The sequence below is a fragment of the Lithobates pipiens genome, unplaced genomic scaffold, assembly GCF_037356315.1.
Source record: "Lithobates pipiens isolate NorthernLeopardFrog02 unplaced genomic scaffold, aLitPip1_a1.2 Scaffold_10, whole genome shotgun sequence".
Lineage (NCBI taxonomy): Eukaryota > Metazoa > Chordata > Amphibia > Anura > Ranidae > Lithobates > Lithobates pipiens.
The window spans coordinates 60,486,879-60,631,057 of NW_027507686.1; the positions used below are offsets into that span (position 1 = coordinate 60,486,879).

A 144,179-nucleotide genomic window follows, 5' to 3' on the forward strand; every position below is an offset into this window, starting at 1 on the left:
TTATATCGGGTCCCCAGAGAGCCCCTTCCTTACATTAGGGTCCACAGAGAGCCCCCCTTACATAACGATCCCCAGAAAGCCCCCCCTCATCACATCAGGGTCCCTAGAGAGCCCCCCTTACATTGGGGTTCCCAGAGAGCTCCCCCTTAGATCGGGGTCCCCAGAGAGCTCCTCCTTACATCAGGGTCCCCAGAGAGCCCCTCCTTACATCAGGTTCCCCAGAGGGCCCCCCTTACTTCAGGGTCCCCAGAGGGCTCCCTTCAGAGAACCCAGAGGGCCCCCTCTTACATCAGGGTCCCCAGACAGCCGCAACCCCCCCTCCACCTTGCAGAGGTTCCCTTGTCCCTAGCTGGTCTCCACTGTTTGTGCACCTCCAACCCCCAGCACATCTCTGTACCTCCCACCTGGGGGGAGGTGGGAGGTGGCGATCGGCAGCTCTATTGCGTCCACGGGTGGTGGGATCTCCCTGGAGCTTGTAGTTCTCTCTCCGATTGTATACAGTAGAGAGGGGAGGGGCGTCTGACCTGGGCATGTATCGGCAAGAGTGTAGAAGCAGAGCGACACGCTGAAGAGTGAGGCCCCTCCCCTCTCCACTGTATACATTCGAAGAGAGAACTACAAGCCCCAGGGAGATCCCGCGGGCACCATACAACTTCTGATCGCCGCCTCTCACCTCCCCCCACTGCATACTAAAAACAGACAGCCAGAGGTGCAGGGGAGATGCCGGGTCTTGGGGCCCCCCACAGTGGCAGAACGGCAGGGCCTGCTGCGTGACTGCTGCGACCCTGAAAGTTTCACCACTGCTTAGGATTTACAGTACATCTGGAAAGTATTCACAGCACTTCGCTTTTTCCACATTTTGTTATGTATTTCCCTCAAAATTCTACAAACAATAACCCGTAATGAGAACGTGAAAGAAGTTTGTTTATAAATGTATTAAAAATAAAAAACAAAAAAATCCCATGGATTCATAGCTTTGTCATGACACTCAAAATTGAGTTCAGGTGCATCCTGTTTCCACTGATCATCCTTGAGATGTTTCTACAAAGTGATTGAAGTCCACCTGTGGTAAATTCAGTTCATTGGACATGATTTGGAAAGGCACACACCTGTCTATAGAAGGTCCCACAGGTAAAAGTGCATGTCAGAGCACAAACCAAGCCATGAGCTGCAAGAAATTGTCTGTAGACCTCCGAGACAGGATTGTATTGAGGCACAGATCTGGGGAAGGGTACAGAAAAATGTGTGCAGCATTAATATCCCAACGAGCACAGTGGCCTTCATCATCCATAAATGGAAGAAGTTTGGAACCACCAGGATGCTTCCTAAAGCGGGCAAAACTGAGAGGTCGGGGAAGAAGGGCCTTAGTCAGGGAGGTGACCAAGAACCCGATGGTCACTCTGACAGAGCCCAAGCATTCCTCTGTGGAGAGAGGAGAACCTTCCAGAAGAACACCCATCTCTGCACTCCACCAATCAGGCCTGTATGGTAGAGTGGCCAGATAGAAGCCACTCCTCAGTAAAAGGCACATGACAGCCCACCTGGAGTTTTCCAAAAGGCACCTGAAGGACTCTCAGACCATGAGAAACAAAACTCTCTGGTCTGATAAAACAAAGATTTAACTCTTTGACCTGAATGGCAAGTGTCATGTCAGAGAAAACCAGGCACCGCTCATCATCTGGCCAATACCATCCCTACAGTGAAGCATGGTGGTGGCAGCCTCATCAGCCAACCTGATGGAGCTTCAGAGGTCTTGCAAAGAAGAATGGGAAAAACTGCACAAAAATAGGTGTGCCAAGCTTGTAGCATCATACTCAAAAGGACTCGAGGCTGTAATTGGTGCCAAAGGTGCTTCAACAAAGTATTGAGCAAAGGCTATGAATACTTACAGTATGTACATGGCATTTCTTTTTTCGTTTTTTATTTTTACAAAATTTGCAAAAATTTCGAACAAACTTTTTTCACGTTGTCATTATGGGGTATTGTTTGTAGAATTTTGAGGAAAGTATTGAATTTAATTCATTTTGGAATAAGGCTATAACATAACAATATGTGGGAAAAGTGAAGCGATGTGAATACTTTACGGATGCACTATATGTAGGCGTTCCTTTCCTTATTGGATTTTTTATTTATCTTACAATATAAACAAAAGTTACAGCAGGGCTGCAATGGAGTCAGATTGTGTATCTTTAATCCCCGAGAAGCATAAGGAGCCAGTGAAAGATTAAAAATAAAACAAAAAAAAACTCCGCCCAAAAGTAAAATAGCAGTTTTGAGCAGATTGGACCTTTAATATAATAGGGTACTCTTTAATAAAGCACCCTTGGTAGACCTGGAGCCAAAAATATATTTTTATTTTATTCTGAAAATGATGGTGGCCGGTGGCTTGTGCTATATATTATTTTTAGATCTTTATTTACACTGACTGCTTAAGGTCCGGTTCACACCGCTGCAGGTGAGAGATCCGGATGTGATTCGCACCGCACTGCAGTGCAAATCACATCCGATCTCCGTAGCGATGCGAGTTCAGCCATACAGATAGTATGGCTGAATTTGCATCGCTCCCGCCGCAAACTCGCACGGGACCCTTTTTTTGGTCCGCAGCAGAATCGGATCGCATGGGTGTTCACACCATGCAATCCGATTCCTGTGCGAGTGTGCAGATCGCACTGCGATATGCGGACGGATCTGGGGGTGTCATTAACATTTCATTGACACTCCCAGCAGTCCGCATAGGGCAGTGTGAACTGCCGGTGGGAGGCATGCGATGCGGGAAAACGCCGTGGATTCGCGGCGTTCCCGCATCGCTATGGTGTGAACCCAGCCTAATGTAGAACTAAAGGCAAAACATTTTTTTCATTTTGTATAGAGTAAAGGAGGGTTATAACCCGTTGGGTATTGTTTTGCAATCTGTGTCCCACTGGGAAGATATCACTTAACTTCTTGTCCAATAGCCAAAACAGGAAGTGAGAGGAAATCCCTGGTTGTCAAAGAAAAAATACCCTGGGACAGACCCCTAATGGAAAAAGAGGTTGATCCTTCCCCATGCGGCTTGTACTGGTAAAAATGCATATAAAGAAATACAATCGCTGGTTGTTGTCAGAACTAGTGTTTCCATTTAAAGTGGTTGTAAACCCTTACAAACCACTTTGACCTACAGGTAAACCTAGATTAACCACTTAAGGACCGCCGTATTGCCATTGTACGTCATCACAATGGCACAGGCAGGCACAAGCACGTAGATGTACGTGCCTGCCTTCCAGCGAGTGGGGGGTCCGATCGGACCCCCTCCCGCTGGATACGGCGGTCTGGTTTGCTCCAGGAGCGATCCGTGATGAGGGGATGGCCGTTGGTTCCTGGCCACCCCCTCTGGATCGCTCCTGGCCAATGACAAGCTTCCTCCCACTGTGTATTGTTTACACAGGAAGGAGGAAGTGATGTCATTCTCCTCGGGCGGTCTTTTTGACCGGACTACGAGGAGAAGACTAAAAGTAAGTGCACCAAAACACTACACTGACACATAGGTACACATAGGTACACAACCCCCCCCCCCCCCGCTAGTGTTGCTAGGTAGCTAGTTTTTTTTTTTAGGTTCACCGCCAGGTTTTTATAGCGCTAGGTACCCTGATATACTACCCAATAATGGTTTTAACCCCCTGATTGCCCCTAGTTAACCCTTTCACCCCCTTTTGCCAGTGTCACTAAGCGATCATTTTTCTGATCGCTGCATTAGTGTCACTAGTGTTGTTAGGTAGCTAGTTATTTTTTTAGGTTCACCGCCAGGTTTTTATAGCGTTAGGTACCCCCATATACTACCCAATAATGGTTTTAACCCCCTGATTGCCCCTAATTAACCCTTTCACCAGCGATCACAGTATAAGTGTCACTGGTGACGCTGGTTAGCCAGTTAGTTATTTAGGTTCCCCGTCAGGTTTTTATATAGCGCCAGGGACCCCCATATACTACCTAATAAACATTTGAACCCCCTGATTGCCCCTAGTTAACCCTTTCACCACTGATCACCGTATAAGTGTTACGGGTGACTCTGGTTAGTTTGCTTTTTATAGCATCGGGGCACCCACCATTTATTACCCAATAAAGGTTTAACCCCCTGATCACCCGTCGGGTGATATCAATTAGGTTTTAGGGTCAGGGTCTGCGTCGCCCCAGGCAGCGCTAGGTTAGTGCCAGTACCGCTAACACCCACACGCAAAGCATAAACCTCCTGTAGTGGTATAGAATCTGAACAGATCAATATCAGATCTATACTAGCGTCCCCAGCAGTTCAGGGTTCCAAAAAAATGCATTGTTAGCGGGATCCGCCCAGATACCTGCTAGCACCTGCGTTTTGCCCCTCTGCCCAGCCCACCCAAGTGCAGTATCGATCGATCACTGTCACTTACAAAACACTAAACACATAACTGCAGCGATCGCAGAGTCAGGCCTGATCCCTGCGATCGCTAACAGTTTTTTTGGTAGCATATTATATGTAAATCCGGAAGGCAGTGCTTGGTTTTCGGGGTCCCGTACGTGACTAGGCTCCCAAAAAGTCCCCCACATGTGGTATCCCCGTACTCGGGAGAAGCAGCAGAATTTATTTTGGGGTGTAATTTGACTTATGCCCATAGCATGTGTGAGCAATATATCATTTAGTGACAACTTTGTGCAAAAAAAAAAAGTTTGTAATATTCCCGCAACTTGTGGCAAAATATAAAAAATTCCATGGACTCAACATGCCTCTTAGTAAATAGCTTGGCGTGTCTACTTTCCAAAATGGGGTCATTTTGGGGGGTTTTGTGCTATTTTGGCATTTTATGGCCTTCGAAACTGTGATAGGTAGTGAGAAGTGAAATCAAAAATTTGCACCCTTAGAAATCCTGAAGGTGGTGATTGGTTTTCAGGGTGCCGTGCGCGACTAGACTCCCAAAAAGTCCCACACATGTGGTATCCCCATACTCGGGAGAAGTAGCGGAATATATTTTGGGGTATAATTCCACATATAACCATGGCATGTGTGAGCAATATATAATTTAGTGACAACTTTTTGTAAAAAAAAAAAAAATTTTTATTTTTTGTCAATATTCAATCCCTTGGGACAAAAAAAAAATATTCAATGGTCTCAACATGGCCCTCAGCAAATAGCTTGGGGTGTCTACTTTCCAAAATGGGGTCATTTGGGGGGGGTTTGTGCCATCTTGGCATTTTATGGCCTTCAAAACTGTGATAGGTAGTGATAGGTAGTGAGGAGTAAAATAAAAAATGTATGCCCTTAGAAATCCTGAAGGCGGTGCTTGGATTTCGGGGTCCCGTACGCGGCTAGGCTCCCAAAAAGTCCCACACATGTGGTATCCCTGTACTCAGGAGAAGCAGCAGAATGTATTTTGGGGTGTCATTTCACATATGCCCATAGCATGTGTGAGCAATATATCATTTAGTGACAACTTTGTGCAAAAAAAAAAGTTTGTAATATTCCCGCAACTTGTGGCAAAATATAAAATATTCCATGGACTCAACATGCCTCTCAGTAAATAGCTTGGGGTGTCTACTTTCCAAAATGGGGTCATTTTGGGGGGTTTTGTGCTATTTTGGCATTTTATGGCCTTCGAAACTGTGATAGGTAGTGAGGAGTGAAATCAAAAATTTGCACCCTTAGAAATCCTGAAGGTGGTGATTGGTTTTCGGGGTGCCGTGCGCGACTAGACTCCCAAAAAGTCCCACACATGTGGTATCCCCATACTCGGGAGAAGTAGCGGAATATATTTTGGGGTGCAATTCCACATATAACCATGGCATGTGTGAGCAATATATCATTTAGTGACAACTTTTTGTAAAAAAAATTTTTTTTTGTCATTATTCAATCCCTTAGGACAAAAAAAATAAATATTCAATGGGCTCAACATACCCATCAGCAATTTCCTTGGGGTGTCTACTTTCCAAAATGGGGTCATTTGGGGGGGTTTGTACTGCCCTGCCATTTTAGCACCTCAAGAAATGAGATAGGCAGTCATAAATTAAAAGCTGTGTAAATTCCAGAAAATGTACTCTAGTTTGTAGACGCTATAACTTTTGCGCAAACCAAAAAATATTCGCTTATTGACATTTTTTTTACTAAAGACATGTGGCTGAATAAATTTTGCCCTCAATGTATGATTAAAATTTAGTTTATTCGATTTTTCTTATAACAAAAAGAAGAAAATATATATTTTTTTCAAAATTTTCACTCTTTTTCCATTTATATCACAAAAAATAAAAATCTCAGAGGCAATCAAATACCATCAAAAGAAAGCTCTATTTGTGGGAAGAAAAGGACGCAAATTTCGTTTGGGTGCAATATTGCATGACCGCGCAATTACCAGTTAAAGCAGCGCAGTGCGAAATTGTAAAAAGACCTCTGGTCCTTAAGGTGTTTATTGGTCCGGGGCTGTAGTGGTTAAGGCTTACCTGTAGGTCCAAGAAATATCTCCTAAATCTACACGGTTTAGGAGATATTTGCCGAAAGACAGGCACCGCTGTCTACAGAGCATGCGCCGTAGACAGCGGCGCGCAGGCACACTGAGCACGCCGCAGTTAACGGCGATATGCCACGAGTGGCGGCTCCCGTGCGCATACGTGAGAGTGACGTCATCACGGCTCCGACGAATGACAGCGCCGGAGCAGCGAGACCCACCAAGAAGATGGAGGCTCCGGACTACAGGGGACAGCGGTGACTTCGCTGGCTCCTGTGTCAGGTATGTGACACATAATGAACTACTATGCGATGCATAGTAGTCCATTATGCTTTACCTTTGCAGGGAATCAAAGAGGAAGTAAACCCATCAGGGTTTACTTCCTCTTTAAACATTTCCCCTCTATTACTATTCTGATGACAGCCCAACATTTTAGATTTTAATTAATTTTCAGTGATAACTGTAAACATGACAAATACAACAGGTGAATCTCCCCAATAGGGGGAAAGGAAGCAGTAAAAACCTGACAGATGTTCTAATCGCTCTCCACTCCATCAATTACTAAAATTTGCCTTTAGTTACACTACTGCATAGCAGAACTGCAGTCTGCAATTCTACCAGCAGAGGGCAGGGCTGTATAAGTTTTACTCTGTTAGTATTGCAAGTTAAAGTGGTTGTAAACCCTTACAAACCACTTTGACCTACAGGTAAGCCTAGATTAAGGCTTACCTGTAGGTCCAAGAAATATCTCCTAAACCTATACAGTTTAGGAGATATTTGCCTGAAGACAGGCACCGCTGTCTACGGCGCATGCGCCGTAGACAGCAAAGCACAGGCGCACTGAGCGCGGCATTTCCAACAGCTGCGAGCTGCGAGACGCCACCAGCAACATGGATGCGGCGGACTACAGGGGACAGCGGCGACTTCGCTGGCTCCTGTGTCAGGTAAGTGACACATAATGGGCTACTATGCGATGCATAGTAGTTCATTATGCTTTGCCTTTGCAGGGAATGAAAGAGGAAGTAAACTCATCAGGGTTTACTTCCTCTTTAAAGGATCTCAAGATTACAAAATAATGTTTAAGTGCTGGTTCACACTACCGCAATACCAGACATTGCATGTAATTCGCAGCGCACTGCTGTTCATGTTACATGCGATGTCTGTGCGGGTGCGATGTCAGCCATACAGATAGTATGGCTGATATCGTACTGCTTTCGGTGCAAACACGCACAGGACCCTTTTTTCTGTTCGGACCAGAATCGGATCGCATATGTGTGAACACATATGCGATCCGATTCATGTCCGAACTGTCAGTTTGCAGTGCGATATGAAAGCTGAAATGGGGGTGTCGTTAACATATAATGACACCCCCCAGCAGTTCGCATATGGCAGTGTGAACTGCCGTGTGTGTCGAGTGCGATGCGGGAACCCGCAGTTGATTCGCAGGGTTCTCGCATCGCACTAGTCTGGACCGGCACTTAGGCTCGTTTCACTCTACTGCGATACGGGAACCCTGCGAATCCACTGCGGGTTCCCACATCGCATGTCTCCCGGCGGCAGTTCACACTGCCCTATGTGAACTGCTGGGAGTGTCAGTTAAAAGTTAATGATACCCCCAAATCAAATTCGGACAGGAATCGGATCGCATTGGCGGTCCTGTGCGAGTTTGGTCCAAATGCGATGCAAATTCAGCCATACTATCTGTGTTGCTGTAATCGCATCGTACAGAGATTGCATGTGATTTGCACTGCAGTGCGAATCACAACCGATCTCGGACATCGCAGCGGTGGGACCCGCCCCTCATTGCTTTACAGGTCGTCTCTTTCCAGAGAACCTTTGGAAGACCATAATTCTTAGTTTAGCCCAAATTCCATTAAATGTCATATTTTACCAACAGATTTCCCATCCATTCAAATAAAATGTCATCTTTTTATGACTTTCTAGGAGAGGAAACTGGAGGCTCCGAATGTGACAAGAGGCTTTTTTTGGCATTGCCCAGAATCCCTTTCCGTTTTGTAGAGGGTTCCTTGTACATTATTGCCTTTTATTTTAATTATATTTTATTTAAAAAATGTTAGTTATTTTAAAATTATTTCAGTTTAATTTTGATGACACAAGCCTTTGTTTCTGGTACAAAACCTGCTGAATATACATTTTAAATTAAAGTGGAACTAAAGCCCTGTAATAATAATGAAAAGTACGCGGGGCGTAGAAAGTTTTTGGCAGAAGAGACTTGCAAAGTTTATTCCTGACCCCGGGTTTTTTATTTACTAAAAGTATGTATTTATGCACCAACAATTAATGCAGCACTTAGGATATTTTTGTACATTCACATCAGCCCCTGTCCTCAGGAGCTTACAATCTAAGATTCATATCTCAGATGTACACTATATTACAAAAAGTATTGGGACGCCTGCCTTTACATGCAAATGAACTTTAATGGCATCTCTGTCTTAGTCTGTAAGGTTCAATATTGAGTTGGCCCACCTTTGCAGCTATAACAGCTCCAACTCTTCTGTGGGCTGTCCACAAGGTTTAGGAGTGTGTCTATGGGAATGTTGAACCTCTCTTCCAGAAGCACATTTGTGAGCACAGGCACTGATGTGGACGAGAAGGCCTGGCTCGCAGTCTTTGCTCTAAGTCATCCCCAAGGAGTTCTATCGGGTTGAGGAAAGGACTCTGTGCAGGCCAGTCAAGTTCCTCCACCCCAAACTCACTCACCTCCAAATCATTTGGTGGAGTGGATATTAGGGTGTAGGGTTGTTTTTCAGGGGTTGGGCCTGGTCCCTTAGTTCCAGTGAAGGGAACTCTTAATGCGTCAGCATACCAAGACATTTTGTACAATTTCATGCTCCCAACTTTGTGGGAACAGTTTGGGGATGACCCCTTCCTGCTCCAACATGACTGCGCACCAGTGTACAAAGCAAGGTCCATAAAGATATGGATGAGTGAGTTTGGGGTGGAGGAACTTGACTGGCCTGCACAGAGTCTTGACCTCAACCGATAGAACACCTTTGGGGTGAATTAGAGTGGAGACTGTGAGCCAGGCCTTCCCATCCAACATCAGTGCCTGACATCACAAATGCGCTTCTGGAAGACTGGTCAAAGATTCCCATAGACACCCCTAAACCTTGTGGCAGCCTTCCCAGAAGAGTGGAAGCTACAAAGGGTGGGCCAGCTCAATATTGAACCCTACGGACTAAGACTGGGATGCCATTAAAGTTCATGGGTGTGTCCCAATACTTTTGGTAATATAGTGAATATACAAGTATACATACTTGTGCCAGTTAACCTACCATATGATCTTGAAGCTCACACAAGCATAGGGAGAACATACAAACTCCATGAAGGTAGAGCCATGAACCACTGTGCTGTCCTGTATGTCTTATATGTCTTCATAGTGGGCTACCCTGTAAGGCCCCTTTCACACGGGACGGATCCGTAATGATCCGCCCCGTGAACATCCGCTTGCTCAGCGGAGATCGCTCCGTTTATCCCCGCTGAGCCGGCGGATGACAGGGCGGTCCCTGCACAGTGTGCAGGGAGTGCCCTGTCAGATCTCCGCTCTCCTCTATGGGAGATCGGATGAACATGGGCAGTCTGTCCGCGTTCATCCGATCCGCTCTGCAGAAGGATAGAAAATTAGGATTTTCCTCCGTCTGCAGAATCAGACCATAGCGGAGAGGGATGATATCGGGTCATAGGGATGCATATATGTCCGTATTTCATCCAAAATTGTCCGCATGTGTGAAAGGGGCCTAAGTGGCATGTGGAAGACCCATGTTTTTTATACTTCTTTTTAGACATGACTCAAAAACAAATAAACATTATATAGTCTGTTATGAGAGCTAACTAAAGCTGGTCATACATGGCTCCAATGTTGGCCGATTTGGCTGAGCTCATCTCTGTCTCTCTTCTTTCTCCTCCTATCAATAGGCTTCTTGTCAGTACATGAATTGTGAAGCCCTCTTTTCAGGGGGGTTATGAGAAATGACCCTCCCCAAATAGGATATTGCAATACACCTGTGGGGAAAAACCAGAACCTTCGCTAAGGCTAGATTCACATCTATGCAGGTTGTGGTTGATGTGCTTTTCCAGCACGTTTTGTGGTGTGTGTTTTATATGTTCTTTGCTTTCTTTTTTGTGTAACTTTGATTCCCTCATTACATCAGGTTCCCTAGCCAGCGGAGTCCCCCTATACATCAGGTGCCCCCAGCCAGCGGAGTCCCCCTATACATCAGTTGTCCCAAGCCAGCGGAGTCCCCCTATACACCAGTTGTCCCGAACCAGCGGAGTCCCCCTATACAACAGTTGTCCAGAGCCAGCGGAGTCCCCCTATACACCAGTTGTCCCGAGCCAGCGGAGTCCCCCTATACATCAGTTGTCCCGAGCCGGCGGAGTCCCCCTATACATCAGTTGTCCCAAGCCAGCGGAGTACCCCTATACATTAGGTGTCCCCAGTCAGCGGAGTCCCCCTATACATCAGTTGTCCCCAGCCAGCGGAGTGCCCCTATACATCAGTTGTCCCCAGCCAGCGGAGTGCCCCTATACATCAGTTGTCCCCAGCCAGCGGAGTGCCCCTTTGCATCAGGTGTCCCCAGCCAGCGGAGTGTCCCTATACATCAGTTGTCCCCAGCCAGCGGAGTGCCCCTATACATCAGGTGTCCCCAGCCAGTGGAGTCCCTCCTTACATTAAGTGTCCCCTCAGGTGTGGGCCGCAGGTGATTTGGTCTCCGCCCAATTACAGCTGACCAGCTGAAGGGAAGAACCAAAAGGCAGAGCCTGGGTTCCGCCTCTTCTTTCTTCCTCACGATAGCTGGTCTTCAGTAAAATGGCAGCCGGCAGAGACATTTTATTAGTGCCGGTGTTCTGTCCAAAAATGTCCACCTATGGAACAGTCTCCGCTGTGTACTGCGCAGGCGCAGCGCTTGCACAGTATGGAGCACAAGGAGATTCGGAAAATTTCCAAGGATGAACGGCTCCTGCGCCATGAGTCCAGGTGTGATCCCCACCATCCAAGTGGACATAGGGCTGCACATAGTTAGAGGGACCCTTGCGGGCTTGTGTCGCTCGCCACGCTTCGGGCACGGCCTCGCTTTGCTCGGCTCTTTTTTATTCTAACTATGTCCACTTGGATGGTGGGGCTAGAACCTGGACTCACGACGCAGGCGCCGTTCATCTTCGGATCTTTTCAGAATCTGCTTGTCATGTGTACTGCGAATGCGGACACTATCTGACAGGACACCGCCGCAGCCTCTAGTGGGAAAAAAGATTTAGACCGGGACATTTCCCAGGAAACTGTAAGACCGGGACAAAGGTCTAAATCCTGAGAATTTCCCAGGACAGTTGGCGAGTATGCTCTTCTGGCTTGTAGCATGGATGGGACATTTGGCTGAGACTTTCTCTCTCTCTCTCTCAATTTCCAGGGTTTCGAAGCCAACAACTCCAGGGCAGGAAGTGCATACATAATATATTACACATGCATAAAGAGAGCATTCCCTAAGACACAAAGTTCAATAGGACTTTAATGGTACCACACCAAGAAAAAATCTCCAAGTAAAAAACAACTTTTATTGTCTATGTTCAGTAAAAACATCCTAAATAAGGCACCAAGTTAAACACATAATACAAAACTGTACACTTTAAATCAAGGTGAGGACAATTATACAACATGTTATATAAATGCCGTCATACATTTTTAAAGATTCCACTCATAGCGTCTTGAATATGTTCTCGACACGTTTCGCAGGGCAGAGTCTGTTTCTTCAGGAAGACAAACTGATGAAGTAGAACTGTCTAAAGACATAAAATATGGACATTAACTTCTTGCAAAACAATTATGAAGGAAGTATACAGTGCATGTATAAATACAAAATAATATGATTGTCACAGTGGTAACAAAAATGTGAAGGACGACCTGCTGTATAAGGACTGCAAGATGCTGATATAAATATCTAATGCTCAACAAACACTCCTATAGAGTTTGTATGGCATTAGTGTGGGCGTCAGACCGGCATCAATGAACTTTAGTCTGGGCATTTGACAGGCATTTTACAAGCATTAATGAGGAGTTAAAAATGCTCCCCAAACACCCTATGGGCAGTTTTGAAGCATTTGATGAACGTTAAAACTGCTCCACAAATGCCTATTCCATTACAGTAAATGAACAAATCTTAATGCCCTGCAACCGCCTACCAGAGCATTTACCATAGACTTGAATGGGGGGCGTTGAAAAGGCTTCAAACACCTCCTGACTCGACATGAGGCTTCAATTTTGAAGCAACAGGATGCTAACGCTTAGTGTGAACAGCACTATATATCTATTGTATCTTGTGCATAGGCATTTGGGGGGCTTTTTAAAACGCCTCTCAAACACCTGCTCTTAATGCCAGTGTGAACTCAGCCTAAGGCAAATTCAGGTAAGTACACAGCTTAAAAAAAAAGAAAACATATATGGGCTGGCCCAAGACATTGTGCTGCCTGGGTCCAGGAATGAAATGCTGCCCAGCCCACCTACCCCCCCCCCAAAAAAAAATCACACCCACCAAAAGCCCCCACAACCATTATTTTATATCATGGCAATGAAAATTAAAATGTAATTTATCAGGAAGTAAGATTTACATGCAACAGTGGTGGGGGAGTTCAATCAAATGCAATGGTGGTTGGGGGGTTTAGACACAGGCAGGGGAGGCGGGGGGGTTTAGGCACAGGCAGGGGCAGCGGGGGGGGGTTTAGACACAGGCAGGGGAGGCGGGGGGGTTTAGGCACAGGCAGGGGCAGCGGGGGGGGGGGGGGTTTAGGCACAGGCAGGGGCAGCGGGGGGGGGTTTAGACACAGGCAGGGGCAGCGAGGGGGGGGGGTTAGACACAGGCAGGGGTAGCGGGGGGGTTTAGACACAGGCGGGGGGGTTTAGACACAGGCGGGGTGGCAGGGGGTTTAGACACAGGCAGGGGTGTTTAGACACAGGTAGGGGGGAGGTTAGACACAGGCAGGTGTGGGGGGGGGGGTGTTTAGACACAGGCAGGTGTGGGGGGGGGTGGTTTAGACACAGGCAAGGGTGGCAGAGGGGATAGACACAGGCAGGGGTGGCAGAGGGGATAGACACAGGCAGAGGTGGCAGAGGGGATAGACACAGGCAGAGGTGGCAGAGGGGATAGACACAGGCAGAGGTGGCAGAGGGGATAGACACAGGCAGAGGTGGCAGAGGGGTTAAGACACAGGCAGGGGTGGCAGAGGGGTTAAAACACAGGCAGGGGTGGCAGAGGGGTTAAGACACAGGCAGGGGTGGCAGAGGGGTTAAGACACAGGCAGGGGTGGCAGAGGGGTTATACACAGGCAGGGGTGGCAGAGGGTAAGAATCAGGCAAGCACCCTGACTGCCATTTGGTATCAGGATGAAATCAGAAATCATTATCAGACCCTACGCTGGTGCAGTGGGTTCTGGGTTCCTCCTGGTGTATGACAATGCCCGGCCTCATGTGACAAGAGTATGCAGCCAGTTCCTGGAGGATGAAGGCATTGATACCATTGAATGGCCCCCACAATCGCCTGACCTAAATCCAATAGAACACCTCTGGGACATTATGTTTCGATCCATCCAACACCGCCAGGTTGCACCTCAGTCTGTTCAGGAGCTCAGTGATGCCCTGCTCCAGATCTGGGAGGAAATACCCCAGGACACCCCAAGACACCATCTGTCGTCTCATTAGGAGCATCCCCAATGTTATCAGGCATGCATACAAGCATGTGGGGGCCATACAAAGCAATGTAAGGGGTGTGATGGGAGATCAATTCACTTTGGTGAGATTTCCTGTTGCCTCTCCCAGACAAAATATGAAGGGAACATTTTCTTAGTAGCAAACTTTTAGAAAAAATACCAGATATGGGTTAAGTACCCATTCACATCGTTGTCACTTGTCATACGAATTTGACAGATCCAAAATCGCATGACAAGTCGCACCTTGTTGACAATGGAACTGATCGAATGGGTGCGTCTTCGACTTTGAGGTGCCTCGCCGATTTGAAATAGAAGTTCCTGCACTATTTTTTGCGATTTCAGTTTTGCACTTGAAGTTGTGATGACCTGCAGCTTTGAAATCTATTTCAAAGTTGGATTCGGTGTGTGAACGGGGGCTTAACCCTTTCCTACTCCATAAAAAATAAATAAAAAAAACGACCTTTTACTTTTGCAAACACTATGGGTTGATTTACTAAAGGTAAATAGTCTGATCACTGTGTCACTCCTTAGCTTACTGAATGTGGTGAAGCTCTGTTGACCTCCATAATCCAATCATGTGAAAGTATAAATACTGATTTTTCAATCTTCTTTGCACAGATTTTCACCACATTCACTAAGCTAAGGACAATTTCCCCTGTAAAGTCACACACAGTAAACTCAATTTCTGGGGATGTTTTGTACTCGAATGGTGTACTGAACTCCTCCAACATTCCATCCTGCAGGGGAAGAGGTCTGACTGGCAATTTTAGGGGAAAAAAGAGAGAAGACAGGCGCTAATCACTAGAAAGGGTTTCGGCGCTGATTGTGTGTTGAATCGCGGGAGCCACCACTAAAGGCACAATCGCCGCTAGAAATGGCACACTCAGTATACCTGCGTGCCGTTGTCTACAGTGCGAGCGCCGTAGACAGCGTGACTGTCTTTTCCACACGGTTTAGGAGATATTTCTTGCACCTACAGGTGAGCCTTAATCTAGGCTTATCTGTAGGTAAAAGTGGTTTGTAAGGGTTTACAACCACTTTCCACCAAATCCCGTACCTGTACATCATTTGGCTTCAAGTGGTTATATTGGGGTGATATGCAACTGCAGACATCACCCCGGTACCGTTTTTTAGAGCCAACCGTCCCTTCCTTGTAATAACAACCGATGCGGCTAAGCAGCGGAGAGAACGTTCCCCCTCCCCCGCCTTCCGCAGCTCGCCCGTCCCACGAGGAGGCCCAAGCGACCAGCCGCCACGTCTGCCGGCAACCCGGACAAAGCTGGAATCGTCTTTGATCGGGTCTCGTATCTAGTAACCTGGAAGTGATGGCATGACATTACTTCCACTTTACTGGAGTCTTAACCACTTGCCGACTGACTCACGCACATATATGTCGGAAAAGTGGTTCGTTACCGCAAAATCCCGTACCCGTACGTCGGCTCCTTTAAGAGGCCGCATGCTGCACCACTGGGGACCCGATGCACGTGGCCGGTGGGCACAATCGCTGCCACCCACGCATGTTCACAGGCACGAGTGCCAGAACAAGGATTTGTGTGTGTAAACACACAAATCCCCATTTTGTCAGAAGAGAGACAGATCGTCTGTTCCTACTAAGGCGGAACAGCCATATGTCTCCTCCTCTAGTAATTCCCATCCCCCAAAGGCCGCGTACACACGCGGGGACTGTTCGCCCAACTTTGTCCGTCAAACAGTTTCGGCAAACAGTCCGCTCAAAATTAGCATGGACGGACATGGCCACACACGACGAACGAACAGTTTGCTGAAACCGTGCGCGATGACGTGAACGGCACGTACGACGGGACGAAAAATACGACGTCCTATACACTGCATTATAACTTTCGGCGTGTAAATCCTTTCTGAGCATGCGCGGAACTTAGTTTGACGAACAAGCCTACACATGAGGGGACTGTTCGCTGAAACAAAGTTTCAGCGGACAGTTTTTCGGAATTTCCGAAAAACCTTGTTCAGCGGACTGTTCGCTGAAACTGTCCGCTGAAAGCCCACACACGGGCGGACTGTCCGCCGAAACACTGTTCAGCGGACAAAGTTGGGCGAACAGTCCCCGCATGTGTACGCGGCCATACAGTTAGAAACCCACACAAAGAACACAGTAATCAGTGTTTTTTTATAACATTGATCGCTGTATAAATGCCAATGGTCCCATAAATGTGTCAAAAGTGTCCAATCTGCCCACCGCAATGTCACAGTCCCATAAAAAATAAAAATAAATAAAAATCGCAGAGCACAGCTATTACTAATAAAAATAAAACATAAAAATAATACAAGCATTTAAAACCACTGTTGTTGACATTTGGAATGCTTTTAAGTGCAAAGGAGGACCCCAGATCCCCCCATAATAATACCTGACACATGCCTATTGGTGTCATAAAGGATGTTTACATTCATTGTGACGGCAACATAAGTGATTTAAAAAAATAATTTAATTAAAGCGACGGTGTCAAAATAAAATAGTATAAATAATTAGAAAAAAAAGCGTACGTTGGTCCTGAACACACACAAAACAATCATCCCACACGTGGGGAATCGCTGCGAACGTCAGATCATGGGCAGGAATTCTAGCACTAGACCTCCTCTGTACATCTAAAGTGGTAACCTGTAAAGGCTTTTAAAGCATTGCCTATGAATAGTAAAATGTATGTTGTTTGTCGCCGTTGTGCGGGCGTGTGCAATTTTAAAACGTGACATGTTTGGTATCTATCCAATCAACGTGACATCATCTTTTATATTTAAAAAAAATTGGGTTATGTATTGTGTTTTTTCACAATAAAATGTAAAAAGGTGTAGTCTCTAACCCCCCCCCCCAAAAAAAAGCTGCGTTTGAAAAAACGCTGCACAAAAACCATGTGACATAAACAATGGCAAAACCCACCAACCTCACTGTACAGAGACGGACCCCTCAGAGTCCCACTCTCCTCTATGGGGAGATTGGATGAAAACGGACCACCTCTCCGCCAGATGGATGGTGGTCCTGGATTTGGTGGACAGGATCAGATTGGATATCGGAGGATGTCAGCAGACGTGTGTCCACTAACATCCACCATTCCATAGAGGTGAATGGATGGTCTGATCAGATCCACCTGAATAACAGACAGGCCGACCTGATCGCACAGCCTGTGTGAAAGGGGGCTTAAAGTCACAACAATATCCTCCTTATTCAACAAATTGAATCCATACATATCCCCCATTTAATCACTTCAGTCCCGGAAGGATTTACCCCCTTAATGACCAGCCCACTTTTTGCGATACGGCACTGCGTTATTTTAACTAACAATTGTGCGGTTGTGCGACATTGTACCTAAACAAAATGTATGCCCCTTTTTTCCCCCACACATAGAGCTTTCTTTTGGTGGTATTTGATCACCTCTGCGGTTTTTATTTTTTTCTCTAGAAACAAAAAAAGACAAACAATTTTGAAAAAAAAAATATTTTTTACTTTCTGCTATAAACATATCTAATCAAAAAAACAACATTCATCAATTTAGGCCAATATGTATCCTGTTACATATTTTTGGTAAAACAATCCCAATTAGTATATATTGATGGTTTGCGCAAAAGTTATCACGTCTACAAACTAGGGGATAGATTTAGGGACTTTTTTCTTTTTTACTAGTAATGGCGGCGATCAGCGATTTTTAGCAGGATTACGACATTGCGCTGGACAAATCTGACACTAAGGCTGCTTTCACACTGGGGCGGTATTCAGTGCTAAAAATAGCGCCTGTGTAACGCCTGAAAAAAACCGGCCCCTTTAACTCCAGTGTGAAAGCCGGAGGGCTTTCACACTGGAGCGATACGCTGGCAGGACGGTGAAAAAAGTCCTGCTAGCCGCATCTTTGCAGCGGTGAAGGAGCGGTGTATTCACCGCTCCTACCCATTGAAATCAATGGGACACCGCGGCAATACCGCCGGCAAAGCGCCGCTGCAGCGGCGTTTTGCGGGCGGGTTTAACCCCTTTTCGGCCGCTAGCGCGATCGTGGACACGCTGATTAGGTCCTGCTGTGTCCAATCACAGTGGGAGCGGGTTGCACGCACGTGCCCCAGACCAGGAAGTGCAAACAAAGTACAGGTATGTTGTTTTTGTGCAGCCGGGCCGCCCTGCGGCAGTAAATGTGTGGTGGGCCATTAAGTAGTTAATGGTCCTGGGAAATTTTTCATGAAATTATTTCTCATTGTGTGTTTCTCTGCCTCCTTACCATCGTCATCCTCCTTGAGCTCCTCAACCTCTCCTTTCCCCCTCACACCCATTTCTTTTAAACAAGCAGTGCATATTATATTAGTTGCAATCATGTGTGAGCAAAAAATAAAAGAAAAGAATTTGGAGGGGGCTAAGAGCCACAGAGGATATTTTTTGAGTTAAGAATACATATTTGAAAAGATGGTTTTAAAATCAGAGTTTAGTGTCACTTCTAAGTAGGACTGGGGAAAAAATCTATTTAAATCTTGAATCGAGTTGAGAGGTCAAATCGATTCAAAATTTAAAACAAATTGATTGTTTTATATTTTTTTTTCACCAACCTGCCAGTCCTGAGGTGCTCCGGACAGGAGTTTTTAGGCGAGGCCATGGCTTCGGCCTAGTCCACAAGGCCGGAAGCCAAGGACTAGGCCGGAGCCTCGGCCTCGCCTAAAAACTCCTGCCCACAGCTCCTCAGGACTGTCCATCAAAAAAAAACAAAAAAAACAAACTTGATTTGAATCGTGAATCGAGTTTTTTTTTTTTTAAATCGCCCAGCTCTACTTCTAAGCCTCGTACACAATAATCGTTTTTTTTGTTCTACGCAGCGGGCTAAACAAAGAAAAAAAGAAAACTGACAATTCAGGGGGAGCCTCTGTACTATCAATGCAATGTTAGTACGGCGATCTCTCCTGCTGTGTGATTCTGTTGTGCCAGGGGAACAGCCCACCCACCAGAACACTCCGGTCAGCACTGAATGGGAGTCGCTCAGCAGACCTCTTTCAGTCATAACCCTTCCAGAGAAGCTGGCTAAAAGAACGGCTTGTCGGATTGGCTGCAGTACACACGGGCCGAACGAGCCCGACATTCACCCGTGTGTACGAGGCCTAAGAGTCCCCTTCCCATCCAAGTATGAAATCATTTGGCTACAACACAAGCAGTAATACAATCATTGCATTTTTTTATTCAAAATTATTATTAATATTAAACATTTGAGAGTCTATTGTTATTCTCTCTATTGTTAATAAGAGAATCCATTTATAGTAGAATAAAATCCACCAGAAAAACTGAATCTGAGCTTTTATACAATCGACCCGTGATAATGCGATTCTATTACCCTACTGTGCAAATGAAGACAATTAGAGAGAATAGAGCATTGTGCAGCACATGTCAGAAGAAACATGCAATAATAATTCTGCCCATACGGCTTCAGTTCTCAGATAGGACAATTAGGGCCGTTCACACCACAAAAACACATTCCAGATCTGTTCCGGATGTGTTTCTGCATGTGTGTCTTTAGTGCATTTTTGGATACATTCCAGATGCTTTTTTTTTCTTTTTTTCAGTGTAATGGGATCCGGTGCGTTTTTGATGCACTACAGTGCATTTTTCATGCATTTTACCGCGTTCCAGTACAGGAAAAATGCAATACTTACATTTTTTTTTCTGGAACTGGAAAGCCCCGGAACTGACCGCACTGGTGTGAAATATGCCATAGAAAACCATATAAACTACTTTCCATGCGTTTTTGATGCAGAAAAAAATGCACTGGACTGCATGTGGTGTGAACAACCAGCTATGAGTGACTCCTGTATTGTACAGCCGCTCAGTACTTGGGAAGGGAGACAAGCACTATTGCCCGTTGTCAGCTGACATGGCAGAGCAGCTATAGGATCTGGAAGGATCCCGACCATATTGTTGGGATCCACCCAGCTGCCTGAATCTCAATCCACGAGTAAGGCCTGGTTCACACCTGTGCATTTTTTAGTGCGTTTTTAGTTTTTCAGAAACACACTACAGTATGGCTATAGTTCACATCCGTGCGTTTTATGTTACATGTCCTTATTTAGGGCCACATGCAGTCCAGTGCATTTTTTTTCTGGAATCAAAAACGCATGTAAAGTAGGTTATATAGTTTTTAACCCTTTCATGACTAAGTCTATTTTTGGCATCTTGTGATTACAAGTTAAAATCCATACTTTTTGTTAGAAAATAACTTGGAACCCCCAAACATTATATATATTTTTTTAGCAGAGACTCTAGAGAATAAAACGGCGATTGTTGCAATATTTTATGTCACATGGTATTTGCGCAGCAGTGTTTTAAACGCAACTTTTTGGCAAAAGGGACACTTTCATGAATTTAAAAAAAAAAACGAAACAGTAAAATTAGCCCAGTTTTTTTGCACAATGTGAAAGATAATGTTACGCCGAGTAAATAGACACCAAACATGTCACACTTTATAATCGCACGCACTCGTGGAATGACGACAAACTACGGTACCTAAAAATCTCAATAGGCGACAATTTAAACATTTTTTTACGATTACCAGGTTAGAGTTACAGAGGAGATCTAGTGCTAGAATTATTGCTCTCGCTCTGACGATCGCGGCGATACCTCACATGTGTGATTTGAACACCGTTTACATATGTGGGCACGACTTACGTATGCGTATCGCGGGGACGGAGGGCGCTTTAAAAAAAATGTTTATTTTTTTATTTATTTTAAAATTAATAAATTGTTTTTTTTTAAAAATAAAAATTTTGATCACTTTTATTGCTGTCACAAGGAATGTAAACATCCCTTGTGACAGTAATAGGTGGTGACAGGTACTCTTTATGGAGGGATGGGGGGTCTAAAAGACCCCCCATCCCTCCTTTACACGTCAATGTATTCAGATCGCCGAAAACGAAGATTCTGAATACTGTATATTTTTTTTTAAAACCGGCGCCATTGGCAGCCGAGTAAACGGGAAGTGACGTCATGATGTCGCTTCCGTGTTCATTCCAGTCCCTCCCCAGCTGCTGGAAGCGGCGGATGTGAGATCGGTGCTCCTGATTGAACGGGAGCACCGGTAAGAGCGGCGGGAGGGGGGGGACGTCCCCTCCCAATCCTCCGGCATAACAGCCGAGCGGCTTTTAGCCGCATCGTTTGTTATGGTTGGATAGCCGATCGCCCGCTCTGCAAAACGGTACCGGAATGATGCCTGCAGGTGCGGGCATCATCCCGGTATAACCCCCGGAAGCCGAGTACGCATATCTGTGTACGCTCGGCGGGAAGGGGTTAAGAAGAACACGCTGCATTTTTCCTGCACTGGAACACTGTAAAAAGAAACAAAAAAACACTGGAATGCACCTAAATGCACTAAAACACACATATCCGTATTTAGGGCCAGTTCATATCATAGAAACGCAGTCCGGATGCGTTCCAGATCCTTTTCGGCATGCGTGTTTTTGATGCAATCCAGGTCATTTTTTCTACCTCTTTTTTCTTAACCTTAAATGTGTGTTTCAGTGCGTTTTTGTGCATTTAGTTGCATTCCAGTGCGTTTTTGGCATGTTTTACAGTGTTCCAATATAGTCAAGTGCAGGAAAAGTTTTTTCTGGAACTGGAACACTGTAAAATGCACCAAAAACGCACTGAAACACATATGTTCTTATTTAGGGCCAGTTCACACCACATGCAGTCCTGTGCGATTTTTCCTACATCAAAAACGCATGGAAAGTAGGTTATATGGTTTCCTATGGCATAGTTCACACCAGTGCGGTCAGTTTCAGGGCTTTCCAGTTCCAGAAAAAAAAAAGTAGAACACGCTGCATTTTTCCTGCACTGATCTGTATTGGAATGCTGTAAAAAGCATCAAAAACGCACTGGAACATACATGTCCTTATTTAGGGTTAAGAAAAAATGGGAGGGAAATGCACTGGACTGCATTAAAAATGCACCAAAAACGTGCATGCAGAAAAGCATCTGGAACGCATCCGGACTGCGTTTCTATGGTGTGAACTGGCCGTAAGGACCTGTGTGTTCCAGTGCATTTTTGATGCGTTTTACAGCATTGCAGCACAGTCCAATGAAGGAAAAATGCAGCATGTTCTATTTTTTTTCTGGAACGCACTGGAAATGCAAGCACTGGTGTGAACGATGTCATTGAAAAGCATATAACCTACTATCCATGCGTTTTTTAGGCAGAAAAAAATGCACCGGACTGCATGTGGTGTGAACTGGCCCTTTACCATTGGTCATTGGATCCGACTACAACTGAGAGCAGTGAAGAATTGGGGTGAAGGGTGCGATGCCCCCGAGCATCCATTGGGTGAGGAGGGGGCATCCAGGGACAGAACAGACACAGACTGCCGAAGCAGCTCCGTCTGTCTGGAAACTCCCCAGGGGGTGGTAGGTCTGCCCACAGCTCCCCGGGCACCTCGGGCACACACTACTTGTTTGGTATATTGCACTCCGCTTCTCTGCTAAGACAGGAATACAGAGGGGGGCGGTAATATCACTCCGCCTGACACTGCCGCACTATAGAAGCCGCATCGGCTGATGCGCCGGCTGTTCTCTGTGCGGCCGGCGTTTCCGCTGCCAATAAACAGTCCCACATCTGATAGTCGGCTCGGCAAGCCGAGGTGTCGATCAACCAGTCACTGTGTGGCGATCGACGGGTTGCCAACCCCAGCTATAGAGGGATATGCATTCTTCATATTTCATGTCTGAGGTTTACAAACACTTTTACCCCCCCCATCATTAGTGGTCATGGAAGTGTCATGTGACCATCCCTGTATTAGGGGTCTGGGGCAGTGAATGTCCCCTCCCCCTCCTATTTCTAGTCATAGCAGCCCCCTCTATGTATATGGGATGGAGGACAGGAAGTGTTACTGAATGATCACCATAGTGACCAGGAAATATAATGCAGATCTGAGGGCTGCTACTCTGCAATATATTACATTTGTTTTATATCATCAGAGGGGGGAGGGGGGTCAGCTTACACATTATAGGGGCCTCAAGTCCGCCCTCCCCTCCCCCACACCCCCTCTTATCCAGCAATGATGAGGGGGATTAGGAGGCACAGACTGGGGGGGGGGGGGGGGCAGATGAGGGGTGATGGGGGGCTCCAGCTATGTCTGCCCCCCCTCCCCCGGATATTATCACCTCTACAGCCGGCTATATACTCCCCATTACACCTCAGAGCTCACCTCACACCACAGAGCACACAGTACATTCTGTCAGACCTACCCCCACCTACTTACCTCCCCCCCACCGCCTTCTCCTACCTACCCCTGGCTCTCCTCCCCTCTGTACTCCTCACCTGTAAAGCTCTGCTCTCCTCACTCACCAAAATTCCCGGATTGGGTGATTTCTTCAGCTTTCCCAGCAAATATAAACTCATATCAATTTCTCATACACAACCATTAGCCAAGATGGCGCCCAACTCCCACCCTCCTCACTGCACAGCCTTCAGCTGATTGGACAGGGACATAGTGGTATGCAAATTAGCTATGGGAAAACGGAGACTGCCACCTAGTGACAATTTTAAAGAATTAAACCCTTAAAAAACCCATTAGAATGTAATGAAATGTGAAATGAATGTAATGATATAAGATGTAGATGTGTACAGTGTTGTATGATGACATATGGGCAACAAATACGATGCTGTGAGGTCACCATAAGATGAATGATAGGCGCTTACTAGAGGGGGATGAGGCTGAGCCTGTCTCAGGTCACTTCTCATTACGAGTTGCTGAGTGCGGTTGCTCTGAGCTGTTGCTCTGCGATCTCACAGCGTTTTACTGCTTTTCCTTGTGACTGACTGCGATTTTATCGATTTTAATTGATAGTTATCGCTATTTCTACCATCTTATTGCTAATTATAATATTATTATTAATATTATAATTTTTTAGCCTTTTTCAGGTATAAAAGGCACCCTATACCATCGGGATGCCTCGTCCTTCTCGTCCCGGATCCCGGCAGAGGCGTTCTTGTCAGGACGGCGGAGAGTCACCCATCGCCCATCGGACGAGGTCTAGAGCCTGTCGGAGGAGACAGGAGGACCATAGGAGCCGTTCTCCTAGAGACCGCGGCAGAGCTCCTCAACAACCCCCATCACCACCGCCACCCATCCAGCCGGGTGGTGAGGACCAGCTGACATGTTCCATTTGTTTAATAGATTTTCAAAATGGAGAAGACATTACGACTCTGCCCTGCAGTCACCAATTCCACCTGGAATGCATCCAGCAATGGGCGCAGCAGAGCAGGACCTGTCCTCTGTGCCGGGCTGCTGTTCCCCGACTGCCCCGCAGACTGCCCGCTGATGCCCCAATCACCTTGGAAGAAATGCTCAACTACTGGTTTGACATTCGTGTTGATCCCAATGGTGCTCCATATCTGTTTCTAATCCCCATTGTGTGACACATTTTCTTTTTATATACATTACATGAAGTGGTGTAGTACTAGTTCAGGGGTCTCCAAACCTTCTAAGGAAAGGATCAGTTTACTGCGGGAGGAATAGTGCCCCATTATTGGAGTCAGTGGGAGGAATAGTGCCCCGTTATTGGAGTCTGTGGGAGGAATAGTGCCTAATTATTGGAGTCAGTGGGGGGAATAGTGCCCCATTATTGGAGTCAGTGGGGAAATAGTGTCCAATTATTGGAGTCAGTGGGGAGGAATAGTGCCCCATCATTGGAGTCAGTGGGGGAAATACTGCCCCATTATTGGAGTCAGTGGGAGGAATAGTGCCCCATTATTGGAGTCAGTGGGGGGAGTGGTACCCCATTATTGGAGGCAGTGGCAGGAATAGTGCCCCATCATTGGAGTCAGTGGGGGAAATAGTGCCCAATTATTGGAGTCAGGAGGGGAATAGTGCCCCATTATTGGAGTCAGTGGGAGGAATAGTGCCCCATTATTGGATTCAGTGGGGGAAATAATGTCCAATTATTGGAGTCAGTGGGGGAATAGGGCCCCGTCATTGGAGTCAGTGGGGGGAATAGTGCCCCATTATTTGAGTCAGTGGGGGGAATAGTGCCCCATTATTGGAGTCAGTGGGGGGAATAGGGCCCCATTATTGGAGTCAGTGGGAGGAATAGTGCCCCGTCATTGGAGTCAGTGGGAGAATACTGCCCCGTCATTGGAGTCAGTGGGGGAATAGTGCCCTATCATTGGAGTCAGTGGGGGAATAGTGCCCCATTATTGGAGTCAGTGGGGGGAATAGTGCCCCATTATTGGAGTCAGTGGGAGGAATAGTGCCCCATTATTGGAGTCAGTGGGGGAATAGTGCCCCATCATTGGAGTCAGTTCGGGAATAGTGCTCCATTATTGGAGTCAGTGGGGGGAATAGTGCCCCATTATTGGAGTCAGTGGCAGGAATAGTGCCCCATCATTGGAGTCATTGGGGGAAATAGTGCCCAATTATTGGAGTCAGTGGGGGAATAGTGCCCCATTATTGGAGTCAGTGGGAGTAATAGTGCCCCATTATTGGAGTCAGTGGGGGAAATAGTGCCCCATTATTGGAGTCAGTGAGGGGAATAGTGCCCCATTATTGGAGTCAGTGAGGGGAATAGTGCCCCATTACTGGAGTCAGTGGGGAATAGTGCCCCATCATTTGAGTCAGTGGGGGAATAGTGCCCCATCATTGGAGTCAATGGGAGGAATAGTGTCCCATCATTGGTGTCAGTGGGAGGAATAGTGCCCCATGATTGGAGTCAGTGGGGGGAATAGTGCCCCATCACTGGAGTCAGTGGGAGGAATAGTGCCCCATCACTGGAGTCAGTGGGAGGAATAGTGCCCCATCATTGGAGTCAGTGGGAGGAAGTGATCCATCATTGGAGTCAGTGGGGAATAGTGCCCAATCATTGGTGTCAGTGGGGGGGAATAGTGGCCCATTATTGGAGTCAGTGGTGGGAATATTGCCCCATCATTGGTGTCAGTGGGAGGAATAGTGCCCCATCATTGGAGTCAGTGGGAGGAAGTGATCCATCATTGGTGCCAGTGGGGAATAGTGCCCAATCATTGGTGTCAGTGGGGGGGAATAGTGGCCCATTATTGGAGTCAGTGGTGGGAATATTGCCCCATCATTGGTGTCAGTGGGAGGAATAGCGCCCCATCGTTGGAGTTGGTGGGAGGAATAATGCTTCAAGGGCAGGATAAAAGCAAGCAAAGGGCCACATCTGGCCCCAGGGCTGCAGTTTGGTGACAACTGTAAGGCCCCTTTTACACGACTGACCCGCTTGGATCCATTTTCAGTCAGATCTGAGCCGGCCACTCATTGACTCATATGGGCAGGCGGATGTCAGTGAAGATGTGTCCGCTGACACCCACCTGCCATCCGATCCGACAAGATCTGCTCAAAACAGACAGATGGCGATACGTTTGCCATCCGTCCAGCGGATCAGATGGGATCGGATGAGAACGGTCACGCAGTCCATTTTCATCCGATCTGCCCATAGAGAACAGCGGGGCTCTGATAGGTCCATCCCTGCACAGGGAGCGGAGACAGACCTGTCATCTGCCGGCTCAGCGAGGATCAACGGAGCGATCCCCCACTGAGCTAGCGGAGCCCATCCATCCGATTCGTCCCGTGTGAAGGGGGCCTAATAGTTAAGGGTTTGAAAAAAATGTATAGAAAATGTATACATGTAAATGTATAAATATTTAACATCTTTCCTCTATACAGCATACTTCTAGCAGTTTTATAGTAATTGATGTTTTGAGAAAAAAAACAAAAAAAACAAAAAAAAAATTGTATGAATGTATAAGTATAGTGATAACAGATATTTTCTTTTTAGACTGGGTATTTTTATAAAAAAAAAAAAAAATACAAAACATGCCTATACTTACCTGCTCTATGCAATGGTTTTGCACAGAGCAGCCCCTCTGGGTACCCCCCACTGGCACTCCAGGACCCTCCTCTTCATCAGGTGCCCCCACGGAAAGCCGCTTTCCCTGGGGGCACCTGTGCGTGCTCACTCCCGAGACTCGCTGCTGCATCTATTGACACAGAAAGCGGGACTCTGGCCACCGCGCACCCCCATGTCATCGGATTTGATTGACAGCAGCTGTAGCCAATCGCTCCCACTGCTATCAGTCTGTCCAATGAGGAGAGAGACAGCGATGGAAGCTGGATCGGATGGGCTCAGGTAAGGAAAAGAGGGGTTGGGTGGGCGGCTTCAGCAGAGAAGGTCCTTCTCCTTAGTACATAGAGTGCATTAAGGTGATAAAACTTAGGGCTTTAGAAGCACATTTAGATAGCCATACACTGTAAGATTTGGAGAGGTTGAAGGAAAGAAAACGACTGATTAGGAGAGAGCAGATCGCACACACAGATTATAGGACGAGGCCTACTACAAACATACATCCAACATTAGAAAAACGATGACTAGCATCCAGTAGGGTAGCTTAGTGTAGTTTAGTGTAGGTCCTGCCCTAGAAGAGTCTACCTTGTCGTGGTGGGCAGGCTTGGAATCTATTGGTCAAAAGTTTGTTAGCGAATGGGAGAGAGGATCACTAGATCGTCACTTCTGACCAATCGATTTCACCAAAGGACTCTTGGTTTAATCAGAACACATGAAAAAAGTTCATGAATCCGGTTTACATCCACTTTACGATGAAAGGAGGCTCCAGGCCTCAAGACAACCTTGTCCATACAAGTTTTATACAAGACAATATTGCTAGCACTCACCTCGCAGACATGATGGCAATAAGGAAGGCCACCTTGTGAAAGTTGGCTGGGGATACACTTTAAAGTGGAGCCTACAATCCTAAAATGACCCCCCCTACATGCACTCACAGCCCCCACCCCCCTCTGTATAGTAAAATGCTATTCTTCAGTTAACTTTTTCATACCACTCTCCTGGGATACCACATCATGTATCCTAGGAGGCTACAGGAGAAGGGATCCGCAGCATCTGATAGGCAGACGTGGCGTGCATCATCTGGAGGGGTGGGGGCGGGGCTTGTGCCTGAACCCAGAAGAGGCAGCCAACTCTCAATGACCAGGATGGCAGCATGGGACCCAGGATGTGACAACTGAGTAGCGGATCGCAGCAAGACAACACTGGATTGTCTGGGCAGAGACAACCCAGCATAAGAGGGACTTAAAACAATGTTATATATATAACCATATTATCTATAGCAGCTTTTATCAGCCAGGATGTCCAGGCACCCTGGGGCACCGTGAGGTTTCTTCAGAGGTGCCTTGGCAAAATGCCTGAAAATTGCCCCAAAATTGCATACAAGCCAGCATGTGGATAAAGCTGCCTTTCAGCCACAGGTTTCCATTGTGCACCATTACAACCTTCTTGAGGGCACTTTAGCTGAGTGATGGAGAAAATTTGAGGGAAAAGAGAAACCTTGGAATCCTAGTCAATACCAGTTTATAAAAGATGATTTGCTTTGGAAGAATAAATCCCCCCTAATGTTGGGGGTCCTACATGTGTGGATGCTGCTGTGTTATGCAAAACTATTAGAATAGTTTTTACCTTTTGAAATGGGGAGCCCCCAGACTGACCATATTTTTTAAAGGGTGCCTTGACTGATAAAAGTTTGAAAAATAATGATCTATACAATTAAAAGACTGAAAAGATTGTTCAATGTGCCATATATTTAATTGCCATTAACAATCAGGCCGCCTTCACACCTGGCCGACACATTGTTTTGTTTTGGTGCATTTGTTGTGTGACAGCATAGGGCAGCCAGCGCCAAAGTAGCTCCTGTACTTTTTTTTCAGCGGAGAGCCAAGCATATTTTGTCACAAGACTGCTACCCGGGTTTGGGGTGACATTGAGGTTCTGTTCACACAGGAAAGGGGCGTTCTGTGCACATTTCCTGCATGGGAGGGGAACAGGTTTCACCTGCGGTCTCTTTTTATTTGTTTGATTTTTAGTTGATGATATTGATTAGGAGGTGATCATGGATTTTGTAAAGGGTGCTGCCTTTCAAGACGAATACGAATTGTATAGATTGATGTGTCATTATAAAACTTGACCACTAGATGGAGATGGATTATCCACTCTGAATTAAAGTGATAGTAAAGTCTTTTATGACATTTTTACCTATAGGTAAGTTTATAATAAAGCTTACATGTAGGTAATAGGAATATATAATAAATGTGCACTGTTTAGGAGATATTCCAGTGAGCAGCAGCCAGTGATGTCACCAGCGCATGTACTTTGAAGAAACTGAACATTGGTGCCATTCCTTCAGAGCTCTGTGCTGAGGCTCCCGCACGAATGCGCTGGACTGACATTTTTGCAGCTACCGCATCCAAATTGCAATAGTGTGAACCCAGCCGTAGCCTCCCTGGTGGTATGATTATGTCAGATCTTTGCGTCTCAAAGCAGTACAATTATTTTGCATAGAAATTTGGCGATTTGTGTTAGGAATAACACACTTAAATCTGTCCAAACAAGAGTCTAGTAGACATCCCAGGTATGATGAAGTTTGAAACACAAACTTATATTATAATAAATATAAATAATTCTAAAAAATAATAATATGATAGTAATAAAATTAATTTCCACATAATTAACTATCACTCAATTTTGCAAGTGTTCTAATTTACTATTGCCGTTTTCTAGCTGGTCTAAAACCACTTTTGACATAAAGGCACACTTTTTGGTTGCTATGGACAATTTCCAGTTTCCAGGCAGTATTTATAATACAAAAAGAATCACTAAAAAAGAGTGTATATCCTCTGATGGGAAATTAAATAGGGTTACTGGCAATAGGTAATAGTACAAGAGTAGAAGAGATTAGAGTCTTTCTACTATTACCTATTGCCAGTAAACTATTTAAAATCCCATCAGAGGATATACACTCTTTTTCAGGGATTATTTTTCTATTATACTAGAGATGTGGGTTCACTGACAATCAAGTCTCATACAGGGGTGACACCACTCCTCTGTAGTGATGGCCAAACGGTTCGCCCGGAGGTTGTTTCGTGGCGAATTTCGGCTGTTCGTGGTCCGCCCGATCGCCGGACTATTGCCGCCGTTCGCCGGGCGGGCTTCCGTGTTTACTGTGTAAAAGAACTTTGACCTATGATGACACATCCATCATGGGGTACAGGCAGGCATGTACTGGCCATCGGGACTACCGGGAGTTTCCCTGTGGGCCGATGGCTCTGTGGGCCACTCTGATGTAAGGGGGCTGGTGATGGGACACTCTGATGTAAGGGGGTGCTGATGGGACACTCTGATGTAAGGGGGTGCTGATGGGACACTCTGATGTAAGGGGGTGCTGATGGGACACTCTGATGTAAGGGGGTGCTGATGGGACACTCTGATGTAAGGGGGCTGGTGATGGGACACTCTGATGTAAGGGGACTGGTGATGGGACACTCTGATGTAAGGGGACTGGTGATGGGACACTCTGATGTAAGGGGACTGGTGATGGGACACTCTGATGTAAGGGGGCTAATGATGGGACACTCTGATGTAAGGGGGCTAATGATGGGACACTCTGATGTAAGGGGGCTAATGATGGGACACTCTGATGTAAGGAGGTGCTGATGGGACACTGATGTAAGGGGACTTGTGATTGGACACTCTGATGTAAGGGGGCTGGTTATGGGACACTCTGATGTAAGGAGGTGCTGATGGGACACTCTGATGTAAGGAGGTGGTGATGGGACACTCTGATGTAAGGAGGTGCTGATGGGACACTCTGATGTAAGGGGGCTGGTGATGGGACACTCTGATGTAAGGGGGCTGGTGATGGGACACTCTGATGTAAGGGGGCTGGTGATGGGACACTCTGATGTAAGGGGGCTGGTGATGGGACACTCTGATGTAAGGGAGTGCTGATGGGACACTCAAACTGTAAGTGGGCCGGTCTGGATGAAGTCCAGGGCCACATTTCTGTCCCAGTCCAGCCCTGGGTACAGGACAGCCAATTGAGACATTACAGCACATGGACACTTGGACATTCCCCCTAACTTATAAATAGACCTGATCCGGCGGCCATTTTACGTTCTTTCTTCTGTCACTATAGGGAGAGGTTGCTGTGTGGAGCAGGGAGAGATTGCAGTGACCCAAATCGCTAGCTATTTGGTACACAAAAGTTCTTTTCAGGACTGGTATAGATGTTAGGTGTAGTTCAGGATATAGGTTTGAGGCACTGCTGTGCTACTGATTGTTGCAGCAGCCTGAGTGTCTTTTGTCAGTTTAGAGAAAGGGACAGGACGGTGTGTGCTGCAGGGACAGTCAGTTTAATCATTAGCTGTTACTATCAGGTCCACAAAAGTACTATTCAAGTTATTGTTCCAGCAGCCTCTGTTTTGTCAGTTTATATAGGGACAGGCAGGAAGCTGTGTGTGAGGCAGTGAGGGTCAGTTTAATCAGTAGCTGTTACTATATTAGGTCCACAAAGGTTCTTTTCAGGACTGGTATGGTAATAGGCTTGTACACGTATAATATTCTTTCCTCCAAATATAGAAAGAATATTATACCTGACTGCTGCCCTTCTGCTGCAGTCTGCTAATCAGTCACAACCTACTTGTTCCACAAAGGTCCTTATAAGGACTGGTAACTTGGTCTAGGGTGCTAGAGTACATAGAGTTGAGTGAGGTACAGTCTGCTATTCTATAAGGACTGGTATAGGTCCACAATACATAGGGTTGAGGTGCACTACTGCTGACCGCTGCCCTATACTGCAGCAGTCCTTCATCAGTATAGGGACTGACGTACAGCATGCTAATCAGTCACACACAACCTACTTGTTCCACAAAGGTCCTTATAAGGACTGGTAACTTGGTCTAGGGTGCTGCAGTACATAGAGTTGAGTGAGGTACAGTCTGCTATTCCGTAAGGACTGGTATAGCTCCCCAATACATAGGGTTGAGGTGCACTACTGCTGACCGCTGCCCTATACTGCAGGCCCTTCCGCAGGGGTAGGGCAGGAGCAACAGGCTTGATCCAAAGTGGGAAGTTGCAGAAGGTGCGTTCAATTCATTTAAAGGACGCACCAGACTTGGTTGAGTGGCTCACTCAGCCTTACTCTTCTGCACCCTCCTCATCCTCTCGATCTGCACCCTCTTCTTCACTCTCTGCTATGTGCACCCCCAAAGACACTACCACCAACAACACCACCACCTCCACATACCTTCCGCTTGAGTCACAGGAATTATTTTCCGATCCATATCAAGACATTTCTGATGCGCAGCCACTCTTGGTATTGGATCAGGAAGAGGAAGTAGCAACAACTGCTACTCAGCAGTCTGACGCCAGTACCCAGATCAGCCCAAGGAGGAGGTTGGTCCCCGGTGTTACTGCCTACTTCGAGATCTCTACTTATAGCGGTGGGGAAGGTGACGTCGATGATGACATGTCTAGTGATGTCACGTGGGTGCTCACAAGAGAGGAAGAGGAGGGGAGTTCGGAGGGAGATATGGACCAGCAGATAGGGAGGAGAAGCAGGAATAACTTACATTGCGCAGGAGGGACAAAGCAGACTGCAAATGTATCAGGAGCGAGTCATCGACCATGTACGGTCACATCTGGCGCTCCCAGGACACCGGCACATGGCTCCGCAGTGTGGGCTTTTTTTAACGTGTCCGCTGCTGACAATAGCGTTGCCATCTGCAATCTTTGCAGTCAACGCATTAGTCACGGTATGCCCAACACTCACCTAGGGACGACCGCCTTAAGAAGGCACATGAGCAGCCATCACCGAGCCCAGTGGGAGCAACGGAACACACAAAGCCACACTCCAGGCTCTCACCGTCCAGCCTCGTCTTCTACTTCTCCTTCTCCTCTCTCTTCACAATTGTCCTCCACTCCACCTTCCATCACGCCAAGCTCACGTTTTTCTGCAAAAAGGCAGGCTTCCGTGGGCCTAACGTTCAAGCGTAAAAAAATGATGACGCCCAATGGTTGACGGCTGGCTTGTCAGAACTTATAGCTCGCCAACTACTGCCATATAAACTGGTGGACTCGGAGGCCTTTCGCAAATTTGTGGCCATTGGAACACCACAATGGAAGGTCCCAGGAAGGAAGTATTTCTCACAGAAGGGCATCCCAGAGCTATATGGCCATGTTCAGCGGCAAGTGAATGTATCTCTGGCACACAGTGTCGGTGCCAAGATACATCTGACCACAGACACGTGGTCTAGCAAACACGGGCAGGGAAGGTATATCACTTTTACTGCCCACTGGGTGATCCTTCTGACGGCCGTCAAGTATGTAACCCGTGGCACCTGTGTAGATTTGGTTTTACCGCCACGGATTGCATGCAGGCCTGGCTCTTCTTCTCCTTCTCCTCCTACTCCATCCTCCTCCCTCTCCTCCTCGGCTGACTCCTCCTTTTCTGCTGCTAGCGTCTCTTCCGCTGCGCCGCCCAAGCTCCCCAGAACCTATTCGACATGCCAGGTGAGACGTTGCCATGCCGTGCTGCGTCTGTTGTGCCTGGAAGCCAAGAGCCACATGAGGCCCGGCACTCCTTTCAGCTTTGCGTTCACAGGCAGATCAGTGGCTAACACGGCTCAATTTGACAGTTGGTAAAGTGGTGTGTGACAACGGTGCCAATCTGCTTAGCGCATTGAAACAGGGCAAAATCTTAAACTTGGTCATGCAGCGATTCATTGTCAAATACCCTGGGGTCCAGGACATCTTGCGGCAGGCAAGGAAAATCTCGGCCCATTTCAGAAGATCTTACACGGCCATGGCTCGCCTTGCTGACATTCAGCGGCGACACAATCTGCCTGTCAGACGTCTTATTTGCGATTGCCCGACGCGATGGAACTCAACCTTCTATATGCTTGATAGGCTGCTCCAGCAGAAACGTGCAGTTAACGTCTACATGTATGAACAGGTTCTGGGGAGCTGGTTTTTTTTTCACCTCGCCAGTGGCTGCTATAGCACGACGCATGCAGACTTCTGCACCCATTTGAGGAGATCACCAAACTGGTCAGTCGCAGCCATGGCGCCATCAGTGACATGGTACCTTATGCCTTCTTTATGGATCGTGCATTGTGTCGTGTCATTGATCAAGCTGTGGAGGAGCAGGAGCGGGAAGATGAGGAAGTCGCAATGCTGGATGAATTCCCAGAGGGGGCTACTCTATCTGAGACAAGTGAACAACAGGAGTCTGAAGAGGAGTCAGAGGAGGATGGTGCCGGGGCGGATGAGGAGGAGCAAGAAGAGCATGCTTTAAACCTTTCTGGGATCCCTGTTGTGCGTGGATGGGGAGAGGAGAATGAAGAGGACGACATTATCCTGGATGATGAGCAGGAGCCACGCCACCACACCGCTTCCAGTTTAGTGCAAATGGGGGCCTTCATGCTCCAGTGTTTTAATAGGGACCCCCGTATAAAAAGCATGAGGGTCAAGGACCAGTACTGGGTGGCAACGTACTTAGACCCCCGGTACAAACACAAAATGGTGGAAATGTTACCGCTGTCACAGAGGGCTGGCAGAATGGAGCACTTCCAGGCCTTGCTTTGAGAAATGCTGCATTCTGCTTTTGCGTGCGCTGGCAGAGGAGCAATTACCTCTCCCAGAGAAGGAGTTGCGGGTACCAATCCAACAGCGCTTGCAAGAAGAGGCCGGTTTGAAGATGTGTTGGTGACTTCGGATATGAGGTCATTCTTTCAGCCGACCCATCGACAGGTGTCATCCGGATCCAGCATCAGGGAACGCCTAGACCGTCAGGTGTCCGCTGACGCTCTGAGGAGTGATGAACCCCTGGACTACTGGGTGGGCAGGCTTGACCTCTGGCCAGACCTTGGCCAATTTGCAATCGAACTGTTGGCTTGCCCCTCATCCAGTGTCCTGTCCGAAAGGACGTTCAGCGCAGCAGGGGGGATCGTGACCGATAAGCGTACTCGCCTAGGTCACGACAGCGTTAACTACCTCACATTTCTAAAAATGAATGAGGCATGGATCTCGGAGGAATTCAACACATGTGACCAGTAGACCATGTATATGTCTATAAACAATTTTTTTAATCGAGCACACAGACCTCCTTTCTTCATTTGGCTCAATTCCTTGTCCAAAAAAAGCACACCGTACTATATGCCCGTACCCTCCTCTTTGAAGAGGTTGAGCGGCGTCATATTTCTACTGGGGCTGCTTATTATGAGGGGCTCCCACCATCCCTGTGCTGTGCTGACTTCCTCCTGGGGCTGCTTATTACGAGGGGCTCCCACCATCCCTGTGCTGTGCTGACTTCCTCCTGGGCTGTACCTCTGCTGTGCATATTATGAGGGGCTCCCACCATCCCTTTGCTATGCTTATTATGAGGGGCTCCCACCATCCCTGTGCTGTGTTGACTTCCTCCTGGGGCTGCTTATTATGAGGGGCTCCCACAATCCCTGTGCTATGCTGGCATCCTCCTGGGGCTGCTTATTATGAGGGGCTCCCACCATCCCTGTGCTATGCTTATTATGAGGGGCTCCCACCATCCCTGTGCTGTGCTGACTTCCTCCTGGGGCTGCTTATTATGAGGGGCTCCCACCATCCCTGTGCTATGCTGACATCCTCTTGGGGCTGCTTATTATGAGGGGCTCCCACCATCCCTGTGCTGTGCTGATTTCCTCCTGGGGCTGTACCTCTGCTGTGCATATTATGAGGGGCTCCCATCATCCCTGTGCTATGCTCATTATGAGGGGCTCCCACCATCCCTGTGCTATGCTCATTATGAGGGTCTCCCACCATCCCTGTGCTATGCTCATTATGAGGGGCTCCCACCATCCCTGTGCTATGCTCATTATGAGGGGCTCCCACCATCCCTGTGCTATGCTGACTTCCTCCTGGGGCTGCTTACGGCGCAGGTGTCAGTGCTGTATATCACGGTGCTGATGTCAGTGCTCTCTATCACGGTGCTGCTGTCAGTGCTGTATATCAAGGTGCTGGTGTTAGTGCTTTATGTTACGCTGCTGATGTCAGTGCTCTCTATCACGGTGCTGCTGTCAGTGCTGTATATCACAGTGCTGGTGTTAGTGCTTTATGTCATGCTGCTGATGTCAGTGCTCTCTATCACGGTGCTGTTGTCAGACCACTCTATTACGGTGCAGGTGTCAGTGCTGTATGTCACGCTGCTGGTGATCATCTCCTGCACCCTCTTCTTGCCTACCCTGACCTTCCCTCTCCTCCATTGCCTTCATGCGCTCCACAGTCCTGAATTGTCACAACAATTTCCCATATAAAAAAAGAATGCTTGTAGTTGTCGATCCCAGATTCACCTCATACATGTGTTATGTCATTGGCCATGTGGTGGGACTATGTTTGCACAGCTATTAATTATTTTGTGGCTGCAAATTTGACCTGTATGTTTGCAAAGTTCGCCTCCCATTGAAGTCGATGGGGCCCGCCGCGAATGTTCTGATTCGCGAACTATCGGCCACGTTCGCGGTCCGCGTTCGCGAAACGTCCCGTTGGAAGTTTGTCCATCACTACTCCTCTGTATTTATAATATAAAACTGCATGGAGGGCACTGGACAAAGCACTAGGGACAAAAGGGATGTGAAATCATTTCATACAGTGATGTAATCATTAAGATTACAGTGTACTGTATGTATTATGATTTTTCACATTTTTGAATTTGCCGCTTGGCTCTACCCCCATGCGCCGCTTGCAGGGAATGGAGCCCGGCACACAGAGGCATTGGGTGGAAGACACAGACACAGCGGGGGGGATATTGCAGGATCCTGGGGACAAGGTAAGTACACTGCACCAGGATCCTGCAATGCAATCCCGATTGTGGCTCGGGGTTACCGCTAATGGTGCGGAAATTTAACCCCGAGCCACACTCAGGGAAACCGCCAGGGAGGTTAATGAGAAGTTCACTTCAAATAAATAAATGCAATTTTTTTTTGCCTTTTGGAGCCTGGAAAACATGGCACCAGCGATCAGCAGATTGCTGATACCATGCAGGTCTCCTGCAGACTGTCAGTGTAAGCTGTTTGCCCTGTACATCGTACAGCCAGGCAGTTTCACACTGACAAGTAGACTCAATGAACTACCATAGCACTGAACAGCGCAGTGGTAGATCATTGAGAACTGCAAACCAACAGCCGCAAAGGATGGCGATGCTTGTAGATCATTCACACACACAGAGTCCTGTGCTGTGAATGAATAATGCAGCCGTGTGAGCAGAGCCCCGTGCGGCCGCACTGTTTTCAAAAAGTGACAGCTAGTATAGGGAACTTCTCCCCATGCTGCTGCCAGAGGGAGAGGAGGGAACGGTGAATGGCTGCAGCAGTAGGAACATGTTACATGTTTCACCTTAAAAACGGATGGAACATGTAACACGTTCCCAAAGGTGGATTTATCCTTTAAAGAATCTTAAAGACACAGCGCAACATACAGTGCCTTGCGAAAGTATTCGGCCCCCTTGAACTTTTCAACCTTTTGCCACATTTCAGGCTTCAAACAAAGATATCAAATTTAATTTTTTTGTGAAGAATCACCAACAAGTGGGACACAATTGTGAAGTGGAACAAAATCTATTGGATTTTTTAAACTTTTTTAACTAATAAAAAAATGAAAAGTGGGGCGTGCAAAATTTTTCGGCCCCCTTGCGTTAATACTTTGTAGAGCCACCTTTTGCTGCGATTACAGCTGCAAGTCGCTTGGGGTATGTCTCTATCAGATTTGCACATCGAGAGACTGAAATTCTTGCCCATTCTTCCTTGCAAAACAGCTCGAGCTCAGTGAGGTTGGATGGAGAGCGTTTGTGAACAGCAGTTTTCAGCTCTTTCCACAGATTCTCGATTGGATTCAGGTCTGGACTTTGACTTGGCCATTCTAACACCTGGATACGTTTATTTGTGAACCATTCCTTTGTAGATTTTGCTGTATGTTTGGGATTATTGTCTTGTTGGAAGATAAATCTCCATCCCAGTTTCAGGTCTTTTGCAGACTCCAACAGGTTTTCATCCAGAATGGTCCTGTATTTGGCTGCATCCATCTTCCCCTCAATTTTAACCATCTTCCCTGTCCCTGCTGAAGAAAAGAAGGCCCAAACCATGATGCTGCCACCACCATGTTTGACAGTGGGGATGGTGTGTTGAGGGTGATGAGCTGTGTTGCTTTTACGCCAAACATATCGTTTTGCATTGTGGACAAAAAGTTCGATTTTGGTTTCATCTGACCAGAGCACCTTCTTCCACATGTTTGGTGTGTCTCCCAGGTGGCTTGTGGCAAACTTTAGACAAGACTTTTTATGGATATCTTTGAGAAATGACTTTCTTCTTGCCACTCTTCCATAAAGGCCAGATTTGTGCAGTGTACGACTGATTGTTGTCCTATGGACAGACTCTCCCACCTCAGCTGTAGTTCTCTACAGTTCATCCAGAGTGATCATGGGCCTCTTGGCTGCATCTCTGATCAGTCTTCTCCTTGTCTGAGCTGAAAGTTTAGAGGGACAGCCAGGTCTTGGTAGATTTGCAGTGGTCTGATACCCCTTCCATTTCAAAATGATCGCTTGCACAGTGCTCCTTGGGATGTTTAAAGCTTGGGAAATCTTTTTGTATCCAAATCCGGCTTTAAACTTCTCCACAACAGTATTACGGACCTGCCTGGTGTGTTCCTTGGTCTTCATGATGCTCTCTGCGCATTCAACGGAACCCTGAAACTATCACAGAGCAGGTGCATTTATACAGAGACTTGATTACACACAGGTGGATTATATTTATCACCATCAGTCATTTAGGACAACATTGGATCATTCAGAGATCCTCGCTGAACTTCTGGAGTGAGTTTGCTGCACTGAAAGTAAGGGGGCCGAATAATTTTGCACGCACCACTTTTCAGTTTTTTATTTGCTAAAAAAGTTTAAAATATCCAATAGATTTCGTTCCACTTCACAATTGTGTCCCACTTGTTGGTGATTCTTCACAAAAAATTAAAATTTAATATCTTTATGTTTGAAGCCTGAAATGTGGCAAAAGGTTGAAAAGTTCAAGGAGGGCGAATACTTTCGCAAGCCACTGTATATATATATATATATATATATTAGACATGTGCGATTAGTTTCGTACGAATCTCAAATTCTTACGAATTTCCAAAAATTCGTACGTTCGGGAGGATCCGAAATACGAATTGCCGTGCGTCCGAATTCTGTACGGAATACGAACTTTTGTTTACGAATTCCGGATTTCGGACGACGACTCGGTCATTATGCTTATTATGACTTGTAAAAGACTTTTGTGATAGAAGTCAATGTAAGTTGCCTGAAGACATCAGTGAAGCACTTTCCTCCTCTCTGGGCAGGCTGCCAAGAAAAGATCAACGTGATACAATGTTTCTTCTTCAATGGGCTGAACTCTGTGTGTAGAAGTTCTCAGTTTACCCATTTAAAGACTAAATCTTTTCTGACACTTGTTGCTTATGTTAGGTGTGACCTCAACAAGTCACCTATTTGTCAGGTTATGTTACCGTTTCCCAATTGTTAGTTAGAGTTCTTATCCAAGCAAAGAGACACGGAGATATTATTCAGTATTTCTGCTCAGAAGTCCGTCGTTAACTCTGACTGTCTCTGACTGACTGTGGCTCTGAGGCTTCTTTATTACATCTTTTATAGACAGAAAAGAGCAAACATCAGCAAATGTAAAAAAAACAACATTTTCAAAGAAAAGGCAATTCTCCGTGTGTTATCAGCTGATAAGACAATCTTCCGGGCGTAGACTGCTTTTTAGGGCTGATGCGGCCTCTTCTTGATGAGTACGTGACAATAGATGACGAATCCTTATTTTACAGAGAAGGATAGAAAAATATATGTATTTAGTAAGACATAAGGTCAACCATTTTGTTTAGACACCCCTTAATCCTTACATTTCCCTCTTTGACATCACCCCTCCCTCTTGCCCTGGGTCCACCTGAACAAGTTCTAGTCAGCCTATATCCAGAGTACTCTCCCTGACCGCGAGTTGTCAGAGGGGTATACACCCATCCCCCTGGACAGTACCAACATCTAAAATTCAGGAAGAGTGGCTTTTCTGACAGATGGGTGATGTCAAGGATCTAAATCTACCTATCTTCACAAAAGTTCCATCTTTTCCGCATCATTTACCTTGGCTTTCTTGCAAAAGCACATAAACAACTTAAAGCATGCATAAAAGAAAAATACGAATAAGAGCACCACTATAATCGTCATTGCTGCCTTCTTAACCCAAGAGAATAACCCTGAGAAACTAAAAGTTCCACCAAACGGATCCCAGTCGCGACCAATATTTCGGGCCTTCTCTTGTAAATTCTTTACTTCCGTACGGTGTTGTGCAATGATGTCATAATAGTCAGGTACCTCAATACTGGTGTTATGTATCCAAGTACAGCACTCATAGTCCTCAGTAGTTTCACAGAGTCCTGTCAATGCTGCACTCATACTTTCAATTGCTAATTCATGTAATTCTAATTGTTGTCTGATGGCTCTGGTCTCCAGATTTAACTTAGTAATATCATCAGAGTTTTTCTCCAAAACATCATTAATAATTCCTGTATAGTTATTTAGTCGTTTCATTAAGTCTATACCCCATCCTGTCCAGGACGGGAACCAAGCCCATGCCATGTCCTTCTTCAGGAATATTTCTCTTTTACTACGATACCTGAGGGGATATCTAGGATGCATGCTAGCTTCTAATAGGTGATCACCTCGTTCATCACCTACTACTCCCATTACTGGTACTAAACTTGCGAGGTAGCACCATCCCTGAGCTCTTCTAGGTATCCAAGTATAACATTTATCCTCACAACAGATGTATATATTGTTTCCCAGTGCTACTGATCTTGAACTGATATCATTTCTATAACGAGAGGTGTATCCATAGAGGGATAAGTTGGATACTAACCACCTAACATTATTATCCACAATGTTAGTGAGGAAGTCAGATAATGTCTGGTGTGTGCTGGAATTACTGGGATAGAATCTTCCATTTAATACGACAATGGACAAATTAAACTTGCTGTCTTGGCATTCTCCATTTCCTCCCGTTGTGTTCCCTAAGTTGAAACACCAATCAGGGGAAAAGGCGAGGCCATTTGACTTAAACATTACTGTCTCATTGGTATTTGTTCTAATTATGTTAATGCTACTGTTAGCAAGATCAGTATAGTTTATAGGAACTGCCATCAGTGGTATACTTGCTGTGCTGGGGTGTAATTTGCTACAAATCCAACATTTCTCATATCCTGACTTCTGGGCATAAGCATATTTAAACTTCAGTAATAACATTTTTTTAGAAAATCCTTCATCCTTGTATATTTTATTCTGTGAGGTAACCAAACTATTAGCCAGAATTACTGAAACAATAAAAAGATACATGTTGTCATTTGCCAACTGGCTCCTTTTTACAATGAGAAGCGTGGATCCAGGTAGGTTTCCCTTCCAATTTCACTGAGGTTGCTGTAATCAATAGCACCTGGAAAGGACCTTCAAACCTTGGTTCCAGTGTCTTTCTGGTATGTTTCTTTACATACACATAGTCTCCTGGTTGTAGATCGTGTGTACCTGTGACAGAATTAGGGTCTGGAAGAGAAGAATACACACTCTTGTGGATTTTAGTCAGACGCTGTTGCAACTGTATTACATACGTAGTTAAACTATCACATTGTAATTGCATACTTTGAGGAAAATATAAACCTAATCTAGGTGCACTTCCAAACAGTATTTCATATGGGGATAACCCTGTTTTTCCCGTTGGGGTGTACCTAATAGAGAACAAAGCTAAAGCTAGGCACTCAGGCCATGGTTTATTTAACTCTTGCATAGCTTTTTGTATTTTCAGCTTGATTGTACCATTTACTCTTTCTACTGATCCTGAACTCTGTGGATGGTAAGGAGTATGAAAACTTTGTTGAACCCCTAACATTGCCATCACATTTTGCATTATTTCTCCCGTGAAATGTGTCCCCCTATCTGATTCTATTGTTTCTGGGAGACCAAACCTAGGTATCAGCTCAGTAATCAGTTTCTTGGCGGTGGCTTTTGCCGTAGCTGATTTCACAAGATAACTTTCGGCCAGCCTGAAAATAGGCAGATGCACACGAGAACAAATTCAAAGGGGCCGCTCTTAGGCATTTGTATGTAGTCAATCTGCAGTCTCTGAAAGGGATATTGGGCCCGGACCTGATGTTTACGTGGGGTTTTCACTCTCTGTCCTGGGTTATTAATCAGACAGATTTGGCATGCAGCACAGTAGTTCCTTGCAGTACTACTGAATCCAGGGGCTAGCCATCCTTGGCTTACAATCCTATACATAGAATTGGAGCTGACATGAGTGGGTAAGTGGACAGCCGCTGCCATTGCTGGGTATAGAGAAGCAGGTAGGCATATTCTGCCTCCTTCCCTCCATGTATTGTCAAGGCCTGGTGCTGCTCCCTCCTTAACCCAACGGTCCTTCTCAATAGCCCCTGCTTGTTCCTGTAGTTCCATTAGCTGCTGCCATGTGGTTTCGGGCATACTCACCTGTACCGTGGCTAAGGTCTCAGGGCTTACTTCCCCTAGAGCTGCCTTCTTTGCAGTTAAATCTGCAAATGCGTTTCCTTTTGCCTCAGTTGTTTTTGCGCTCGTGTGTGCCGCTATCTTCATGATGGCTACTCTTATAACCTTTTGAAGATTGTTCAGGACTCTTTTGATTCCTTCACCATGTTTAACAGGTGTGCCTGCTGCTGTAAGGTAACCTCTAGCTTTCCATATGTGGCCATAATCATGTGCCACACCGTAGGCGTATGCGGAATCAGTGTAAATGTTCCCTTCTTGTCCCTCCAAGTGTTCTAGGGCTTTCTCTAGAGCGGTTAGTTCCGCTTCTTGTGCCGACGTGTACTGGTAGTGACTTTGCCTCAATTACCTGTGTGTCCGTTACCACAGCATAACCTGTGTGATATTTACCTTTGTCATCGGCAAATCTACTACCATCTATGTACAGTGTGTGTTCTGCATTTGTAATGGGTATGTCTGTGACATGTGGGAACCCCGTGGTTTCTTGTTCCATAAGTTGAAAACAATCGTGTTCATCAGATGTTATGTCATGAAATGAAAGTGTGTCAGAATCCTGAGTATCTTGTGCTGTATCTACACCATTATCATCATTACTCCCCCCTGTCAAATCTGTCTGTAATGGTAAAAGCTGTGCTAAGTTAAAAGAAGTGCATCGCTGAAAGGTAACATTGGGGGGTAGGAGCAAGGTGCATTGTAGACGCAGCTGCCTTGCCATTGATATGCGTTTTGGCTGGACCTGTGATAAGATGGCGTGTATGTCATGTGTGGTATGTACCACTACAGGATTGTCTAAGACAATTTCTGAGGATTTGTCAATGATAATTGACACTGCTGCAACTGCTCGTACACAGGACGGTGATCCTCTAGAGACAGGATCGAGGGCCGCCGAGAAGTATGCTACCGGCCTTTGTTTGATGTGTTGTTGTGTCAACACCCCTGTTGCGTGTCCCGTGATTTCAGCAATGTACAAATGAAATGTTTTGGTATAATCAGGGATCCCGATCGCAGGTGCCGAAATCAGTAACCTTTTTAAGGTGCTAAAAGATTCATGACCTGCTTCTGTGAGTACATAGGGTACTATTTTCAAGCAATCATATAATGGCTGCATCAGAGAACTGGCATGTGGTATCCATTGTCTACAATATGACACCATTCCCAGAAACATACGAAGTTGCTTAAAATTGCGTGGGATATTCATTTGTCTTATGGCCTGGACTCGGTCTTCAGTGAGGTGTCGAGTACCCTGGGATATACAGTGGCCCAAAAAGACAACCTTTTTCTGACATACCTGTAACTTAGTTCTATTCACCTTGCACCCTTTTTCAGCCAGGAATTGTAACAATGATAGAGTGGCTTTTAAACAAGTATCGTTATCCGGACAACATAACAATAGGTCATCTACATATTGCAACAATACACAAGTGTCAGGCGGTTGCCATTCCCCCTATTTTTACTTTTTAAGGTTTAGTCAGTGGGGCATCAGTCAAAAGACCGTCATAACCACTTATGGGTATGGTGTCACGGGACGTCATGTGTGGAGGGACTACTGAATCAGACAACAGACTGCGTGACGCTCCTGTGTCAACCAAACAAGGAATATGTTTACCTTCCACCTTCATCAACATGTGGAGCATTTTGTTCTCTGATTCAGCTAGGACTGGGGCAAGTCATGCGGTCGGATCGTCCCTATCATTGGTACGCCTCTGTCTGTAGTCCCTCGTGTCTCTGTCCGTGTTTCCTTCCTGTTCGTCTTTTATCCTTTTCCTACAGTCTCTTTTTATATGTCCCACCTTGTTGCAGTAATAACAGGTAAGAGGTTTACGGGAGGAATTCCCTCCTTCATTGACCCGGGCAACAGTGTTAACTCCCGGTGTCCTTCTGGGTTTAGTTTCTGCTAAATCAGCCTCTATGCCTTGTGCTTTCTGCAACAATGTTCCTCTGTCCCGTATGGCTCTCCATTCGGGAGTACATGCCTTCAGTTTGTCACCTATTTGGGGTACTAGTCCTTCCATAAACTGTCGATTGAAAGCCCTAATGGTGACGGGTAAGGCTAAATCTAGACCTTCGTCAGCCATCATGCTTTCCATGTTGAGGTAAAATTCTGTAACAGTCTGACCTGGGGCCTGTTTTATGGGCGCTGTCGAACCCCTTTCCTGCTGTTTCCCTTGGCAAAATTCTCGTAACTGAGCAATAAACAGGGGTCTAGAGTCTATATGACGGGGGTGTATTCCTGGTGGATCTGTGGTAGGATCCCCTTGTGGTCTATGTGGAGCAATTTCATTCATAAATTGATTAAACATCGTTAGTGTCATTTTATGTCTACACAAATCTTCCCCATCTTGCCAAGTTGCTTCATGTGTGTCTAGTAATTGTGTCACGAATCTACAGAATGCGGCAGGTTTTGCTACGGGATCAGGAGCATTCTGTATTAATGCCATAAGAGTGTCAGCCGACCAAGGTGTCCATGTCCTCAGAACGACTTGTCGGGTCACTGTAGGTGGCTGTCCTGCTTGACCCGCATTTGGATTATTTACTTGTATTACCCTAGTCCGACTATGGACTGGAGCTACGGGCTCTGGTCTTTGAGCGCCGCAATGTACACATTCCTGTGCCCAGTCTGGGTTCTGGGTACCGCATACTCGGCAAACCCATCCTCTTCCTCTTAAGGAAGGATAAAGTTTTGGTCTTTCATTACCTGGTGTGGTAGTGTTATAAGGAGGTGGAGTACCTCCCGTATTTACCCTATCGCCGGGAGCAGAAGGAAGACTTTTGTGTCGGACCTTCATATCCCATCCACCCTTTTCCTGACAATACTCCCATCCCTCCTCTTCAGCCCTGTTGGAAACCTTAATTAAACATTGTATTTGTGATACCCATCTGTTCTGCAATATCTCTCCCTGTCTGTCTTTCTTTATTTCTTCCCAACCTTCTACACTTAATCCATTTTCTCCATCCATCCCCAATTTCTTGAGAATCCTATTTGTGCCCTGTGCCTTATCCTTCCCATACAACATTGTAATTATGTCTTTAACAGCATAACATTTCTGAGATTCCTCCTGGGGTTTACCATGTGTCTGGCCCATTTTGACAGTCCTGCCTAGGTGGCGTTTGGATCACTTACTAAGTGTCTCGTTGCCTTCTCCTCCTAGGGTGCCAAAATACTAAAAACCTCTCCTAGATGAGATTTCTGAAATCGAATTACCTTATATGCTAGCCAACTGACAAATATTATGACCAGACTGACGGCTACAACATATACAAGCATTCCCTTTTGGTGGCCAAACACATATGACTAGGTCTCCGGGACTTTGTGGAGACCTTATTTCCGTCCCATTACCATGGAATCTCTCAGCATTCGTTTCTTATTCCTGCTTTATTGAGGCAGTCAGGACTTATACTTTCAACCCGTTTTTAGGCTCATGAATCAAAAAGCGTATATCAAACTTAAGTGTCGGACCCCCAAAGTACTCTTACGAGTTAAGGGCGCATTTCGTTACCCATTGGGATGATATATGTTTCAAATCACACCATACAAACAGGGCTTATTTCATTCACAACAGACGACAAGTAGACAGACAAGAAACAACGGTAACATAAGCCAAAATATTAAGTTCAAGACCCACTTACTACAGAGGTTGGTGTTTACCTGAAGAACAATTCAGACAGATCAGGTGGGCACAAATCTAAGAAGCACAGAGTTTATAAGAAAATAAAGCTTTTCTTACCTGCGCAGGATTTGTCTGTGGTTCTTGATGTGCCCGGCCTTTTTGTTCCGTCCTTATGTTCGTTCGCCTCTTGTAGTTACTTCAGCGAGTCCCTATTCGCGGCGCCAGAAATGTTAGGTGTGACCTCAACAAGTCACCTATTTGTCAGGTTATGTTACCGTTTCCCAATTGTTAGTTAGAGTTCTTATCCAAGCAAAGAGACACGGAGATATTATTCAGTATTTCTGCTCAGAAGTCCGTCGTTAACTCTGACTGTCTCTGACTGACTGTGGCTCTGAGGCTTCTTTATTACATCTTTTATAGACAGAAAAGAGCAAACATCAGCAAATGTAAAAAAAAAAACATTTTCAAAGAAAAGGCAATTCTCCGTGTGTTATCAGCTGATAAGACAATCTTCCGGGCGTAGACTGCTTTTTAGGGCTGATGCGGCCTCTTCTTGATGAGTACGTGACAATAGATGACGAATCCTTATTTTACAGAGAAGGATAGAAAAATATATGTATTTAGTAAGACATAAGGTCAACCATTTTGTTTAGACACCCCTTAATCCTTACACTTACTAGTAAAAATCCAGTATTTTCTGCTAGAAAATCACTCAGAAGCCCCAAAAATTATATATATATTTTTAGCAGAGACCCTAGGGAATAAAATAGCGGTTGTTGCAATATTTAATGTGACGCGGTATTTGCGCAGAGGTCTTTCAAACGCAAGTTAGCCCTTTTTTTTCCGGTCGACCTCTAGAGAGCACTGACATTAGCAGCGTGACATACAGCAATGACACCTGCACTGTGATAGAGTGATCTGACACCAGCACCGTGATAGAGAGCACTGACATCAGCAGCGTGACATAAAGCACTGACACCAGCACCGTGATATAAAGCACTGACACCAGCACCGTGATATACAGCACTGACACCAGCACCGTGATATACAGCACTGACGCCTGCACCGTAAGCAGCCCCAGGAGGAAGTCAGCATAGCACAGGGATGGTGGGAGCCCCTAATAATAAGCAGCCCCAGGAGGAAGTCAGCATATCACAGGGATGGTGAACTTTGCAAACCTACAGGTCATATTTGCAGCCACAAAATAATTACTAGCTGTGCACACATAGTCCCACCACATGGCCAATGACATAACACATGTATGAGGTGAATCTGGGATCGACAACTACAAGCATTCTTTTTTTATATGTGAAGTTCTGAAAATTCAGGAATCTTGAGACAATGGAGGCGAGGGAAGGTCAGGGTAGGCAAAGAAGAGGGTGCAGGAGATGATCACCAGCACCAGCACCGTGATATAGAGCACTGACATCTGCACCATGATAGAGTGATCTGACACCAGCACCATGACATAACACATTTATGAGGTGAATCTGGGATCGACAACTACAAGCATTCTTTTTTATATGTGAAATTCAGAAAATTCAGGAATCTTGAGACAATGGAGGCGAGGGAAGGTCAGGGTAGGCAAACAAGAGGGTGCAGAAGATGATCACCAGCACCGTGATATAGAGCACTGACACCTGCACCGTGATAGAGTGATCTGACAACAGCACCGTGACATAACACATGTATGAGGTGAATTTGGGATCGACAACTACAAGCATTCTTTTTTTATATGTGAAATTTTGAAAATTCAGGAATCTTGAGATAATGGAGGCGATGGAAGGTCAGGGTAGGCAAAGAAGAGGGTGCAGGAGATGATCACCAGCACCAGCACTGTGATATAGAGCACTGACACCTGCACTGTGATAGAGTGATCTGACACCAGCACCGTGACATAACACATGTATGAGGTGAATCTGGGATCGACAACTACAAGCATTCTTTTTTTATATGTGAAATTCTGAAAATTCAGGAATCTTGAGATAATGGAGGCGAGGGAAGGTCAGGGTAGGCAAAGGTATCAGGAGCAAGTCATCGACCATGTATGGTCACATCTGGTGCTCCCAGGAAACCGGCACATGGCTCCGCAGTGTGGGCTTTTTTTAACGTGTCCGCTGCTGACAATAGCGTTGCCATCTGCAATCTTTGCAGTCAACGCATTAGTCGCGGTAAGCCCAACACTCACCTAGGGATGACCGCCTTAAGAAGGCACATGAGCAGCCATCACCGAGCCCAGTGGGAGCAACAGAACACACAAAGCCACACTCCAGGCTCTCACCGTCCAGCCTCGTCTTCTAGTTCTCCTTCTCCTCTCTCTTCACAATTGTCCTCCACTCCACCTTCCATCACGCCAAGCTCACGTTTTTCTGCAAAAAGGCAGGCTTCCGTGGGCCTAATGTTCGAGCGTAAAAAAATGATGACGCCGGATAACCCTCTTGCCCAACGGTTGACGGCTGGCTTGTCAGAACTCATAGCCCGCCAACTACTGCCATATAAACTGGTGGACTCGGAGGCCTTTTGCAAATTTGTGGCCATTGGAACACCACAATGGAAGGTCCCAGGAAAGAAGTATTTCTCACAGAAGGGCATCCCAGAGCTATATGGCCATGTTCAGCGGCAAGTGAATGTATCTCTGGCACACAGTGTCGGTGCCAAGATACATCTGACCACAGACACGTGGTCTAGCAAACACGGGCAGGGAAGGTATATCACTTTTACTGCCCACTGGGTAAACCTGACGGCCGTCAAGCATGTAACCAGTGGCACCTGTGTAGATTTGGTTTTACCGCCACGGATTGCACGCAGGCCTGGCCCTTCTTCTCCTCCTCCTACTCCATCTTCCTCCCTCTCCTCCTCGGCTGACTCCTCCTTTTCCGCTGCTAGCGGCTCTTCCGCTGTGCCGCCCAAGCTCCCCAGAACCTATTCGACATGCCAGGTGAGACGTTGCCATGCCTGTTGTGCCTGGAAGCCAAGAGCCACACTGGCCCGGCACTCCTTTCAGCTTTGCGTTCACAGGCAGATCAGTGGCTAACACCGCTCAATTTGACAGTTGGTAAAGTGGTGTGTGACAACGGTGCCAATCTGCTTAGCACATTGAAACAGGGCAAAATCACATACGTGTCATGCATGGCACACGTCTTAAACTTGGTTGTTCAGTGATTCCTCGTCAAATACCCTGGGGTCCAGGACATCTTGCGGCAGGCAAGGAAAATCTCGGCCCATTTCAGAAGATCTTACACGGAACTGAGATGGAACTCAACCTTCTATATGCTTGTTAGGCTGCTCCAGCAGAAACGTGCAGTTAACGTCTACCTGTATGAACTTTGTGGCAGAACAGGTTCTGGGGAGCTGGGGTTTTTTACACCGCGCCAGTGGCTGCTATAGCGCAACGCATGCAGACTTCTGCGCCCATTTGAGGAGATCACCAAACTGGTCAGTCGCAGCCATGGCGCCATCAGTGACATGGTACCTTATGCCTTCTTTATGGAGCGTGCATTGCGTCGTGTCATTGATCAAGCTGTGGAGGAGCAGGAGCGGAAAGATGAGGAAGTCGCAATGCTGGTTGAATTCCCAGGGGGGGCTACTCTATCGGAGACAAGTGAACAACAGGAGTCTGAAGAGGAGTCAGAGGAGGATGGTTCCCGGGGCGGATGAGGAGGAGCAAGAAGAGCATGCTTTAAACCTTTCTGGGATTCCTGTTGTTGTGCGTGGATGGGGAGAGGAGAATGAAGAGGACGACATTATCCTGGATGATGAGCAGGAGCCACGCCACCACACCGCTTCCAGTTTAGTGCAAATGGGGGCCTTCATGCTCCAGTGTTTTAATAGGGACCCCCGTATAAAAAGCATAAGGGTCAAGGACCAGTACTGGGTGGCAACGTACTTAGACCCCCGGTACAAACACATAATGGCGGAAATGTTACCGCCATCACAGAGGGCTGGCAGAGTGGAGCATTTCCAGGCCTTGCTTCGAGAAATGCTGCATTCTGCTTTTGCGTGCGCTGGCAGAGGAGCAATTCCCACTCCCAGAGAAGGAGTTGCGGGTACCAATCCAACAGCGCCTGCAAGAAGAGGCCGGTTTGAAGATGTGTTGGTGACTTCGGATATGAGGTCATTCTTTCAGCCGACCCAATCGACAGGTGTCACCCGGATCCAGCATCAGGGAACGCCTAGACCGTCAGGTGTCCGACTACATTGGGTTAACGGCCGATGTGGACACTGAGGAGTGATGAACCCCTGGACTACTGGGTGGGCAGGCTTCACCTCTGGCCAGAGCTTGCCCAATTTGCAATCAAACTGTTGGCTTGCCCCTCGTCCAGTGTTCTGTCCGAAAGGACGTTCAGCGCAGCAGGGGGGATCGTGACCGATAAGCGTACTCGCCTAGCTCACGACAGTGTTAACTACCTCACATTTCTAAAAATGAATGAGGCATGGATCTCGGAGGAATTCAACACATGTGACCAGTAGACCATGTATATGTCGATAAACAATTTTTTTAATCTAGCACACAGACCTTTTTTCTTCATTTGGCTCACTTCCTTGTCCAAAAAAAGTACACCGTACTATATGCCTGTACCCTCCTCTTTGAAGAGGTTGAGCGGTGTCATATTTCTACTGGGGCTGCTTATTATGAGAGGCTCCCACTATCCCTGTGCTGTGCTGACTTCCTCCTGGGGCTGTACCTCTGCTGTGCATATTATGAGGGGCTCCCACCATTCCTGTGCTATGCTTATTATGAGGGGCTCCCACCATCCCTGTGTTATGCTGACATCCTCCTGGGGCTGCTTATTATGAGGGGCTCCCACCATCCCTGTGCTATGCTGACATCCTCCTGGGGCTGCTTATTATGAGGGGCTCCCACCATCCCTGTGCTTTGCTGACTTCCTCCTGGGGCTGTACCTCTGCTGTGCATATTATGAGGGCTCCCACCATCCCTGTGCTATGCTCATTATGAGGGGCTCCCACCATCCCTGTGCTATGCTCATTATGAGGGGCTCCCACCATCCCTGTGCTATGCTGACTTCCTCCTGGGGCTGCTTACGGTGCAGGTGTCAGTGCTGTATATCACGGTGCTGATGTCAGTACGCTTTATCACGGTGCTGGTGTTAGAGCTTTATGTCACGCTGCTGATGTCAGTGCTCTCTATCACGGTGCTGCTGTCAGTGCTGTATATCACGGTGCTGGTGTTAGTGCTTTATGTCACGCTGCTGATGTCAGTGCTCTCTATCACGGTGCTGTTGTCAGATGACTCTATCACGGTGCAGGTGTCATTGCTGTATGTCACGCTGCTGATGTCAGTGCTCTCTATCACGGTGCTGCTGTCAGATGACTCTATCACGGTGCAGGTTTCATTGCTGTATGTCACGCTGCTGGTGATCATCTCCTGCACCCTCTTCTTTGCCTAACCTGACCTTCCCTCTCCTCCATTGCCTTCATGCGCTCCACAGTCCTGAATTGTCACAACAATTTCCCATATAAAAAAAAGAATGCTTGTAGTTGTCGATCCCAGATTCACCTCATACATGTGTTATGTCATTGGCCATGTGGTGGGACTATGTTTGCACAGCTATTAATTATTTTGTGGCTGCAAATTTGGCATGTAGGTTTGCAAAGTTCGCCTCCCATTGAAGTCAATGGGGCCCGCCGTGAACGTTCCGGTTCACGAACTATCGGCCGCGTTCGTGGTCCGCGTTCGCGAAACGTCCCGTCGGAAGTTCGTCCATCACTATTCACCAATAGGTGGGGACTCTCATTCTGCCAGTTCATTTTTAGGATTCATACTTATTGACTACCATGAGGCTCCATAGATTTATTGTCATAGTGCATACACTAGCATTGCCCTACAGGGGACATGAATTTATGTAAGGGCCTACCCTTAAACATTGACTGGAATATGCATGGCACCTAGACATTTACACTTTTAGTCTTTCCTTTGGTGCACATACTCTACAACCTTTCCTCCGTTGAATAGTTCTTTCCTCGCAGAATGTAGACACTGCATGCAAAACATAAAATATTTCCGTTCTGTTCTGTACTTACACATATTCAGCTGCCTCACAAAACTTGCCATGTTATTGTGCTTGAAGTACTTCGGTAGAACTTCCTTTGCAAACCTGCCTTGGTCAAAAACATGGAAACTGGTGCCATTCTGCAAGAGAGAATTTGGAATATATTTAATGGTGCCGGGAACAAAATAATCTGAAACGGAAAAGAATAAAAGAGTAGTATTCCCTACTAGAAAGGAGGTAGGCCGGCAATACAATAGAACATTTGAACCCAGGGGCAAGGGCATTGCACAGCAAACTGTGAACATATTTATTGATGAATAAGTATTAATTCCACGCTAAGGGTCTATAATCTGAAATCTGGCTGCTGCCTTACCTCAACTTCCCCACCTGTAGGTGGAGTCTATAAAGGTAAATCTAAAAGAGAGGTATGTGTGGTGCTGCCCAATACTAGTGTCTATTTTATTAAATAAATAAATTCATCTGCATGGTGCCTTTAACTTTAGTGCTAATAAAACTATGTGTTCTAACTGATTTGTGTCACTTATTTATACCATGTTACCCTTTTAGTAGCTAAATAAATAAATAGCTAAATTGAGTGAACAAATGTATGCCTGCTGTCCCTTTAAATGCTGCACTGAATGAAAAGTGTGTGTTGTTGTTCAAACTACATTTTCCCAGTTGTAACACATTTAATAAATACAATTAATACTGGTAAATGTTCAATATGAAAGTACTCTCATGCCCATTAAACAAAAACTTATGTGCAACAAAACAATTTAAAGGTCTATAAAGAAATGTAAAAATCATTAGTCCATATAAACTCTTCCAATCCAAAATGAATGGTGCTTAAGCATTCATGCATGTACAAGCGGCTGGTGAATAGGTGAAATCACTCGTGCTCCCGCCTCCAGGTCTGTGCTCACCACCAGATGGTTAAGCCCCAACAGGGGTCAAAGGAACCAAACATACTGTAGATGCTCCAAATCCCTTTGGATGGTATCTGATATCTCATCCTCCTCTTCACAGTATATAGTCAGTGGATGTGCTCATATGGATGGGTGAACAGAAAACGCATCTCGTAGCATAATTCAGTTTTTACATTTATTCTTATAAAAGACAAAAACTCACTTATATGAAAGAGGGAAGATAAAATGCATGCAATATACAATGTGGCCAGGATGCCCTGTGGAAACTGAAAGTGACGCGATGACGCTCCAAGCCCTGCCCTACACGTTTCATCAGAGTGACGCCATAAGGAGCTTGTGAGATAGATTAAAGTAATAAAGGGGTTTACACTAGAGTTCTCTATTTTATATATATATATATATTAAGAAAACAGTTATTTTGGAGTGGAAAAGCTGCTGCCCTGGATATATTAACCTGTTGGGGAAAAAAAATGCATTAAGATCATACTCTTCACAGAGGGGTCATGGTCATCTAGTGAGTTCTCGGCTGTGGTGGCGATGCACGGTGGAGGATTAGCAGCACGGAAGAGATAATTTATACTCAGAGCACCATATAAAGTGATATCACTTATTGTTTTATACACAGACAGTATTGGATAGTACTTGGATACTTTGCAGAAGAATTGTTATGTTAGAGCTCATAAACAAAAATACTGATTTGCACATGGAAGAACATTTGGACACTTTACATAAGACTCCCTAACTCCCTAAGGCACACAATAAAGAAGTTCCTCTAAAGCTGGCTATACCGTATGTAGTGCTACCCCCATAGGAGCCGGTTGAGTATTACCTAGATAGTCCTTACTTCTTCACTGGCAGCCAGGTAGACACACTTAGGCTTGATGTAGTCAAATACCAGTCTAGGGGTGTTGTTTTGTAGTTTTTTTTTGAGGAACTTGGATGAGGTAGGGTGTTTGTAGTAGGACACTCCAGAACAAAACTATTTACAACTTAAGCACTCTAGCTGATCTGGAATTGAGTAGGTGAAGGCCCTTGCTGGGAGCAGATGGCAGACTTCTCCTGTGTAGCAGTGAAGGAATAAAGAATATGAGCAAAGTCTGTTGTAGTAAATGATAGGTTGGCAAAGCTCTTTAGGTCACTAGCCAGTGATCTCTTTAGTTGGACCCTTGGCTAAATGTACTAACGCAAAGGGGTATCCAAAAAGAAACACCCCCTAGATCTTTGGTCTGTACTCACAGGTGTACTAGGACCCCTCCATTTTAGCTTCAGGCCCTTCGGTTGCCCACCTGGGGCAGCATAGCAGCAGGTACAAGGGGAGGCAAGCCTGCCTCACCCCTGACTGGTGCACTCTACCCAGAGCTAAAGTGTTCTCTGAATATATAGGCCAATCCCAGCATGCTCAGGAGCACCTCTCCTGTAATTGGCCGAGACTGCTACGTACATACTCATGCTGCCTATTTGCCTAGCTCCCACCAATGTTCCAGAAAGCTCTACTAGTTTCTTGAAGACAGGAGGAGCCCCTAGGCAAACTTAGAGTGGTTGTTAACCCACTTCTATCAAATCTTCTTATTCCCTCTGTACCTTAATAATGTAAATGTCCCTGTGCCTGTGTTCTGTAAAAAATCAGTTGATCTGTACTGATATAAACTCCGCTCCGGGCGCACAGCTGATTCCTCTCATCGCTTCTCTCTCTGGCTCACAAAGGGCAATTTGACCACACTAGTGACCAGAAAATCAAACAAACGTTCTTAACTATTTGCCTACCGCCAACAGTACATTTACTGCTGGTGGGCAGCATCCCAAGGCACTGCTACATACCCGCATGTTGTGGTGGTGATGCGCACAGTTCGCATCCCCTGGGGTGTGCAGCATGATCCACTCCAGACACAGCAGATTGTGTTACTCATTATTGGGTCACTGTGAGCAGCCTAGAGACCAATAGTAATGGAATCCATTCATGGCATCATTGTTTACTACTGTGTGTGATCTGTGACTGGTCACCAGTGATCACATGGGCCATGGGTAATAACTGTGGGTCAATCACAGCATCATAATTGTAAGCTATAGGGTTGATTTACTAAAGCTGGAGAATGCAAAATCTGTTGCAGCTGTGCACTGTAGCCAATCAGATTGTAACTTCAGCTTATTCAATTAAAGTGATTGTAAAGGCAGAGTTTTTTTATCCTAATGCATTCAATGCATAAAAAACCTCTGTGTGCAGCAGCCTTCCTCAGCCCCCCTAATACTTGAGCCCCATCTAGATCCAGCGATGTTGCAGGAGGGTCTTGGCTGCCCGGGATTTATTTGTTATATATATATATATATATATATATATATATATATATATATATATATATATTGTAATGTTCGGGGGACCAGGTAGACCGCAGGACACAGGCTTTTCATACAACAAAGGGTTTATTAACTTAAATAGCTTTACAGCAGCCAAAAACAAAAGGAAAAAGATTTGTAGTCTCACCGACTTGCAAAGTCCAGAACAGCTGTCCTTATCAGAAACAGAGCTTGGTCTTGATGGCAGGTAGCTTCTCCTACCAGGAGCCTTCCAAACAGGACACTGCTGTCCACTTAATTTGCTGCAACCCAAAACAAACGCCAAACACCATCCACCATGTGTTCTCCACTCCTCCACACCCATCTACAACTTCCTGTCTTGCCTTTTAAAGACACTTCCTCTAACAGGTGGGTTAATCAATTTTCATTCCCTAAAGAGAGCACAACCCAAACAGAGGGGAAATATAGCATCCTTCCAGGACCCAGCCACGGCGTCCATTACATATCCCCCCCCTGTGCCCCAACGCCAAGGAGGTGGAGGCAACAGTGGAGCTCAAACAATGGACTCGGGAGAGGGCATCTGCGTTTTGATGCAGTCTCCCGGGCCTATGCTCCACTACAAACTTAAATTCCTGGAGTGCCAGGAACCACCGGGTAACCCTGGCATTAGTCCCTTTTCCCTGTCTCAGCCATGTTAAAGGGGCATGGTCAGAAATCAACCTAAACTTCCTCCCCAAAAGGTAATATCTGAGGGATTCCAGAGCCCACTTAATGGCCAGACACTCTCGTTCAATTATGGCATAGTTTTTCTCCGCTGGTGTTAACTTCCTGCTGAGGAAGACTATCGGGTGTTCCTCGCCATGAATAACCTGTGACAACACCGCTCCCAATCCTACATCGGAAGCATCAGTCTGGACAATAAATTCTTTCGAAAAATTGGGTGCTACAAGGACAGGGTGTTGGCACAGCGCCGACTTGAGCTCCAAAAAAGCCTTCTCAGCGTCTGCATTCCACTCCACCATGACCGATTTCCGACCCTTAGTCAGATCGGTCAACGGAGCCGCCAACGTGGCAAAGTTGTGTACAAACCTCCTGTAGTATCCCACCATGCCCAGGAATGCACGTACCTGCTTTTTTGTGAGGGGGCGGGGCCAATTCTGTATAGCCTCTATCTTGTTGACCTGAGGTTTCACTACCCCTCTACCCACGATATAACCCAGGTATTTCACCTCCTCCATTCCCAAAGCACATTTTTCAGGGTTTATTGTAAACCCCTCCTTCCAAAGAGAGTCCAGCACTGCCTGCACTTTGGGCAAATGTGATTCCCAGTCTTTGCTAAAAATGACTATATCGTCCAAGTATACTGAGGCATACTTCCGGTGAGGTCGTAAAATCCTATCCATTGCTCTCTGGAAAGTGGCTGGAGCAGTTTGCAATCCAAAAGGCATCCTTTTGTACTGAAAACTCCCCTCTGGGGTAGAAAAAGCAGTTTTCTCTCTAGCAGCCTTAGTCAACGGTATTTGCCAATACCCCTTGGTAAGGTCTAACGTAGTGATATACCTGGCTGGACCTAGTCTCTCGATAAGCTCATCTACCCGGGGCATAGGGTAGGCATCAAACCGGGAAACTTCATTAAGTTTCCGGAAATCATTGCAGAATCGCAGAGTCCCGTTGGGCTTCGGTACCAACACAATCGGGCTTGACCACTCACTCTGCGATTCCTCAATAATCCCTAGGTCTAACATCTTTTTTACTTCCTCTGAAACGGCCTTCCTTTGAGCCTCTGGGATGCGGTAGGGCCGGACAAAAACTTTGACTCCTGGTTCTGTGACAATATCATGCTCTACGACACTAGTGAGCCCGGGCAAGTCTGAAAATTTTTCTTTATTTCTCTGCAAGAACTCCTTTGCCTGCTGACTTTGGGTTTTAGACAGGGTATTTGCTATTTGGACACTCTCCACCCCAACCCGAGGCTCAAGTTTTGTACTAGCCAGGGAGGTCGCTGGTTCCCTGTCTGTCCAGGGCTTTAACAAGTTTACATGATATATCTGGAAGGGTTTCCTCTTGCCTGGTTGGTGGACTCTATAATTTACCTCTCCCATTTTTTCCACAACCTCGAAAGGGCCTTGCCATCTGGCCAAGAATTTACATTCCACAGTGGGAATCAACACTGCTACTCGATCCCCCACTTGAAAGTTCCTAATTTTGGCTGCCCTATTATAGACCTGTCGTTGAGCCTCCTGGGCTTTTTGTAAGTGTTCCTTAACTAGCGGCATCACAGTTCGGATCCTCTCCTGCATTTGAGAGACATATTCAAGAACACTTTTATGCTGGATTGGTTCACTTTCCCATTCTTCTTTAACAAAGTCCAGTAGTCCGCGAGGTCTCCGCCCATATACCAATTCAAAGGGCGAAAACCCAGTGGAGGCCTGGGGCACTTCTCGGATAGCGAACAGGAGAGCTGGTAACAAGCAGTCCCAGTCTTTCCCATCCCTTTGTACCACTCTCTTGAGCATAGACTTAAGGGTCTTATTAAAACGTTCTACCAATCCATCTGTTTGGGGATGGTAGACCGATGTGCGCAGCTGTTTAATCCGGAACAGTTTGCATACATCAGCCATAACCTTCGACATAAACGGGGTGCCCTGGTCTGTGAGTATTTCCTTGGGAAAACCTGTCCGTGTAAACAACTGGAATAACTCCCGTGCAATAGCCTTAGAGGAGGTATTCCGCAGGGGTAGCGCCTCAGGATATCGAGTGGCATAGTCAAGGATCACTAGTATGTAAGAATGACCTCGAGCCGACTTTACCAAGGGACCCACTATATCCATGGCTATCCTCTCGAATGGGACCTCAATTATGGGTAGAGGGACCAACGGGCTCCGGAAATGGGTCGCCGGAGTGGTCAACTGACAGGTGGGACAAGAGGTACAGTATCTCCTTACCTCTGCTTTCAAGCCTGGCCAGTAAAACCGGTCGGCGATCCGTGCCTCCGTCTTTTCAACTCCCAGGTGTCCCCCTAACACATCATCATGGGCCAGGTCCAGGACCTTGCGTCTATATTGTTGGGGTACCAATAATTGTTCTACCACATTTTCTCTCACTTTAGTAACCCGATAAAGCAATTCATTATGTATTGAAAAATGTGGCCACCGCTCATTAGCACCTGGCTCTTGGGGCTCCCCATTTATTACTACAACCTGTTCCCGTGCCCTGGCCAAAGTGGGGTCCTGCATCTGGGCAGTACCAAATGCCCCCTGGGGAACACCCAAATCTGGCAAGTCAGGGGTAGAGGCCATTTCCTCATCGTCTTCCCCCAGCATTACCTGAAGCGGGGAAGGTTCCCCCCCCCTCAGTGTTCAGGTAGGTCTGAGAACCCCACATATTGACATCTTTAACAGTATCAGCACTATTTTCATCATTATTAACCAAAGTCTTGGCGTTTTTATCAACTGGGTCCATATTATGAACATGTGGCATCTCAGGGTTATTACCCTCTACAACAGGAACAGAGGGACTAGTTTCTTCCCAGTCTCTGGACCTTTCAGATAGTTCTCCTTGTCTCCAAAGTTTTGCAAATAATGGACAGTCTCGTCCTATGATAACGTCATGTACCAAGTTCTTTACCACCCCCACCTCTTGAGTACCAGTGCCACATGCTGTGGAGATGGACACCGAGATGAGAGGGTACTCTCTAGTGTCCCCATGAATGCACACAACCCGCAAAATTTTGCTTACCGGACCGATCTTCCCAATTACTCTAGGGTGAACCAGGGTTACCATGCTTCCAGAGTCCAGCAAGGCCCATGCAGGGTGGTGGTTCACTTGGACTTCACACTCAAAATTCCTCTCTCCAAGGTCAAGATGTGTTGTACACGATTTATGGGCATAAAAAGACCCCCTCCGAAGAACCCCGCATTCCATGGGTTCTTCCTGCAATGGGCAGTGGGCCCGGGTATGGCCCCAGGCATGACATCGCCAACATTGTACATCCCCTCCTCTCCGATCAGGAACAGGTCGCTGAGGGGGTAACGGGTGTGACTCTTGGCCTTCCGGGGTGTTGGTTCCAGGGCTCCTGGGGACATCCGTTCAAAGGGCGGCAGTTGGTCGGAAGGGCCGTGGCCGACTGGGCCCTTGGCGCTTGGTGGGGCCAAGCAGATCCTCCACCACCGTATATCGTTCAACCATCTCAACAAGGCCGTTCGCGGTTTTGGGGTCTCCATGACTGACCCACCGTTGAAGGTCATCTGGCAGTGACCTTAAGTACCGGTCCAGCACGATCCGCTCCACAATTTGGGGGCAAGACAACACTTCGGGCTGCAGCCATTTTTTTACTAGTTGCACCAGGTCATGCATTTGAGATCGCGGTGGCCGGTTTGAATGATACTTCCATTGGTGCACTCGTTGGGCCCGAACGGCCGTAGTCACCCCCAACCGAGCCAGTATTTCTGCCTTTAGTTTTTGATAATTTTTAGCATCTTCTGGTGGTAGGTCAAAATAGGCTTTTTGAGAATCTCCGGTGAGGAAGGGAGCAATTAAGCCGGCCCACTGGTCCTGGGGCCACCCTTCTCTCTCTGCCGTCCTCTCAAATGTTGCCAGAAACGCCTCTACGTCATCACTCGGGGACAACTTCTGCAAGAAATGGCTTGCCCTTATGGTCACCTGGTTGCCAGGGGCAACGGCCATTTGTTCACGGACCTGAGAAAGCTGCTGCACTGCTTCTTTTAAGGCCGCTATCTGATCCTGCATAACCCCTTGTTGGGTCGCTTGCTGGGCTGCTAACTGGGCCACCAACAGGCGAGTATTTTCTTGCTGCAAAGCCAGTGCCTCGTTGTGCTGCGTTGCTAAGCGCTGATTAGCTTCCTCATGGCGGGTCTGCGCTTGTATATTTGCCAAGGACAGCTGTTTAATTAGCTCCTCCATGGTTTCAGCTTTCCGCAGTTGTGCAGCTTTAACCCAGGACATAAATTCACTGTACTGTCCCTTTAAATGTCAGTTCAAATTCACAAAAAAAAAAAAAAAAATAGCAAAAAAAAAAATGCCTGTTACTTTGTCCTGCCCGCATTCGAGCACCACTTGTAATGTTCGGGGGACCAGGTAGACCGCAGGACACAGGCTTTTCATACAACAAAGGGTTTATTAACTTAAATAGCTTTACAGCAGCCAAAAACAAAAGGAAAAAGATTTGTAGTCTCACCGACTTGCAAAGTCCAGAACAGCTGTCCATATCAGAAACAGAGCTTGGTCTTGATGGCAGGTAGCTTCTCCTACCAGGAGCCTTCCAAACAGGACACTGCTGTCCACTTAATTTGCTGCAACCCAAAACAAACGCCAAACACCATCCACCATGTGTTCTCCACTCCTCCACACCCATCTACAACTTCCTGTCTTGCCTTTTAAAGACACTTCCTCTAACAGGTGGGTTAATCAATTTTCATTCCCTAAAGAGAGCACAACCCAAACAGAGGGGAAATATAGCATCCTTCCAGGACCCAGCCACGGCGTCCATTACAATATATATATATATATATATATATATTTGTATAAAATTACAACTTCAAAGAACCAAACCTCTTACTAACTGCCTTTAGCCGCGTACACACGGGCGGATTGTATGGCCTACTTAGTCCGTCATACAATCCGACGGACAGTCCGTCATAATTTCGAATGAACGGACTTGACCACACACGGATGCACAAACAGTCCGTCGAAAGCTTGCGCGATGACGTGTACAGCACGTACGACGGGACTAGAAATAGGAAGTCCAATACACAGCAATGCAACCTTCCGCCGTGTAAATCCTTTCTGAGCATGCGCCATTCTTAGTCCGTCAAACTAGCCTACTCGCGAGCGGATTGTCCGCTGAAACCAAAGTATGACGGACAGAATTACGGAAATTCCGAAATACTTAGTACGCCAGACTGCACGCTGAAAAAGTCCGCTGAAGCCCACACACGAGCGGACTGTCCGCTGAAATGTGTTTCGGCGGACTAAGTAGGCCATACAGTCCGCCCGTGTGTACGCGGCTTTAGATTGTCTACTTTCCAAAATGGTGGGGGTCCTGGCATTGTAGGTCTTCCAGAAATGAGATAGTCAGTCAGTGCATCATATACACTGATTTGAGCGCCTGTAAAGCGCCTGAAAACTGCTTCACATGCCGTCCAAATATGAAAGCCCAAGTGCTTTCACACTTTCACAGGTGGTGCGCTTGCAGGACGTTAGAGAAAGTTCTGCAAGCAGCATCTTTGGGGCAGTTTGGGAGCACCTGAAAAGAGCTTCAGAAGCACCACAAGACGGTGCTTTTAACCCCTTCTTTAGCGCTAATACTTCGGCGGCCCCAGTGTGAAAGTGGCCTTATTATTACCAAGGAAATGTAGCAGACTACATTTTGGCCTAAATTTATGAAAATAGGGTTATTATTTGCAAATTTTTTTAATAGACATTTTTTTTTAAGTTTTTCTAGCACACAACATAGGCATACTTAGAATTACTCCCCAAAACACCTTCTGCTATTCTTTTTATGAATAGTAATAGCACATGTGTGAGAATTTTGCACAGCCTATCTACATAGAGTCCCAAAATCCAAGGAGCACCTTCAGGGGGCTCTAAGGACACAAATTACTATTTCCTGACTACCTATTACATTTTTGGAGGCACTGGAGCACCAGGGCAGTGAGAACACTCACAAAATTACCATCGTTTTGAAATTATACACCCTAATGTATTTTTTAAAAGGCATAATAAGTCTTTTGAAGACTTCATTTTTTTGCCACGAGTTTTTGGAAAGGAAAAATGAAAGAAAAGTTTTTTGTTTTGTTTTTACAAAAAGTTGTCAGTTTAATAGGATATTATTCACCTACAGCTTAGGCATACTTACAATTACAACCCAAAACACATTCTGCTACTCCTCCCAAGTATGGGTATACCACACGTGTGACACTTTTTCACTGTTTGGAATGACTATGTACTAGACAACGTATCTTGCGTGCCACAAAAATCAACTATATTAAAACCAATGTACTTTAATGGTAGTTTCTTTATGAGGTCAAGGAATGTAGCTTAGTGTAGCATCACCTAAAGTAGTCACAGTTCCTAAAAGCCAATCAAGCTTAGCCTACTGGTATGTGGCTTCCCTCAGGAATGCCATGTTCACTGGCCAGGAAGTACAGGAGGCTATAAAAAAAAGTAAGAACAAAAGTGTTTCTGTGATTCCAAGAGTGCAGTTGTCTGCTGAAGATGGCTGAGACTACTTTCTGGCAAGAATGTCATCCGTCTCACATACAGATGGGTCAGTTCAGTCGTTAGGCAGAGACATGGTCAGCAAACAGGCAAAGAATTAGTCCAGGCAGCATGCAAAAATGTGGTCAATAAACAGGTCAAAGTCAGTACAGGCAGCAGGCAGAGGCAATACTGCACCCATGTGGCAGTGATTAGGGACACTATTGCTTGCTTACACTGGTTTGGTGACACTTGCCACTACTGTGGCAGCAAATTTAGTGACACTGGTGACTGGTGACACTGGTGACACTGTGACTGGTGTGACAGTGGCGATGATCAAGAAAACATGTTAGCTTCACTGGTCTGGTGTGGTGGAAATCAGGATCACTGATTCTTGATGCACTTATCTGGTGACACTGATGCCGCGTGCACACGAGCGGAATGTCCAACAGAAAAAGTCAGACAGAAGCTTTTCATTGTATATTCCGATCATGTGTATGCCTCATCTGACTTTTTTTTTTATTCTGACGGACCTAGAAATAGAACATGTTCTAAATATTTCTGACCGAACCAATTCCTATCAGGAAACCGCCTGTCTGTATGCTGTTCCGACGGACCAAAAACATTGCATGCTCTGGAGCAAGTACGAGATAGAAGCTATTGGCTACTGGCTATTGAACTTCCTTTTTCTAGTCCCATTGCATGTTTTATACGTCACCACGTTCTTGACGATCGGAATTTGGTGTGATCATGTGTACGCAAGACAGTTTCAGCGGAATTCCTTCAGAGTTTATGCCAACGGGAAAACCGGTTGTTTCTACAGGGCATGAGACTTGTGTAACAGTGATCAAGAACACTGATGCTGACTTGCACTGGTCTGGTGATACTGGGATTGGTGGGACGACAATCAAGGACACTGTTACTGGATAACACTGGTCTGGTGATACTGCAACTTGTGTGGCAGTGATAATGAACACTGTAGCTGACATAAACTGATCTGGTGACACTGCAACTGGTGGCTCACTTTTTGTATGTGTGGTGGTGATCGGAGACGCTGTTGCTGGCTTCACTTTTAGGGCTCATTCACAGGGGTGGTAAAACCTTGCAGTTGAACCTCAGTTTTCCTGCCCCTCAACCACTATCCTCTTTAACTGCAGAGGCAGCGGCCGGGGGTGTACATATGCCTAGGCTGCAATCAGTAGCTTTGCAGCTGTGGGAGAAATAATATATCCCCCTAGACGCCCACCAATTGTGACCCATTCAAGTGAATGGGGTGCTTGTGCAGGGTTCAATGGGCTAAAGAGGGAGGAAGGGAAGCAATACGATGCCTCATCACCGCCTGAAAAATGCTCCCTAAAGAGCGATTCAAACAGGGATCACACATGTGAATGAGTCTTTATGGGGACACTATGACCAGAGTGGCAGTGATCAGGGACACTGGGACTGGTGTGGTGGTGAACAGGCAGTGGCGGAATTATAGGGGTCGCTGAGATCGCCAAGCCCCCATGCTGCAGGGGGGTCCTCAAGTATATCTGAAGGAGCGGGCGGCTGAGACCGAGCTCCCCGATCTTCAGCCGAAGTGTAATCGGCACTGTGCGGGGAGCTCGGAGTCATCACCCTGCTTATGACTAAAGTGAAAGCAGTGTGTGCTCTTTGTCTACCCCTACAGTGCAGTACCCGGCAGGAAGAGGTAAGATAAAGCACTGCCATTTTTGAAAAGACTTTATGTGTGTGTGCATTTGTGTGTGTATGTGTGTGTGTGTGTGTATGTGTGTGCATGTGTGTAGATGGCGACTGGGGGGGGGGCACACTGGGGGCATTCAAGGGCACACTAGCAGCATTTGATGGCACACTGGCAGCGTTTAATGGCACAGTGGCTGCAATTGATGGCACAGTTGTAGCATTTAAGGGCACAGTGGCAGCGTTAAATGGGCACAGTGGCAGCATTTGGCACAGTGGCTGCAATTGATGGCACAGTGGCAGCATTTGAGGGCACAGTGGCAGCGTTAAATGGGCACAATGGCAGCGTTAAATGGGCACAGTGGCTGCAATTGAAGGCACAGTGGCAGTGTTTGATGGCACAGTGACAGCTTTTGATGGCACAGTGGCTGCAATTGATGGCACAGTTGTAGCATTTGAGGGCACAGTGGCAGCGTTAAATGGGCACAGTGGCAGCGTTTGGCACAGTGGCTGCAATTGATGGCACGGTGGCAGTGTTTGGCACAGTGGCAGAATTTGAGGGCACAGTGGCAGCATAAAATGGGCACAGTGGCAGTGTTTGATGGCACAGTGGCAGCGTTTGATGGCACGGTGGCAGCGTTTGATGGCACGGTGGCAGCATTTGATGGCACAATGACAGCGTTTGTTGGGCACAGTAGCAGCGTTCGGGCACAGTGGCTGCAATCGATGGCACAGTGGCTGCATTTGTGGGTACAGTGGCAGCGTTTGACGGCACAGTGGCTGCATTTGATGATTTGGTTTATAAAAAATGTTGTGCCCCCCAAAAATTTTGAGCATCAACCGCCGCTGTTTAGATGTATGTATGCACATTTTATGTATCTGCGTTTAATCCTGCCCCCCCTTCCCATATTAGAGCTGGGCGATTTTCAAAAAAAAAAAAAAATTTGTCATAAAAAAAAAAAACTCGATTCACAAATCGAATCCAGTTTTTTTTTTATGGACACTGCGCCAGTCCTGAGGAGCTGAGGGCAGGAGTTTTTAGGTGAGGCCGTGGCTTCGTCCTAGTCCGCAGGTCCGGCCTCGTGGACTAGGCCGAAGCCGCGGCCTCACCTAAAAACTCCTGCCCGCAGCTCCTCATGACCGGTGTGGTGTCAGCACCGATCCTGGTGAAAAAAGAAATATCTAAAAAAAACTATTTGCTGAAAATTTGAATCGATTTGACCTCTCAACTCAATTCAAGATTCAAATTGATTATTTTCCCCAGCCTTACCCCATATGTGTACAATCAGAACTGTTTTTTTTCTTGCTTGTTCAAAGTACCAGCAAAAAAATGCTATTCCTTTGACAAGCGATCTGTGCTCAGATCGCTTTTCCGAGGCATTTGACAGCTGGTAAAGGGGCAATATGTTGCCTCCTGACCACCTTTCTTTTTTTTTTTTTTTTTTTAATAACAAACATGTTATACTTACCTTCACTGTGCAGCTCGTTTTGCACAGAGTGGCCCCGAACCTTGTATTCTGGGGTCCCTCGGTGGCTCTCGTGGCTCCTCCTCTTATCAGACAACCCCCTAGGGAAAGTGCTCTCCCGGGGGGGTTACCTTGCAGGCGCCCCCGATGCCCGCGTCATTGGATTTTATTAACAGCAGTGGGAGCCAATAGCTGAGCTGCTATCAATCTATCCAATCAGGAGCCGGGCAAAGGAAGAGCGCATCTCCACCTGGTGAAGTTCCAGGGCTCAGGTAAGTAAAACGGGGGGGGCTGGGGTTCCGATGACTGCCAGGTGTTTTTTCACCTTAATGCATAGGATGGATTAAGGTGAAAAAACACAAGGGTTTGCAACCCCTTAAATGCATCATCACTATGCTGCAACCGCATGCAATGCACACAGTTGCAGGGAGGTTGCAGTGCAGCCCCATTCACATAGGGATGTACTTAAAGGGTGCCCTGACTGGAAAAAGATTGAGAAACACCAACATAGAGGAACCCATCTCTCCATTTTCCTCCTGCAGCCGCTGAATGCCTGTGGAAGGGAGAGGTGGAGAAGCAGCGGCAAATGGAGAAATTGGTTCCTTTACATGCAGCCACCCAATTGCAACCGGGCCCTGTTGTTCCGCCACCAAACTCGGAGTAAAGGGCCCTGTCAGGGGGGCCCTTCATGGTTTCTTGCATCGGGACCCTGAAGGTTCTAGTTACGCCACTGTGAACAGGGACGCTGTGACTTGAGTGATGTTATTAGGGACACTGTGACTGGGGTAGTTTTTGTTTTGGGTGACATTGTACTGCTGGTGGCCCTGACATACAGTGATTTCAGAGCAGCCAGCCATTGTCCATGATCAGTGCCACAGCAGTACAATGTCACCATAGTAATTGTATCCCGATCTGTTATTCTTGACACAGCGATCACCAATTGTGCTGCTGCACGCTCTAGACAGAGCAGATGAGCAGCCGATGCTGGAGAACATATGGGAATTGGCACTGCTCTCCTCCGGCCAAATATATGCATGGGCCTGACAGGAGGTGATTGATACAGCTATGTAATCATTAATACATCATTAAATGTATTTCTATATGCAAGCAGTTGGTATCAGAAGCAGTACAAGTAGGGTTGCCACCTTTTCTTCAAGCCAAACCCGAACTCTTTAGCGGCCTGGGACACCTTTGAATGCCCCAAGGAGAGCAGTAACGTGGTGCAGATAGAGCACCACAGCAAACAGTGGGTGGGGTCAAATTGCTCTTGCTGACATCATCACCCTGCCCCCCGGTGATGCCGAAACTACCCAAAAACAGCCGCCCGCAGCTCCTGGGTGGTGTCCTGTCATATACAGTCCCCCATCGGATAGTGTACGCTTTGTACTGCGCATGCGCAGTACACAGCACACACAGATTCTGAAAATACCGAACACATTATTCAGACCAGGCTGTGGCTCCCCAAGTAACTAAGATAGTCGCACACAAATCTGTTGCCACTGTTCTGGCATATAGTGTCCTGCCATCATATACTGTCCACCCCATACTGCGCATGCGCAGCGCTTGCACAGTACGGAGCAGCCTCTAGTGGGAAAAAAGATTTAGACCGGGACATTTCCCAGGAAACTGTAAGACCGGGACAAAGGTCTAAATCCTGAGAATTTCCCAGGACATTTGGCGAGTATGCTCTTCTGGCTTGTAGCATGGATGGGACATTTGGCTGAGACTTTCTCTCTCTCTCTCAATTTCCAGGGTTTCGAAGCCAACAACTCCAGGGCAGGAAGTGCATACATAATATATTACACATGCATAAAGAGAGCATTCCCTAAGACACAAAGTTCAATAGGACTTTAATGGTACCACACCAAGAAAAAATCTCCAAGTAAAAAACAACTTTTATTGTCTATGTTCAGTAAAAACATCCTAAATAAGGCACCAAGTTAAACACATAATACAAAACTGTACACTTTAAATCAAGGTGAGGACAATTATACAACATGTTATATAAATGCCGTCATACATTTTTAAAGATTCCACTCATAGCGTCTTGAATATGTTCTCGACACGTTTCGCAGGGCAGAGTCTGTTTCTTCAGGAAGACAAACTGATGAAGTAGAACTGTCTAAAGACATAAAATATGGACATTAACTTCTTGCAAAACAATTATGAAGGAAGTATACAGTGCATGTATAAATACAAAATAATATGATTGTCACAGTGGTAACAAAAATGTGAAGGACAACCTGCTGTATAAGGACTGCAAGATGCTGATATAAATATCTAATGCTCAACAAACACTCCTATAGAGTTTGTATGGCATTAGTGTGGGCGTCAGACCGGCATCAATGAGCTTTAGTCTGGGCATTTGACAGGCATTTTACAAGCATTAATGAGGAGTTAAAAATGCTCCCCAAACACCCTATGGGCAGTTTTGAAGCATTTAATGAACGTTAAAACTGCTCCACAAATGCCTATTCCATTACAGTAAATGAACAAATCTTAATGCCCTGCAACCGCCTACCAGAGCATTTACCATAGACTTGAATGGGGGGCGTTGAAAAGGCTTCAAACACCTCCTGACTCGACATGAGGCTTCAATTTTGAAGCAACAGGATGCTAACGCTTAGTGTGAACAGCACTATATATCTATTGTATCTTGTGCATAGTGTAAGGATTAAGGGGTGTCTAAACAAAATGGTTGACAGTATGTCTTACTAAATACTTGTATTTCTTTATCCTTCTCAGTAAAATAAGGACTCGTCATCTTTAGTCACGTACGCATAAGAAGAGGCCGCATCAGCCCTAAAAAGCAGTCTACGCCCAGAAGATTGTCTTATCAGCTGATAACACCCGGAGAATTGTCTTTTCTTTGCAAAATGTTGTTTTTTTACATTGCTGATGTTTGCTCTTTTCTGTCTATAAAAGAGAAGTAATAAAGAGCTCAGAGTCAGAGAGAGTCAGAGTTACGACGGACTTCTGAGCAGAAATACTGAATACCTCCGTGTCTCTTTGCTTAGATAAGAACTCTAACTAACAATTGGGAAACGGTAACATAACCTGACAAATAGGTGACTTGTTGAGGTCACACCTAACATTTCTGGCGCCCGAACAGGGACCCGCAGAAAGAAACTACAAGAGGCGAACGAACATAAGGACGGAACAAAAAGGCCGGGCACATCAAGAACCACAGACAAATCCTGCGCAGGTAAGAAAAGCTTTATTTTCTTATAAACTCTGTGCTTCTTAGATTTGTGCCCACCTGATCTGTCTGAATTGTTCTTCAGGTAAACACCAACCTCTGTAGTAAGCGGGTCTTGAACTTAATATTTTGGCTTATGTTACCGTTGTTTCTTGTCTGTCTACTTGTCATCTGTCTGTTGTGACTGAGATAAGCCCTGTTTGTATGGTGTGAATTGAAACATATATCATCCCAATGGGTAACGGAATGCGCCCTTAACTCGTAAGAGTACTTTGGGGGTCCGACACTTAAGTTTGATATACGCTTTTTGATTCATGAGCCTAAAAACGGGTTGAAAGTATAAGTCCTGACTGCCTCAATAAAGCAGGAATAAGAAACGAATGCTGAGAGATTCCATGGTAATGGGAAGGGAATAAAGGTCTCCACAAAGCCCGGAGATCTAGTCATATGTGTTTGGCCACCAAAAGGGAATGCTTGTATATGTTGTAGCCGTCAGTCTGGTCATAATATTTGTCAGTTGGCTAGCATATAAAGTAATTCGATTTCAGAAATCTCATCTAGGAGAGGTTTTTTAGTATTTTGGCACCCTAGGAGGAGAAGGCAACGAGACACTTAATAAGTGATCCAAACGCCACCTAGGCAAGACTGTCAAAATGGGCCAGACACAGGGTAAACCCCAGGAGGAATCTCAGAAATGTTATGCTGTTAAAGACATAATTACAATGTTGTATGGGAAGGATAAGGCACAGGGCACAAATAGGGTTCTCAAGAAATTTGGAATGGATGGAGAAAATGGATTAAGTGTAGAAGGTTGGGAAGAAATAAAGAAAGACAGATAGGGAGAGATATTGCAGAACAGATGGGTATCACAAATACAATGTTTAATTAAGGTTTCCAACAGGGCTGAAGAGGAGGGATGGGAGTATTGTCAGGAAAAGGGTGGATGGGATATGAAGGTCCGACACAAAAGTCTTCCTTCTGCTCCCGGCGATAGGGTAAATACGGGAGATACTCCACCTCCTTATAACACCACCACACCAGGTAATGAAAGACCAAAACTTTATCCTTCCTTAAGAGGAAGAGGGTGGGTATGCCGAGTATGCGGTACCCAGAATACAGACTGGGCACAGGAATGTGTACATTGCGGCGCTCAAAGACCAGAGCCCGTAGCTCCAGTCCATAGTCGGACTAGGGTAATACAAGTAAATAATCCAAATGCGGGTCAAGCAGGACAGCCACCTACAGTGACCCGACAAGTCGTTCTGAGGACATGGACACCTTGGTCGGCTGACACTCTTATGGCATTAATACAGAATGCTCCTGATCCCGTAGCAAAACCTGCCGCATTCTGTAGATTCGTGACACAATTACTAGACACACATGAAGCAACTTGGCAAGATGGGGAAGATTTGTGTAGACATAAAATGACACTAACGATGTTTAATCAATTTATGAATGAAATTGCTCCACATAGACCACAAGGGGATCCTACCACGGACCCGCCAGGAGTACACCCCCGTCATATAGACTCTAGACCCCTGTTTATTGCTCAGTTACGAGAATTTTGCCAAGGGAAACAGCAGGAAAGGGGTTCAACAGCGCCCATAAAACAGGCCCCAGGTCAGACTGTTACAGAATTTTACCTCAACATGGAAAGCATGATGGCTGACGAAGGTCTAGATTTAGCCTTACCCGTCACCATTAGGGCTTTCAATCGACAGTTTATGGAAGGACTAGTACCCCAAATAGGTGACAAACTGAAGGCATGTACTCCCGAATGGAGAGCCATACGGGACAGAGGAACATTGTTGCAGAAAGCACAAGGCATAGAGGCTGATTTAGCAGAAACTAAACCCAGAAGGACACCGGGAGTTAACACTGTTGCCCGGGTCAATGAAGGAGGGAATTCCTCCCGTAAACCTCTTACCTGTTATTACTGCAACAAGGTGGGACATATAAAAAGAGACTGTAGGAAAAGGATAAAAGACGAACAGGAAGGAAACACGGACAGAGACACGAGGGACTACAGACAGAGGCGTACCAATGATAGGGACGATCCGACCGCATGACTTGCCCCAGTCCTAGCTGAATCAGAGAACAAAATGCTCCACATGTTGATGAAGGTGGAAGGTAAACATATTCCTTGTTTGGTTGACACAGGAGCGTCACGCAGTCTGTTGTCTGATTCAGTAGTCCCTCCACACATGACGTCCCGTGACACCATACCCATAAGTGGTTACGACGGACTCCTGACTGATGCCCCGCTGACTAAACCTTTAAAAGTAAAGATAGGAAATCACATGTTTTTGTCACGCTTTTTGATTTCCAGAGGAGCTCCCACTAATTTATTAGGAGCAGACATTCTTCAGAAAATAGGAGCGAACATTACTTATCACCCAGATGGCATGGTCACCCTAGCAATAGGGGATGACCCAGAGGGTATAGAAATCTGTAGTAAAATACAATGCTTGGAAGAAGAACCAGAACCGTCCAATACGCCCTCACCGGAAATAGACCAAATTCTGTCTAGCCTTCCGGAAGGGTTATGGGAAACACATCCAGCAGACGTTGGGCTTCTGCCCATACCCCCGGTTACTCTACAGCTGATTCCAGGAGCAGTTCTCCCTCAGCAGAAACAGTACCCACTCAGTGCGCCCCAGGAAGCAGCTATAGAACTACAAGTGGAGGCTCTACTTAAAAGTGGAGCATTAAAAGAAATACAATCACCAGCCAATACCCCATTGTATCCAGTTAAGAAAAAGACATTGGGGGATGGCCCAATAAGGTATAGGATGGTACAGGACTTAAGGGCAATAAACAAAATATTGGCCCCAATAACGCCATTAGTACCGAACCCGCATACCTTACTGTCAGAAATACCATCAGATAGCTCCTCATTTACAGTTGTAGACTTGGCAAATGCTTTCTTTTCTGTACCCCTGGCGGAGGAATGTCAACCATGGTTCGCGTTCCGCCTTCGAAACCGTCAGCTAACATGGAAACGCCTACCTCAAGGAATGGCGCATTCGCCAACTCTATACTCACAAGCCCTGCAGACAGTGTTAGGAGAATGGCAACCACCTGACACTTGTGTATTGTTGCAATATGTAGATGACCTATTGTTATGTTGTCCGGATAACGATACTTGTTTAAAAGCCACTCTATCATTGTTACAATTCCTGGCTGAAAAAGGGTGCAAGGTGAATAGAACTAAGTTACAGGTATGTCAGAAAAAGGTTGTCTTTTTGGGCCACTGTATATCCCAGGGTACTCGACACCTCACTGAAGACCGAGTCCAGGCCATAAGACAAATGAATATCCCACGCAACTTTAAGCAACTTCGTATGTTTCTGGGAATGGTGTCATATTGTAGACAATGGATACCACATGCCAGTTCTCTGATGCAGCCATTATATGATTGCTTGAAAATAGTACCCTATGTACTCACAGAAGCAGGTCATGAATCTTTTAGCACCTTAAAAAGGTTACTGATTTCGGCACCTGCGATCGGGATCCCTGATTATACCAAAACATTTCATTTGTACATTGCTGAAATCACGGGACACGCAACAGGGGTGTTGACACAACAACACATCAAACAAAGGCCGGTAGCATACTTCTCGGCGGCTCTCGATCCTGTCTCTAGAGGATCACCGTCCTGTGTACGAGCAGTTGCAGCAGTGTCAATTATCATTGACAAATCCTCAGAAATTGTCTTAGACAATCCTGTAGTGGTACATACCACACATGACATACACGCCATCTTGTCACAGGTCCAGCCAAAACACATATCAATGGCAAGGCAGCTGCGTCTACAATGCACCTTGCTCCTACCCCCCAATGTTACCTTTCAGCGATGCACTTCTTTTAACTTAGCACAGCTTTTACCATTACAGACAGATTTGACAGGGGGGAGTAATGATGATAATGGTGTAGACACAGCACAAGATACTCAGGATTCTGACACACTTTCGTTTCAGGACATAACATCTGATGAACACGATTGTTTTCAACTTATGGAACAAGAAACCACGGGGTTCCCACATGTCACAGACATACCCATTGCAAATGCAGAACACACACTGTACATAGATGGTAGTAGATTTGCCGATGACAAAGGTAAATATCACACAGGTTATGCTGTGGTAACGGACACACAGGTAATTGAGGCAAAGTCACTACCAGCACACATGTCGGCACAAGAAGCGGAACTAACCGCTCTAGAGAAAGCCCTAGAACACTTGGAGGGACAAGAAGGGAACATTTACACTGATTCCGCATACGCCTACGGTGTGGCACATGATTATGGCCACATATGGAAAGCTAGAGGTTACCTTACAGCAGCAGGCACACCTGTTAAACATGGTGAAGGAATCAAAAGAGTCCTGAACAATCTTCAAAAGGTTATAAGAGTAGCCATCATGAAGATAGCGGCACACACGAGCGCAAAAACAACTGAGGCAAAAGGAAACGCATTTGCAGATTTAACTGCAAAGAAGGCAGCTCTAGGGGAAGTAAGCCCTGAGACCTTAGCCACGGTACAGGTGAGTATGCCCGAAACCACATGGCAGCAGCTAATCGAACTACAGGAACAAGCAGGGGCTATTGAGAAGGACCGTTGGGTTAAGGAGGGAGCTGCACCAGGCCTTGACAATGTATGGAGAGAAGGAGACAAAATATGTCTACCCGCTTCTCTATACCCTGCAATGGCAGCGGCTGTCCACTTACCCACTCATGTCAGCTCCAATTCTATGTATAGGATTGTAAGCCAAGGATGGCTAGCCCCTGGATTCAGTAGTACTGCAAGGAACTACTGTGCTGCCTGCCAAATCTGTCTGATTAATAACCCAGGACAGAGAGTGAAAACCCCACGTAAACATCAGGTCCGGGCCCAATATCCCTTTCAGAGACTGCAGATTGACTACATACAAATGCCTAAGAGCGGCCCCTTTGAATTTGTTCTCGTGTGCATCTGCCTATTTTCAGGCTGGCCCGAAAGTTATCCTGTAAAATCAGCTACGGCAAAAGCCACCGCCAAGAAACTGATTACTGAGCTGATACCTAGGTTTGGTCTCCCAGAAACAATAGAATCAGATAGGGGGACACATTTCACGGGAGAAATAATGCAAAATGTGATGGCAATGTTAGGGGTTCAACAAAGTTTTCATACTCCTTACCACCCACAGAGTTCAGGATCAGTAGAAAGAGTAAATGGTACAATCAAGCTGAAAATACAAAAGGCCATGCAGGAGTTGAACAAACCATGGCCTGAGTGCCTACCCTTAGCTTTGTTCTCTATTAGGTACACCCCAACAGGAAAAACCGGGTTATCCCCATATGAAATACTGTTTGGAAGTGCACCTAGATTAGGTTTATATTTTCCTCAAAGTATGCAATTGCAATGTGATAGGTTAACTACGTATGTAATACAGTTGCAACAGCGTCTGACTAAAATCCACAAGAGTGTGTATTCTTCTCTTCCAGACCCTAATTCTGTCACAGGTACTCACGATCTACAACCAGGAGACTATGTGTATGTAAAGAAACATACCAGAAAGACACTGGAACCAAGGTTTGAAGGTCCTTTCCAGGTGCTATTGATTACAGCAACCTCAGTGAAATTGGAAGGGAAACCTACCTGGATCCACGCTTCTCACTGTAAAAAGGAGCCAGTTGGCAAATGACAACATGTATCTTTTTATTGTTTCAGTAATTCTGGCTAATAGTTTGGTTACCTCACAGAATAAAATACACAAGGATGAAGGATTTTCTAAAAAAATGTTATTACTGAAGTTTAAATATGCTTATGCCCAGAAGTCAGGATATGAGAAATGTTGGATTTGTAGCAAATTACACCCCAGCACAGCAAGTATACCACTGATGGCAGTTCCTATAAACTATACTGATCTTGCTAACAGTAGCATTAACATAATTAGAACAAATACCAGCGAGACAGTAATGTTTAAGTCAAATGGCCTCGCCTTTTCCCCTGATTGGTGTTTCAACTTAGGGAACACAACGGGAGGAAATGGAGAATGCCAAGACAGCAAGTTTAATTTGTCCATTGTCGTATTAAATGGAAGCTTCTATCCCAGTAATTCCAGCACACACCAGACATTATCTGACTTCCTCACTAACATTGTGGATAATAATGTTAGGTGGTTAGTATCCAACTTATCCCTCTATGGATACACCTCTCGTTATAGAAATGATATCAGTTCAAGATCAGTAGCTCTAGGAAACAATATATATATCTGTTGTGAGGATAAATGTTATACTTGGATACCTAGAAGAGCTCAGGGATGGTGCTACCTCGCAAGTTTAGTACCAGTAATGGGAGTAGTAGGTGATGAACGAGGTGATCACCTATTAGAAGCTAGCATGCACCCTAGATATCCCCTCAGGTATCGTAGTAAAAGAGAAATATTCCTGAAGAAGGACATGGCATGGGCTTGGTTCCCGTCCTGGACAGGATGGGGTATAGACTTAATGAAACGACTAAATAACTATACAGGAATTATTAATGATGTTTTGGAGAAAAACTCTGATGACATTACTAAGTTAAATCTGGAGACCAGAGCCATCAGACAACAATTAGAATTACATGAATTAGCAATTGAAAGTATGAGTGCAGCACTGACAGGACTCTGTGAAACTACTGAGGACTATGAGTGCTGTACTTGGATACATAACACCAGCATTGAGGTACCTGATTATTATGACATCATTGCACAACACCGTACGGAAGTAAAGAATTTACAAGAGAAGGCCCGAAATATTGGTCGCGACTGGGATCCGTTTGGTGGAACTTTTAGTTTCTCAGGGTTATTCTCTTGGGTTAAGAAGGCAGCAATGACGATTATAGTGGTGCTCTTATTCGTATTTTTCTTTTATGCATGCTTTAAGTTGTTTATGTGCTTTTGCAAGAAAGCCAAGGTAAATGATGCGGAAAAGATGGAACTTTTGTGAAGATAGGTGGATTTAGATCCTTGACATCACCCATCTGTCAGAAAAGCCACTCTTCCTGAATTTTAGATGTTGGTACTGTCCAGGGGGATGGGTGTATACCCCTCTGACAACTCACGGTCAGGGAGAGTACTCTGGATATAGGCCGACTAGAACTTGTTCAGGTGGACCCAGGGCAAGAGGGAGGGGTGATGTCAAAGGGGGAAATGTAAGGATTAAGGGGTGTCTAAACAAAATGGTTGACAGTATGTCTTACTAAATACTTGTATTTCTTTATACTTCTCAGTAAAATAAGGACTCGTCATCTTTAGTCACGTACGCATAAGAAGAGGCCGCATCAGCCCTAAAAAGCAGTCTACGCCCAGAAGATTGTCTTATCAGCTGATAACACCCGGAGAATTGTCTTTTCTTTGCAAAATTTTGTTTTTTTACATTGCTGATGTTTGCTCTTTTCTGTCTATAAAAGAGAAGTAATAAAGAGCTCAGAGTCAGAGAGAGTCAGAGTTACGACGGACTTCTGAGCAGAAATACTGAATACCTCCGTGTCTCTTTGCTTAGATAAGAACTCTAACTAACAATTGGGAAACGGTAACATAACCTGACAAATAGGTGACTTGTTGAGGTCACACCTAACAATAGGCATTTGGGGGGCTTTTTAAAACGCCTCTGAAACACCTGCTCTTAATGCCAGTGTGAACTCAGCCTAAGGCAAATTCAGGTAAGTACACAGCTTAAAAAAAAAGAAAACATATATGGGCTGGCCCAAGACATTGTGCTGCCTGGGTCCAGGAATGAAATGCTGCCCAGCCCACCTACCCCCCCCCCCAAAAAAAAATCACACCCACCAAAAGCCCCCACAACCATTATTTTATATCATGGCAATGAAAATTAAAATGTAATTTATCAGGAAGTAAGATTTACATGCAACAGTGGTGGGGGAGTTCAATCAAATGCAATGGTGGTTGGGGGGTTTAGACACAGGCAGGGGAGGCGGGGGGGTTTAGGCACAGGCAGGGGCAGCGGGGGGGGGGGGGGGGTTAGACACAGGCAGGGGCAGCGGGGGGGGGTTTAGACACAGGCAGGGGTGTTTAGACACAGGCAGGGGGGAGGTTAGACACAGGCAGGTGTGGGGGGGTGTTTAGACACAGGCAGGTGTGGGGGGGTGGTTTAGACACAGGCAAGGGTGGCAGAGGGGATAGACACAGGCAGGGGTGGCAGAGGGGATAGACACAGGCAGAGGGGATAGACACAGGCAGAGGTGGCAGAGGGGATAGACACAGGCAGAGGTGGCAGAGGGGATAGACACAGGCAGAGGTGGCAGAGGGGATAAGACACAGGCAGGGGTGGCAGAGGGGTTAAGACACAGGCAGGGGTGGCAGAGGGGTTAAAACACAGGCAGGGGTGGCAGAGGGGTTAAGACACAGGCAGGGGTGGCAGAGGGGTTAAGACACAGGCAGGGGTGGCAGAGGGGTTAAGACACAGGCAGGGGTGGCAGAGGGTTTAAGACACAGGCAGGGGTGGCAGAGGGGTTAGACACAGGCAGGGGTGGCAGAGGGTAAGAATCAGGCAAGCACCCTGACTGCCATTTGGTATCAGGATGAAATCAGAAATCATTATCAGACCCTACGCTGGTGCAGTGGGTTCTGGGTTCCTCCTGGTGTATGACAATGCCCGGCCTCATGTGACAAGAGTATGCAGCCAGTTCCTGGAGGATGAAGGCATTGATACCATTGAATGGCCCCCACAATCGCCTGACCTAAATCCAATAGAACACCTCTGGGACATTATGTTTCGATCCATCCAACACCGCCAGGTTGCACCTCAGTCTGTTCAGGAGCTCAGTGATCCCCTGCTCCAGATCTGGGAGGAAATACCCCAGGACACCCCAAGACACCATCTGTCGTCTCATTAGGAGCATCCCCAATGTTATCAGGCATGCATACAAGCATGTGGGGGCCATACAAAGCAATGTAAGGGGTGTGATGGGAGATCAATTCATTTTGGTGAGATTTCCTGTTGCCTCTCCCAGACAAAATATGAAGGGAACATTTTCTTAGTAGCAAACTTTTAGAAAAAATACCAGATATGGGTTAAGTACCCATTCACATCGTTGTCACTTGTCATACGAATTTGACAGATCCAAAATCGCATGACAAGTCGCACCTTGTTGACAATGGAACTGATCAAATGGGTGCGTCTTCGACTTTGAGGTGCCTCGCCGATTTGAAATAGAAGTTCCTGCACTATTTTTTGCGATTTCAGTTTTGCACTTGAAGTTGCGATGACCTGCAGCTTTGAAATCTATTTCAAAGTTGGATTCGGTGTGTGAACGGGGGCTTAACCCTTTCCTACTCCATAAAAAAAAAAAAAAAAACGACCTTTTACTTTTGCAAACACTATGGGTCGATTTACTAAAGGTAAATAGTCTGATCACTGTGTCACTCCTTAGCTTACTGAATGTGGTGAAGCTCTGTTGACCTCCATAATCCAATCATGTGAAAGTATAAATACTGATTTTTCGATCTTCTTTGCACAGATTTTCACCACATTCACTAAGCTAAGGACAATTTCCCCTGTAAAGTCACACACAGTAAACTCAATATCTGGGGATGTTTTGTACTCGAATGGTGTACTGAACTCCTCCAACATTCCATCCTGCAGGGGAAGAGGTCTGACTGGCAATTTTAGGGGAAAAAAAGAGAGAAGACAGGCGCTAATCACTAGAAAGGGTTTCGGCGCTGATTGTGTGTTGAATCGCGGGAGCCACCACTAAAGGCACAATCGCCGCTAGAAATGGCACACTCAGTATACCTGCGTGCCGTTGTCTACAGTGCGAGCGCCGTAGACAGCGTGACTGTCTTTTCCACACGGTTTAGGAGATATTTCTTGCACCTACAGGTGAGCCTTAATCTAGGCTTATCTGTAGGTAAAAGTGGTTTGTAAGGGTTTACAACCACTTTCCACCAAATCCCGTACCTGTACATCATTTGGCTTCAAGTGGTTATATTGGGGTGATATGCAACTGCAGACATCACCCCGGTACCGTTTTTTAGAGCCAACCGTCCCTTCCTTGTAATAACAACCGATGCGGCTAAACAGCGGAGAGAACGTTCCCCCCTCCCCCGCCTTCCGCAGCTCGCCCGTCCCACCAGGAGGCCCAAGCGACCAGCCGCCACGTCTGCCGGCAACCCGGACAAAGCTGGAATCGTCTTTGATCGGGTCTCGTATCTAGTAACCTGGAAGTGATGGCATGACATTACTTCCACTTTACTGGAGTCTTAACCACTTGCCGACTGACTCACGCACATATATGTCGGAAAAGTGGTTCGTTACCGCAAAATCCCGTACGTTGGCTCCTTTAAGAGGCCGCATGCTGCACCACTGGGGACCCGATGCACGTGGCCGGTGGGCACAATCGCTGCCACCAACGCACGATCACAGGCACGAGTGCCAGAACAAGGATTTGTGTGTGTAAACACACAAATCCCCATTTTGTCAGAAGAGAGACAGATCGTCTGTTCCTACTAAGGCGGAACAGCCATATGTCTCCTCCTCTAGTAATTCCCATCCCCCATACAGTTAGAAACCCACACAAAGAACACAGTAATCAGTGTTTTTTTATAACATTGATCGCTGTATAAATGCCAATGGTCCCATAAATGTGTCAAAAGTGTCCAATCTGCCCACCGCAATGTCGCAGTCCCATAAAAAATAAAAATAAATAAAAATCGCAGAGCACAGCTATTACTAATAAAAATAAAACATAAAAATAATACAAGCATTTAAAACCACTGTTGTTGAAATTTGGAATGCTTTTAAGTGCAAAGGAGGACCCCAGATCCCCCCATAATAATACCTGACACATGCCTATTGGTGTCATAAAGGATGTTTACATTCATTGTGACGGCAACATAAGTGATTTAAAAAAATAATTTAATTAAAGCGACGGTGTCAAAATAAAATAGTATAAATAATTAGAAAAAAAAAGCGTACGTTGGTCCTGAACACACACAAAACAATCATCCCACACGTGGGGAATCGCTGCGAACGTCAGATCATGGGCAGGAATTCTAGCACTAGACCTCCTCTGTACATCTAAAGTGGTAACCTGTAAAGGCTTTTAAAGCATTGCCTATGAATAGTAAAATTTATGTTGTTTGTCGCCGTTGTGCGGGCGTGTGCAATTTTAAAACGTGACATGTTTGGTATCTATCCAATCAGCGTGACATCATCTTTTATATTTAAAAAAAAATTGGGTTATGTATTGTGTTTTTTCACAATAAAATGTAAAAAGGTGTAGTCTCTAACCCCCCCCAAAACAGCTGCGTTTGAAAAAATGCTGCACAAAAACCATGTGACATAAACAATGGCAAAACCCACCAACCTCACTGTGCAGAGACGGACCCCTCAGAGTCCCACTCTCCTCTATGGGGAGATTGGATGAAAACGGATCACCTCTCCGCCAGATGGATGGTGGTCCTGGATTTGGTGGACAGGATCAGATTGGATATCGGAGGATGTCAGCAGACATGTGTCCACTAACATCCACCATTCCATAGAGGTGAATGGATGGTCTGATCAGATCCACCTGAATAACAGACAGGCCGACCTGATCGCACAGCCTGTGTGAAAGGGGGCTTAAAGTCACAACAATATCCTCCTTATTCAACAAATTGAATCCATACATATCCCCCATTTAATCACTTCAGTCCCGGAAGGATTTACCCCCTTAATGACCAGCCCACTTTTTGCGATACGGCACTGCGTTATTTTAACTAACAATTGTGCGGTTGTGCGACATTGTACCTAAACAAAATGTATGCCCCTTTTTTCCCCCACACATAGAGCTTTCTTTTGGTGGTATTTGATCACCTCTGCGGTTTTTATTTTTTTCTCTAGAAACAAAAAAAGACCAACAATTTTGAAAAATAAAATAAAAAATGTAAATAAAATATTTTTTACTTTCTGCTATAAACATATCTAATCAAAAAAACAACATTCATCAATTTAGGCCAATATGTATCCTGTTACATATTTTTGGTAAAACAATCCCAATTAGTATATATTGATGGTTTGCGCAAAAGTTATCACGTCTACAAACTAGGGGATAGATTTAGGGACTTTTTTCTTTTTTACTAGTAATGGCGGCGATCAGCGATTTTTAGCAGGATTACGACATTGCGCTGGACAAATCTGACACTAAGGCTGCTTTCACACTGGGGCGGTATTCAGTGCTAAAAATAGCGCCTGTGTAATGCCTGAAAAAAACCGGGCCCTTTAACTCCAGTGTGAAAGCCGGAGGGCTTTCACACTGGAGCGATGCGCTGGCAGGACGGTGAAAAAAGTCCTGCTAGCCGCATCTTTGCAGCGGTGAAGGAGCGGTGTATTCACCGCTCCTACCCATTGAAATCAATGGGACACCGCGGCAATACCGCCGGCAAAGCGCCGCTGTAGCGACGCTTTGCGGGCGGGTTTAACCCATTTTCGGCCGCTAGCGGGGGTTAAAACCACCCCGCTAGCGCCCGCACACCGCCGCTAAAGCGCCGCTAAAAATAGCGGCACTTTACCGCCGACGCCGCTCCCGCTGCACTGTGAAAGCAGCCTAAGTGACACTTTTTGGGAACCAGCGACACCAATACAGTGATCAGTGCTAAAAAAATGCATTGTCACTGTATAAATGACACTGGCAGGGAAGGGGTTAACATAAGGGGCAATCAAAGGGTTAAATGTGTTCCCTAGTTGTGCTTTCTTACTGTGTGGGCTGACACTAGATATAGAGAGAGATCGGTGTTCCTGATTAGTAGGAATCACACATCTCTCTCTTCTTCTGTGACAAAACGACGGACTGCCTGGTTTACAAACCACCGTTCTGTTGTTCCTCTGAACGATCGCGGACCCGCTGATTAGGTCCTGCTGTGTCCAATCACAGTGGGAGCGGGTTGCACGCACGTGCCCCAGACCAGGAAGTGCAAACAAAGTACAGGTATGTTGTTTTTGTGCAGCCGGGCCGCCCTGCGGCAGTAAATGTGTGGTGGGCCATTAAGTAGTTAATGGTCCTGGGAAATTTTTCATGAAATTATTTCTCATTGTGTGTTTCTCTGCCTCCTTACCATCGTCATCCTCCTTGAGCTCCTCAACCTCTCCTTTCCCCCTCACACCCATTTCTTTTAAACAAGCAGTGCATATTATATTAGTTGCAATCATGTGTGAGCAAAAAATAAAAGAAAAGAATTTGGAGGGGGCTGAGAGCCACAGAGGATATTTTTTGAGTTAAGAATACATATTTGAAAAGATGGTTTTAAAATCAGAGTTTAGTGTCACTTCTAAGTAGGACTGGGGAAAAAATCTATTTAAATCTTGAATCGAGTTGAGAGGTCAATTCGATTCAAAATTTAAAACAAATTGATTGTTTTAGATTTTTTTTTCACCAACCCGCCGGTCCTGAGGTGCTCCGGACAGGAGTTTTTAGGCGAGGCCATGGCTTCGGCCTAGTCCACAAGGAAGAAGAAGAAGAAGCCAAGGACTAGGCCGGAGCCTCGGCCTCGCCTAAAAACTCCTGCCCGGAGCACCTCAGGACCGGCGGGTTGGTGAAAAAAAAATCTAAAACAATCAATTTGTTTTAAATTTTGAATCGATTTGACCTCTCAACTCGATTCAAGATTTAAATAGATTTTTTCCCCAGTCCTACTTAGAAGTGACACTAAACTCTGATTTTAAAATCAGCTCCTCAGGACTGTCCATCAAAAAAAACCAAAAAAAACAAACTTGATTTGAATCGTGAATCGAGTTTTTTTTTTGAAAATCGCCCAGCTCTACTTCTAAGCCTCGTACACAATAATCGTTTTTTTTGTTCTACGCGGCGGGCTAAACAAAGAAAAAAAGAAAACTGACAATTCAGGGGGAGCCGCTGTACTATCAATGCAATGTTAGTACGGCGATCTCTCCTGCTGTGTGATTCTGTTGTGCCAGGGGAACAGCCCACCCACCAGAACACTCCGGTCAGCACTGAATGGGAGTCGCTCAGCAGACCTCTTTCAGTCATAACCCTTCCAGAGAAGCTGGCTAAAAGAACGGCTTGTCGGATTGGCTGCAGTACACACGGGCCGAACGAGCCCGACATTCACCCGTGTGTACGAGGCCTAAGAGTCCCCTTCACATCCAAGTATGAAATCATTTGGCTACAACACAAGCAGTAATACAATCATTGCATTTTTTTATTCAAAATTATTATTAATATTAAACATTTGAGAGTCTATTGTTATTCTCTCTATTGTTAATAAGAGAATCCATTTATAGTAGAATAAAATCCACCAGAAAAACTGAATCTGAGCTTTTATACAATCGACCCGTGATAATGCGATTCTATTACCCTACTGTGCAAATGAAGACAATTAGAGAGAATAGAGCATTGTGCAGCACATGTCAGAAGAAACATGCAATAATAATTCTGCCCATACGGCTTCAGTTCTCAGATAGGACAATTAGGGCCGTTCACACCACAAAAACACATTCCAGATCTGTTCCGGATGTGTTTCTGCATGTGTGTCTTTAGTGCATTTTTGGATGCATTCCAGATGCTTTTTTTTTCTTTTTTTCAGTGTAATGGGATCCGGTGCGTTTTTGATGCACTACAGTGCATTTTTCATGCATTTTACCGCGTTCCAGTACAGGAAAAATGCAATACTTACATTTTTTTTACTGGAACTGGAAAGCCCCGGAACTGACCGCACTGGTGTGAAATATGCCATAGAAAACTATATAAACTACTTTCCATGCGTTTTTGATGCAGAAAAAAATGCACTGGACTGCATGTGGTGTGAACAACCAGCTATGAGTGACTCCTGTATTGTACAGCCGCTCAGTACCTGGGAAGGGAGACAAGCACTATTGCCCGTTGTCAGCTGACATGGCAGAGCAGCTATAGGATCTGGAAGGATCCCGACCATATTGTTGGGATCCACCCAGCTGCCTGAATCTCAATCCACGAGTAAGGCCTGGTTCACACCTGTGCATTTTTTTAGTGCGTTTTTAGTTTTGCAGAAACACACTACAGTATGGCTATAGTTCACATCCGTGCGTTTTATGTTACATTTCCTTATTTAGGGCCACATGCAGTCCAGTGCATTTTTTTTCTGGAATCAAAAACGCATGTAAAGTAGGTTATATAGTTTTTAACCCTTTCATGACTAAGTCTATTTTTGGCATCTTGTGTTTACAAGTTAAAATCCATACTTTTTGTTAGAAAATAACTTGGAACCCCCAAACATTATATATATTTTTTTAGCAGAGACTCTAGAGAATAAAACGGCGATTGTTGCAATATTTTATGTCACACGGTATTTGCGCAGCAGTGTTTTAAACGCAACTTTTTGGCAAAAGGGACACTTTCATGAATTAAAAAAAAAAAAACGAAACAGTAAAATTAGCCCAGTTTTTTGCACAATGTGAAAGATAATGTTACGCCGAGTAAATAGACACCAAACATGTCACACTTTATAATCGCACGCACTCGTGGAATGACGACAAACTACGGTACCTAAAAAATCTCAATAGGCGACAATTTAAACATTTTTTTACGGTTACCAGGTTAGAGTTACAAAGGAGATCTAGTGCTAGATATATTGCTCTCGCTCTGACGATCGCGGCGATACCTCACATGTGTGATTTGAACACCGTTTACATATGTGGGCACGACTTACGTATGCGTATCGCGGGGACGGAGGGCGCTTTAAAAAAATGTTTATTTTTTTATTTATTTTAAAATTAATAAATTGTTTTTTTTTAAAAATAAAAATTTTGATCACTTTTATTGCTGTCACAAGGAATGTAAACATCCCTTGTGACAGTAATAGGTGGTGACAGGTACTCTTTATGGAGGGATGGAGGGTCTAAAAGACCCCCCACCCCTCCTTTACACGTCAATGTATTCAGATCGCCGAAAACGAAGATTCTGAATACTGTATAATTTTTTTTAAAACCGGCGCCATTGGCAGCCGAGTAAACGGGAAGTGACGTCATGATGTCGCTTCCGTGTTTACAATTAGGAGACTGGAATGAAGCCTCTTACTGCTTCATTCCAGTCCCTCCCCAGCCGCTGGAAGCGGCGGATGTGAGATCGGTGCTCCTGATTGAACGGGAGCACCGGTAAGAGCGGCGGGAGGGGGGGGACGTCCCAATCCTCCGGCATAACAGCCGAGCGGCTTTTAGCCGCATCGTTTGTTATGGTTGGATAGCCGATCGCCCGCTCTGCAAAACGGTACCGGAATGATGCCTGCAGGTGCGGGCATCATCCCGGTATAACCCCCGGAAGCCGAGTACGCACATCTGTGTACGCTCGGCGGGAAGGGGTTAAGAAGAACACGCTGCATTTTTCCTGCACTGGAACACTGTAAAAAGAAACAAAAAAACACTGGAATGCACCTAAATGCACTAAAACACACATATCCGTATTTAGGGCCAGTTCATATCATAGAAACGCAGTCCGGATGCGTTCCAGATCCTTTTCGGCATGCGTGTTTTTGATGCAATCCAGGTCATTTTTTCTACCTCTTTTTTCTTAACCTTAAATGTGTGTTTCAGTGCGTTTTTGGTGCATTTAGTTGCATTCCAGTGCGTTTTTGGCATGTTTTACAGTGTTCCAATATAGTCAAGTGCAGGAAAAGTTTCTTCTGGAACTGGAACACTGTAAAATGCACCAAAAACGCACTGAAACACATATGTTCTTATTTAGGGCCAGTTCACACCACATGCAGTCCTGTGCGATTTTTCCTACATCAAAAACGCATGGAAAGTCGGTTATATGGTTTCCTATGGCATAGTTCACACCAGTGCGGTCAGTTTCAGGGCTTTCCAGTTCCAGAAAAAAAAAAGTAGAACACGCTGCATTTTTCCTGCACTGATCTGTATTGGAATGCTGTAAAAAGCATCAAAAACGCACTGGAACACACATGTCCTTATTTAGGGTTAAGAAAAAATGGGAGGGAAATGCACTGGACTGCATTAAAAATGCACCAAAAACGTGCATGCAGAAAAGCATCTGGAACGCATCCGGACTGCGTTTCTATGGTGTGAACTGGCCGTAAGGACCTGTGTGTTCCAGTGCATTTTTGATGCGTTTTACAGCATTGCAGCACAGTCCAATGAAGGAAAAATGCAGCATGTTCTATTTTTTTTCTGGAACGCACTGGAAATGCAAGCACTGGTGTGAACGATGTCATTGAAAAGCATATAACCTACTATCCATGCGTTTTTTAGGCAGAAAAAAATGCACCGGACTGCATGTGGTGTGAACTGGCCCTTTACCATTGGTCATTGGATCCGACTACAACTGAGAGCAGTGAAGAATTGGGGTGAAGGGTGCGATGCCCCCGAGCATCCATTGGGTGAGGAGGGGGCATCCAGGGACAGAACAGACACAGACTGCCGAAGCAGCTCCGTCTGTCTGGAAACTCCCCAGGGGGTGGTAGGTCTGCCCGCAGCTCCCCGGGCACCTCGGGCACACACTACTTGTTTGGTATATTGCACTCCGCTTCTCTGCTAAGGCAGGAATACAGAGGGGGGCGGTAATATCACTCCGCCTGACACTGCCGCACTATAGAAGCCGCATCGGCTGATGCGCCGGCTGTTCTCTGTGCGGCCGGCGTTTCCGCTGCCAATAAACAGTCCCACATCTGATAGTCGGCTCGGCAAGCCGAGGTGTCGATCAACCAGTCACTGTGTGGCGATCGACGGGTTGCCAACCCCAGCTATAGAGGGATATGCATTCTTCATATTTCATGTCTGAGGTTTACAAACACTTTTACCCCCCCCATCATTAGTGGTCATGGAAGTGTCATGTGACCATCCCTGTATTAGGGGTCTGGGGCAGTGAATGTCCCCTCCCCCTCTTATTTCTAGTCATAGCAGCCCCCTCTATGTATATGGGATGGAGGACAGGAAGTGTTACTGAATGATCACCATGGTGACCAGGAAATATAATGCAGATCTGAGGGCTGCTACTCTGCAATATATTACATTTGTTTTATATCATCAGAGGGGGGAGGGGGGTCAGCTTACACATTATAGGGGCCTCAAGTCCGCCTTGAGGGGTGATGGGGGGCTCCAGCTATGTCTGCCCCCCCTCCCCCGGATATTATCACCTCTACAGCCGGCTATATACTTCCCATTACACCTCAGAGCTCACCTCACACCACAGAGCACACAGTACATTCTGTCAGACCTACCCCCCACCTACTTACCTCCCCCCCACCGCCTTCTCCTACCTACCCCCGGCTCTCCTCCCCTCTGTACTCCTCACCTGTAAAGCTCTGCTCTCCTCACTCACCAAAATTCCCGGATTGGGTGATTTCTTCAGCTTTCCCAGCAAATATAAACTCATATCAATTTCTCATACACAACCATTAGCCAAGATGGCGCCCAACTCCCACTCTCCTCACTGCACAGCCTTCAGCTGATTGGACAGGGACATAGTGGTATGCAAATTAGCTATGGGAAAACGGAGACTGCCACCTAGTGACAATTTTAAAGAATTAAACCCTTAAAAAACCCATTAGAATGTAATGAAATGTGAAATGAATGTAATGATATAAGATGTAGATGTGTACAGTGTTGTATGATGACATATGGGCAACAAATACGATGCTGTGAGGTCACCATAAGATGAATGATAGGCGCTTACTAGAGGGGGATGAGGCTGAGCCTGTCTCAGGTCACTTCTCATTACGAGTTGCTGAGTGCGGTTGCTCTGAGCTGTTGCTCTGCGATCTCACAGCGTTTTACTGCTTTTCCTTGTGACTGACTGCGATTTTATCGATTTTAATTGATAGTTATCGCTATTTCTACCATCTTATTGCTAATTATAATATTATTATTAATATTATAATTTTTTAGCCTTTTTCAGGTATAAAAGGCACCCTATACCATCGGGATGCCTCGTCCTTCTCGTCCCGGATCCCGGCAGAGGTGTTCTCGTCAGGACGGCGGAGAGTCACCCATCGCCCATCGGACGAGGTCTAGAGCCCGTCGGAGGAGACAGGAGGACCATAGGAGCCGTTCTCCTAGAGACCGCGGCAGAGCTCCTCAACAACCCCCATCACCACCGCCACCCATCCAGCCGGGTGGTGAGGACCAGCTGACATGTTCCATTTGTTTAATAGATTTTCAAAATGGAGAAGACATTACGACTCTGCCCTGCAGTCACCAATTCCACCTGGAATGCATCCAGCGATGGGCGCAGCAGAGCAGGACCTGTCCTCTGTGCCGGGCTGCTGTTCCCCGACTGCCCCGCAGACTGCCCGCTGATGCCCCAATCACCTTGGAAGAAATGCTCAACTACTGGTTTGACATTCGTGTTGATCCCAATGGTGCTCCATATCTGTTTCTAATCCCCATTGTGTGACAGATTTTCTTTTTATATACATTACATGAAGTGGTGTAGTACTAGTTCAGGGGTCTCCAAACCTTCTAAGGAAAGGATCAGTTTACTGCGGGAGGAATAGTGCCCCATTATTGGAGTCAGTGGGAGGAATAGTGCCCCATTATTGGAGTCAGTGGGAGGAATAGTGCCCCATTATTGGAGTCTGTGGGAGGAATAGTGCCTAATTATTGGAGTCAGTGGGAGGAATAGTGCCCCATTATTGGAGTCTGTGGGAGGAATAGTGCCCCATTATTGGAGTCAGTGGGGGGAATAGTGCCCCATTATTGGAGTCAGTGGGGAAATAGTGTCCAATTATTGGAGTCAGTGGGGAGGAATAGTGCCCCATCATTGGAGTCAGTGGGGGAAATACTGCCCCATTATTGGAGTCAGTGGGAGGAATAGTGCCCCATTATTGGAGTCAGTGGGGGGAGTGGTACCCCATTATTGGAGGCAGTGGCAGGAATAGTGCCCCATCATTGGAGTCAGTGGGGGAAATAGTGCCCAATTATTGGAGTCAGGAGGGGAATAGTGCCCCATTATTGGAGTCAGTGGGAGGAATAGTGCCCCATTATTGGATTCAGTGGGGGAAATAATGTCCAATTATTGGAGTCAGTGGGGGAATAGGGCCCCGTCATTGGAGTCAGTGGGGGGAATAGTGCCCCATTATTTGAGTCAGTGGGGGGAATAGTGCCCCATTATTGGAGTCAGTGGGGGGAATAGGGCCCCATTATTGGAGCCAGTGGGAGGAATAGTGCCCTGTCATTGGAGTCAGTGGGAGAATACTGCCCCGTCATTGGAGTCAGTGGGGGAATAGTGCCCTATCATTGGAGTCAGTGGGGGAATAGTGCCCCATTATTGGAGTCAGTGGGGGGAATAGTGCCCCATTATTGGAGTCAGTGGGAGGAATAGTGCCCCATTATTGGAGTCAGTGGGGGGAATAGTGCCCCATCATTGGAGTCAGTGGGGGAATAGTGCTCCATTATTGGAGTCAGTGGGGGGAATAGTGCCCCATCATTGGAGTCAGTGGGGGGAATAGTGCCCCATTATTGGAGTCAGTGGCAGGAATAGTGCCCCATCATTGGAGTCAGTGGGGGAAATAGTGCCCAATTATTGGAGTCAGTGGGGGAATAGTGCCCCATTATTGGAGTCAGTGGGAGTAATAGTGCCCCATTATTGGAGTCAGTGGGGGAAATAGTGCCCCATTATTGGAGTCAGTGAGGGGAATAGTGCCCCATTATTGGAGTCAGTGGGGGGAGTGGTACCCCATTATTGGAGGCAGTGGCAGGAATAGTGCCCCATCATTGGAGTCAGTGGGGGAAATAGTGCCCAATTATTGGAGTCAGGAGGGGAATAGTGCCCCATTATTGGAGTCAGTGGGAGGAATAGTGCCCCATTATTGGATTCAGTGGGGGAAATAATGTCCAATTATTGGAGTCAGTGGGGGAATAGGGCCCAATTATTTGAGTCAGTGGGGGGAATAGTGCCCCATTATTGGAGTCAGTGGGGGGAATAGTGCCCTGTCATTGGAGTCAGTGGGAGAATACTGCCCCGTCATTGGAGTCAGTGGGGGAATAGTGCCCTTTCACTGGAGTCAGTGGGGGAATAGTGCCCCATTATTGGAGTCAGTGGGGGGAATAGTGCCCCATTATTGGAGTCAGTGGGAGGAATAGTGCCCCATTATTGGAGTCAGTGGGGGAATAGTGCTCCATTATTGGAGTCAGTGGGGGGAATAGTGCCCCATCATTGGAGTCAGTGGGGGGAATAGTGCCCCATTATTGGAGTCAGTGGCAGGAATAGTGCCCCATCATTGGAGTCAGTGGGGGAAATAGTGCCCAATTATTGGAGTCAGTGGGGAAATAGTGCCCCATTATTGGAGTCAGTGGGAGTAATAGTGCCCCATTATTGGAGTCAGTGGGGGAAATAGTGCCCCATTATTGGAGTCAGTGAGGGGAATAGTGCCCCATTATTGGAGTCAGTGGGGAATAGTGCCCCATCATTGGAGTCAGTGGGGGAATAGTGCCCCATCATTGGAGTCAGTGGGAGGAATAGTGTCCCATCATTGGTGTCAGTGGGAGGAATAGTGCCCCATGATTGGAGTCAGTGGGTGGAATAGTGCCCCATCACTGGAGTCAGTGGGAGGAATAGTGCCCCATCACTGGAGTCAGTGGGAGGAATAGTGCCCAATCATTGGAGTCAGTGGGAGGAAGTGATCCATCATTGGAGTCAGTGGGGGGGAATAGTGGCCCATTATTGGAGTCAGTGGTGGGAATATTGCCCCATCATTGGTGTCAGTGGGGGGGAATAGTGGCCCATTATTGGAGTCAGTGGTGGGAATATTGCCCCATCATTGGTGTCAGTGGGAGGAATAATGCTTCAAGGGCAGGATAAAAGCAAGCAAAGGGCCACATCTGGCCCCAGGGCTGCAGTTTGGTGACAACTGTAAGGCCCCTTTTACACGACTGACCCTCTCGGATCCATTTTCAGTCAGATCTGAGCCGGCCACTCATTGACTCATATGGGCAGGCGGATGTCAGTGAAGATGTGTCCGCTGACACCCACCTGCCATCCGATCCGACAAGATCTGCTCAAAACAGACAGATGGCGATCAGATGGGATCGGATGAGAACGGTCACGCAGTCCATTTTCATCCGATCTGCCCATAGAGAACAGCGGGGCTCTGATAGGTCCATCCCTGCACAGGGAGCGGAGACAGACCTGTCATCTGCCGGCTCAGCGAGGATCAACGGAGCGATCCCCCACTGAGCTAGCGGAGCCCATCCATCCGATTCGTCCCGTGTGAAGGGGGCCTAATAGTTAAGGGTTTGAAAAAAATGTATAGAAAATGTATACATGTAAATGTATAAATATTTAACATCTTTCCTCTATACAGCATACTTCTAGCAGTTTTATAGTAATTGATGTTTTGAGAAAAAAAACAAAAAAAACAAAAAAAAAATTGTATGAATGTATAAGTATAGTAATAACAGATATTTTCTTTTTAGACTGGGTATTTAAAAAAAAAAAAAAATACTAAACATGCCTATACTTACCTGCTCTATGCAATGGTACCCCCACTGGCACTCCAGGACCCTCCTCTTCATCAGGTGCCCCCACGGAAAGCCGCTTTCCCTGGGGGCACCTGTGCGTGCTCACTCCCGAGACTCGCTGCTGCATCTATTGACACAGAAAGCGGGACTCTGGCCACCGCGCACCCCATGATTGACAGCAGCTGTAGCCAATCGCTCCCACTGCTATCAGTCTGTCCAATGAGGAGAGAGACAGCGGTGGAAGCTGGATCGGATGGGCTCAGGTAAGGAAAAGGGGGGTTGGGTGGGCGGCTTCAGCAGAGAAGGTCCTTCTCCTTAGTACATAGAGTGCATTAAGGTGATAAAACTTAGGGCTTTAGAAGCACATTTAGATAGCCATACACTGTAAGATTTGGAGAGGTTGAAGGAAAGAAAACGACTGATTAGGAGAGAGCAGATCGCACACACAGATTATAGGACGAGGCCTACTACAAACATACATCCAACATTAGAAAAACGATGACTAGCATCCAGTAGGGTAGCTTAGTGTAGTTTAGTGTAGGTCCTGCCCTAGAAGAGTCTACCTTGTCGTGGTGGGCAGGCTTGGAATCTATTGGTCAAAAGTATGTTAGCGAATGGGAGAGAGGATCACTAGATCGTCACTTCTGACCAATCGATTTCACCAAAGGACTCTTGGTTTAATCAGAGCACATGAAAAAAGTTCATGAATCCGGTTTACATCCACTTTACGATGAAAGGAGGCTCCAGGCCTCAAGACAACCTTGTCCATACAAGTTTTATACAAGACAATATTGCTAGCACTTACCTCGCAGACATGATGGCAATAAGGAAGGCCACCTTGTGAAAGTTGGCTGGGGATACACTTTAAAGTGGAGCCTACAATCCTAAAATGACCCCCCCTACATGCACTCACAGCCCCCACCCCCCTCTGTATAGTAAAATGCTATTCTTCAGTTAACTTTTTTCATACCACTCTCCTGGGATACCACATCATGTATCCTAGGAGGCTACAGGAGAAGGGATCCGCAGCATCTGATAGGCAGACGTGGCGTGCTGGTGTGGATCATCTGGAGGAGTGGGGGCGGGGCTTGTGCCTGAACCCAGAAGAGGCAGCCAACTCTCAATGACCAGGATGGCAGCATGGGACCCAGGATGTGACAACTGAGTAGCGGATCGCAGCAAGACAACACTGGATTGTCTGGGCAGAGACAACCCAGCATAAGAGGGACTTAAAACAATGTTATATATATAACCATATTATCTATAGCAGCTTTTATCAGCCAGGATGTCCAGGCACCCTGGGGCACCATGAGGTTTCTTCAGAGGTGCCTTGGCAAAATGCCTGAAAATTGCCCCAAAATTGTATACAAGCCAGCATGTGGATAAAGCTGCCTTTTAGCCACAGGTTTCCATTGTGCACCATTACAACCTTCTTGAGGGCACTTTAGCTGAGTGATGGAGAAAATTTGAGGGAAAAGAGAAACCTTGGAATCCTAGTCAATACCAGTTTATAAAAGATGATTTGCTTTGGAAGAATAAATCCCCCCTAATGTTGGGGGTCCTACATGTGTGGATGCTGCTGTGTTATGCAAAACTATTAGAATAGTTTTTACCTTTTGAAATGGGGAGCCCCCAGACTGTCCATATTTTTTAAAGGGTGCCTTGACTGATAAAAGTTTGAAAAATAATGATCTATACAATTAAAAGACTGAAAAGATTGTTCAATGTGCCATATATTTAATTGCCATTAACAATCAGGCCGCCTTCACACCTGGCCGACACATTGCTTTGTTTTGGTGCATTTGTTGTGTGACAACATAGGGCAGCCAGCGCCAAAGTAGCTCCTGTACTTTTTTTTCAGCGGAGAGCCAAGCATATTTTGTCACAAGACTGCTACCCGGGTTTGGGGTGACATTGAGGGTCTGTTCACACAGGAAAGGGGCGTTCTGTGCACATTTCCTGCATGGGAGGGGAACACGTTTCACCTGCGGTCTCTTTTTATTTGTTTGATTTTTAGTTGATGATATTGATTAGGAGGTGATCATGGATTTTGTAAAGGGTGCTGCCTTTCAAGACGAATACGAATTGTATAGATTGATGTGTCATTATAAAACTTGACCACTAGATGGAGATGGATTATCCACTCTGAATTAAAGTCATAGTAAAGTCTTTTATGACATTTTTACCTATAGGTAAGTTTATAATAAAGCTTACATGTAAGTAATAGGAATATATAATAAATGTGCACTGTTTAGGAGATATTCCAGTGAGCAGCAGCCAGTGACGTCACCAGCGCATGTACTTTGAAGAAACTGAACATTGGTGCCATTCCTTCAGAGCTCTGTGCTGAGGCTCCTGCACGAATGCGCTGGACTGACATTTTTGCAGCTACCGCATCCAAATTGCAATAGTGTGAACCCAGCCGTAGCCTCCCTGGCGGTATGATTATGTCAGATCTTTGCGTCTCAAAGCAGTACAAATATTTTGCATAGAAATTTGGCGATTTGTGTTAGGAATAACACACTTAAATCTGTCCAAACAAGAGTCTAGTAGACATCCCAGGTATGATGAAGTTTGAAACACAAACTTATAATATAATAAATATAAATAATTCTAAAAAATAATAATATGATAGTAATAAAATTAATTTCCACATAATTAACTATCACTCAATTTTGCAAGTGTTCTAATTTACTATTGCCGTTTTCTAGCTGGTCTAAAACCACTTTTGACATAAAGGCACACTTTTTGGTTGCTATGGACAATTTCCAGTTTCCAGGCAGTATTTATAATACAAAAAGAATCACTAAAAAAGAGTGTATATCCTCTGATGGGAAATTAAATAGGGTTACTGGCAATAGGTAATAGTACAAGAGTAGAAGAGATTAGAGTCTTTCTACTATTACCTATTGCCAGTAAACTATTTAAAATCCCATCAGAGGATATACACTCTTTTTCAGGGATTCTTTTTCTATTGTACTAGAGATGTGGGTTCACTGACAATCAAGTCTCATACAGGGGCGACACCACTCCTCTGTAGTGATGGCCAAACGGTTCGCCCGGAGGTTGTTTCGTGGCGAATTTCGGCTGTTCGTGGTCCGCCCGATCGCCGGACTATTGCCGCCGTTTGCCGGGCGGGCTTCCGTGTTTACTGTGTAAAAGAACTTTGACCTATGATGACACATCCATCATGGGGTACAGGCAGGCATGTACTGGCCATCGGGACTACCGGGAGTTTCCCTGTGGGCTGATGGCTCAGTGGGCCACTCTGATGTAAGGGGGCTGGTGATGGGACACTCTGATGTAAGGGGGTGCTGATGGGACACTCTGATGTAAGGGGGTGCTGATGGGACACTCTGATGTAAGGGGGTGCTGATGGGACACTCTGATGTAAGGGGGCTGGTGATGGGACACTCTGATGTAAGGGGGTGCTGATGGGACACTCTTATGTAAGGGGGCTGGTGATGGGACACTCTGATGTAAGGGGGCTGGTGATGGGACACTCTGATGTAAGGGGACTGGTGATGGGACACTCTGATGTAAGAGGACTGGTGATGGGACACTCTGATGTAAGGGGACTGGTGATGGGACACTCTGATGTAAGGGGGCTAATGATGGGACACTCTGATGTAAGGGGGCTAATGATGGGACACTCTGATGTAAGGGGGCTAATGATGGGACACTCTGATGTAAGGAGGTGCTGATGGGACACTGATGTAAGGGGACTTGTGATTGGACACTCTGATGTAAGGGGGCTGGTTATGGGACACTCTGATGTAAGGAGGTGCTGATGGGACACTCTGATGTAAGGAGGTGGTGATGGGACACTCTGATGTAAGGGGGTGCTGATGGGACACTCTGATGTAAGGGGGCTGGTGATGGGACACTCTGATGTAAGGAGGTGCTGATGGGACACTCTGATGTAAGGGGGCTGGTGATGGGACACTCTGATGTAAGGGGGCTGGTGATGGGACACTCTGATGTAAGGGAGTGCTGATGGGACACTCAAACTGTAAGTGGGCCGGTCTGGATGAAGTCCAGGGCCACATTTCTGTCCCAGTCCAGCCCTGGGTACAGGACAGCCAATTGAGACATTACAGCACATGGACACTTGGACATTCCCCCTAACTTATAAATAGACCTGATCCGGCGGCCATTTTACATTCTTTCTTCTGTCACTATAGGGAGAGGTTGCTGTGTGGAGCAGGGAGAGATTGCAGTGACCCAAATCGCTAGATATTTGGTACACAAAAGTTCTTTTCAGGACTGGTATAGGTGTTAGGTGTAGTTCAGGATATAGGTTTGAGGCACTGCTGTGCTACTGATTGTTGCAGCAGCCTGAGTGTCTTTTGTCAGTTTAGAGAAAGGGACAGGACGGTGTGTGCTGCAGGGACAGTCAGTTTAATCATTAGCTGTTACTATCAGGTCCACAAAAGTACTATTCAAGTTATTGTTCCAGCAGCCTCTGTTTTGTCAGTTTATATAGGGACAGGCAGGAAGCTGTGTGTGAGGCAGTGAGGGTCAGTTTAATCAGTAGCTGTTACTATATTAGGTCCACAAAGGTTCTTTTCAGGACTGGTATGGTAATAGGCTTGTACACGTATAATATTCTTTCCTCCAAATATAGAAAGAATATTATACTTGACTGCTGCCCTTCTGCTGCAGTCTGCTAATCAGTCACAACCTACTTGTTCCACAAAGGTCCTTATAAGGACTGGTAACTTGGTCTAGGGTGCTAGAGTACATAGGGTTGAGTGAGGTACAGTCTGCTATTCTATAAGGACTGGTATAGGTCCACAATACATAGGGTTGAGGTGCACTACTGCTGACCGCTGCCCTATACTGCAGCAGTCCTTCATCAGTATAGGGACTGACGTACAGCCTGCTAATCAGTCACACACAACCTACTTGTTCCACAAAGGTCCTTATAAGGACTGGTAACTTGGTCTAGGGTGCTACAGTACATAGAGTTGAGTGAGGTACAGTCTGCTATTCCGTAAGGACTGGTATAGGTCCACAATACATAGGGTTGAGGTGCACTACTGCTGACCGCTGCCCTATACTGCAGCAGTCCTTCATCAGTATAGGGACTGAGAGTTTTGTCACAGGGTCATTTAAAAAATGACAGGCAGAGGAAGAGGCAGGCCCTTCCGCAGGGGTAGGGCAGGAGCAACAGGCTTGATCCAAAGTGGGAAGTTGCAGAAGGTGCGTTCAATTCATTTAAAGGACGCACCAGACTTGGTTGAGTGGCTCACTCAGCCTTACTCTTCTGCACCCTCCTCATCCTCTCGATCTGCACCCTCTTCTTCACTCTCTGCTATGTGCACCCCCAAAGACACTACCACCAACAACACCACCACCTCCACATACCTTCCGCTTGAGTCAAAGGAATTATTTTCCGATCCATATCAAGACATTTCTGATGCGCAGCCACTCTTGGTATTGGATCAGGAAGAGGAAGTAGCAACAACTGCTACTCAGCAGTCTGACGCCAGTACCCAGATCAGCCCAAGGAGGAGGTTGGTCCCCGGTGTTGCTGCCTACTTTGAGATCTCTACTTATAGCGGTGTGGAAGGTGACGTCGATGATGACATGTCTAGTGATGTCACGTGGGTGCTCACAAGAGAGGAAGAGGAGGGGAGTTCGGAGGGAGATATGGACCAGCAGATAGGGAGGAGAAGCAGGAATAACTTACATTGCGCAGGAGGGACAAAGCAGACTGCAAATGTATCAGGAGCGAGTCATCGACCATGTACGGTCACATCTGGCGCTCCCAGGACACCGGCACATGGCTCCGCAGTGTGGGCTTTTTTTAACGTGTCCGCTGCTGACAATAGCGTTGCCATCTGCAATCTTTGCAGTCAACGCATTAGTCACGGTATGCCCAACACTCACCTAGGGACGACCGCCTTAAGAAGGCACATGAGCAGCCATCACCGAGCCCAGTGGGAGCAACGGAACACACAAAGCCACACTCCAGGCTCTCACCGTCCAGCCTCGTCTTCTACTTCTCCTTCTCCTCTCTCCTCACAATTGTCCTCCACTCCACCTTCCATCACGCCAAGCTCACGTTTTTCTGCAAAAAGGCAGGCTTCCGTGGGCCTAACGTTCAAGCGTAAAAAAATTATGACGCCCAATGGTTGACGGCTGGCTTGTCAGAACTTATAGCTCGCCAACTACTGCCATATAAACTGGTGGACTCGGAGGCCTTTCGCAAATTTGTGGCCATTGGAACACCACAATGGAAGGTCCCAGGAAGGAAGTATTTCTCACAGAAGGGCATCCCAGAGCTATATGGCCATGTTCAGCGGCAAGTGAATGTATCTCTGGCACACAGTGTCGGTGCCAAGATACATCTGACCACAGACACGTGGTCTAGCAAACACGGGCAGGGAAGGTATATCACTTTTACTGCCCACTGGGTGATCCTTCTGACGGCCGTCAAGTATGTAACCCGTGGCACCTGTGTAGATTTGGTTTTACCGCCACGGATTGCATGCAGGCCTGGCTCTTCTTCTCCTCCTCCTCCTACTCCATCCTCCTCCCTCTCCTCCTCGGCTGACTCCTCCTTTTCTGCTGCTAGCGTCTCTTCCGCTGCGCCGCCCAAGCTCCCCAGAACCTATTCGACATGCCAGGTGAGACGTTGCCATGTCGTGCTGCGTCTGTTGTGCCTGGAAGCCAAGAGCCACATCAGGCCCGGCACTCCTTTCAGCTTTGCGTTCACAGGCAGATCAGTGGCTAACACGGCTCAATTTGACAGTTGGTAAAGTGGTGTGTGACAACGGTGCCAATCTGCTTAGCGCATTGAAACAGGGCAAAATCTTAAACTTGGTCGTGCAGCGATTCATTGTCAAATACCCTGGGGTCCAGGACATCTTGCGGCAGGCAAGGAAAATCTCGGCCCATTTCAGAAGATCTTACACGGCCATGGCTCGCCTTGCTGACATTCAGCGGCGACACAATCTGCCTGTCAGACGTCTTATTTGCGATTGCCCGACGCGATGGAACTCAACCTTCTATATGCTTGATAGGCTGCTCCAGCAGAAACGTGCAGTTAACGTCTACATGTATGAACAGGTTCTGGGGAGCTGTTTTTTTTTTCACCGCGCCAGTGGCTGCTATAGCACGACGCATGCAGACTTCTGCGCCCATTTGAGGAGATCACCAAACTGGTCAGTCGCAGCCATGGCGCCATCAGTGACATGGTACCTTATGCCTTCTTTATGGATCGTGCATTGTGTCGTGTCATTGATCAAGCTGTGGAGGAGCAGGAGCGGGAAGATGAGGAAGTCGCAATGCTGGATGAATTCCCAGAGGGGGCTACTCTATCTGAGACAAGTGAACAACAGGAGTCTGAAGAGGAGTCAGAGGAGGATGGTGCCGGGGCGGATGAGGAGGAGCAAGAAGAGCATGCTTTAAACCTTTCTGGGATCCCTGTTGTGCGTGGATGGGGAGAGGAGAATGAAGAGGACGACATTATCCTGGATGATGAGCAGGAGCCACGCCACCACACCGCTTCCAGTTTAGTGCAAATGGGGGCCTTCATGCTCCAGTGTTTTAATAGGGACCCCCGTATAAAAAGCATGAGGGTCAAGGACCAGTACTGGGTGGCAACGTACTTAGACCCCCGGTACAAACACAAAATGGTGGAAATGTTACCGCTGTCACAGAGGGCTGGCAGAATGGAGCACTTCCAGGCCTTGCTTTGAGAAATGCTGCATTCTGCTTTTGCGTGCGCTGGCAGAGGAGCAATTACCTCTCCCAGAGAAGGATTTGCGGGTACCAATCCAACAGCGCCTGCAAGAAGAGGCCGGTTTGAAGATGTGTTGGTGACTTCGGATATGAGGTCATTCTTTCAGCCGACCCATCGACAGGTGTCATCCGGTTCCAGCATCAGGGAACGCCTAGACCGTCAGGTGTCCGACTACATCGGGTTAACGGCCGATGTGGACGCTCTGAGGAGTGATGAACCCCTGGACTACTGGGTGGGCAGGCTTGACCTCTGGCCAGACCTTGCCCAATTTGCAATCGAACTGTTGGCTTGCCCCTCATCCAGTGTCCTGTCCGAAAGGACGTTCAGCGCAGCAGGGGGGATCGTGACCGATAAGCATACTCGCCTAGGTCACGACAGTGTTAACTACCTCACATTTCTAAAAATGAATGAGGCATGGATCTCGGAGGAATTCAACACATGTGACCAGTAGACCATGTATATGTCTATAAACAATTTTTTTAATTGAGCACACAGACCTTCTTTCTTCATTTGGCTCAATTCCTTGTCCAAAAAAAGCACACCGTACTATATGCCCGTACCCTCCTCTTTGAAGAGGTTGAGCGGCGTCATATTTCTACTGGGGCTGCTTATTATGAGGGGCTCCCACCATCCCTGTGCTGTGCTGACTTCCTCCTGGGGCTGCTTATTATGAGGGGCTCCCACCATCCCTGTGCTGTGCTGACTTCCTCCTGGGCTGTACCTCTGCTGTGCATATTATGAGGGGCTCCCACCATCCCTTTGCTATGCTTATTATGAGGGGCTCCCACCATCCCTGTGCTGTGTTGACTTCCTCCTGGGGCTGCTTATTATGAGGGGCTCCCACCATCCCTGTGCTATGCTGACATCCTCCTGGGGCTGCTTATTATGAGGGGCTCCCACCATCCCTGTGCTATGCTTATTATGAGGGGCTCCCACCATCCCTGTGCTGTGCTGACTTCCTCCTGGGGCTGCTTATTATGAGGGGCTCCCACCATCCCTGTGCTATGCTGACATCCTCCTGGGGCTGCTTATTATGAGGGGCTCCCACCATCCCTGTGCTGTGCTGATTTCCTCCTGGGGCTCTACCTCTGCTGTGCATATTATGAGGGGCTCCCACCATCCCTGTGCTATGCTCATTATGAGGGGCTCCCACCATCCCTGTGCTATGCTCATTATGAGGGTCTCCCACCATCCCTGTGCTATGCTCATTATGAGGGGCTCCCACCATCCCTGTGCTATGCTGACTTCCTCCTGGGGCTGCTTACGGCGCAGGTGTCAGTGCTGTATATCACGGTGCTGATGTTAGTACTCTCTATCACGGTGCTGGTGTTAGAGCTTTATGTCACGCTGCTGATGTCAGTGCTCTCTATCACGGTGCTGCTGTCAGTGCTGTATATCAAGGTGCTGGTGTTAGTGCTTTATGTTACACTGCTGATGTCAGTGCTCTCTATCACGGTGCTGCTGTCAGTGCTGTATATCACGGTGCTGGTGTTAGTGCTTTATGTCACGCTGCTGATGTCAGTGCTCTCTATCACGGTGCTGTTGTCAGATCACTCTATTACGGTGCAGGTGTCAGTGCTGTATGTCACGCTGCTGGTGATCATCTCCTGCACCCTCTTCTTGCCTACCCTGACCTTCCCTCTCCTCCATTGCCTTCATGCGCTCCACAGTCCTGAATTGTCACAACAATTTCCCATATAAAAAAAGAATGCTTGTAGTTGTCGATCCCAGATTCACCTCATACATGTGTTATGTCATTGGCCATGTGGTGGGACTATGTTTGCACAGCTATTAATTATTTTGTGGCTGCAAATTTGACCTGTATGTTTGCAAAGTTCGCCTCCCATTGAAGTCGATGGGGCCCGCCGCGAATGTTCTGATTCGCGAACTATCGGCCACGTTCGCGGTCCGCGTTCGCGAAACGTCCCGTTGGAAGTTTGTCCATCACTACTCCTCTGTATTTCTAATATAAAACTGCATGGAGGGCACTGGACAAAGCACTAGGGACAAAAGGGATGTGAAATAATTTCATACAGTGATGTAATCATTAAGATTACAGTGTACTGTATGTATTATGATTTTTCACATTTTTGAATTTGCCGCTTGGCTCTACCCCCATGCGCCGCTCGCAGGGAATGGAGCCCGGCACACAGAGGCATTGGGTGGAAGACACAGACACAGCCGGGGGGATATTGCAGGATCCTGGGGACAAGGTAAGTACACTGCACCAGGATCCTGCAATGCAATCCCGATTGTGGCTCGGGGTTACCGCTAATGGTGCGGAAATTTAACCCCGAGCCACACTCAGGGAAACCGCCAGGGAGGTTAATGAGAAGTTCACTTCAAATAAATAAATGCAATTTTTTTTTGCCTTTTGGAGCCTGGAAAACATGGCACCAGCGATCAGCAGATTGCTGATACCATGCAGGTCTCCTGCAGACTGTCAGCGTAAGCTGTTTGCCCTGTACATCGTACAGCCAGGCAGTTTCACACTGACAAGAAGACTCAATGAACTACCATAGCACTGAACAGCGCAGTGGTAGATCATTGAGAACTGCAAACCAACAGCCGCAAAGGATGGCGATGCTTGTAGATCATTCACACACACAGAGTCCTGTGCTGTGAATGAATAATGCAGCCGTGTGAGCAGAGCCCCGTGCGGCCGCACTGTTTTCAAAAAGTGACAGCTAGTATAGGGAACTTCTCCCCATGCTGCTGCCAGAGGGAGAGGAGGGAACGGTGAATGGCTGCAGCAGTAGGAACATGTTACATGTTTCACCTTAAAAACGGATGGAACATGTAACACGTTCCCAAAGGTGGATTTATCCTTTAAAGAATCTTAAAGACACAGCGCAACATACAGTGCCTTGCGAAAGTATTCGGCCCCCTTGAACTTTTCAACCTTTTGCCACATTTCAGGCTTCAAACAAAGATATCAAATGTAATTTTTTTGTGAAGAATCACCAACAAGTGGGACACAATTGTGAAGTGGAACAAAATCTATTGGATTTTTTAAACTTTTTTAACTAATAAAAAAATGAAAAGTGGGGCGTGCAAAATTATTCGGCCCCCTTGCGTTAATACTTTGTAGAGCCACCTTTTGCTGCGATTACAGCTGCAAGTCGCTTGGGGTATGTCTCTATCAGATTTGCACATCAAGAGACTGAAATTCTTGCCCATTCTTCCTTGCAAAACAGCTCGAGCTCAGTGAGGTTGGATGGAGAGCGTTTGTGAACAGCAGTTTTCAGCTCTTTCCACAGATTCTCGATTGGATTCAGGTCTGGACTTTGACTTGGCCATTCTAACACCTGGATACGTTTATTTGTGAACCATTCCTTTGTAGATTTTGCTGTATGTTTGGGATTATTGTCTTGTTGGAAGATAAATCTCCATCCCAGTTTCAGGTCTTTTGCAGACTCCAACAGGTTTTCATCCAGAATGGTCCTGTATTTGGCTGCATCCATCTTCCCCTCAATTTTAACCATCTTCCCTGTCCCTGCTGAAGAAAAGAAGGCCCAAACTATGATGGGGAGCTGGGGGTTTTTTCACCGCGCCAGTGGCTGCTATAGCGCAACGCATGCAGACTTCTGCGCCCATTTGAGGAGATCACCAAACTGGTCAGTCGCAGCCATGGCGCCATCAGTGACATGGTACCTTATGCCTTCTTTATGGAGCGTGCATTGCGTCGTGTCATTGATCAAGCTGTGGAGGAGCAGGAGCGGAAAGATGAGGAAGTCGCAATGCTGGATGAATTCCCAGGGGGGGCTACTCTATCGGAGACAAGTGAACAACAGGAGTCTGAAGAGGAGTCAGAGGAGGATGGTTCCCGGGGCGGATGAGGAGGAGCAAGAAGAGCATGCTTTAAACCTTTCTGGGATTCCTGTTGTTGTGCGTGGATGGGGAGAGGAGAATGAAGAGGACGACATTATCCTGGATGATGAGCAGGAGCCACGCCACCACACCGCTTCCAGTTTAGTGCAAATGGGGGCCTTCATGCTCCAGTGTTTTAATAGGGACCCCCGTATAAAAAGCATAAGGGTCAAGGACCAGTACTGGGTGGCAACGTACTTAGACCCCCGGTACAAACACATAATGGCGGAAATGTTACCGCCATCACAGAGGGCTGGCAGAGTGGAGCATTTCCAGGCCTTGCTTCGAGAAATGCTGCATTCTGCTTTTGCGTGCGCTGGCAGAGGAGCAATTCCCACTCCCAGAGAAGGAGTTGCGGGTACCAATCCAACAGCGCCTGCAAGAAGAGGCCGGTTTGAAGATGTGTTGGTGACTTCGGATATGAGGTCATTCTTTCAGCCGACCCAATCGACAGGTGTCATCCGGATCCAGCATCAGGGAACGCCTAGACCGTCAGGTGTCCGACTACATTGGGTTAACGGCCGATGTGGACACTGAGGAGTGATGAACCCCTGGACTACTGGGTGGGCAGGCTTGACCTCTGGCCAGAGCTTGCCCAATTTGCAATCAAACTGTTGGCTTGCCCCTCGTCCAGTGTCCTGTCCGAAAGGACGTTCAGCGCAGCAGGGGAGATCGTGACCGATAAGCGTACTCGCCTAGCTCACGACAGTGTTAACTACCTCACATTTCTAAAAATGAATGAGGCATGGATCTCGGAGGAATTCAACACATGTGACCAGTAGACCATGTATATGTCGATAAACAATTTTTTTAATCTAGCACACAGACCTTTTTTCTTCATTTGGCTCACTTCCTTGTCCAAAAAAAGCACACCGTACTATATGCCTGTACCCTCCTCTTTGAAGAGGTTGAGCGGTGTCATATTTCTACTGGGGCTGCTTATTATGAGAGGCTCCCACTATCCCTGTGCTGTGCTGACTTCCTCCTGGGGCTGTACCTCTGCTGTGCATATTATGAGGGGCTCCCACCATTCCTGTGCTATGCTTATTATGAGGGGCTCCCACCATCCCTGTGCTATGCTGACATCCTCCTGGGGCTGCTTATTATGAGGGGCTCCCACCATCCCTGTGCTATGCTGACATCCTCCTGGGGCTGCTTATTATGAGGGGCTCCCACCATCCCTGTGCTTTGCTGACTTCCTCCTGGGGCTGTACCTCTGCTGTGCATATTATGAGGGCTCCCACCATCCCTGTGCTATGCTCATTATGAGGGGCTCCCACCATCCCTGTGCTATGCTCATTATGAGGGGCTCCCACCATCCCTGTGCTATGCTGACTTCCTCCTGGGGCTGCTTACGGTGCAGGTGTCAGTGCTGTATATCACGGTGCTGATGTCAGTACGCTCTATCACGGTGCTGGTGTTAGAGCTTTATGTCCCGCTGCTGATGTCAGTGCTCTCTATCACGGTGCTGCTGTCAGTGCTGTATATCACGGTGCTGGTGTTAGTGCTTTATGTCACGCTGCTGATGTCAGTGCTCTCTATCACGGTGCTGTTGTCAGATGACTCTATCACGGTGCAGGTGTCATTGCTGTATGTCACGCTGCTGATGTCAGTGCTCTCTATCACGGTGCTGCTGTCAGATGACTCTATCACGGTGCAGGTTTCATTGCTGTATGTCACGCTGCTGGTGATCATCTCCTGCACCCTCTTCTTTGCCTAACCTGACCTTCCCTCTCCTCCATTGCCTTCATGCGCTCCACAGTCCTGAATTGTCACAACAATTTCCCATATAAAAAAAAGAATGCTTGTAGTTGTCGATCCCAGATTCACCTCATACATGTGTTATGTCATTGGCCATGTGGTGGGACTATGTTTGCACAGCTATTAATTATTTTGTGGCTGCAAATTTGACATGTAGGTTTGCAAAGTTCGCCTCCCATTGAAGTCAATGGGGCCCGCCGTGAACGTTCCGGTTCGCAAACTATCGGCCGCGTTCGTGGTCCGCATTCGCGAAACGTCCCGTCGGAAGTTCGTCCATCACTATTCACCAATAGATGGGGACTCTCATTCTGCCAGTTCATTTTTAGGATTCATACTTATTGACTACCATGAGGCTCCATAGATTTATTGTCATAGTACATACACTAGCATTGCCCTACAGGGGACATGAATTTATGTAAGGGCCTACCCTTAAACATTGACTGGAATATGCATGGCACCTAGACATTTACACTTTTAGGGCCGGTTCACACAGCGAGCCGCGGCGAGGCGTCTCCGACTTACCTCGCCGCGACTTGCGGGGACCTCAGCGGCGACTTGCAGAGGACTTCTGCATAGAAGTCAATGCAAGTCGCCCCCGAAGTCGCCCCGAAGTAGTACAGGAACCTTTTTTCTGAGTCGGAGCGACTCGAGTCGCTCCTCTCAGAACGGTTCCATAGTACTGAATGGGGGCGACTTGCGGGAGCGAGGCGAGGCGAGCCGTGTCGCCTCGCCTCGCGTCGCAGTGTGAACCGGCCCTTAGTCTTTCCTTTGGTGCACATACTCTACAACCTTTCCTCCGTTGAATAATCCTTTCCTCGCAGAATGTAGACACTGCATGCAAAACATAAAATATTTCCGTTCTGTTCTGTACTTACACATATTCAGCTGCCTCACAAAACTTGCCATGTTATTGTGCTTGAAGTACTTGGGTAGAACTTCCTTTGCAAACCTGCCTTGGTCAAAAACATGAAAACTGGTGCCATTCTGCAAGAGAGAATTTGGAATATATTTAATGGTGCCGGGAACAAAATAATCTGAAACTGAAAAGAATAAAAGAGTAGTATTCCCTACTAGAAAGGAGGTAGGCCGGCAATACAATAGAACATTTGAACCCAGGGGCAAGGGCATTGCACAGCAAACTGTGAACATATTTATTGATGAATAAGTATTAATTCCACGCTAAGGGTCTATAATCTGAAATCTGGCTGCTGCCTTACCTCAACTTCCCCACCTGTAGGTGGAGTCTATAAAGGTAAGTCTAAAAGAGAGGTATGTGTGGTGCTGCCCAATACTAGTCTATTTTATTAAATAAATAAATTCATGTGCATGGTGCCTTTAACTTTAGTGCTAATAAAACTATGTGTTCTAACTGATTTGTGTCACTTATTTATACCATGTTACCCTTTTAGTAGCTAAATAAATAAATAGCTAAATTGAGTGAACAAATTTATGCCTGCTGTCCCTTTAAATGCTGCACTGAATGAAAAGTGTGTGTTGTTGTTCAAACTACATTTTCCCAGTTGTAACACATTTAATAAATACAATTAATACTGGTAAATGTTCAATATGAAAGTACTCTCATGCCCATTAAACAAAAACGTATGTACAACAAAACAATTTAAAGGTCCATAAAGAAATGTAAAAATCATTAGTCCATATAAACTCTTCCAATCCAAAATGGATGGTGCTTAAGCATTCATGCATGTACAAGCGGCTGGTGAATAGGTGAAATCACTCGTGCTCCCCCCTCCAGGTCTGTGCTCACCACCAGATGGTTAAGCCCCAACAGGGGTCAAAGGAACCAAACATACTGTAGATGCTCCAAATCCCTTTGGATGGTATCTGATATCTCATCCTCCTCTTCACAGTATATAGTCAGTGGATGTGCTCATATGGATGGGTGAACAGAAAACGCATCTCGTAGCGTAATTCAGTTTTTACATTTATTCTTATAAAAGACAAAAACTCACTTATATGAAAGAGGGAAGATAAAATGCATGCAATATACAATGTGGCCAGGATGCCCTGCGGAAACTGAAAGTGACGCGATGACGCTCCAAGCCCTGCCCTACACGTTTCATCAGAGTGACGCTATAAGGATCTTGTGAGATAGATTAAAGTAATAAAGGGGTTTACACTAGAGTTCTCTATTTTATATTTATATATATATATATATTAAGAAAACAGTTATTTTGGAGTGGAAAAGCTGCTGCCCTGGATATATTAACCTGTTGGGGAAAAAAATGCATTAAGATCATACTCTTCACAGAGGGGTCATGGTCATCTAGTGAGTTCTCGGGTGTGGTGGCGATGCACGGTGGAGGATTAGCAGCACGGAAGAGATAATTTATACTCAGAGCACCATATAAAGTGATATCACTTATTGTTTTATACACAGACAGTATTGGATAGTACTTGGATACTTTGCAGAAGAATTGTTATGTTAGAGCTCATAAACAAAAATACTGATTTGCACATGGAAGAACATTTGGACACTTTACATAAGACTCCCTAACTCCCTAAGGCACACAATAAAGAAGTTCCTCTAAAGCTGGCTATACCGTATGTAGTGCTACCCCCATAGGAGCCGGTTGAGTATTACCTAAATAGTCCTTACTTCTTCACTGGCAGCCAGGTAGACACATTTAGGCTTGATGTAGTCAAATACCAGTCTAGGGGTGTTGTTTTGTAGTTTTTTTTTTTTAGGAACTTGGATGAGGTAGGGTGTTTGTAGTAAGACACTCCAGAACAAAACTATTTACAACTTAAGCACTCTAGCTGATCTGGAATTGAGTAGGTGAAGGCCCTTGCTGGGAGCAGATGGCAGACGTCTCCTGTGTAGCAGTGAAGGAATAAAGAATATGAGCAAAGTCTGTTGTAGTAAATGATAGGTTGACAAAGCTCTTTAGGTCACTAGCCAGTGATCTCTTTAGTTGGACCCTTGGCTAAATGTACTAACGCAAAGGGGTATCCAAAAAGAAACACCCCCTAGATCTTTGGTCTGTACTCACAGGTGTACTAGGACCCCTCCATTTTAGCTTCAGGCCCTCCGGTTGCCCACCTGGGGCAGCATAGCAGCAGGTACAAGGGGAGGCAAGCCTGCCTCACCCCTGACTGGTGCACTCTACCCAGAGCTAAAGTGTTCTCTGAATATATAGGCCAATCCCAGCATGCTCAGGAGCACCTCTCCTGTAATTGGCCGAGACTGCTACGTACATACTCATGCTGCCTATTTGCCTAGCTCCCACCAATGTTCCAGAAAGCTCTACTAGTTTCTTGAAGACAGGAGGAGCCCCTAGGCAAACTTAGAGTGGTTGTTAACCCACTTCTATCAAATCTTCTTATTCCCTCTGTACCTTAATAATGTAAATGTCCCTGTGCCTGTGTTCTGTAAAAAATCAGTTGATCTGTACTGATATAAGCTCCGCTCCGGGCGCACAGCTGATTCCTCTCATCGCTTCTCTCTCTGGCTCACAAAGGGCAATTTGACCACACTAGTGACCAGAAAATCAAACAAACGTTCTTAACTATTTGCCTACCGCCAACAGTACATTTACTGCTGGTGGGCAGCTTCCCAAGGCACTGCTACATACCCGCATGTTGTGGTGGTGATGCGCACAGTTCGCATCCCCTGGGGTGTGCAGCATGATCCACTCCAGACACAGCAGATTGCGTTACTCATTATTGGGTCACTGTGAGCAGCCTAGAGACCAATAGTAATGGAATCCATTCATGGCATCATTGTTTACTACTGTGTGTGATCTGTGACTGGTCACCAGTGATCACATGGGCCATGGGTAATAACTGTGGGTCAATCACAGCATCATAATTGTAAGCTATAGGGTTGATTTACTAAAGCTGGAGAATGCAAAATCTGTTGCAGCTGTGCACTGTAGCCAATCAGATTGTAACTTCAGCTAATTCAATTAAATTGATTGTAAAGGCAGAGTTTTTTTATCCTAATGCATTCTATGCATAAAAAACCTCTGTGTGCAGCAGCCTTCCTCAGCCCCCCTAATACTTGAGCCCCATCTAGATCCAGCGATGTTGCAGGAGGGTCTTGGCTGCCCGGGATTTATTTGTTATATATATATATATATTTGTATAAAATTACAACTTCAAAGAACCAAACCTCTTACTAACTGCCTTAGATTGTCTACTTTCCAAAATGGTGGGGGTCCTGGCATTGTAGGTCTTCCAGAAATGAGATAGTCAGTCAGTGCATCATATACACTGATTTGAGCGCCTGTAAAGCGCCTGAAAACTGCTTCACATGCCTTCCAAATATGAAAGCCCAAGTGCTTTCACACTTTCACAGGTGGTGCGCTTGCAGGACGTTAGAGAAAGTTCTGCAAGCAGCATCTTTGGGACAGTTTGGGAGCACCTGAAAAGAGCTTCAGAAGCACCACAAGACGGTGCTTTTAACCCCTTCTTTAGCGCTAATACTTCGGCGGCCCCAGTGTGAAAGTGGCCTTATTATTACCAAGGAAATGTAGCAGACTACATTTTGGCCTAAATTTATGAAAATAGGGTTTGTATTTGAAAATTTTTATAATAGACATTTTTTTTAAGTTTTTCTAGCACACAACATAGGCATACTTAGAATTACTCCCCAAAACACCTTCTGCTATTCTTTTTATTAATAGTAATAGCACATGTGTGAGAATTTTGCACAGCCTATCTACATAGAGTCCCAAAATCCAAGGAGCACCTTCAGGGGCTCTAAGGACACAAATTACTATTTCCTGACTACCTATCACATTTTTGGAGGCACTGGAGCACCAGGGCAGTGAGAACACTCACAAAATTACCATTGTTTTAAAATTATACACCCTAATGTATTTTTTAAAAGGCATAATAAGTCTTTTGAAAACTTCATTTTTTTGCCACGAGTTTTTGGAAAGGAAAAATGAAAGAAAATTAAAGTTTTTTGTTTTGTTTTTACAAAAAGTTGTCAGTTTAATAGGATATTATTCACCTACAGCTTAGGCATACTTACAATTACAACCCAAAACACATTCTGCTACTCCTCCCAAGTATGGGTATACCACACGTGTGACACTTTTTCACTGTTTGGAATGACTATGTACTAAACAACGTATCTTGCGTGCCACAAAAATCAACTATATTAAAACCAATGTACTTTAATGGTAGTTTCTTTATGAGGTCAAGGAATGTAGCTTAGTGTAGCATCACCTAAAGTAGTCACAGTTCCTAAAAGCCAATCAAGTTTAGCCTACTGGTATGTGGCTTCCCTCAGGAATGCCATGTTCACTGGCCAGGAAGTACAGGAGGCTATAAAAAAAAGTAAGAACAAAGTGTTTCTGTGATTCCAAGAGTGCAGTTGTCTGCTGAAGATGGCTGAGACTACTTTCTGGCAAGAATGTCATCCGTCTCACATACAGATGGGTCAGTTCAGTCGTTAGGCAGAGACATGGTCAGCAAACAGGCAAAGAATTAGTCCAGGCAGCATGCAAAAATGTGGTCAATAAACAGGTCAAAGTCAGTACAGGCAGCAGGCAGAGGCAATACTGCACCCATGTGGCAGTGATTAGGGACACTATTGCTTACTTACACTGGTTTGGTGACACTTGCCACTACTATGGCAGCAAATTTAGTGACACTGGTGACTGGTGACACTGTGACTGGTGTGACAGTGGCGATGATCAAGAAAACATGTTAGCTTCACTGGTCTGGTGTGGTGAAAATCAGGGAAATTCTTGATGCACTTATCTGGTGACACTGATGCCGCGTGCACACGAGCGGAATGTCCAACAGAAAAAGTCAGACAGAAGCTCTTCATTGTATATTCCGATCATGTGTATGCCTCATCTGACTTTTTTTTTTATTCTGACGGACCTAAAAATAGAACATGTTCTAAATATTTCTGACCGAACCAATTCCTATCAGGAAACCGCCCGTCTGTATGTTGTTCCGACGGACCAAAAACATTGCATGCTCTGGAGCAAGTACGAGATAAAAGCTATTGGCTACTGGCTATTGAACTTCCTTTTTCTAGTCCCATTGCATGTTTTATACGTCACCACGTTCTTGACGATCGGAATTTGGTGTGATCGTGTGTACGCAAGACAGTTTCAGCGGAATTCCTTCAGAGTTTAACCACTTCAGTTCCGGACCAATAAACACCTTAAGGACCAGAGGTCTTTTTGCAATTTCGCACTGCGCTGCTTTAACTGGTAATTGCGCGGTCATGCAATATTGCACCCAAACGAAATTTGCGTCCTTTTCTTCCCACAAATAGAGCTTTCTTTTGATGGTATTTGATTGCCTCTGCGATTTTTTTTTTTTGCGATATAAATGAAAAAAGAGCGAAAATTTTGAAAAAAAAAGATATTTTCTTCTTTTTGTTATAAGAAAAATCGAATAAACTAAATTTTAGTCATACATTGAGGGCAAAATTTATTCAGCCACATGTCTTTAGTAAAAAAAATGTCAATAAGCGTATATTTTTTGGTTTGCGCAAAAGTTATAGCGTCTACAAACTAGAGTACATTTTCTGAAATTTACACAGCTTTTAATTTATGACTGCCGATCTCATTTCTTGAGGTGCTAAAATGGCAGGGCAGTACAAATCCCCCCCAAATGACCCCATTTTGGAAAGTAGACACCCCAAGGAAATTGCTGATGGGTATGTTGAGCCCATTGAATATTTATTTTTTTTGTCCTAAGGGATTGAATAATGACAAAAAAAAAAAAAAAAATTTTTTTTTACAAAAAGTTGTCACTAAATGATATATTGCTCACACATGCCATGGTTATATGTGAAATGACACCCCAAAATACATTCTGCTGCTTCTCCCGAGTACGGGGATACCACATGTGTGGGACTTTTTGGGAGTCTAGTCGCGCACGGCACCCCGAAAACCAATCACCACCTTCAGGATTTCTAAGGGTGCAAATTTTTGATTTAACTCCTCACTACCTATCACAGTTTCGAAGGCCATAAAATGCCAAAATAGCACAAAACCCCCCCAAATGACCCCATTTTGGAAAGTAGACACCCCAAGCTATTTACTGAGAGGCATGTTGAGTCCATGGAATATTTTATATTTTGCCAAAAGTTGCGGGAATATTACAAACTTTTTTTTTTTTGCACAAAGTTGTCACTAAATGATATATTGCTCACACATGCTATGGGCAGAAGTCAAATTACACCCCAAAATAAATTTTGCTGCTTCTCCCGAGTACGGGGATACCACATGTGGGGGACTTTTTGGGAGCCTAGTTAACTAGCTACCTAGCGACACTAGCGACACTGATGCAGCGTTCAGAAAAATTATCGCTTAGTGACACTGGCAAAAGGGGGTGAAAGGGTTAACTAGCGGAAATCAGGGGGTTAAAACCATTATTGGGTAGTATATCGGGGTACCTAGCGCTATAAAAACCTGGCGGTGAACCTAAAAAAATAACTAGCTACCTAGCGACTGTAGCGACACTAATGCAGCGATCAGAAAAACGATCGCTTAGTGACACTGGCAAAAGGGGGTGAAAGGGTTAACTAGCGGCAATCAGGGGGTTAAAAACATTATTGGGTAGTATATCGGGGTACCTAGCGATATAAAAACCTGGCGGTGAACCTAAAAAAATAACTAGCTACCTAGCGACACATGCAGCGATCAGAAAAATGATCGCTTAGTGACACTGGCAAAAGGGGGTGAAAGGGTTAACTAGCGGCAATCAGGGGGTTAAAAACATTATTGGGTAGTATATCGGGGTACCTAGCGCTATAAAAACCTGGCGGTGAACCTAAAAAAATAACTAGCTACCTAGCGACTGTAGCGACACTAATGCAGCGATCAGAAAAACGATCGCTTAGTGACACTGGCAAAAGGGGGTGAAAGGGTTAACTAGCGGCAATCAGGGGGTTAAAAACATTATTGGGTAGTATATCGGGGTACCTAGCGATATAAAAACCTGGCGGTGAACCTAAAAAAATAACTAGCTACCTAGCGACACTAGCGACACATGCAGCGATCAGAAAAATGATCGCTTAGTGACACTGGCAAAAGGGGGTGAAAGGGTTAACTCTAGGGGCAATCAGGGGGTTAAATCTTTATTGGGGGGTGATAGGGGGCTACCCTGGACCTAACACTAACTGTCCTGACAGTTTTTACTGTCACAACTGACACTGAATGCATTGATCAGTAAAGAAATGATCAATGCAATCAGTGACACTGTGACTGGGGGGGGAGGGGGGGCGGGGGGGGGATCGGGGGGCGATCGGGGGGGGGATCGGGGGGGGTTTGTGTGCCTGTGTGTACCTACATGTCAGTGTAGTGTTCGTGCAGACTTACTTTTACTCTTCTCCTCGTAGTCCGGTCAAAAAGACCGCCCCGAGGAGAATGACATCACTTCCTCCTTCCTGTGTAAACAATACACAGGGGAGGAAGCTTCTCATTGGCCAGGAGCGATCCAGAGGGGGTGGCCGAAAACGAACGGCCATCCCCTCATCACGGAGCGCTCCTGGACCGAATCGGACCGCCGTATCCAGCGGGAGGGGGTCCGATGGGACCCCCCACCCGCTGGAAGGCAATCGCGTAGATGTACGTGATTCTGCCTGCCTGTGCCATTGTGCTGACGTACATTGGCAATACGGCGGTCCTGAAGTGGTTATGCCAACGGGAAAACCGGTTGTTTCTACAGGGCATGAGACTTGTGTAACAGTGATCAAGAACACTGATGCTGACTTGCACTGGTCTGGTGATACTGGGATTGGTGGGACGACAATCAAGGACACTGTTACTGGATAACACTGGTCTGGTGATACTGCAACTTGTGTGGCAGTGATAATGAACACTGTAGCTGACATAAACTGATCTGGTGACACTGCAACTAGTGGCTCACTTTTTGTATGTGTGGTGGTGATCGGAGACGCTGTTGCTGGCTTCACTTTTAGGGCTCATTCACAGGAGTGGTAAAACCTTGCAGTTGAACCTCAGTTTTCCTGCCCCTCAACCACTATCCTCTTTAACTGCAGAGGCAGCGGCCGGGGGTATACATATGCCTAGGCTGCAATCAGTAGCTTTGCAGCTGTGGGAGAAATAATATATCCCCCTAGACGCCCACCAATTGTGACCCATTCAAGTGAATGGGGTGCTTGTGCAGGGTTCAATGGGCTAAAGAGGGAGGAAGGGAAGCAATACGATGCCTCATCACCGCCTGAAAAATGCTCCCTAAAGAGCGATTCAAACAGGGATCACATATGTGAATGAGTCTTTATGGGGACACTATGACCAGAGTGGCAGTGATCAGGTGAACAGGCAGTGGCGGAATTATAGGGGTCGCTGAGATTGCCAAGCCCCCATGCTGCAGGGGGTCCTCAAGTATATCTGAAGGAGCGGGCGGCTGAGACCAAGCTCCCCGATCTTCAGCCGAAGTGTAATCGGCACTGTGCGGGGAGCTCGGAGTCATCACACTGCTTATGACTAAAGTGAAAGCAGTGTGTGCTCTTTGTCTACCCCTACAGTGCAGTACCCGGCAGGAAGAGGTAAGATAAAGCACTGCCGTTTTTGAAAAGACTTTATGTGTGTGTGCATTTGTGTGTGTATGTGTGCGCATGTGTGTGTGTGTGTGTGTGTGTATGTGTGTGCATGTGTGTGTGTGCATGTGTGTAGATGGCGACCGGGCGGGGGGGCACACTGGGGGCATTCAAGGGCACACTAGCAGCATTTGATGGCACACTGGCAGCGTTTAATGGCACAGTGGCTGCAATTGATGGCACAGTTGTAGCATTTGAGGGCACAGTGGCAGCGTTAAATGGGCACAGTGGCAGCATTTGGCACAGTGGCTGCAATTGATGGCACAGTGGCAGCATTTGAGGGCACAGTGGCAGCGTTAAATGGGCACAATGGCAGCGTTAAATGGGCACAGTGGCTGCAATTGAAGGCACAGTGGCAGTGTTTGATGGCACAGTGACAGCTTTTGATGGCACAGTGGCTGCAATTGATGGCACAGTTGTAGCATTTGAGGGCACAGTGGCAGCGTTAAATGGGCACAGTGGCAGCGTTTGGCACAGTGGCTGCAATTGATGGCACGGTGGCAGTGTTTGGCACAGTGGCAGAATTTGAGGGCACAGTGGCAGCATAAAATGGGCACAGTGGCAGCGTTTGATGGCACGGTGGCAGCGTTTGATGGCACAATGACAGCGTTTGTTGGGCACAGTAGCAGCGTTCGGGCACAGTGGCTGCGATCGATGGCACAGTGGCTGCATTTGAGGGTACAGTGGCAGCGTTTGACGGCACAGTGGCTGCATTTGATGATTTGGTTTATAAAAATGTTGTGCCCCCCAAAAATTTTGAGCATCAACCGCCGCTGTTTAGATGTATGTATGCACATTTTATGTATCTGCGTTTAATCCTGCCCCCCTTCCCATATTAGAGCTGGGTGATTTAAAAAAAAAATAAAAATTTGTCATAAAAAAAAACTCGATTCACAAATCGAATCCAGTTTTTTTTTATGGACACTGCGCCAGTCCTGAGGAGCTGTGGGCAGGAGTTTTTAGGTGAGGCCGTGGCTTCGTCCTAGTCCGCAGGTCCGGCCTCGTGGACTAGGCCGAAGCCACGGCCTCACCTAAAAACTCCTGCCCGCAGCTCCTCATGACCGGTGTGGTGTCAGCACCGATCCTGGTGAAAAAAGAAATATCTAAAAAAAACTATTTGCTGAAAATTTGAATCGATTTGACCTCTCAACTCAATTCAAGATTCAAATCGATTTTTTTCCCCAGCCTTACCCCATATGTGTACAATCAGAACAGTTTTTTTTTCTTGCTTGTTCAAAGTACCAGCAAAAAAAGGCTATTCCTTTGACAAGCGATCTGTGCTCAGATCGCTTTTCCGAGGCATTTGACAGCTGGTAAAGGGGCAATATGTTGCCTCCTGACCACCTTTCTTTCTTTTTTTTAATAACAAACATGTTATACTTACCTTCACTGTGCAGCTCGTTTTGCACAGAGTGGCCCCGAACCTTGTATTCTGGGGTCCCTCGGTGGCTCTCGTGGCTCCTCCTCTTATCAGACAACCCCCTAGGGAAAGTGCTCTCCCGGGGGGGGGTTACCTTGCAGGCGCCCCCGATGCCCGCGTCATTGGATTTTATTAACAGCAGTGGGAGCCAATAGCTGAGCTGCTATCAATCTATCCAATCAGGAGCCAGGCAAAGGAAGAGCGCATCTCCACCTGGTGAAGTTCCAGGGCTCAGGTAAGTAAAACAGGGGGGGGGGGGGGCTGGGGTTCCGATGACTGCCAGGTGTTTTTTCACCTTAATGCATAGGATGGATTAAGGTGAAGAAACACAAGGGTTTACAACCCCTTAAATGCATCATCACTATGCTGCAACTGCATGCAATGCACACAGTTGCAGGGAGGTTGCAGTGCAGCCCCATTCACATAGGGATGTACTTAAAGGGTGCCCTGACTGGAAAAAGATTGAGAAACACCAACATAGAGGAACCCATCTCTCCATTTTCCTCCTGCAGCCGCTGAATGCCTGTGGAAGGGAGAGGTGGAGAAGCAGCGGCAAATGGAGAAATTGGTTCCTTTACATGCAGCCACCCAATTGCAACCGGGCCCTGTTGTTCCGCCACCAAACTCGGAGTAAAGGGCCCTGTCAGGGGGGCCCTTCATGGTTTCTTGCATCGGGACCCTGAAGGTTCTAGTTACGCCACTGTGAACAGGGACGCTGTGACTCGAGTGATGTTATTAGGGACACTGTGACTGGGGTAGTTTTTGTTTTGGGTGACATTGTACTGCTGGTGACCCTGACATACAGTGATTTCAGAGCAGCCAGCTATTGTCCATGATCAGTGCCACAGCAGTACAATGTCACCAAAGCAAAAAGCGATGTGTGCAAGCATTTTGACACTGTTTGTCTGCATTCATGCATCCATTCAGTACTAATGTAATAGATACGATTGGCCACAGCTATCCCATGGCAAAGAACTGCTGTGATTGGCCCTGTACCATGTGATCACTGTGACCAAACACAGAGACTACAGTAGTAAACAATGACGTAATGAATAACAGCTGTTGTTTACTACTGGTAATGCGATCCCTGTGATTGGTCAGTAACAGTTGTATCCCGATCTGTTATTCTGGACACAGCGATCACCAATTGTGCTGCTGCACGCTCTAGACAGAGCAGATGAGCAGCCGATGCTGGAGAACATATGGGAATTGGTACTGCTCTCCTCCGGCCAAATATATGCATTGGCCTGACAGGAGGTGATTGATACAGCTATGTAATCATTAATACATCATTAAATGTATTTCTATATGCAAGCAGTTGGTATCAGAAGCAGTACAAGTAGGGTTGCCACCTTTTCTTCAAGCCAAACCCGAACTCTTTAGCGGCCTGGGACACCTTTGAATGCCCCAAGGAGAGCAGTAACGTGGTGCAGATAGAGCACCACAGCAAACAGTGGGTGGGGTCAAATTGCTCTTGCTGACATCATCACCCTGCCCCCCGGTGATGCCGAAACTACCCAAAAACAGTCGCCCGCAGCTCCTGGGTGGTGTCCTGTCATATACAGTCCCCCATCGGATAGTGTACGCTTTGTACTGCGCATGCGCAGTACACAGCACACACAGATTCTGAAAATACCGAACACATTATTCAGACCAGGCTGTGGCTCACCAAGTAACTAAGATAGTCGCACACAAATCTGTTGCCACTGTTCTGGCATATAGTGTCCTGCCATCATATACTGTCCGCCCCATACTGCGCATGCGCAGCGCTTGCACAGTACGGAGCAGAAGAAGCTTTGGAAAATCTCCGAAGATGAACGTCGCCTGCGCCGTAAGTGGAGGTTCTAGCCCCACCATCCAAGTGGACATAGAGTTGGAATAAAAAGAGCCGCGCGAAACGAGGCCAATCCTGAAGCGTGGCGAGGGGCCCTCTAATTTTGCCAGCCCTATGTCCGCTTGGATAGTGGGGCTACCACCTCCACTCACGGCGCAGGCGACGTTCATCTTCGGAGATTTTCCGAAGCTTCTTCTGCTCCGTACTGCGCAAGCGCTGCGCATGCGCAGTATGGGGCGGACAGTATATGATGGCGGGACACTATAGGCCAGAACAGTGGCAACAGATTTGTGTGGGACTATCTTGGTTAACTGAGGAGCCACAGCCTGGTCTGAATAATGTGTCCGGGTTGCAGTCCACCTGAAACCCAGACACATGATTCAAAACATGGACTATCCGTGTGAATCCCCGACAGGTGGCAATCCTAACTACAAGGAGCTAGCAAGTTGTGTTTCAATGCAAGGAGCATGCTGATAGAAAAATTTGCAGAATGACGAGCCATAAGCTCATTAGTCTGCTACTTCTCTACTCTGCAGGATTAGGAGGAGACCAGTAAGTTAAGTGAAAGTGCAGCTGAAAAATGATAAAGTCTACTGCCCTACCAGGCAGGTCTGTGCTGTGTGGCAGAGATGTGTTGATCTCAGAATTGGATTTATGGAAATACATTTCTTTTTCAGATATAACAGCTCTCCTATATGTATTTTATCTGTGTGTTCAGTATTTTTCCTGTAGTTTAGCTTTAACAAACAATGAAAGTTAAAATAATTACTATATGTATTATTTTAATGCAGACAGTGTCTGTTGGACAAAATCTGCAGCATACAAATACAATGACCTGTGCTAGGATCAGTCATCTGTGGGTAGTCGAGTTATTATAACACAAAAGGTACACTCCAGATGACATCAGAGTGACGAAACGTGTAGGGCGGAGTAAACACACGTTCTTGCATCACTTTCGGTTGTCGCGATAGTGTCAGCAATACATGCTTTATTGTTTGTATCTAAATGTGAGTACATTTCCACATCTTTTTACTGAAATAAAAGGTTTAATAGTATTACTCTATTGGGATCCTTCTCTCCTTTACATGGTACATGAGTGTAACATTACCAAAATATCTTGGGTGGGCCAGCTCTCGGGGTGCTACACAGTGGCAAATACTGTGAATGCCTTATACCCCAGGCGGGTAAGAAAATTCTGGTGAGTGCAGTCACAATAGGAGCACGGATAAGTCACGTATGCTGTGATCACCTTTTGAAGAGGAAATTTGATCAGCTTTATTTTAATATTTTTTCACTAGCACAAAGCACTTTATTGGACACTAATTATTTAATGCAATGGGATTTTTATATTTTATTTAATTAACTTTATTCATATTTTCCATTGGTATTTTATGTTCACCAAGTGGCACAGTGGTGTAGTGGGTAGCACTCTTGCCTAGCAGTAAAACGCGCTGCTGGTTCAAGTCCCAACCACGACACTACCTGCCTGGAGTTTGCATGTTCTCCCTGTGTCTGCGTGGGTTTCCTCTGGGTACTCCAGTTTCCTCCCACACTCCAAAGACATGCAGGTAGGTTAATTGGCTTTTGTCCAAAAATTGGCCCTAGTATATGAATGGGGACCTTGGATTGTGGCTCCTTGAGGGTAGGGACCAATGTGAGTGTGCAATGTACAGGGATAGGGACAATTGAGGACACTTACTCAGGTTGAACTGGATGGACTGGTGTCTTTATTCAACCTTGCAAACTAACTACTGTATATACTCGAGTATAAGCCGAGATTTTCAGCCCCTTTTTTTAGGCTGAAAGTGCCCCCCTCGGCTTATACTCGAGTCACGCAGATTGGCGACCATTCCACTATTCAAAAGCCGCGCCTCCCTGTCTGTGATAGACGGAACACTCAATTTCCCAGCAGTCAGTGTTCCGCCTATCACGGACATCCGCTCATTCTCATACTACAGACGAGGATGAGAGGATGTCCGTGATAGGCGGAACACTGACTGCTGGGAAATTGAGTGTTCCGCCTATCACAGACAGAGAGGCGCGGCTTTTGAACAGTGGAATGGCCGCCGTCTGTCAGACGAGGAGGAGAGGTGCGACGGGGCATGGCACACAGAGGCTGCAGAAGGCAAAGAGACAGGTAGGCTGCGATGGACACAGGGAGGGACGGGACACAGGCATGGACGGGACACAGGCATGGACGGGACACAGGCATGGATGCATGGATGGTACACAGGCATGGAGGCATGGACGGGACACAGGCATGGACGGGACACAAGCATGGACGCATGGACGGGACACAGGCATGGACGGGACACAGGCATGGACGGGACACAGGCATGGACGGGTCACAGGCATGGACGGGTCACAGGCATGGACGGGACACAGGCATGGACACAGGGATGGACGGGACACAGGGATGTAACAGTAGCTGCTGCATGTCTCACCCTCGGCTTATACACGAGTCAATACGTTTTCCCAGTTTTTTGTGGTAAATTAGGGGCCTCGGCTTATATTCGGATCGACCTATACTCGAGTATATACGGTATGTGCTATTTGTATGCACATGATTGTATATCAAGTTTATTTGGAACACTTCAAAAATGTTATATTTATATACTACCATTAGTTGTCATTTTATTTTTTGTAGTTATATGTGAGCATATTTGATTATAGTAATTCAATTTTGAATCAATGAATTGCATCACTACTACTTTATCCAATTCTCAGTCAAGTTAGCTTTATACCTATTAAATGAACAGCGCCATATCTACTTTATTTTTATTTTTTTCCTATTATAACACATCGACACAGGCCATCAGGTTTATAAAAGTTAATTTTGTACTAACTGGCAGATACTACAGACCAACCCACATCAACTAGCTAAATACCTATCTATGCCAGTTCATAAACTTCAAATAAAAAAAGTCTTGCAAAAGCACCTGTGTGTGTACTCTATGACTCAGCCCTTGTACACACGGTCGGACATTCCGACAACAAAATCCGTTGGATTTTGTCCGAAGCTTGTGTTGCATACACACGGTCGGACAAAGTTGTCGGAAAATCCGATCGTACGTAACGTGATGACGTTATTTCGTTAGGACGGGACTACGTTCATGCTAGTAGCCAATAGCTTTGGTCTAGGAATTTGATCTGAGCATGCGTGGCACTTTGTCCTATCGGAATTCTCTACACACAATCAGACAAAGTCCGATCGGATCGTGTTGTCAGAAAGTTTTATAGCCCAGCTCTCCAGTCCAATGGAGCCCACACACAGTCGGATTATCCGACAACATGGTCCGATCGGACATTTTCCGTCAGAATTTCCAACCGTGTGCACAAGGGCCAACAGACAAAACAGAATGTGCTTTCTTGTTGGAAAGCTACCAATGTAAAGGGTATCTCCTCCAAATGAAAACTGTGTAAGGCCGCGTACACACGGGCGGACTTTTCGCCCAACCTTGTCCGCTGAACAGTGTTTGGGCGGACAGTCCGCTCGTGTGTGGGTTTTCAGCGGACAGTTTCAGCGGACAGTTGGACGGACAAAGTCTTTCGGAAATTCCGAAAAACTGTCCGCTGAAACTGTGTTTGAGCGAACAGTCCGCCCGTGTGTGGGCCTGTCCGCTGTACTTTCGAAATGAGCGGACTGTTCCCGCTCGGAAAGTCCGCCCATTTCGAGCGCGTGTACAGGTAGGCGGGGCCCGCGAAGGAGACGTCGCGGGCTCCGCCGCCTGGAATGGGCTTAAAGGGGAACCCCAACGCCGAAAAAAATCGGCGTGGGGGTTCCCCCAAAGTCCACACCAGACCCTTGTCCGAGCACGCTACCCGGCCGGCCAGGAAAGGGGGGCGAGCGGGCGCCCCCCCCCTCCTGAGCCGTACCAGGCCGCGTGCCCTCAACATGGGGGGTGCCTTGGGGAAGGGGGAGCCGCGCGGCCCCCCCACCCCAAAGCACCTTGTCCCCATGTTGATGAGGACAAGGGCCTCTTCCCGACAACCCTGGCCGTTGGTTGTCGGGGTCTGCGGGCGGGGGGCTTATCGGAATCCAGGAGCCCCCTTTAAGAAGGGGGCCCCCGGATACCGGCCCCCCACCCTATGTGAATGAGTATGGGGTACAATGTACCCCTACCCATTCACCTGTGAAATAAAGTACAAAAAAAAACACAACACAGGGAAAAAATATTTTATTGCACAGCTCCGGGGGTCTTCCGTCTTCGGGGGTCTTCTCGCCGGACTCCTCCGCTATGTGTGTGTAGCTCTTTTACTAGCGGAGGAGTCCGGCTTTCTTCCTCCCCGCCGCCGGCCTCTTCTCCCGACTTCGGGGGTCTTGTCCCCCTCTTCGGTTCTTCTGCCGGGCCACCGCGCCTTCTTGTAGCTCTTTTACAGGCGGTGGCCCGGTCTTCTGTCGCCGCTGTCGTCGTCGTCGTCGCCGCCGCCGCCGCCGCCGCCGCCGCCGCCGCCGCCGCCTTCCGTTCTTGTTCTTCTTCTTCTTCTCCTGGAGATGTTGACTCGACGATCTCTCCGGCCGGAATGCCAGAGCCGCGCTGTGCGGTCACTTATATAGTGACAATGGGGCGGGGTCACATGGTATATGTCACATGGGTTGGTCACATGGGTTGATGTCACATGGGGACTATGACATCGTAAGGGGGCGGGGTCACCATGTGACCAACCCATGTGACATATACCATGTGACACCGCCCCATTGTCACTATATAAGTGACCGCACAGCGCGGCTCTGGCATTCCGGCCGGAGAGATCGTCGAGTCAACATCTCCAGGAGAAGAAGAAGAACAAGAACAAGAACGGAAGGCGGCGGCGGCGGCGACGGCGACGACGACGACAGCGGCGACAGAAGACCGGGCCACCGCCTGTAAAAGAGCTACAAGAAGGCGCGGTGGCCCGGCAGAAGAACCGAAGAGGGGGACAAGACCCCCGAAGTCGGGAGAAGAGGCCGGCGGCGGGGAGGAAGAAAGCCAGACTCCTCCGCTAGTAAAAGAGCTACACACACATAGCGGAGGAGTCCGGCGAGAAGACCCCCGAAGACGGAAGACCCCCGGAGCTGTGCAATAAAATATTTTTTCCCTGTGTTGTGTTTTTTTTGTACTTTATTTCACAGGTGAATGGGTAGGGGTACATTGTACCCCATACTCATTCACATAGGGTGGGGGGCCGGTATCCGGGGGCCCCCTTCTTAAAGGGGGCTCCCGGATTCCGATAAGCCCCCGCCCGCAGACCCCGACAACCAACGGCCAGGGTTGTCGGGAAGAGGCCCTTGTCCTCATCAACATGGGGACAAGGTGCTTTGGGGTGGGGGGGCCGCGCGGCCCCCCCTTCCCCAAGGCACCCCCCATGTTGAGGGCACGCGGCCTGGTACGGCTCAGGAGGGGGGGCGCGCTCGCTCGCCCCCCTTTCCTGGCCGGCCGGGTAGCGTGCTCGGACAAGGGTCTGGTGTGGACTTTGGGGGAACCCCCACGCCGATTTTTTTCGGCGTTGGGGTTCCCCTTTAAGCCCATTCCAGGCGGCGAAGCCCGCGACGTCTCCTTCGCGGGCCCCGCCTACCTGTACACGCGCTCGAAATGGGCGGATTTGCCTCCGCCTTACGTGGGCGAGTCCGTTCATTTCAAAAGTTGAGCGAACTGTTTGCCCAACCTTGTTCGTCAAACAGTCCGCTCGTGTGTGGGCAAGTCCGCTCATGCAAATTTTGAGCGGACTGTTTGCCGAAACTGTTTGACGAACAAGGTTGGGCAAACAGTCCGCCCGTGTGTACGCGGCCTAAGATAGAATGTAAACTACACCTAACAACATAAAATGTATTTCTGTAATCCAGGTACTTTGATATTTCCATTTTACACATGTTCAGTAGTAAGATTCATGCGCTGTGATGAGTAGCAGTTCATAGATTGAATCCCTGCACTCTGTATGTTACATAATCCAGATCTGTGCACTACAATGCTTTGAAAAAGTATTCACACCCCTTGAAATTCTCCACATTTTGTCATGTTGCGACCAAAAACGTAAATGTATTTTATTGGGATTTTATGTGATAGACCAACACAAAGTGGCACCTAATTGTGAAGCGGAAGGATAATGATAAATGGTTTTCCACATTTTTTACAGATAAATATGTGAAATGTGTGGCATGCATTTGTATTCAGCCCCCTTTACTCGGATAACCCTTACTGAAATCTAGAGGAACAAATTACCTTCAAAAGTCATCTAAATAGTAAATAGAGTCCACATGTGTGTAATTTAATCTCAGTATAAGGCTGGATTCACACCTATGCATTTTTTGTGCTTTTTGCATTTTGCAGATTTGCACTACAGTCCATTTAAATGGTTTCCTATGGAACATGTTCTATAGTGCAAATCTGCAAAATGCAAAAAGCACAAAAAATGCATAGGTGTGGATCCAGCCTAATTACAGCTGCTCTATGAAGCCCCCTGAGGTTTGTTAGAGAACTTTAGAGAACAAACAGCATCATGAAGGCCAAGCAACACACCAGACAGGTCAGGGATAAAGTTGTGGAGAAGTTTAAAGCAGGGTTAGAGTATAAAAAAATATCCCAAGCTTTGAACATCTCACAGAGCACTTAATCGGGTAAGCAGCCAAGAGGCCTATGGTATCTCTGGAGGAGCTGCAAAGATCCACAGCTCAGGTTAGAGAATCTGTCCACAGGATAACTATTAGTCGTGTACTCCCCAAATCTGACCTTTATGGAAGAGTGGCAAGAAGAAAGCCATAAGAAGTCCTGCTTGCAGTTTGCGGGAAGCCATGTGGGGGACACAGCAAACATGTGGAAGAAGGTGCTCTGGTCAGATGAGAACAAAATTGAGCTTTTGGGCCTAAAAGCAAAACGCTATGTGTGGCGGAAAACTAACACTGCACATCATTCTGAACACACCATCCGCACCGTGAAACATGGTGGTGGCAGCATCATGTTATGGGGACGCTTTTCTTCAGCTGGGACAGATAAGCTGGTCAGAGCTGATGGGAAGATGGATGGAGCCAAATACAGGGCAATCTTAGAAGAAAACCTGTTAAGAGTTTGTAAAACACTTGAGACCGGGGCGGAGGTTCACCTTCTAGCAGGACAACAACCCTAAACATACAGCCAGAGCTACAATGGAATAGTTTAGATCAAAGCATATTCATGTGTTAGAAAGGGAAGCCCGAAAACGCAGGCTGGACGGAGGTGCAGGGCTGGCATGACTGATGCTAGGTAGCCCCTATAGGGTTAAACCTAGTGAGAAGACAGAGGGAGGGGTGGAGCGGCAGGAAGGAAAGAGGAGAGGGCGGAGCGATATAAATGTAAGGGGAGGAGCTACGGCAGGAAGCGTGGGGTCACAAGCAAGAAGTTGACCAGGAGTGAGGACGCACAGGACGAGCTCCGGCGGCACGGCGACACCGCGGGCGGGACGGGTGGGTTTTTAGCACACGGGGGGGCTTTTGCTGGACTGTCCTAACATGGGGGACGTAGCGGAGCTTTTGGAGCGGCTCCGGGCGGCAGCGGGAACACGCAGGACGGACTGGTTACAAGAGCAGGTGACGGCCATTACACGTGCGGCGGCGGGGGGGCCAGTAGAGGGGGGGGATGGCACACCACGCGCTCGGCGGTCCAGGCCACTGGAGCGCTTCTCACCTGGCCCCTCCACCAGAGTCTAGCGCCCTACCAGGAGCCCGATAGCGGACCCGCCGCCCCCCCCCCCCGGGAAACGGTCTTCAGCGGGGGCTCGGGGGGGTCCGGGCGGTATCCTATTCGCGGGCGGGACTCGGGGAGTGGGGGCTTGGAGTCAGCGGTCACCCCCTCCCCACCGGCGCGGTCAGGGGACGGACGGAGCACGGTCCCCCTTGCGGCCGCGGTGCTGCCACCGCGGGGGGAGACCCGGCGGAGGAGATCCAGTGACACACCTGCGCGTCCGCTACCAGACGCGGCGGGCAGGTCGGAGCGGAGCGGAAGTGGAGCCCGGAGGGAGGACGGGGACAGGCCTACGGGGCCCGCACGGGGACGCAGTGCGGGCGCCTTGCTCGGCAGGAGGGTCGGTCGGGCCTGCTGCGACGACAGAGCATCTACTGGCACAGCTGCTGCACCCCCGGGCTGCTCCACGGCCGGAGGGTCTGCTACGCCTATGCCGTCCGAGGCAGATGCGCGTTCCGATGGGGAGCTGTCGGGTTCCGAAGAGGACGTCCTTGGTCGAGTAGAGGCGGCTGGAGTTTCCGGAGGGACGGCTGACGGGAGGGGACCCACGCAGCCAGGTAAGGGGCTTCATTTTCATTCTCACGTTTTGCCTGATGCTTTGGGGTGTCTGTCGGGGGGAGTAGGTGGGGGCGCGGCATAGGGCCGCGCGCGGGGGGGGTGCCGCGGGAGGCGGGCGGTTTGCCTGCCTCAGGCGGGACCCAGGGATCGTTGCAGGCGCTGTTGGGGGGTTTACAGGATCTGCTGCAGAGGTTTGCTGCCGGGGCGTCCGCCGGCCCCCCGCAGGTTGCACCTTGGGTGGGTGGTCTGGGGGCTGGGTTGGGCTCGAGTTCCCTTCCGGGGGACGGGGCGCCCCGTGGGGGTGAGGTATTACAGGGGCTGGGGTGTTAGCGTCGCTGGAGACGGGCTCCCCCTCGGGGGTGCAGGCGCCGGTGTCCGGGAGTGTGGAGGTAAGTTCGCGGCAGGAGGCGACGGTGGCTGGAGCATCCTCGGTAAGTACGGGGGACGACCTGACGGCAAAGGAGGCCGCGGCTCGGGTGGATTTGGTGCGGCTGGCTGACGCGGCTAGGTGTGAGGTTTATGTCTGTTACGAAGGGCCGTTGGGGGCGCATCTCAAGCAGGAGGTGCGGGATAAGATCAAGAAGGGTGAGTATGTGGAGATCTTTTCGTTGCTTCCCTTGGAAAAATTCAATTTGGATAGGGTAAAGCCAGATAGCTCTAAGAAAGATGATGAGGAGAAGAGGCGGTATCGGCTGATACCGCGGACTTTCCCCAATTGGCTGCAGGCGTTTGCCATTCTGGCCAGCGTGATTGGCGAAACGGCACCGGAGCATTGCTCGGCCCTGTTTTGTTACATGGACACTATCGGGGAGGCGCATAGGGTGTATGGGGGTACGGCTTGGCTGCGTTACGACGAGCAGTTTAGGCAACGGCGGGCGGTGCGGCCTGATATTCGGTGGGACCACAAGGATATCAGCCTTTGGATGCGGTTGATGGCGTCGGCGCGGACGCCGTCGCAGTTTTTTCAGGGGGGGGCCGGGGGAACCCCCGCCTCTGGACTTCCGGCCGGAAAAAAATGGGCGTTTGCTGGCAGTTTAACGAAGGGGCCTGCAAGTTCGGGGGGTCCTGTCGATTTAAACATGAGTGTTCCGGTTGCGGTGGCTCCCACTCCCTCTCCCGTTGTTTTAAAAAGGGCAAGGGTGCCGGGGAACCTGCGTTCAAGGGGAGCAACCCCGGTGAGGGTGGAAAGGATGCGTCCTTTTCTAAATAGGTACCCGGACAAAAGGGCTGCGCGGGTGCTGGGGGAGGGGTTTGCGGTGGGGTTTCGGATTCCGTGTTCGTTAGAAGTTGTTCCTCCGTTGGCTAGGAACTTGAGGTCCGCCTTGCAGCATCCGGGGGTGGTTAGCGAAAAATTGGCTAAGGAGGTTGCCTTGGGTAGGATGAGTGGCCCGTTCGTGGAACAGCCGTTGCCGGTTTTGGTGGTGTCGCCGTTGGGGGTGGTGCCTAAGAAGGAGCCTAACAAGTTCCGGCTTATCCATCATCTGTCCTTCCCAAAAGGGGGTTCCGTTAACGATGCCATCGATCCCGAGGCCTGCACGGTGTCTTACACGTCGTTTGACGCGGCGGTGGGCTGGGTGCGGCGATACGGTAAGGGGGCCCTTATGGCGAAGTCTGACATTGAAGCGGCGTTTCGGCTGTTGCCGGTGCACCCGGAGAGCTTTTGGCTCTTGGGGTGTTCTTGGCAGGACCGGTTTTACGTGGACCAGTGCTTGCCCATGGGCTGTTCCGTCTCCTGTGCCTTGTTTGAACTGTTTAGTTCATTCTTGGAATGGGTGGTGCGCGACGTGTCGGGCTGGGCGTCGGTGTTTCACTACCTGGACGACTTTCTCGTCGTGGGCCCCCCGTCCTCCAATGTGTGTGCGATCCTGTTGGCCACGTTGCAGCACATTGCGGATCGTTTTGGGGTGCCGTTAGCGGCCGAAAAAACAGAGGGGCCGGCCACGGTCTTGAGTTTTTTGGGCATTGAAATAAACACCGAGGTGATGGAGTGCCGCTTACCGGAGGACAAAGTCGAGGGACTGAAGCAGGAGCTGCGGGAATTGGTCGGCGTGCGGAAAGTGCAGCTGCGGAAGTTGCAGTCGGTCCTGGGTAAGTTGAATTTTGCTTGCCGTATCATTCCGATGGGGCGGATATTTTGCCGACGGCTGTCGGGGGCTACGGCGGGTGTTCTGGTTCCGACCCACTTCATTCGGTTGACAAGGGAACTTAGGGAGGACTTGAGGATTTGGCAGACTTTTTTGGAAGGCTTCAACGGACGGTCGGTGTGGATGAAGGGGCCGGTGAGTAATTTTGACGTGGAGTTGGTGACGGATGCGGCAGGGTCAGCGGGCTATGGGGCCTTTTTTCAGGGGCAATGGAGCGCGGAGGCGTGGCCCCGGTCGTGGGTGGAGGCGGGGTATGCGAAGAACCTGGTGCTGCTGGAATTGTTTCCGGTGGTGCTGGCTATGGAACTGTGGGGGGAGTCGTGCCGGGATCTGAAGATCAGGTTGCACTGTGACAACATGGGCGTGGTGCAGGTGATCAATCGGATGTCGGCGTCTTCGCAGCCGGTGATCCGGCTGCTGCGCCACCTGGTGCTGAGGTGTTTGCAAGCGAACGTATTTTTGTATGCAGTTCACGTACCGGGGGTGGACAATAACGTGGCTGATGCCTTGTCTCGATTCCAGTGGGAGCGGTTTCGGGCGTTGGCTCCGGAGACGGCGAGCGAGGGGATCCCCTGCCCGGGGTGGCTCTGGGAGGTTGCGCTGGAATCGCCACGGACTGGATCAGGAGGTCGGTGAGCGGTGCGACCTGGGCGGCATACAGTAAGGTGTGGAAGGAATGGATGGACTTTACACGGCTAGCGGACGCTGAGCTGGGTGGGGGTGGCGATCAGGGGCTGTTGGTGTTGTGCTTTGTAGCTAAGATCATGGAACGCTTGGGGTCGGTGTCCTTGATTGAGCGTAAGCTTGCGGCGCTGGCCTTTTGGTTTAAGTTGCGGGGGGAGGTTGATCACACAAAAAGTTTTTGGGTCAAGCAGGCGGTTAAGGGGTACAGGAAGGGCAATCCACAGAGGGATATGAGGAGGCCGGTGACCTTCCAGGTCTTGCAGGTTATCTGCGAGCGGTTGGGGGAACAGTGCACTTCTGATTATGAGGTGCGGTTGTTCCGAGCGGCTTTTTCGTTGGCGTTTTTTGGGGCTTTTCGGGTGGGGGAGTTGGTCAGTCCGGCAAAGACTGTTGGGGGGGGTCTGTTGGGTCAAGATGTGACCTTGGGAGCTGATAGGGTGCGTTTGCGGCTGCGTAGGTCCAAGACGGATCAGACTGGGACTGGGGTGGACGTATGGTTGTTTGCGCTGCCGGGGTCGGGATTATGCCCGGTGAGGGTGGTTTCAGAGTTCCTGGGGGTTCGGCCGCAGGGGGTGGGCCCGTTGCTGGTGCACCAAGACGGCACCTTTTTATCTCGTTTTCAGTTTGTGGCTGTGTTTAGGAGGTGTCTGCGGGCCGGATGTTTGGATTGCTCTCAATTTGCCTCCCACTCCTTCCGCATTGGGGCAGCCACTGAGGCGGCCAGGTGCGGGTTGGACGAGGCTGTGGTCAAGAGGATTGGGCGCTGGGAATCACGGAGGTTTCGGTCGTACGTGAGGCCACACCTGATGTAGGCGGAGTTCGGGGTTTGGTTCATGTTTTACAGGTGGTGGGGGGGGGTGTATGTGTTAAGGGGTCGTGGTCGTGTTTTGCATCGTTGCTTTAGTATTTTGTTTTTTCCTTTCAGATGGAGGTCGCGAACGCCTCGTCTGGATTTTGGGGCACTCCTATGTTTTTTGGGGTGCCAGGAGAGCAGATGTCAGGCCGGAAGGAAGGCAGCTGGGGATTTCCCGGGGGGAGGCAAGCATACGGTGGTTGGGGATCCCCGGGCTTAAATGGGAAAGGGTGGTGCCGGAGTTTCATAGGTACGCCAGACTGGATAGGCCCCCGGATGTGTTGGTGTTGCATGTGGGGGGGAACGACTTGGGGGTCCGTTCCACCAGGGACATCGTTTCGGATGTAAAGAGGGATTTTCTCATGCTCCGGAGGGATTTTCCGAGTATGGTGGTGATCTGGTCGGACATTGTTGCGCGGACCGCATGGCGTATGGCTCGCTCGGTGGTTCGACTCAACAAGGCTAGAATTAAGGTTAATAAGGCCCTGGGGAGGTTTGTGTCCCGGAATGGGGGATTGGTGATACGGCACACAGAGTTGGAGGTGAATGTGGGCATGTACCTTAGGGGGGATGGCGTACATCTCACGGCAGTAGGAACTGACCTTTGGACCCTGGGGGTGCAGGGGGGGATTGAGAGGGCTCTGCGGGTGTGGAGGGGCCCTTAAGGCTAAGGTGGTCATCCTTGCGGGCGGTGGCGGTGTCTTTGGTCTTTGACGGGGTAAAGGAAATTAGGTGATGGAACGCTGTGGGGGGCTCATAGGTGGTATGTCCCCCTTTTTTGGTGTATCCCAGTGGAAGGGTAGGCTGGGATACGGGTTTGGTGACACTGCGGGAAGGTGGGGGTTGTCTCCGGGCTGTTAAACGGCCGGAGGCCTGGTATGGTACAAAATGTGGTCCCGCAGTGGGTTTGGAAAAGGGTAACGTTAAATGGAACCGAGGTACCGTCAAAGACCAAACGACTGGGAGTTGTAATTGCTGCTGCAATATATATATATAAGTATGTTTCTATTTAACATTAAAGTTATTTATTTTATTTTGGTTAAAGGTTTTGGTTAAATAAAAGGCTGCTATGGCCAATTTATACTCCAAACTCCGGTGTGGTCTATTTATTGGGAATGGGGGAGGGAAAATGGAACGGTACAGGTATGGGTAGTAAAAGGGAATATTTACGGAAGGGGTAATTACCGAATGCATAGGTCAAGGGAAGCCCGAAAACGCAGGCTGGACGGAGGTGCAGGGCTGGCATGACTGATGCTAGGTAGCCCCTATAGGGTTAAACCTAGTGAGAAGACAGAGGGAGGGGTGGAGCGGCAGGAAGGAAAGAGGAGAGGGCGGAGCGATATAAATGTAAGGGGAGGAGCTACGGCAGGAAGCGTGGGGTCACAAGCAAGAAGTTGCCCGCCCACCCGCCCCTTTAGGTTAAGATGCTATGTTTGTTTTTCAGGTTGTTGTCGGTTGTCTCATTTTTCTTGCAGGTTCGGTTGAGGAGGTCGTCATAGCAGTGGAAGGCGGTGTCTTTGGTCTTTGACGGGGTAAAGGAAATTAGGTGATGGAACGGTGTGGGGGGCTCATAGGTGGTATGTCCCCCTTTTTTGGTGTATCCCAGTGGAAGGGTAGGCTGGGATACGGGTTTGGTGACACTGCGGGAAGGTGGGGGTTGTCTCCGGGCTGTTAAACGGCCGGAGGCCTGGTATGGTACAAAATTTGGTCCCGCAGTGGGTTTGGAAAAGGGTAACGTTAAATGGAACCGAGGTACCGTCAAAGACCAAACGACTGGGAGTTGTAATTGCTGCTGCAATATATATATATAAGTATGTTTCTATTTAACATTAAAGTTATTTATTTTATTTTGGTTAAAGGTTTTGGTTAAATAAAAGGCTGCTATGGCCAATTTATACTCCAAACTCCGGTGTGGTCTATTTATTGGGAATGGGGGAGGGAAAATGGAACGGTACAGGTATGGGTAGTAAAAGGGAATATTTACGGAAGGGGTAATTACCGAATGCATAGGTCAAGGGAAGCCCGAAAACGCAGGCTGGACGGAGGTGCAGGGCTGGCATGACTGATGCTAGGTAGCCCCTATAGGGTTAAACCTAGTGAGAAGACAGAGGGAGGGGTGGAGCGGCAGGAAGGAAAGAGGAGAGGGCGGAGCGATATAAATGTAAGGGGAGGAGCTACGGCAGGAAGCGTGGGGTCACAAGCAAGAAGTTGCCCGCCCACCCGCCCCTTTAGGTTAAGATGCTATGTTTGTTTTTCAGGTTGTTGTCGGTTGTCTCATTTTTCTTGCAGGTTCGGTTGAGGAGGTCGTCATAGCAGTGGAAGGCGGTGTCTTTGGTCTTTGACGGGGTAAAGGAAATTAGGTGATGGAACGGTGTGGGGGGCTCATAGGTGGTATGTCCCCCTTTTTTGGTGTATCCCAGTGGAAGGGTAGGCTGGGATACGGGTTTGGTGACACTGCGGGAAGGTGGGGGTTGTCTCCGGGCTGTTAAACGGCCGGAGGCCTGGTATGGTACAAAATTTGGTCCCGCAGTGGGTTTGGAAAAGGGTAACGTTAAATGGAACCGAGGTACCGTCAAAGACCAAACGACTGGGAGTTGTAATTGCTGCTGCAATATATATATATAAGTATGTTTCTATTTAACATTAAAGTTATTTATTTTATTTTGGTTAAAGGTTTTGGTTAAATAAAAGGCTGCTATGGCCAATTTATACTCCAAACTCCGGTGTGGTCTATTTATTGGGAATGGGGGAGGGAAAATGGAACGGTACAGGTATGGGTAGTAAAAGGGAATATTTACGGAAGGGGTAATTACCGAATGCATAGGTCATGGCACAGTCAAAGTCCAGAGCTAAAATCCAATTGAGAATCTGTGACAAGATTTGAAAATTACTGTTCACAGACGCTCTCCATCCAATCTGACAGAGCTTGAGCTATTTTGCAAAGAAGAATGGGCAAAAATATCACTCTGGATGTGAAAAGCTGGTAGAGACATCCACAGAAAGACTTGCAGCTGTAATTGCACCGAAAGGTGGCTCTACAAAGTATTGACTGGGGGGGAGGGGGATCTGAATACAAATGCACACCACACGTTTCAGATATTTATTTGTAAAATTTGAAAAACATTCATCATCCTTCCACTTCACAATTATGTGCCACATATTATGTTAGATGCTGAAGCCCGCTGTTGGCTGACAGCACAGAGCCGATCCAAGCTGAGGAAAAATCGCAACCATACGGTCAGGATCCACCCAGAACCCTAGACCGTTGCCGGGTTCAGCCTTTCATTTTTCTAATCAATTGTCACTCAGCTATTAGTGATACCTAATAAATGTATAGGGTGATTGATTGTCATTATATCATTTAATTGCTTTACCTTTTAGATAATCATTATTTAATTTCATAAACTTTTAGACAATAATTTTTCAGGAAACACATGAATATATTTTGCTTTATAGTGAGCCCTTGAGAGCCTGAGCCAGCCTCTCCCATCCCCTCCACAGCCCAGCACTCCAGTGAGTGGAGGAGAGGGGGCAGAGCAGAGAGCCGGTGACTGACAGTCTCCTGCTCTCTGCTCACGGAGCACTGGGAAACGAGCGATCAATGTTGTTAGATTGCTCGGTTCTCAGCCTTAGAGGCACTGGGGACCGATGCTGCATCCACCTAGGTAGGTATTATATAAGAAAAAAATAAATAACTTCGCTTTTACATGACTTATCCGCTTGCCAACCGCCTCACGCCGATATATATCGGCAGAAGGGCTCGTACAGGAAAACTAATGTACCTGTACGTTGCCCTTTAAGAAGCGGCCAGTGGGTGCCCACGGCAAGCTCTGTGAGTTGGGTCGTGGGTCCCGCAGACTCGATGTCTGTGGGGATACCCGTGATCGTCACACAAAGAGGAAGAACAGGGAGATGCTAATGTAAACAAGCATCTCCCCGTTCTGCCTAGTGACAGTGTCACTGATCTCTGCTCCCTGTGATTGGGACATAGATCAGTGATGTGTCACACATAGCCACACCCCCCCACAGTTAGAATCACTCCCCAGGACACACTTAACCCCTACACTGCCCCCTAGTGGTTAGCCTCTTTACTGCCAGTGTCATTTACACAGGAATCAGTGCATTTGTATAGCACGGATTGCTGTATAAGTGACAATGGTCCCAAACATGTGTCAAAAATGTCTGATGTGTCCACCATAATGTCGCAGTCATGATAAAAATCGCTGATCGCTGCCATTACTAGTAAAAAATTATTAATAAAAATGCCATAAAATGATCCCCTATTTTGTAAACGCTATAACTTTTGCACAAACCAATCAATAAACGCTTATTATGTTTTTTTTTAACACAAAAAAATGTAGAAGAATACATATAGGCCTATACTGAGGGAAAAAAATGTTTATATATATATATATATATATATATATATATATTTTTTTTTTTTTTTTTAATTATAGCAAAATGTAAAAAATAATGCATTTTTTTCAAAATTGTTGCTTTTTTTTGTTTATAGCGCAAAAAATAAAAACTGCAGGGGTGATCAAATACCATCAAAAGAAAGCTCTATTTGTGGGAAAAAAAGGACATCAATTTTGTTTGGGAGCCATGTTGTAGGACCGCGCAATTGTTGCTTAAAGCGACGCAGTGCCGAATCACAAAAAGTGCTCTGGTCAGGAAGGGGGTAAATTCTTCTGGGGCTGAAGTGGTTAAAGGATAAATTTCCCTTTGGGAATATGTTACATTTTTCCAGCCATTTTTTAGGGTGGAACATGTAACATGTTCCCACTACTTCAGCCACTCCCTGATTACCCCCTTCCCTATGACAGCAGTATGGGGAGAAGTTCCCCATACACATTGTCATTTTTTGAAAAGAGCGTGGCTGTGCAGGGCTCTGCCCACATGACCGTGTCAGCCATTCACAGAGTTCTGGGAATAAATGAACTACAAGTACGGACATGCTTTGTGACTGGTCACTTGTAGTTCTCAGTGAACTATTACGGTGCTGTTGAGCGCTGTGGTAGTTCATGGACTCTTCCTGTCAATGTGAAACTGCGTGCAATGCTGTACAATGTACGGACGGGCAGCTTACACTGACAGCCTGCAGGAGACCTGCTGATTGCTGCTGCAATGCTTTTCAGGCTCCTACACAAAACAAAAAGCAAATGCATTTTTTAACTGCAAAAAATGTTTATGTTTTATTTATTTTTTAAAAGTGAACTTATTCTTGAAAGCACATGTTCTTACAAAACAAAAAACAACATAATATTGTAGTGCTGACCTCCTGAGCACGGGGGAAAAAAATGTTTTTGGCCTTTAGTTCTACTTAAAGTAGAGGTACACTTTAATGCCGCATACACACGACCGGACTTTCTGGCAGACTAGGTCCGACGGTCTTCCCGACGGACTTTCGACAGAATTTCTGAATGAACGGACTTGGCCACACACGAACGGACTAAGTCCATTCGAAAGCCCGTTCGTTTTTAACGTGATGACGTAAGACGGGACTAAAAAAGAAAGTTAAGAAAGTTCAATAGCCAGTAGTCAATAGCTTTCCTTGCGTCGTATTTGGTCCGTCGGACCAGCATACAGATGAACGGTTTTCCCGGTAGGAATTGAGTCAGTCGGACAGATTTGAAACATGCTCTATTTCTAGGTCCGTCAGTTTATTTAACCACTTGCTTACTGGGCACTTAAACCCCCCTCAGTCCCAGACCAATTTTCAGCTTTCAGCGCTGATGCACTTTGAATGACAATTGCGCGGGCATACAACACTGTACCCAAATGAAATTTTTATCATTTTTTTTCCCACAAATAGAGCTTTCTTTTGGTGGTATTTAGTTACAGCTGGGAGTTTTATTTTTTGCTAAACAAACAAAAAAAGATGCAAAAAAAAAAAAATCATGTTTTAATAGTTTGTTATAAAATTTTGCAAACGGGTCATTTTTCTCCTTCATTGAAGTGCGCTGATTAGGCGGCACTGATAGGCTGCACTGGTGGGCACTGATGGGCTGCATTGGTGGGCACTGATAGGCTGCACTGGTGGGCACTGATAGGCTGCACTGGTGGGCACTGATAGGCATAGTTAAGGCGGCACTAATAGGCACAGATAAGGCGGCACCGATGGGCACAGATAAGGCGGCACTGATGGGCAAAGATGGGCACAGATAAGATGGCACGGATGGGTGGCACGGATGGGTGGCACGGATGGGTGGCATGGTTGGACACTGATAGGTACCACTGATAGATGGGACTGATGGGCACTGATAGGTGGCACTGATAGGTGGCTCTGATAGGTGGCACTGCTGGGCACTGATGGGCGGCACTGCTGGGCACTGATGGGCGGTACTGCTGGGCACTGATGGGCGGCACTGGGGTGCAGCACCTTTGAGGCAGATTGTGGGCACTGCTGGGTGGCACTGTGGGTGGCACTGCTGGGTGGCACTGTGGGCACTGCTGGGTGGCACTGTGGGCACTGCTGGGTGGCACTATGGGCACTGCTGGGTGGCACTGACGGGGGGCACTTACTTTTAATAAGTGGGGCACTGCAGGGGGCAGGTGGGCACTGGCAGGGGGCAGGTGGTCGCTAGCAGGGCTGCCCGTGATCGGGACTGATGTCCCGATCACGGCCGCCGGTGATCGGCTTTTTTTTTTTCTCCTCGCGCTGTCAGCGCGAGGAGGAATAATAGCCAATTACCGGCTCCGTTATATCACATGATCAGCTGTCATTGGCTGACAGCTGATCACGTGATAAGGGGTCGGGATCGACCCCTTGCACGGATCGGTGATCAGGCGAGTCTCATGGACTCGCCGATCACAGAGCGCGCCGCGCGCCCCTCAGGGGGCGCGCAGGCCGCTCGTACACGGGACTACGTCTATTGACGTCGTCCCGGAAAAGGAGATCCGCGCTGTAGCCGTCATTTGGCTATAGCGTGGATCTCAAGTGGTTAAAGCTCTATACCAAGCTCAGAAAATAGTGTCTTAGTGAAGCTCCATTTTATAGAGATGTTCTGTTTCATGCTTAAAGCGGAGTTCCACCTAGGGAAAAAAAATTACGTTGGCGGCTATAAATACTGCAGCTGCTGTCTTTTATTAAATGGACACTTATCTGTCAAGGGAACCTGCAATACATGCAGGGCCGGATTAACATAGGGGCTATTGGAGCTGCAGCTCCAGGCCCCTTTCTCAAGATAGGCCCATTTGCCCAAAAAAAAAAAAAAAAAAAAAAGATCGACTTTGAGGATTGTAGCTCGGCGATCAGGAGTCAGAGACCCCACATTTGGGGGGGTAGGTAGCTAAAGACTACTCCAGCACTGGTTAAAATCTGGGGCTGCTATCATCTATGGTTCCGGAGATACAGGGCTGCTTGCACAGCCTGTCAGAAGCCACATACAGAGTGGCAGTTTAAATACAAGCTGGAACACTCTGCAGCAGACTGAGAGGATGAACTCACAGGGCTTATAATAATTATTTGTATATTACTTATGATAATTAACCCCTTGCCACCCAGGCCCATTCTGAGACTTCTCTCCTACATGTAAAAATCATCATTTTTTTTTTATGCTGGAAAATGACTCAGAAACCTCAAGCATTATATATTATTTTAGCCGAGACCCTGTGGAATAAAATGGTGGTCTTTGCAACTTTTTATGCTACACGATATTTGCGCAGCAATTTTTCAAACTTTTTTTTCGGAAAGAAACTGTTTCATTCATAAAAAAAAAAACACTAAAGTTGGCACAATTTTTTTGTTGTGTACTAAGAGTTACAGAGGAGCTCTGGGGCTAGAATTATTGCTCTCGCTCTAACGATCGTGGCGTATGTAACCTGTGTGTATCTGGCTCTGATACTAACCAGTGCCTACCCAGGGACTGACTAGTATCTCTCCCCAGCCTGTCCCCACACACCCTCTCACCTGCTGACCTGTGAATGGGGCAATCACTCCCGCAGTGTTATTGTGTTCTGCCAGTCAATACAATGATTAGTGTTGCTAACTATAGCTGGCAGCACTGATTGTTTTGGGGAAAACCTGACAGGCTGGTTGTACTCAAGTCGCTTAATAGGTTGACTTGTGTTAAACGAGCTAGCCCATACATAGATCGACTATGGCTGGTCTCTGCTTAATTGGTGTAATTTCAATCCATGTATGGCCCACTTAACCACTACGCAGTCCCTAAACATCCTTCCACAAACCTTTACATGTTTCCTTCCCAGATTACTTCATCCTCCTCTCCTATACATAGTGTCCACTGTCATACTCTCCACACTTCTCTCCTGTACATAGTGCCCACTGTCATGCCCTCCACACTCCTCTCCTGTACATACTACTCACTGTCATTCCCTCCATACTCCTCTCCTATACATAGTGCCCAGCGTCATACCCTCCCTCCACACTCCTCTCCTGTAATTACTGCTTACTGTCCTACTCTCCACACTTCTCTCCTGTACATAGTGCTCACTGTCATACCCTCCACACTCCTGTACATATTACTCACTGTCATACCCTCCACACTCTTCTCTTATACATAGTGCCCAATGTCATACCCTCTACACTCCTCTGCTGTGCATACTACCCACTGTCATACCCTTCACACTCCTCTCCTGTACATAGTGCCTTCTGCCATACCCTCTGCACTCCTCTCATGTACATAGTGCCCACTGTTAGACCCTCCACATTCCTCTCCCTCACCTGCACATACTTCCCACTTTTATACCATCCATACTCCTCCCCTATGCCTCTTACCCACAAAAACTGTTCTTTAAAATTATACTGAATATCTTCACTGTTACCAGCTCTAGAATGGGCACTTTTGTCAGTTCAACTAAAGGAAATCTCACAGTCCTCATATTTGTTCGGCCCCATTATTAGTACTTATTTAATTTTGTGATTACTATTGTGATGTATAGAGGAACACGGGGGATGTCAGCTACTCTAAATATAGCACTTGTAAAAAAAAGCATTCCTGAAAATATTTTTGAAATGTTGACAACTATTCACTTAGGCACTGCCCAAGGGCCACAGGGTCAGTAGGGGGCCCCATGAGAGGCTCGTAATATTAAAGCGGTAGTAAACTTTTCTAACATTACTACTTTTTAGAGGCCCTGGGGTAGGTTATGCCATAATGTACAAGTATGCCCAGCATATTAGCACATTAGGGTACACTTAAATTGTCAGACTGAGCCCTCCAGTGCTGTACTGTGATCAGTCCGGCGGGGCCCGGGCACTTCCATCTTCACCCGGACTTCCTTCTGGGTTCGGTGCCTTCGGTCACATGCCTTTGCCAGGCTGCGTTGATGTAATTTCCACACATGCTCATGTGCGTCCTCTCTCTCTCACCCCCCCCCCTTTCTCTCTCATCCTCCTTCCCTTACCCCTCACACCTCTTTCATCCCCTTTCTCTCTCTCTCATCCTCCCTCTCTCTCTTTAATTTAATTTGTTATAGCAAAAAATATTTTGCATTTTTATTTTTTTATTTATTGTTTATAAAAGGCCCCACCAAAATCCTCAGCACCAGGCCCATGATGTTCTTAATCTGGCCCTGAATACATGCACCCGAAGCCGACTTTCTGCTTCACTCCTGGCTCCCTACTGCTCGTGCTCGAGTCACGTTGTGCATGCTAAATGGTCCCTGCTGTCTTCTGGGACCTGTGTCTCCCAGAAGACAATGGGGGGGGGGGCGGAGGAGTGGAGGACATAGCGTAGTTTGCAGCAGAAAGTGCAGCGATCTATGCCCGGAAGTGGGAGCAAATTCCTGAATTTGACAGATATCTGCTCCCTGCTTTTCTTTTTTTTTTATAGCAACCTTTTTAGAATCACTTTAATGCAGGGCTTTGGCTTTTAGTTCAGGAAGAAAAAGCCTCCACTGCTGGTTTTCCAAAGTCTTTCTGTGCAAATGATGGATGGCGTAATGTCTTAATTTATTTTGACATAATGGTAAAAGTGCTTGCTGACCTGGGGTGATCATTGGTAGGACAAAGCACAGAGGAACCATCTCCCGTAGATGAAGATGTGCTTATTGCATTTATTTATTTTTTATTCTTTTTTTTAAAGAAATCGCACATATGCTAAAACGTTTTATTATAATTGAATATTTGTATCGCATGCACAGCTCAAAGCAATGGTTGTTTTTTGCAGGATATCCAGGCGACTAGGCAGTGCCAGCTGGAGCTCATCTATGCGCAGGCTCTCCACCAAACAAATTAATAAACCACTTAATGAATCTATTCAGGAAGATGCTGACCAGCCCAAGAGAATGACCCGGGCATGGAAACAAGCCAGCACAGCATGCATGCCAGTATTTGAGAAACCACTGTAAGATCTTGCTAATGCATCCAGTGATGGCATCTTGCAGGTGAAGATCCGTGCTGAGGAATGCCGTAGTGCAGAACAGCACTGTGAAGAGATGATTGCACTGGGCTCCATGAAAAAAGAGAATCCAGAAACTATTGTCCCAACTGAGCCAGAGTCTCCACCTTCAGTGACCATCACACAACCCCTCGATCCTTTCACCCCTGAAAAATATGGCCACACACAGCTTATTGGTCGCGACTGGGATGGCCTAAATGTATGACTAAAATTTAGTTTATTCGATTTTTCTTATAACAAAAAGGAGAAAATATCTTTTTTTTTCAAAATTTTTGCTCTTTTTCCATTTATATCGCAAAAAATAAAAATCGCAGAGGCAATCAAATACCATCAAAAGAAAGCTCTATTTGTGGGAAGAAAAGGACCCAAATTTCGTTTGGGTGCAATATTGCATGACCGCGCAATTACCAGTTAAAGCAGCGCAGTGCGAAATTGTAAAAAGACCTCTGGTCCTTAAGGTGTTTATTGGTCCGGGGCTGTAGTGGTTAAGGCTTACCTGTAGGTCCAAAAAATATCTCCTAAATCTACACGGTTTAGGAGATATTTGCCGAAAGACAGGCACCGCTGTCTACAGAGCATGCGCCGTAGACAGCGGCGCGCAGGCACACTGAGCGTGCTGCAGTTAACGGCGGTATGCCACGAGTGGCGGCTCCCGTGCGCATGCGTGAGAGTGACGTCATCACGGCTCCAACGAATGACAGCGCCGGAGCAGCGAGACCCACCAAGAAGATGGAGGCTCCGGACTACAGGGGACAGCGGTGACTTCGCTGGCTCCTGTGTCAGGTAAGTGACACATAATGGACTACTATGCGATGCATAGTAGTCCATTATGCTTTACCTTTGCAGGGAATCAAAGAGGAAGTAAACCCATCAGGGTTTACTTCCTCTTTAAACATTTCCCCTCTATTACTATTCTGATGACAACCCAACATTTTAGATTTTAATAAATTTTCAGTGATAACTGTAAACATGACAAATACAACAGGTGAATCTCCCTAATAGGGGGAAAGGAAGCAGTAAAAACCTGACAGATGTTCTAATCGCTCTCCACTCCATCAATTACTAAATAAATGTTGCCTTTAGTTACACTACTGCATAGCAGAACTGCAGTCTGCAATTCTACCAGCAGAGGGCAGGGCTGTATAAGTTTTACTCTGTTAGTATTGCAAGTTAAAGATTACAAAATAATGTTTAAAGCGGGAGTCCGCCGGGACTCCGCGTTTTTTTTTTTTTTAAAAGCCAGCAGCTACAAATACTGCAGCTGCTGACTTTTAAAATAGTGACACTTACCTGTCCAGCGCGCCCGCGATGTCGGCACCCGAAGCGGATCTTTAGATCGTCACTCGGGTGCTGCCGCCGCCATCTTGGGTATGGGAATCAGGAAATGGAGCCTTTCGGCTTCATTTCCCGGTTCCCTACTGCGCAAGCGCGAGTTCCGCTGCGCAATAAGGATGGTCCCCGCTGCCTCTGGGATCTGTGTGTTTCCCAGCAGGCAGCGGGGCACTTGCGGAAGGGGGCGGGCACTTGCGGAAAGGGGCGTAATCTATGCCCCTTTCCGCAGAGAGCTATCCCGGAAGTGGGTGCAGTTACCTGGATTATCCAGGTAACTGCACTCCCCTCCCCCCTGAAAGGTGCCAATTGTGGCGCCGGAGGGGGGGAGGATTCCGATGAGCGGAAGGTCCATTTTAGGGTGGACCTCCGCTTTAACCACTTTCAGACCGGACCATTTTGCTGGTAAATGACCAGAGGTCTTTTTACACTTTGGCACTGCGCTGCTTTAACTGGTAATTGCGCGGTCATGCAATGTTGTACCCAAACGAAATTTGTGTCCTTTTCTTCCCACAAATAGAGCTTTCTTTTAAAGGTATTTGACTGACTCTGCGATTTTTATTTTTTGCGATATAAACGTAAAAAGACCGCAAATTTTGAAAAAAAATGATATTTTTTACTTTTTGCTATTAGAAAAATCCAATAAACTCAATTTTAGTCATACATTTAGGCCAAAATGTATTCAGCCACATGTCTTTGGTAAAAAAAAAGTCAATAACTGTATATTTATTGGTTTGCGCAAAAGTTGTCACATCTACAAACGAAGGTACGTTTTCTGGAATTTACGCAGCTTTTAGTTTACGACTGCCTATCTCATTTCTTGAGGTGCTAAAATGGCAGGGCAGTACAAAACCCCCCCAAATGACCCCATTTTGGAAAGTAGACCCCCTAAGGAAATTGATAAGTGGCATGTTGAGCCCATTGAATATTTTATTTTTTTGCCTCAAGCGATTGAATAATGACAAAAAAAAATTATTTTTATTTTTTTTACACAAAGTTGTCATTAAATTATATATTGCTCACACATGCTATGGGCATATGTGAAATGACACCCCAAAATAAATTCTGCTGCTTCTCCTGAGTACGGGGATACCACATATGTGGTACTTTTTGTAAGCCTAGCCGCGTACGGGGCCCCGAAAACCAAGGCTTCAGGCTTTCTAAGGGCGTAAATTTTTGATTTCACTTCTCACTACCTATTACAGTTTTGAAGGCCATAAAATGCCAAGATGGCACAAAACCCCCACAAATTACCCCATTTTAGAAAGTAGACACCCCAAGCTATTTGCTGAGAGGCATGTTGAGTCCATGGAATATTTTATATTTTGCCACAAGTTGCGGGAAAATTACAAACTTTTTTTTTTTTTTTTACACAAAGTTGTCACTAAATGATATATTGCTCACACATGCTATGGGCATATGTGAAATGATACCCCAAAATAAATTCTGCTACTTCTCCTGAGTACGGGGATACCACATATGTGGGACTTTTTGGGAGCCTAGCCGCGTACGGGGCCCCGAAAACCAAGCACCGCCATCAGGCTTTCTAAGGGCGTAAATTTTTGATTTCACTTCTCACTACCTATTACAGTTTTGAAGGCCATAAAATGCCAAGATGGCACAAAACCCCCACAAATGACCCCATTTTAGAAAGTAGACACCCCAAGCTATTTGCTGAGAGGCATGTTGAGTCCATGGAATATTTTATATTTTGCCACAAGTTGCGGGAAAATGACAAACTTTTTTATTTTATTTTATTTTTTCACAAAGTTGTCACTAAATGATATATTGCTCACGCATGCCATGGGCATATGTGAAATGACACCCCAAAATAAATTCTGCTGCTTCTCCTGAGTACGGGGATACCACATATGTGGGACTTTTTGGGAGCCTAGCCGCGTACGGGGCCCCGAAAACCAAGCACCGCCTTCAGGCTTTCTAAGGGCGTTACAGTTTTGAAGGCCATAAAATGCCAAGATGGCACAAACCCCCCCCAAATGACCCCATTTTGGAAAGTAGACACCCCTAAATTTACGGGTACACTAGTGAGACTAGGTAATAAATGGCGGGTGCCCTGAAACTATAAAAAAATAACTAACCAACCAGCGTCACCTGTAACAGTTATATGGTGATCACTGGTGAAAGGGTTAACTAGGGGGCAATCAGGGGGCTTTATGCGGTAGTATATGGGGGTCCCTGGCGCTATAAAAAGCTGCGGCGAACCTAAATACCTACCTGCCTAACTAGTGTCACCTGTGACACTAATACAGCGATCAGAAAAACGATCCCTTATTAGGCTGGGTTCACACTGGAGCGATGCGGGAACGCCACGAATCCGCGGCGGGTTCCCGCATCGCATGCCTCCCGGCGGCAGTTCACACTGCCCTATGCGAACTGCTGGGAGTGTCAGTGAAATGTTAATGGCACCCCCAGATCAGTTCGCATATCGCAGTGCGATCTGCAAACTCGGATTGCATGGTGTGAACACCCATGCGATCCGATTCTGCTGCGGACCAAAAAAAGGGTCCCGTGCGAATTTGCGGCGGGTGCGGCGAATTGCTGAACTCGAATCGCAGAGATCGGATGTGATTTGCACTGCAGTGCGGTGCGAATCACATCCGTTCTCATAAACCGCTGCAATGTGAACCCAGCCTTAGTGACACTGGCGACGGGGGGTGATCACGGGGTTAAACCTTTATTGGGGGGGTTAGGGGGGTACATTAGAACTAAAGGGGGCTAACCCTAACTGCCCTAACAGTTATTACAGTCACAAATGACACCAATGCAAAAAAATAAAATAAAATGCATTGGTGTCACTGTGACTGGGGGGCAGGGGTAATTGGGGGGGTGATCGGGGGGTAAAGGGGGGGTGTGAGTGTGCCTGGCATGTTCTACTGTGAAGTGTCGTGTTGGTGCAACTCACCGATCCTCTCTCCTCGGTGCCG

The 144,179-nt window shown here is 46.9% G+C and overlaps 2 long non-coding RNA genes across 2 annotated transcripts; both read right to left on the reverse strand.

Moving 5' to 3' along the window:
* Positions 1-11,997: 11,997 nt before the first annotated feature.
* On the reverse strand, positions 11,998-52,324 carry LOC143941775 (uncharacterized). The gene is made up of 2 exons (XR_013264414.1): positions 52,234-52,324; positions 11,998-12,242 (listed from the first exon to the last, which is right to left on the reverse strand). It is a non-coding gene; the product is annotated as an uncharacterized LOC143941775 (long non-coding RNA).
* Positions 52,325-67,661: 15,337 nt separating this feature from the next.
* LOC143941786 (uncharacterized) lies at positions 67,662-105,974 on the reverse strand. The gene is made up of 2 exons (XR_013264419.1): positions 105,671-105,974; positions 67,662-67,906 (listed from the first exon to the last, which is right to left on the reverse strand). It is a non-coding gene; the product is annotated as an uncharacterized LOC143941786 (long non-coding RNA).
* Between the last annotated feature and the right edge of the window lie 38,205 nt (positions 105,975-144,179).